The 144,179-nt window shown below is 42.0% G+C and overlaps 2 protein-coding genes across 3 annotated transcripts; one reads left to right on the forward strand and one right to left on the reverse strand.

Annotated features, from left to right (window-relative positions):
* The first annotated feature begins 6,623 nt into the window (after positions 1-6,623).
* Positions 6,624-60,835, forward strand: LOC115901431 (amine oxidase [flavin-containing] B-like). Its single transcript, XM_030944094.1, has 16 exons — positions 6,624-6,725; positions 24,663-24,757; positions 25,509-25,646; positions 36,639-36,743; positions 37,449-37,540; positions 40,682-40,823; positions 42,246-42,395; positions 44,978-45,137; positions 45,878-45,974; positions 46,718-46,771; positions 51,193-51,250; positions 52,167-52,264; positions 53,370-53,481; positions 55,015-55,077; positions 55,478-55,639; positions 59,314-60,835. The coding sequence occupies exons 1-15, from the start codon at positions 6,680-6,682 to the stop codon at positions 55,631-55,633; spliced, it is 1,566 nt and encodes a 521-aa protein (XP_030799954.1). The 5' UTR covers positions 6,624-6,679; the 3' UTR covers positions 55,634-55,639; positions 59,314-60,835.
* Positions 60,836-72,592: 11,757 nt separating this feature from the next.
* On the reverse strand, positions 72,593-107,656 carry LOC115901479 (amine oxidase [flavin-containing] A-like). 2 transcript variants are annotated; one of them, XM_030944196.1, is made up of 15 exons: positions 107,526-107,656; positions 97,312-97,406; positions 95,914-96,051; positions 88,319-88,423; positions 87,010-87,101; positions 83,943-84,084; positions 82,294-82,443; positions 81,169-81,328; positions 79,812-79,908; positions 78,429-78,482; positions 77,451-77,508; positions 76,937-77,034; positions 75,666-75,777; positions 74,306-74,368; positions 72,593-73,833 (listed from the first exon to the last, which is right to left on the reverse strand). In XM_030944196.1, the coding sequence occupies exons 1-15, from the start codon at positions 107,569-107,571 to the stop codon at positions 73,678-73,680; spliced, it is 1,566 nt and encodes a 521-aa protein (XP_030800056.1). In that variant the 5' UTR covers positions 107,572-107,656; the 3' UTR covers positions 72,593-73,677. The 2 variants fall into 2 exon arrangements, with proteins under 2 accessions (XP_030800056.1, XP_030800064.1); XM_030944204.1 differs by lacking the exons at positions 95,914-96,051; positions 97,312-97,406; positions 107,526-107,656 and adding an exon at positions 94,286-94,360.
* Between the last annotated feature and the right edge of the window lie 36,523 nt (positions 107,657-144,179).

The raw sequence follows: 144,179 nt of genomic DNA on the forward strand, positions 1-144,179 counted from the left end.
GGGTAGAAGTATCAGATACACGTCTGTCACCTTCACTGGAGAGCTGTATGAGCAGCTCTTTGCTCCCCAAGCACGTAACTGGGGTGGGACTGAGTTCACTGGTTCTAATAATCTCAAAGTTTATTTAGCCCAGGTCAATTAAGTGTCCTTTGAGAGAGCCAGGAATCTCAAGAGGAAACTTGTCCTGCCTGTCTTGATTAACTACTCGAGTACAGTATAAATCAGTCTCTAGAACTACCTGTCCGTCCCATGGCCCAGAGAAGGGATCTTGAGAGCCAGTGCAGATGAGCAGCATAAGATGAAATAAATCCCTGTCACCATCATATTTTCTGAAAAATCCTTTGCCAGGATTTCCTCTCCTGGGAAGCTGAGAAGCCTCAGAGAAAAACAAAAACAATATTATCTGATTTGCTTCTCCTGTGTTTTGCTGCTTTGGAATGCGGTTTGGACATTGTTTGCCAACTGGTCATTGTTTGATTGGTTTAATGTGAATTGTTTTGACTTAATGACCAATCAAGGTCCAGCTGTGTCAAGGCTCTGGAGAGTCACAAGTTTTTAATTAGTATCTTGTTAAGCCTTCCATAAGTATCCTTTCTCTATTCTTTAGTATAGTTTTAGTATAGCATAATATCATATCATATCATATCATATCATATCATATCATATCATATCATATCATATCATATCATACAATATCATATAACGTAATAATAAATTAGCCTTCTAAGAACATGGAGTCGGATTCATCATTTCCTTCCTGCCATGGGGGACCCCAAAAATACCACAAATCTCATCTGTATAAACAATAATATCTTTACCTTCTCCTCCTTAAATTTAGATTTTTTCACTAGCAAGCATATTTCCTTTTCTATTTTCAGGGCTTTTTGCTGAAGCCATTCCAGTTTATACAGGCCCATCTTGGATTGTGGATATGTGTAGGGAACAACATCCCCCCCATTATTCACAGCAGCATTGCTGTGTACACACATTGTAAAACCTAACACATGCTCAATAACCTCCTTATCAATATATGATAGCCTAGGTCCTGTTGTTCATTACTTTAATTCTTTCCCAAGTTTGCACTGTAGGAGCTTCTGGAGGATTTTCCTGTATGTTTTTTTCCTTCAGGATAACATGAAGTTGGCTACTGATGATGGTCTATTTCACCACAGCTAAAAATTAGGGTGTGAGGCAGAAGAAACATGGGGAGGAAGATAAAGAGAATGAGGAACCAGAGGAATGCAAACCCAGGAGCTTCTTTTGACTCTCATAAAGGTGAAATAAACCAGCAATGAATTAATAATGAAGGCTGGTGGTGGACAGACTGGAAGGGGGCTATCTTTCAAGTGACAGATGGAAACAGTATGCTGTGACTTCCATAGATTCAAAGCAGCAGGACCATCATGATCAAGAGAAAATAAAATGTCACCGGCCATTATTCACAAGAAAACATTTGGCATGAGTGAGATGCATGACTTGTGTCTTCAGGAACTCTTCAGATTAGGTTATTGGTGAAGGACATGGTAGATTTTTTTTGTTAAAGGGATGAAAGTGTTCCATTTCCTCATGTATTCTGAGGCATGCTGGTGCATTTGCACAGGACATTGTCTGTTTAGAGGTAGGAGATGGAATTTCATTGTTCTCATCTGCCTTGCATCTTTAGGTTTTGCTCATCTAGTTCAAGAGACAAAGAACTGAGCTCAAATAGATTCTAAACAAGAGTCAGTAAAAAAAAATAGGTATTGCATAGCAAAGACTGTTGAATTTAAGTTCAGAACATGTTTTGTGGTCACTACTTTAAAAATGCTGATTATTTTTGAGCAACACCCTTTGATTAAGTCTGTCCTTAAGTCTGTCTCTGTCTGAAGCAGCAATATGGTACTTTCTAAGGTACTTTAATTTTCTAACTCCTTTACATTTACACAAAGCCTTGCTTTCCAATCTGATCTTATCCTTGCCTATATGGGTGACCTGTGGGCCCATTCCCCAGGAATTCTGCATGGCAGGAACTGACATTGCCCATGAACAAATGCAAAGTGTCTTTACAAATTGGCACAAGTCCACATCACAGATGCCATGGCAGTGCCAAGCACCTCTGCATGCAGGTATTCATGCTAATAACAATAGTGAACACCACCACAAACCTGAAAATGGATTTCTTTTGGAGGAAAATTTTGCCAAAAACAAAGAGAACCAATAGGAAGTTGGATCAGCTGGAAATGTAGCTAATTGTCAGGAAGAGATTAGCACAGTGCAAGGATGAGCTTGACATTGGGGAATTAATTTATGATAGTTTAAGGGTTTTTCCCTGCTTTTTTCTTTGTTGGTTATATTAGTAAGTATGCATGTATTTGCATGATTACCGTTATTGTTTTTAATCCTTCCACCAGAATGGTGGTAACACCAGTCACAGATTTGTAAAAGGGGGCTCATTAGGACACACAGATGGAAAGGAAACCAGAGACTATGAAATAGGATATTTGGAATGCTTTGAGACATCACATCAGTTTTCTTCTACTCCTTCTTGGGGTGTCATTACGCAAGTAGTCTTGATGAATGGCTTCTCTGTGAGATCTAATGAGGGGAATGTGACTGATTCCTTGTTGTGTTAGAGCCTACATGCCTCCTCCACTGAATGGGAGGCTGCCTCCATACCCTTTGGACCAGGAAGATCCTTAAATCCACACAGACAGATGATAATAATAATAAAGCTAAAATTGTTTTGTTCTAAAACCTTTGCACTCGTATTAAATAATTATGGCATCAGTAGGGACCTAATTTTGGGAGCTGCTCCAGCCTGAGGGTGGGACAGGCCTGGGCTGTCACTCTGCCTTGGGGGTCCCCATGGTCCTTGTCCCCATCCCCAGGCCTGGCTGCATCAGGGCAGTCAGACCCTTGCTCTGTTCTTGTGCTGTGGCTCTGTGTGTGCTCAGAATGTGAATGTTTACATTCACTCATTGCTTCTACTAATAGGCCTAATCTTGTAGGTTTTACATTTAATGATCAGTCCTACTTTGAGTGCAATCTGATTGATAAAATATTCAATTTTTGCTTATTAGCTCTAGGTGAATGTCAGACTGTGTATGCTGGATTAAAACTCTTGGCTATTAACATTTACCTCTCCAGGTAGCATTCACTGCTAATCAAGACACATTTCAGTCATGGCTGATGCCACTGTGGAGTGCAGGGACAGGGCAGACAGCCTGCTGAGACACCTTGCAGCAGTCTTCCCTCAGTGGAAAGCCTGGCATACAGCTTTTGCTCATTTAATTGTGCAGTATTTCAAAATCACTCATGTATTTTCTGCACTGACTGCATGAGGGAAATTTGAAGCTGTGTAAAATACATCTTTAGCAAGGTATTTAAATCTGCCTGTCTTCTGCAACATCAGTATTCAGCAAGCACAAAGGCACTAAGCAGGAGAACAGCATGGCTTGGTTGCAGATGAGGGAGGTGTCAAGCCACCCCTCCTTTTGGGGATCCTCCACCAGGGATGAAGGGCAAGCACCAGATTCACTGGGGGCCTGGGAGCACCAAGGCTCAGGGAATGCTCAGGTTACATCAGGACAGTGGTGGAAAAGGGTGTGAGGAGGATGAACACCCAGAGATCACTGACAGGGACCTGGCACAGTGGGAGTTTGCATTCAGACCAGGAATTTAGAAGAATTCCTGGCTTCAATCACACCCCTGTCTCTGAAGCAGGTGCTAATATAGTCTGCAGGTAACAGAGGAATCCATTTGGATGCTTTGACTGAAGGTGATGTTAACATCCATTTCCTTGCCTGCAGGATAGTTCAGAAATATGAACCAGTTTGTCCTGAAGAAGAGATTTTCCCCCTGAACATATTGAAGAAAAACTGTAACACATAAACTACAAAAAATTAGGTTTTTTTAAAATGCACTACTATTTAAGGAGTAGAAACTGAGAGGATGTGTAATTTAAAAAGCTGCACAGTGGTTTTACCAGTCACTGACCAGACCGTGATGAATCACGTGCCTAAATTCTACCTCTTACACTTTTAAAATGTGGAGATCTTTGGCTTTGACCCCTACTCCATCAACTTTCCACTAAGTCCTCAAAATTTAGTCCCTGGCTGTCAGTACATTTTCTACCAGACAGCACAGCTATTGTGCCATTTAATTGCCACAGTGTCAGAGAGCCTAAGAAAATTTATGACAACAATGTATTTTATCTCAGACAAGCTCTAGTCTGAGGTGAGAAAACGTGGAGGCTCTCAGCTGCTGTGTTTTCACAGAAAGTTTGCTTTGCTTTTAACATCATGCATTCAAAGGATAATGTGCCAAAATCCAGGCACAACACACTCTATTTAATTAGTTAGAACCACATGCGAGAAGTAATGGGACCATAAAACCCAGAAACTGAATCCTAATGGGATTAGATGTGAGCGTTCCAGACCAAAAAAAAAAGAAAAAAAGAAGAAAAAATTATCTTTATGCCATCAAAGAGGCCTTATTAGAGTTATGTACACCATTCTGCTCATACCTCTGTTGAAGACAGATACTTTTGGACTGGGATCTGTGTATAAAATCATTATTAGGATTAGCAAAGTTGTATCCCAATATTTGAGGATCCTACAGTGGATGTCGCGGTGCTTGACAAGAACCACAACACTGCAAACAGAAGAGCAAAGAGGAGAATACAGAACCTGTTTAAATGTACCATGGTGTGCTAGCTTTTTTACTGGCTTGATGGGGTTACCATCAAAAAGAACCTTTGAACCAGACTTCTTGCAGGACAGAGGAGGGAAAAAACACCAACCTGACTTTCCAGACAGTGCTGGATTTATTTACTAGCAGGATTATATAATGTGTCCATGAACATACAGAAACAGACTCAATGACACAGATGTTTGCTCTGTTGTGTCTTAACAGGAACCCTTGGAGGCTTTTGTGCCTTCATAGGTCCTTCACCACATACCCTCAAATGCGAGAAACACAGCCTTCTGTTTCAAACACACCTATTAAAAATAAATAAAAAGAGATTTTGATTCTTAGAATCCCAAGGGAAAAATAGGAACCAGAAGAGTCCCAGGAATAAGTGTTATATATTGGGAACATTAAGAGGTTGTGGCACCTGGCATTAAATACATAAATATAACCATAGCTATCCTTGACAAGAGTCCATAAAATTATCCATTTCTGCTTTTGGAATAGCCTTCCCCAGTTCTGAGTGTTTCATATGGGATTTGAAATGTCTCTGCAACCATTATTGCTGATAATTTGATAATTGTGTCTCTCTCAGGATAAAGAGGTCTTGCAGTTTGATTTAATCAGACAGATTCTTTCAACCAGAGTAAGAATATGTATTTCTATCTTTATTTTATTTCCTGTCCCTTTAATTTTCTTCCCTCCCATTTTGCCTAAAAATGCAGGACTGTGCCCATTGTAGTCAATATTTGTGAATTCCATCACAGATGCCCCTGTCTCTGAGCCCCATAAACTCTCACTTGAGGTGTTATGGAAGAGGGACAGGGAGCCCTCTCCAGACTCTCTCTCATGGGCTTCTTTTTGCAATGTACAGCTCTAGGACATGGAGAATGACAGGAACTGAACAAGTGTCTGGCTCAGAGGATGTCCTGGATGTGGGAACCTTCTGCCTTGATTCTGCTGGTTGTGTGTCGCTATAGGACACAAAATAAAATGATGAGGACACACAACTCTCCAAGGTAAAAAAGAGGGAAGGTTAATTTCTGACTCTAACATGTATAGATTTCCAAAAGTGACAGTGGATTGGAGGATGACAGTGCTACTTCTCCAATGACACTGGACAAACCAACAGTCTATCAAATGTTTCTCCTCCACAAAAGAATGCAAAACAGTAAGTTATTTACATAAAGCGCGTGAGAAAGTTTGTTATAAGAATGTAAATGATCAAGATTCAAGAAGATACAATAATGTAATCAGAAGGCTTAAAAAAACTTGAAAAAACAGGGCAACAGGTGTGGGAGGTCAGGTATGACTGAAATGACTGCTGGATGGGATCCCTACAGATACACCAGACCAAACTTATTTCCATGCTTTGAGCATCCCCAAACCCACTTCTCCAGGTGCCACCCTCGCAATAAAACAGAAACCTGAGCAGTGGGAGGCCCTGCTGGGTGTGCAGGAGACCAGCCTAAGGCCCTGCTGGGTGTGCAGGGGACCAGCCTAAGGCCCTGCTGGGCATGCAGGGGACCAGCCTAAAGCATCCCGGCGGGTTTGATGACACTGTCGCTTCTGGACGAGCCCTATGGGAGTGTGAGCCTCTTGGGGGTCACACTCAGCTCTTTGTTCTGAGGCCGGTCTGCAGGGGCTCCGACACATCTCAGAGCCCCTACCTCGGCAGCCACAGCCACTCCAGGGTGGCTGCAGAAGTGAATTCCAACAGAACCAAGCAGAGAGCCCGCACTGCTGCGCCTTGGGAGCCGCGCTGCTCCACCAGGGCCGAATTGCCTGGGAATTCAGGGAGACAGGAGAGCCTCTCCAGCAGGGCTGTCCCTGGCTGTGGGTCAGTGCCCGGCACCAGCAGCAGCAGCAGCAGCAGCAGCATCCCCGTTCAGCAGCCCCGCACCGCCCGCACCGCCCGGGCCGGGTCCCGCAGCGGGGGCGGCGCCAGCGCGGGGCGGGACCGGCACAGCCCGGCCGGAGCCGCCGCCGGAGCAGCGAGCCCCGGAGCGCCATGGCCGAGAGATGCGACGTGGTCGTGGTCGGGGGCGGCATCTCAGGTGGGTGCGGGGGCGGTGGGGATGGCGGGGAGGGGATGGGATGGGGCAGCGCGGCGGGGGATGCGCGACCCCCGCCCGGCCCGAGCGCATCCCCGCCGGCTCGGTACAAGCGGCTGAGCACAACCCCATCGTTCGGTGCCGTATGGTGCAGGCAGCATTTTATTATTATAAACTATTAATAATGTCAATTGTAGTGTTATTTTAATTATTTTAATCTTATTTTTATTTTATATTTTACTTAATCTTTGGTTTTATTGTTATTAATTTTTATCTATCTATAATTATTATTATTACTATTATTATTATTTTATTTGATTAATTATTACTATTAATATTTATTATTATTTATTAAGTTATTAATTTTTCTATCATTATTTATTTCCACTATTATTTATTTATTACATTTATAATATATAATATACTATTTATTATTTATTATATTGTATTTTATAATAAAATAATTTATTATAAATTTTTATTATAGTTTGTGTATATATATAGTTTATATCAATTATATAAACTATAATTGATATAAGTGATAAATTTTTTATAGTTGATATCAATTTTTATTATTGTTTATATCTATTACCATTCATTTTTACTACTATTGTTCATTGTAATAATTTTTTGAAATTCAATTTTATTATATAGATTTACATTTTATTTTTCTGGTTCTTCCACTGTCCAGTCCTGGCATCTCCTGAACCTGTGCAATTTTTTCCAGTACCCCTGGATCTTTTGGACAAGCCAGGCTGGAAGCACTCAGCATCCTCTGCACCCAGTCCAGGGGTGTTAGGTAGAGGCCCTCAGTCACATGTGATTTATTTGAATCCTTGGCTGCCTTTTGTTCATCACAGGTAGAGGCATAAAGGAAAAATGCCTGAAATCAGCTGGGTGGGTAGGAAGTTTCTAGCTCCCCTTTCAGCACAGGTATGGGTTTGAGAGCATGAGCAGCCTGGCAGAATGGACAGACAGCCCTGGGGCCCTGGAGCCTTCTTGCACTCGAGTGACAATCAGCTGTTTTTAACCCAGTCTGGGCTAGAAAACCTCTGTGCCTGCCCACAGTGAATCACTCCCCTGAGCAGTTTGTTCTGAGATGCATGTGCCAAATAAATTGTACACGGGCAGTAGATTTTTTTTCCCCTGTGCCTTTGGCATATCAACAGTTGGATTTTGGCCCCTTAGCATAGGGAGGTATGGAGTGATAGCTCCTGTCCAATTGGTGATCTCCTCAGAGCACGAGGAGTGTGCACACATGCACAGATCCAGCGGTATCTCCTGCCAAACCACAAACAATTACTTGAGATCTGTTACAAAATGTGACTTTGTCCATCTGCTTTTCATATGGCTTTTAATTTCCACTATTTCCTTATATATAATTCTAGGTGTCTGTTTAACCATCATGTCAAGGTGTGTAGCATGCAATTTGAATTATATACAAAATGCAGAGAAAAAATCAGAGGCATTATTTCCTAAGGATGATTCTCTGATAACAAACTGCTGAATAATGTTTGAATGTTTCAAGTATGTTCTTACAAACAGCAAAAATTAACCAGTGTTTTTCTATAAAGCACAGTGGATTCTGAACACAGTGCTGTGGCTAATTTTTAACTTACACCGTGTGTCACAGTGAAACACAATTAAGTAATTAGCCTGTGGTAAATGTCTGTTCATGCCTCGTAAACAAAAACATTTCCAGTGGCATGGTTTTGTACAGCAGTCGTGCTGCATTCCCTCTGTTGAATGAGTTGGAGTGAAAGAGTCAGTGTAACAGCTTTTAAACTACCCTTGTTATCTGTGGTTGCCATGGGAATATTTTCATGGCAAGCCTGCACGGCCCTCTCAGGTTTTTCTGGAAGAGCATCAGGACAGAGGAGCAGTGCTGAGCTCTGGTCAATCGTGTGCTTCACTCTTTGCCACCTGTAGACAGCAGCAAGTGGCAGGGGGAACAGTTTTGTATTTACTTCCCTTTACACTAAATACCCACCAAAATGCTCCTGTTTTGTGCTGTAGCAACTTTTCTCCTGTCTTCCCACAAAGACTGGAAAACTATACAGGCACAAAAATTGTGTTGACAATGTACCCCTCTTCCATTCCCTTTCCTTTAGCTGTTGTTGTACAGCTCCTGCTCACTCTGATTCCCACTGTCTGTACATCATCGAACTTGCAGCCAGGTGACAGAACTGTGGTTTTAGATCTCCTTACACTGATTTAAAACCCCTGCTAACATGCACAGCTGCTGCAGAGATCTCTTCTCCTGTCCACCAGAGACTGAAGTGTTTGATTTTTTAGAATGGGGCACCCCTTGGAGACTGGGGTTGTTGCTGCTCCACAATTCCTGTGTGTTCCTTCGGAAAGTCTCTGGATTTGAGCTGCCTGAGGCTCTTCTGACCAAGGCTCTGTGGGTGCTGCCTGTGAAAACAGCAGAAGGCTCTTGTCACCTTGAGGCATGCTCGAGCCACCTGCTCCAGCCCCAGCAAAGCAGGGAATTGCAGAGCAAACAAAGACTTGCTGTGCCAGCAGGAGGATGCACACAAACAAGTGTCAGAGCTGCCCCGTGGCCATCTCCTCTCTGTTTATTTCTGCAGGTAAAGCAAGCTGCCCGTTTGCAGGCTCAGACCCTCTTTGGCAGCAGCTCTGCCTGTCTTTTTATCCAGATGTAATTAGTAGGGTTTAAAATGTAAAGACTGAAATCCTGATCATGAAATAACAGTGCAGAGGCCTTCACAACCCTGGCAGTCTCTGTTCTTTTACCTGAAGATGCCACTTCCTTTGCTGAATAATTTTTAGTGTCCTTTATTGCAGGTTTGATAAAAGGGAAGAATAAAACTAAGGAACAATTTAAATTTTATGTAATGAAAACCTACTCAAAATTAGTCTTCATTTCTTTCCAGTCAAAGTAATGGTCTGTGGCTTTTCTGAAGATGTCAGGTAATCTCTTGATAATATTGATGATAATGAAGACCTTGGAGGAACAGGAGGATTTACTAAGGGTAGATTCTGTTTTATGGGCAAGACTTCAGCAAAAGCTTTTGAAATTTTTTTGACACTGGTGCAGATTAAGAAATATTTTAAAAGAAAATTTCTCAGTCAAAAAGCATATATGAAAATCCTTAGCCACACATTGCATGCAGTATGCCTGGTACTAAAGAATATTTAGATCAGAAGCATAACAGACCCTCCTAGAGCTGGAATGTGCATTGTGACAGGTTCTTCTCTTTGCTTGGAGTCCTCTCTTTTACTTTGAAGGGCTCCTCTAGCATGAGGGTCAAAACAACTATGAGAAAACTATAAAGTTACATCGTCAAACTTGTTTATCTTCTTAATTGAGACACCAGTGACTTCAAATAAAATCTTGAAATCTGCTCAGAGATTTTGTTTAAAGACTTTCTCCTTTTGTTTTCAAAAGTGTCTTCTTGTTCCTGCTTTTGCCTTGGGAACAGCTTTCCTTGTTTTGTTTTCAAGTAAATTATCAGATTTTATCCCAATCTTATGCAAGTCCTACTTAAGGAAATGCTTCTCTTAAATCTCCAGTGCACAGATTTTACAATCAAAGTGAGGCTAATTGAATTTTTTTTCCTTAAAGGCGAATTCTTTTGTTAATTATAGTGTTATTTGAAGTATGCTTGGTGTTTTACTGTTCACAAGCAACCTGCCATGTTCCTGTAAGCTTAGAACCAAAACATACTGTAAGATAAAGTAATTCTATTGTTATGTTGGGTTTTAAAAATATTTCCATACCTATTCTTGCATTTTATTGATGCCACTGTGCTCTCTACTCTTCTTAAGCCTCACTTTTAATTTGTGTGACAATTTAATGTGCTGTTTAGTTACAGTAGCTCTCACTGCACCTGTGAACCACTGCCAAGTTACTTTGAAAATAAAAATGAAACCAAAACATCCCAAAACAGACCAGGTGTTTTGAGGGCTATTATCTGATGGTATTCTATCTGTTTAAAAACAGACTGATGCAGAGGGCAAAATTGTTTTTTAAAACAAATCTGGGACAAGTTGTAAGAAAGCTATGGATGAAATAGGTAATATTCAGTAGATACTTCTTTCTTTTTGCCCTCTGGTAGTAAATTACAATGTCTCAATACTCCTCCTCTGAAAAGATGGTTTACCAAAGAAGACAATGTTTTTGGAGAACATTACTAGTCTGGGAGTCCTATGCTAGATGTCCATTTGGAGAAGAAAAAAACCCAAAAAACCAAACTGAGGGCATGGATGAAATAGCTGTTCTTTAGCAACCAGATTGGATTGGTCAGTGGGAGGACTCTGACCCTCTCCAGAGAATGTCACTCCCTCTGGGATGCACTCTGGCAAAGGGAATACAGGACATTTTCCTGTCAGTTGGCATGATGAAGCTCTTGGTTCACATTTTCAGTCACCTGTTTCTATCTGACAGCAGGAATTTATTCCTTTTGTACTCATCCACTCTCATGGCTAAAGCAGTATGAGCCAGGTAGAGGGAATCTGCATTTGACTTCCAGACATTTCACAAAAAAAACTTGGCAATGCACAGTAAACAGAAGAGAAAGCAGCTGCATAATGTTGTGAAATGGTTTGGTAGCCTAGGCAGCAGGGACAGCTCTTGTAATTCACTGTCTGAGACCTCCTAATTGGTCTGAGAATTGATTTGATAAGAAGCTTTCCAGCCTACCTGCAGGAGCCATCTCATCTCACAAGGCTCAGGGTGATGCTTCATTAAGGAAAGGTTTTTCATTAGCTTATTTAACCATTATGAAAGGGTTTTGTTAGGGAAAGTTAATTCAGTCTCTTCAGCAAAATGTGAGAACTACCATGGAAGGGGAAAAAAGGTAAGTTAGGATGGCAAAACTTTGGGAAAGGAATTGCTGTTATGTCTATGATAGGAAATATGTTAAGCTATTAAGGGAAATAACTGGTAGGGAACCAAAGTTTATGTGCAGCAGTGGGTGTTAAAGTTACAGACTGGAGAGTCCACAGGATTTTCTTATCTGTGCTGCTGAATTGATTTTTTTTCGCCTATTTTTGGACTAACAAGATTTTCAGGAGAGACTGAGAGCTCTTTGTAAGCAAGTTCTGTGCATTGTTTGCTTAGACAATCTCCTGAAGGGGTACTTTTAGTTGGTGAGATGTGTCAGAGATTGGTCTAGCACTTGTCTAGAACCTGATCACACTGGAGGTGGTGAGTGGTGTTTGTCTGGACTAGGGAGTTGGCTCAGATCAAGTGTGTGATGTTCAGCACTGTTTTTTCACATAGACATTTCCAGCTGGTTGTCTTGGGAATCTTAGTTTCCATTATCAGAGACAGTGACATGGAAAGAGTGAGTATTTCAATTTTGTGTTCTTCCTTCCATGAAGACATAGTTTAAGATTATGTTTTTGGTCATCTTTGGACCAGAGATGTGCACCTGCATCCTCTGTGTCCATCCTCTCTGCTTTAACCTTGCCTACTTCTCTTTCTTTCATTTTCTTGTAGCATCAAGAGGTTGCCAAAAGATCACATTCTGCATACTTATGAATCACGATTTGCTCATTTTACTCCTTGGCACCATCAAGTTCAGAAGTTATTTTAGAGAAATGCACTTCATTGTGCTTCCCCTGCTGTGAGGAGTGATCAGTGTCAGTCTCCAGCAAGCAGCACCATGTCAGACACCACAGTGACACAGCTCTGGGTTAAACACTGGTGCCTGTGGTCCCAGTGGCTGTGAGGAGCAGCCCTCTGCTCTGGCTCCATCCTGGAGTGTTCAGGCTGTCTAAGATGATCTCAGGAGTGTGTTGACAAGGATGCTGTTGACTACTGGAGGTGCTCTTACTGGTGTGTGTATTTAGTCTTACCCAAAGCTGGAGAGAAGTGCCAAAAAGCTGTTTATTCATGTTTGCACTGCCTAAGGAGGCAGCCTGAGCAGTGTGAGCTCACACAGCCCTGACAGTCCCAGAGGCAAACTTCCAGTGCTGCTTGTATTATTGTAAACCAGCAGAGAGTTTGCTCTCTATTTACATATCTTACACAGCAGCTAATGTCAATGAATTAGGCCTTATGCTTAATTTAATCAATTCAGAAGGCTTTTCTTCTTCAGAAGTTATTATTCTGTGTGTAAACAATCTGGGGGATTTTGGCACATTTCCCACTGCCGCGGTCTCCTTCTCCATAATGCAACTGACAACTGTAATTAAATAGTTATGTTATTTCATGATAAAAAGCCATGTTGTCTCTCTGCCCCTTCCCAAAAGAGTTCTTTGCCTTTGTGTTCTGTCTCTGTTCTGCAGCAGTTATTTCACAGAGTGCACTGATACAGCACTGAAGTTTATCATGCTTATAAAGGTTTACTGAGCAGGGTCCTATATTATTGAAGACCTTCCTTTGGATTACCTTTGCTGGCAATGTGTCTTGATGTCCTTACAAACCAATCAGGGATGATTCTAAAATCAGTCATCATTCCTGAGGAATTGTAGTCATAGAACAGTTTGGGCTGGAAGGGACCTCTAAAGGTCATTCTTCCAATGACCATTCTTCCAAAGTCTTCTTCTATTCCAACTGCCCTGGAATGAGCAGGGACATCTTCAGCTAGATCAGGTTGCTCAGAGCCTTATCCAACCTGGCCTTGAATGTTTCTACCACCTCTCCTGTCCAACCTGTTCCAGCTTTTCACCATCCTCATTGTAAGAAATTACTTTCTTTACATCTAATCTGAATCTACCCTCTTTTAGTCTAAAAGTCATTATCCCTTATCTTATTGTGACAGGCCCTACTAAGAATTTCATCTTCATCTTTCTGGTAAATCTCTTTAGGCACTGGGAGCTGTTATATGGTCTTCCCAGAGCCCTCTCTTCTCCAGGCTGAACAGCCCAAGTTCTTTCAGCCTTTCCTCATAGGAAAGGTGTTCCATCCCTTGGATCATCTTCGTGGGCCTCCTCTGCACCTGCTGCAATAGGTCCTTGTCTTTTTGTGGTGAGGACTCCAGGGCTTCAACTAGGCTTTGGTTTCTTGAGGAAATTCCATTCATCTCATTAAAGTTTCAATCATTTAATTTTTATATAGCCATTTTTTAACTTAACATGATTTTCCTTCTGGGCGGATAACCTATTTCATCCCTGTAAACTTACGTCAGATATTATTATCATTGCTGCCTTGAAGGATGGTCAAAATGTGGTCATTCATCTCATCCACTGGTTTTTTTTCCCTTGTGGACTGATTCTGTCTAAGGTTTATAATTTTGTAATGCTGCATTATTCTTGTTTAACATTTTTTTGCTGTTTTCAGTGGTCAGTGAGGCTGCACTACAGGCCACTGGTATTTAAACCATGAATGACTAGCATTCTTCTAAATAACCCACCCCTGCTCTTGAGTTTTGCACAACTTCTCCGTCCTGTCAGTTTTCTGTTCAAACAGCTTGCTTTAAAGAAAAACCAGAATAAAGTCACTCAGAAAACTGTATTTTCTGTACAAACCATTATTAGATTTGGGGTGGAAGGGAAGAGAAAGAAGAATGGTCATCAGGGTCTCATTTGGGGAGACCCTGGGCTCTGGATGAGTTAGTAATGAAAGAGGTGCTGAAAAGTGCCTGCCAAGCCAGAGAGGAGTTGCACTGACCTAATCAAGAAACAGTGATAATATTATTTATGGGAAGAGCAGGTTTCTGTTCCTATGCCACCCACAGCCCCACAGGACTCAGCTGTGTGACTTTTGTGGGCTCTTAACAGCATTTTGTTTTGTTCTTAACAGCATCAAGAGCAGCAGCAACGGTGGATGGAGAGCAAGGAACTGCCCAAGGAAATGATGGGCATTGGGATTTTTGTAGGGGCTCTGTGTGCAATTGTGTAGCAGAAAGGAGAGCAAGGGATGGGGTGGGGGAAAGCAAAGTGAAAACCATCCCTGGAAGAATGGGTTGTCTTTTCTAGAAGTCTGAGACCTTGTGGGTTACTTCTAGTAGCTGGCACATCTGGCAAAATAAATCACAGATGAATTAATTTTTACCACCGAAGAGTCTGGCTGTGGCTCATTAGAGGCTTGGGCATCTTGCAAAGATTAAGTTATGGTGGTGACCTGGCTTCTGTTGGCACTTCATTTTTCAGGTGTTTACAAAGTTCCCTGAAGTTTTGATTCATTTTAAAGCTGCTCATCTTACAGATATTACTTTGTACTATTCAACTTTTTCATGCTTTTCAGTTTCCCCCCAGCTGGAAGTGGGGATGATGGGAGGAAAGATGCCCCTGTAGCCTCCTGCCTCCCAGGCAGCTGCTCTTTATCTTGATGGTATAATTCACATATAAAAAATTGAATTGAGTCTGTTCAGTTGACTACACACAGCAACAGCTGATCAAACAGCAGGTTCATGCTGAGCACCATGATTACCTGGATTACTAGGAGAGCTTGAGTATAAACTGGGCTCATTTTTGCCTGAGTGATAAATCTATGTTTGAATGTATTAAATGTTGGAGCAAGACACCTCTTTTGTTCCAATATGAATTAATTTTTTATGAGGTAGCTTGGCCAGAGGCTTAATCAGTGACTTATGCTAAATAACGAGCACAAATGAGGAAAGGAAAGGGTGTAAATGCATTTTTTTGTCCACTTTAGATATTTATCTTTTCTTTTATGTTTCCTTCACCATTTTTGCCCCTACACATTCTATCAGAATGGTACAATTGTAGTGGCAGCATTTTTTCTTTCATAGCAGTGATGTTTTTATGAACTGTTTGGCTCAAACTTCCTCCTGCTTGCACTTAGGGATGGATGGATGGATGGATGGATGGATGGATGGATGGATGGATGGATGGATGGATGGATGGATGGATGGATGGATGGATGGATGGATGGATGGATGGAAGTCACAAGTTATCTTATTTAGTAGCTCTCTTTTGGGCTTCTCTAGATGACATTCTCAGCCTTTTGTATCTCAGCTGGGGAATGATTTGGGCTAGCAGCAGGGTTCATCTTAATTTTTTGGTTGCTCAAATAGATAAAATGTTCACAAATCCTTGTAGGTTTTACAATTTAGCCTCTGTGTGTGTGTGTGCACACCTGCTTGTATTTTTGGGCTGTGATGATGGTAGGAATTTCCAAAGAGTCTCTGGGGCGTGGCTGTTTGGAAGTGACACTGAGAGGTTCTCCATATAAATCTGTAATTATTATGTGCTATTTGTGTGAAAATCATTAGCTGAAGATGAGTTAAAATGTGAAACAAAATGAGCAGCCATGGAATGAGGACATGATGGGTCTGCTGGGCTTTGCTGTTGCCCAGCCTGGCCTAGGTGACCACCTGTGAGTCATTAGATACTGAGAAATCTGGGAAATTACATGTCAATCTTTAATGTCAAGATATGAGAATGATGGTCTGTTTATTTTTTAAGTTCACTTCTTCCAGTTGATTTTGTTTTTTAAGCATTTACTTTTCTCAGAGGACTAAAAAAAAGAATTCTTTGCTTGAGAACAAGCAAGACTTGGCAAAACAGATAAGCATTTCTCTTCTGAGGCCACTGTTGCATAATTTTACAAAATTTTCCAGATGCAGCTCAGTCTTTTTTTCCCACATAGTTGTGTATGGAAGTCAAAACTATTCTTCAGAGTAAATCTGACTGGCATTTTATTTGCTTGTAGATCTCTTCATAATAGTAATGCCTGAAAGGATGCCTTTAGGAAGCTGCCTGTATAGACCCTCAGCCAGTTCACTGTGCTCAGCTTTATTTGATCCAGTGCTGTGATCTGTTTGCTGTACTACTTTCAGTTCTCTTTTTTTTCCCCCTCTATTGTGTCTGTTGTGTTTTGAGGCAGCCCAGATTGTAAACTAGCAGAAAGGGATGACCTAAGCTAAAGGAGGCCCTGGGACTGAGGGTGTGTGATAATATCAGAATATAAATGATAATTATATTATTAATATTATTATTAATACTAACTTTTTCGGTATATCCTGGAGCCATAACAAAGGACATGCAGAATGTATTTGGGTTTGGTTTTTTACCTGGCTGAAGCCTAGAAGAAGAATTCTGACGTGCTTTTAAAGTGTGAGGTGGCCATGGCTGCTCATGACAAGTCCTTTAAATGAAGAGAACACAGTAAATGATTGATACTAGAAATACTCAACCTTTGAAAATCTGGAGTGCCCAGTTTTGTCAATATGAAGTTTCAGGGGGAACTTCAGATGTAAAAGTGAAGTGGAAATGGGGGAAGCCTTGGGCAGAGCAGCTGTGCCTTCAGTGCTCAAGCCTGGGTTGCACTGAACCAAAGGTGTTGGGTTTCCACCCAAATGTCACAAATTGTCTTCATCCCATGCTTGTCAGGGCTTGAGCTTAACACCCCCACAGCTTTGGTCATCTCACTCATATCTGCCCAGGCTCGGTGTAACTTAACCAGCTGCAATGCTTGGGACAGGCATAGGCTGAAAGTTTGCAATTCTGGTTTTAGAAACTTAACATATGCTCCTCTCTGTACCATGGCTGGATCATCCATGAGCTCTTGCATGGACAAGAGATCACAGAAAGCTGGGACTAGATTTTATGCTCCCATGAAGTCCCATTAACTCATGGGGATGCTCTTATTGACCTCGGTGACAAAATTACAGAATTAGAACTCAGGCAGAAAAGCTCATTGTCTTGGCTAGACAATGAAATGCCAAGAGAAATAAATTATATTTGCTCATAGAGTGCTGTATCTTAGCCAGAAATGTTAGGTGTTTTGTACAAATATTTTAAGTAAATGTACATTTTAAGCAGATAGGTTGATAATGTCTCTTTTTGCTTCTTGGGGTTTCTGAAACTGTAATTTTGTTGTTTTCCTAAGCTCTGTAATGTTCTAGGTGAGTGATACTCATTTAATGACATTAATTGCAGCATGTTGATACAGTTTAGGAAAACAGAATATCTCTCCCCATGGCCAAAATACTTGGGTCAAAAAAGAGTTATTTTGCTAGTTTTCACTGTACTGTTTAGACATGAAGTGACAATTTACATTGGCCCAGCTCTACCATGGCTTTAGGTTCTGAACTATAATTTTTGGATTTTCTTTGGTAAGATCGAGTCAGATATCTAAATTACTATTGTTAAGATGGCCCAAATTAGTGAAGGTAAAAGGTTACCTTCACACTGAAGGCACATTATTCTTCACAAGAGCAAAATTCCTCGACCTTTCCATAATGTGAGGAACCTTACAAAACAATCCTGTACGACCTTAACTCACCCAGACCCTGGGTTTTGCTTTTTTGTCGCTGTTGTTGTGTTGGTTTTTGTTTTATTTACAATCCATATCTATAATGCCTTGCAGGCATTATTGTCTCAAGCCATTATTTCAATTAAAACATTTTGGCTGGCTGATGATGAGTGACAGAGCTAAAGGTGACCAGTGCCAGGTTCAATCTCTCAGGGCTGGAGCAGTAATCAGATTGTGTCCATTAGAGCACAGACAAGACCAAGGCTACTAAATTGCAGTTTCCAGCACAGCAATGCAATGAGGAAGCTGTGGAGCACCAGGGAGAAATCCCACTGGTGCAAAATGGCTGCTTGGCTGTGGGTGAGGTCTTCTCCCTGCTCCTGCCCTCTGCCCCTCCAGGGTCACAGTGATGTGGAAGCTCTCACTGTCACAGATATATTTTATGAAAAATACTTTTGACAGGATTTTTCTCCTGAGAAGCTGAGAGGCCTCAGAAATGAAATGTAAACAATAATCATCTGCTGCTGTGGCATGCAACAGGTCCATCTTTGATTGGTCCATATGAGTTGTTTCTACTTGATGACCAGAGGTCCAGCTGTGTTCGGACTTGGGTCAGTCACAGGATTTTATTATCATTCCTTTTCTTTCTTTGCTAGCCTTCTGATGAAATCCTTTCTTCTATTATTTTACTGTAGTTTTAATATACACTATTAATATATATCATAAAATAATAATAAATCAGCCTTCTGAAATATGGAGTCAAGATTCTCATCTCTTCCCTCGTCCTGGCACCCCTTGCGGACGCCACCACAATCACTAATGCTGATGGCACTGAATTACAGGATGTGGTGGGGACATTTCTTAGGAGGAGGTCAGAGAGCCTTGAGTATAAATAAGGAGGGGTTTTGTTTGAATTTTTGAGTAATTAGGTCTGAGCAGCAGCAAAATGGATTCTTCTGCTAACTGATCTGTGTGTTGACCACTAATGATGGTGTTCTCCCCAAATGTCCATCTGCAGCATTAACAGATGGATTTTGTTTCTTTGGGTACAGTGCAGCAGTTTTGGCCAAATTAATTTATTTGCTGTATGTATTTTGTAAGTATTCCTGAGCATCAAAAGTGGTAGGTCAGGGATACTGTAAAAAGACATTTAATAGTGAGGAAAGTTGTATTTTCCGTGTGATCCTACAGCAATAGCAGCTTCTATAACTTTTTGTAGGTTTTGACAGATTTTCTATTTTTTTCTTAGCATTTTAGATACTTCAGGTGCAGATTTTTTTATTTGTTTATTTGGTTTTGGTTTTTTTTTTTAGTTTTTTTTTTTTTCTTTGAGACTCATCACTTAAATTAAGAAAAGAAGTGGCCTCTCTGGTCAAAATGGGACTTATATTCAAGATCAAGAAGAAGAATGTGAAGATTACTAAAATAACAGCTTCAATGTGTTAAATATCCATGGACATCTATGAGTAATTGAATAATTCTGTTAAAAATACTTGAGTTTGCCTACCTTAGACCCTGAACTGAAGTCTTACTTGTCTGTATATAATCAATTGTGTTATGTTTCCTTTTTTTTTTTTTTTCCCGTCAGTCTTGTGAAACATTTCTGCATCCCCCAGTTTCTCCATTAACCCCAGGGCAGAGGGCTGTGCTTGTTCTGCAGGCTGTTATCTCATTTCCAAGGTGCATTTTTGGGCACATCCTGATGCTGAGCCTGGTGCAATGTTTGTTCACTGCTCTGGGCTGCACCAAGGCTGCTCTGCCCTCTGGTCCTGTGCAAAGCAGCCTCTGCTGCCTGACATCTCTGCAGGCTCAGTCATTTAGATGTGGCTGAACAGGTTGACAGCCAGGAAAAAAAATCCTTTGCAAACATATCTTTTGTGTCAAAATAAATACAGGGAGAAAAATGTTGGCAAATTCCATAAATTGGAGGAAGTTCTGCATTAAGAGCTGCAAGTTAATACAGCACAAGCACAATGGCAGCATTTCTTCCTGCTCAATGTACAATTTTAGTCAAAGGGAGGAATTTTTATTGTTATAAGGTGAACAATTTTTTTTTTTGTGCCAGCCATTTTAGAAGCTATTAATTGAATGCCTTTGGCTTAGAACTTTTTGCTCCCTTCATGAATTAAAATTTAGAATTTGTAGATGATTTTTATAATTATATGAGAGAAGCAATTTTTTTTCCTAGAAAGGAGATAATAATTACGGGGGAACATGATAAAATAGTAAATAATACAGAGAAAGTACAACAGGAATGCCTTCAGAAATTTACAGCTTTTCAGATGCAACTTCCAGTCATGTCTTTTCTAGTGTTTTTTTTTTTTTTTTGAAATGCTAAGATTAAAGGTTGTTTCAGTAAAATTGCTGATTCCAGGCAGAATAGAATGGTGCTATTAAATTTCAGGGTTTTTAGAAAATATGCTTTAAAATACTCTTTAGATATTCAAATATATTTGATCATTGGGCTACATTGTAGGGCACATGGGGGTCAGATGAAAAATTAGATTCTTCTCACATTTGTAAACTTAAATATAAATATAATAAATATAATATTTATATTATATATAATAGAAGTATACGTAATCCAAATAAACACACACATATATATATGTATATATAGATCAATATATATAATAAAGGTTGGACTCTGTGATCTTGGAAATATTTCTAAGCTTAATGATTCTATGATTCTATGCAATAGCAGTTTGGATTTTGCCCTAGCATAAGTATTTAAGATTTTCTGTTTTAAAAAAGAATTAAAAATCTGAATTAGTCATTTTCTCAGGATAAAAAACCTGTTGATGTTAGGAAGTGAGGTTGTAATGAAGTTATTTAGTGAAATGGTGCAATTTAAGGTGTTTAGTAGGTACAGAGACATCAAACAAGAAAGAAAGAAGATGGAACTGAAGATGAAATAATTACTGTGATGATTACATTTGAGTCCACTCTGTGTGAATGCAGAGTGCTGCACGGTGGGGGAAGAAATGATTTTCGTGACTTGAACTTGTGTTCTAAGATTCTGGGGGAGGCAATCTCCCAGCAGCATCTCTGGGTGGCTGCCTTGGGTACCAGGTTGCCATGGTGACAGATGGAGGCTTGCCCGGATAAGCATCCTCTAAACACGGTGGTATTTTCAGTCTGGGGCTACAAATAATCATCTTTGCTTCTTTGTTGTTTGCATTAATTACCTGCCTGTTGGTTCTTTGAGCAGAACTGCAGGTGAGGCTGCTTAACTGTTTGATTTCTGCTGTATCTCTCTCTCTATATTTATATATGGCTCTCTGTGGCCCCTGGGAGAAAGCTGACCTGTGCTGGAAACTGCACCCAATTTCTGTCCTCTGTGAAGTGGTGGCAAAAGTGGCTGAGCCCTTATATTGCAATTCAGATGTGGTTCTACTGAAATGCTCCTGGGGAGCAGGGAAATCTGCCTCTGGGTGACAGAACACTGAACATAGGAGCAATAATAGCATCAGTCACAGTTTTGGATGGTTTTTGCATTTCAGTGCCTTGCTTGTGAGGAATGGGGGCAATCTCAAATATCTGCCTTTTGTTAGTGGTGTGTTAAGGTGGCAGGTAAGCCAGAGGCAGAGCTGGAATGTGAAACATGTGAAAGGTTAAACTTCTCAAGAGGAGACCTTATATCATGTGTGACTGATTTTTCCAGACTTTGCTTCACAAGTATTGTGTGTGCTCTGTTTGCAGCAGTCGAGGCACAGAGAGACCACTCTGCCTCTTGCCCAGAAAACAGGCTGTGGTTTGTGGGGTTTTCTGCAGCAAACCTCAACCTCATGCCCCAATATTCACATTCTAGTGTTCATTTCCATTTTAATATGCTGTTCCTGGTGCCTTCCCTGCCTTTGCACCACTTTGGCTCAGAGCTCTCCCTCCCAAACATCCACTCCCCTCACTGTTATTTTAGTGACAGTCCAAGAGCCCACCTGGGGCCTTGGGTCCAGCTCCAGGAACAGGTATGGAGTGATGTGGCAGTTCTGTGATTCCCAATGTGTGAGATACCAAAACCAGCAACGTTCCCACCTGACACTTGCACTGTGATGTGGTATCTGCCACCAGCAGCCTTGAGTTTTCCTGTTCTGTGTGTGCTGAAAGACCAACTCTGCTCCTTTGCTGTGCCCTCTGACCCTCCTGGGCCTCTGCCTTTGCTTCCTCCATCTTATTCCTGTTGTGTGTTTGTGATGATTTCTGCAGCAAACTTGGGCCCAGAACAGAGCTGTGAAGTGGCTGAGAGGCAGGGGGAGGTCACCAGCCCTTGAACTGATCAGGTGGTGCTTAGTTTGGGAACCCTGCAGACTGCATCTTCCAAGCCCCAAGGACACATCCCTGCCCCTGCAGAGATCGGATCTGCTGGAGGATGGGCATGGACAGGGCAGTGAGGGATTAATGAGCCTGGTCCTTCCCTCAACACTGTTCTGGATTTTGTTTTTGCTTCAGGAAAGAGGAAACTCCTGTCCATCTTCAACAGGTCCATGGGTGAATGTGCCAGGGGGTGGGGGAAAGGTGCCACATGGCCCAAAATGGGGAGTAAATACTGGGTAGGTGCAATCAGGTGGATGAAAGGTGCAGGAGGAAACAAGGAGGTGGTACCTGGGCTGCCAATCACCTGCAGTTCAGTGGAATCCAGAGAGTTATCCTTTTACAAACTTCTCTGTTGGTTCAGCTCCTGGGAATGAAGTGCCTTTGTTCCCAGCTGCACTGCAATGTTTATTCATTAGATTTTAATAAAGAAAGTCAAATCTCATATCCCTTAATCAGTGTGGGTAACTGAACACTATTAATTGATTACTCAATACCTGTTAGCATGAAAAGCCAGCAGAGACCTTCAGTGACAGCGGCCTTCAGTTTATGCATTCATTCTGTAAATTATTAATAACTACTATTGATCCTCTCCCAACTGATGAAATATTTGTCTTTTTTGAGAAGTAACTTCTTTTTTTCTTTGACAGATAAGCCAGATTTATTTAGGAGATTTGTTGCTTATTTTTTCTCCAGGAGCCAATCTCTCTTTGCAAGTTTTTTGAAGGGGTTGTCCATGTTTACATACCATGGCTGTTTATGTATTATGTTCTTCCTTGGTCTCTTCAAATATTTTTGAGTGTAGTCAAGGCCACTGATCCAGCCAGATGTTTTTGCAATATAATTTCCTCAGTAGGAAGTATGGAAAGACCTTTATCAGTTTCATTACTGGTTTTCTCACAAAACACTTACATGAAAACCCAAGATAAATAAGCCCGTGAAACTAGGTGGGGGGGGGAAAGGCAGGAGGGTATGATGTTTTAATGGAAACATCTGCAGCTGTTCTTCAGAAAATGTCAAATTCTTCAGATAGGTCTACACTATTGTAACTTTTTTTCCTTTATTTTTTATTATTTTTTCAGATGGAGAAAGAAAGAGCTTAACTGCAGCACACTGCAGCAGTTTCACTACAGGGCTAGGAACAGGACTGGGTTCTTCTGCCCCCAGTCCATGAGTTGGTGACCACAATGTTCTGTAGCCTCTCCCCAGGAATGCTATATTTTCTTCATTTTCATTTCATTCACTCCTGCCATGTTAGCTTGGGCCATCTGTTTTTTCTGTCTGTTCTTTTTGCCATTTCTTCCACTGCTGCTTTCTGCTTGGAACAATCTGTTTGGATGACAAAAACTGCATGTACTAGGACACACAGAGGGAGCTGATTGCATTCTCATGGTAACAAGGCAGGGAGCCAAAAGGAGAGATAAATTATGATGTATGAGTGTGGCTTCCAGCCTGGCCTCTTGCTGAACTGTATTCAACACATCCTGTTGGTTCAAAAGGATGATACAACCTGCTAGAATATAACTCTTGTCCTACTAGAAATTCACATGTGGCCAAAGTAAGCACCTCAGTTTATTTAAATCTCAGTTTGTGTGCTGAAGTAAAAGGCAGAGATGTTTTTAGGAAGTTGAGAGCTTGTGGGCTGGGTTCCCTCCATGTGCACCCTTTCTAGTTCTCTTCATTCCCACAGCAGCTTGACACACTTGCTGCAGGGCTTGACTCTGATATTTTCCACTGCAATTGTGAGGATTTTTGACATCACAACTAAAAAGAGATATTATCTCCTCTGTTTTTACTGTTCCTTCGCTTGGGTGTCCCAGCTTCAAGAGTCACAAGATGGAAATAAAATGTATTAAAAAATGGATGAGAAAAAAGCAATTTTTGTGGTAGACTTACCCATGCTTTTAATTCTGGTTGCCACACACAGCTGCACATTCTATCTCTTAGTCAGACCATGTGTTCTTCTGGAGATGAAACCTCTGACCTGACTGTGTGGGAACTTTGCTACTGTGCTCCAAAATATTCAGAACTGGAAAGCAGAGACATAGAATAAATGTCAGGAAAACATCCTGAATTTAGGACAATCCTAATAATACTTCTTCTTTTTTTGTTGTTGTGGTTATAAAAAATGAAATGCTGGGGAGGACAGCTTTCTGTTTACAAACAGTAAAGTTTGTAAGTTCTCTGCTTGGTTGGGTGACCATTGTACCAAGTCCTGGCTGATGCATCAGAATTCCTGAGCATGTGGTGCAAAGCTTGCTCAGCACATGTAAAATTGGACAACAAACTGTTTAATCAGATGACTTCAGTTCCTTTTAATGATTATTGGGTTTTGAGGGTTTTAATTCCACCACCTCACCACTCTGGCATAGTGTTTGAATGAAAAATTCAGGATTTGGATGGACAGCTATGAGAGTATTTACATATGAAGTCACAGAAGCTGTGCAGTGCATACACAGAAGTATTCTTTAATTGCTTTTCTTTTTATCTTTTAGGTCTCTCAGCAGCCAAGCTACTGACTGAGTCAGGCTTGAATGTGGTGCTGCTGGAAGCCAATGACAGAGTTGGTGGAAGAACTTTCACCGTAAGGGTAATTATCCCCAGAGCCATTTGTATACCACAAATTCATACTTACAGAGTGTGCCATGTGGGGGGAAATTTCTAGAGCATCAGCAGGTGGGAAATTTCCTGGTGTTGTACCTATAAGAGAAGGGAAAGACTGGCATGATGGTGGGGACAGAATATTTCTGTGATCTTTGGGCTCTGGAGTCATTCACCTGGGAAGGAGAACACAATGAGCTAGGTTTCAGAATAATTTCCTGGGGAAAGACACTGCAGAAATCCCTATGGAAGAAGCACACATGAGGCCAACCATGCTGTGAAGAGTGTTGAGCTGAGCTGTGGCACCCCTGTCACTCTGCCCATTAGAAAATCTTGCCTGTGCTGCTTCCTAGGACAGTGTGTTTTAAACTGGTCATGGGTGAGATGCCTGACCGGGCAAGAGCTGCACAGATGTCTTTGACTCTCTCCTCTTTCTGCCTGCCAGGCGCTTTCCTCTTTTTAAGGCTGTAATGTAACAATGGGTCACTATTCTGGTTATGAACTCCAAATGACAATCAACATGCTGGTTATGAACTCAGTAATCACCACACCAGAACTCTACCAAAGAATTTGTTTTCCATGGGGAGAAGAATCTTAGCCAAAATGCCCTGGGAGTATTTTACTTCCTTTCATTCCTCTGGATTGCTCTTTTAACCTGTATGCTATTTACAAAGGGCTTATCTCTTTTGGTTTTGGTTTTTTTTTCTTCCCTTTTGTGTGTGTTGTGTGTGATAAACCAGAATAAGCAAGTTAAATACGTGGACCTTGGAGGGGCTTACGTGGGCCCAACACAGAATCGTCTCCTGAGGCTCTCTAAAGAGCTGGGAATAGAGACATACAAAGTGAATGAAGTTGAGCACCTGATTCACCATGTCAAGGTAAGAGATGCTCTCAAGCTGCTGCTGTAAACATGAACATTGTAGTGATGTCCTTTCTCCTTGTTTCCCACTCTTCCTGCAGTGGAGAATACCTGTTTGAGTCTGAGTTTGTTGGTTAAAAAAAAAAAGTGTGTTGATAATGAAATCACAAAAAAATTTCTATACTAGTATAAATTATGACACACACACATCTTTATTTGTGTACCCTGTGGGTGCCTCCTGTTTGCTCATGCTGTGGTTCAGGTTATATGAAAGCTCTCAAAAAACTTCCTTGCTTTAATGCTGGGTTTCATTATGTGCTGAGGAGAAGCCATTCTGCAATGACTGGCAAAATATTTGTAGGTGGTGTTTGATCAAAGGTTAAAGACATTGACAGTTTTTAAACTGTGACTCTTCTGTGCAGGCCAGCTCTGATACGCACTGCCCAGGGTGTCTGAAAATCCCTTTCAAAAGTTCTGGAGGCATTTCCAAGCAGGCTGAAAGTCTCTCAGGATGGGTTTCCTAAACCAGTGACATTTATTATGCTGATGAAAGAAACGTGAAAGGCTGTGTCTGGTTGTGCTGATGGGGAGACTTAACATGCAGGGTAGCAAAATAGTAACTGCAAAAGGCTCTGGGAATCAGACAGCCTTGTGGAGGCAGATCTGAGCCTCCACATGGTCTGAAATAGAACAGCTATGGCAAAGCTGTTAAAAAGCCCACGGATTCTCAGTAGGCATTCTCCAAAAGAGCATCCTTTCTCCTTTCCTGATATAGACCAGTGCTGCACTTGCACAGAAGGGAAACTTTCCTTGTTAGACCCAAGGACGTTAACTCTGGGTTTCGTTGGATGCTTAGGAAAAGCCATTGGGCAATGACTAGCAAAATATTTGTAGTTGATGTTTGATCAAAGGTTAAAGACATTGGCAGTTTTAAAAACAGCAATAGAGAAAATATGTCCTGTCATGTTTTCCCTTATTTTTTTTCCACTCAATTGTTATTAAAAAAAAAGTGTTCTCAAAGTGATTTGCTGTAGTGACTGTAATTACCATTTCTGTGGTAGAACTAATGGATACTTCCACGCTGCTCTATTTTGTGTGCCTCTGGCATCATCCTCAGAGCCAAATTTTCTGTCTGTTCACAGTATTTAACTCTCAAATCTCCCTAGCAGTGATAGGAGGTCATGCCACAAGGGGGAACACTTGACATGGCCAGTCAGGATGCCCGGCATTCCAAAATACTGTCAGAAATCACTGTTTATTGGGGTTGTTCCCAGTGAAGTGTTGAAAGTCTCCAAGGAGAGAGATCCCAGCTGCTGGCTGAGCACTCCCAAGCCATGCTAAGACCCTAAAGGTTGTAGGGAAACAGTTTGTAGGCTCAATTGCCTGTAGGAGTTCCTGAAGAGAGGAGGGAGAGAACTGTGTGCCAGAACTCCCTGCTAGCCAAGCAAGAGGTAAAGAGAAGAGATAATTCCACAGTCAGCAGCACATCCTTTGCATTTTGTGATTTCATTCATTTAAAATCCTTTATTTCCATTTTTCTCCTGTGTTTATCCAATTGTAGGGAATCATTAACATAGTTGAATTACTCATAGGTAAATAATTGGCGTGTGAGCACTATATAATAAGCATATGCACTGTCTTGTGGCCAAATCCTCAGCATTTCATGTATCTTCAACACATTCCTTGCAGGTTTCTGAGCCATGTGGCTTGTCCATGGTTTCCCTGAAAATGAACAGTGCTCGTGGGCTCCTTGAAATCTGGGCAGTGCTCCCAAGTTGTAGATTCAAAGTACACAAAGGGCTGTGTCCCCTGTGTGAATTTGAATTCACATGCTGACCCAAGCTTTGTGACTGTGGTCAAATGTAATTAAATTCTGGACCACAAAATTATCCGAGCCCAGAGAGGCGATGAAACCTAAAGCTTTTAATTCTTCTTTTTGCTGCACAAAAATCAGGCATCACAGTGCATCTTGTAAAATCAGCCACTGTTTTTACTTATACCCAAAGGCAAAATAAAGCCTTTCATAGTTAATTAAATTCATTTTAGAGGCTTTTTAATACAAGTAATATATGCAGCTTCTTTGTACTACAAAATGAAAAGAATGCATTTTGTTGATCTCTGGGTGGGTCTCTGCTAATTAGGCTTTACCAGCTTGATTGGGTTGCATGGTTCTTTTCTCCTTTAATCTTTTTTAATGCCACGTTCTATCATGAGATTATTTTTGGTCTTGCTTATATGACGTGTGATATTTTCACAGAAACTCAAAATTATGTTTTTTGCCCTAATTTTTTTTCTTTTCCCTCCACTTGTTAAGCAGTCTTTTTCATGGTCTTTGAAAAGAGATTAGTATGTTCTTTTCATTTTTGTAAATACTGGTTCATCAGCCTTAGTGAGAAAATTAGTATAGCTCTGTAAGTAGTATTTGGTAGGCAAATTGCTGCCTGAACACCCTTCATTTTTCAATAGCCCAACTGAAATTAGGTTCATAAATCCAGATTTGAGAAGCAAAAGCAGAACTGTCTGAGAAGTCATCATCTCCTAACAGTTCTCCCAGTGGACTGGTAGGCAGATGTAAAATCTGTGAAAATGCTTCTTAAAATGGGAATAAATTCTTAGCTGGCCAGGAGAGGATTCAGGTTCCTACCTTAGATATGCAAATTTGCTACTTTTGACTAGTGGTGTTTATTTTCCTCACCAAAATGACAGCTTTTGTCTTTTAAAAAAGCAAAGCTAAGAGCATATAGTTCCAGTAATTTTTACCATATTACAGTCTCTGGAAAGAATGAAATATGAAAACATGCCAATTATTGTGGGGGTTTAATTAACAAATTTTCCTTGTTAATTCAAGCTGTACTTCACTTCTGTGGAGTCTCATTAGCCATGCCAACTTTTTGCATTTTAAAACACAAATTTACCATATTTTCAGTTGTAACACGGGTTCATTCTCCGAGGTAACTGTGGGGCTGATTTGCTCTGCTATCCTAAATCTTTGTGAGGAAACATTTATTTGTATGAATGGCTTGCCCAGTGAATGTTTATTTTTACATGATTCCTTGATATGCTGTGAGGATGATCCACTCTTTGTCCAGCTGTGGTGCCAAGTGAACGTCTTCTGATCCTATTTTCTGCCAGATCTTTTTATGGGTTAATACCATTGATGCTTCTTACAAATTCCATATTATAAAAAATTGGGGAAGCACTTGTTCCTTCTAATCTCTGTGTTGTCTCAGGGCAGGATAGTGGATAGTGCTAACAGCTGGCTGAGGTAGCTGGCTATTTTCACAGCCTGTTGCACTGAAACATTCCTCATGTGGTTATAATTGAGTTGTTTCTTTAGTGCCAAAAAGGCCCCAGAACCTATCCTGGGGGTCTTTCAGGTTAAGATGCTGGGAGAAACATGAAGCATCCCCTTGCCAGTCACTGGAGAAGTTCTTGACAGCAACTTGCCACCCCATCATTCCCTCAGTTAAGTTCCCTGTAAGAAGATGGAGTTTCCTCATGCTCATCCCTGTGCCAGCAGCCCTGGCTGGAGGTGTCTGAATGCATGTCATGCCCACTTGAAGTTTGGCACCATTTTCATGCAAAGATTAATAATTGACAGCTCTGGGGAGAGTGATAATGGGAACCCTACCTGCTGCACCTCATGAGGGTGAATGTTTAATCCTATGCACACAGTACTTTTAACCAGGACCCCAAATCTGCACTGATTTTGCCAGGTTGCCTACTGATCTACAGACTTGCAGAACAAAATTTTACAGCCCTCTTGGGTGTCATTCATTTTCGTCACTATTGTGCTTATTAAAATGCAGTTTGCAGTGGTCTTGTTCATGAATTAGAAATATGATGGTCGTGTTGTATTGGGATTTAATTAGCAGCTGGATAAGTAACTGCTGTGTCTAAAGCTGCAGAATTTAGTGGTGTTTCTTCTGTGATATCTGTGATACATGCACTGAAGCCAAGCAATATGATTTATGTAAGCTTTTCACCTGCCTTGTCTGCAAGTCTAAGGGCAGTATCTTCTGGCATAGTCTGCACTACAGAACATAACTGCTTAAATGCATTTTTGAATGACTTGATAAAAGTGCTTTCATTGTTCTTTGTGTATGTCAATTAGATTGCAGTCAGAGAATGAAAAGACTGTGAGACTCAGTAGATCTCAGTTTAAATGAGGTGAAATAGCCTCTTGTCGTTTGTTTTCTTTCCTTTTTGGTGGCAATTTGTGAACAAGAATTCGGAGAAAACTGGGAAGAAGACATTTGAATGTTGAAGAAGCTGGGCATCTGCTCTCTTGAAAGGGAAGCCAAGTAAATTCAAAGACACTTAAATTGCTGCAGGGCCTTGATAGTGTCATGTGTCATTACTGGAACACAGATCTCTGTTATTTTAACCCTTTACTGGAGATGAGGATGCAGACATTCCTGCCACAAGATGCTGTGTCATTATCACACCCACCTGTAGCTTCAAAAGTGAGTCTGAGGTTGGCCAGGCTCAAGTTGGTGAAAGCATCTTCCAGACCCCCAGAAGGGATATCCTGCAGTCAGAGAATGAAGAGCAGCTTTTGGCAGGAGTGTAGGAAAAGCTGGACATGTTTGGTCTCACTGGGCCTGCCCTGTAAATAGAGGGGCATCTTCCCTTTTCTCCATGCCAGCCAGCTAGCCGTATTTGCAAGAAGAAATTTCCTAATTAGGACTTTTAAAATTGAAATATAGATATTTGTATTAAAGCAGCTTAGAAGAAGCAATTATGGACAGCACATCTGCAAAGTGATCTCTGTTAATGGGAGGCTGTAAAGCAGGGTCTTGCAAAGGGTGTTTATTGATCAGGAAGATTGAATGGAAGGCTGGAAGCTGTGACCTAATGGTAACACGAGGATGAAAGCAGTAAGAAAAATGAACTGTGAATAAAGTATGCATTTCTTAATTAAATTTGAGGGGGAAAAAAATCTTCCTGAGTCTTAGCTTTCCCAAATTCCATGGTCTGTTGGTGAGGAGACAAGAAAAAGGACTTGTGCTCCCACCTAGATTATTTAATTGAGGCTGCTGGGAGAAAAAGCTTCAATTGCATCTGATTGTAGAACTGATTTTTGTTTCCCTTGAGAAGCTGATTCACATCTACAGGAAAACAGAATTAGAGAAATGTATATTTGATACTGGAACAACTGGTTGAGCATACTGGGTTTCACATGTCTGTAAAATTTCATGTAAGTTTTCATATTTTTTGTGACCCCAAAGTCACATTCTGCATAAACCCAGTGTTCTAGTTGTGGAACAGTGTGTCTACTCAGTTATGCTGTGGGCAGATGCTCTTTTGAAGGCTTTCTTTCAAAGGAAGCTCCACTTTTCTTTAGTTTTCATATATTTATGCCCCATTTATCTGTTTTTTAGAAGGGAAGGAAGACTTTTCTTAAGACTAATTCTAGAAATACTAAATAGTTTTCAACTGATTGTATCAATTTTGTTGACTGGTTTAATTCAGATGTTGAAAGCCACATACAAGCTCAGTATAAAAGAATATTTAGAAACAAAGTCCCTGTAAATCTGTGCTTCATTAGAGACCTTAATGTTTTGTCTGAAGGTGTTTTTTCATTGTCTGAAACAAAAAAAAAACCCTCATTCTGGTAGAAAGGAGAGTTAGTTAATTATTTTCAGAGCTGATTGGAACAAATAGTTATGTATATATAATTATATATAGACTTCAAATTCAGAGCAGATCCTCAAGATCCTCAATTTCATTTCTATGTCACTTCAGTGGTGTTTCTCTAATTCTGCTTTTTTTCAGGTATGACAAGTATTTAACAAATTCCATGACCAGTGCAGCTGAGTGAAGATTGTTGTATTATGGAAATAAAGTCAGAAACAAGTTGTTCCCAATTAGCTCCTTTCCTTTTCAGAATGCATATTTCGAGTCACTGTGTCTGGCTGTGCAACACTTAAAATGGAATTAGTTTTCTTAATGAAATTCCCAAGACGTGTTGGCATCCACAGATGATGAACTCAAATTAAATATTGAAAGATATTTGGATGAAATTTTGGCATGTTTTAATGTTCTAGCTTTGCACCATCAATTATAAGGTTTTTTCCTGCTGCAATTAAATTTTCTAACCTATAGATCTTACCTTTAGAATATTTGTCAGTACAGTAACCAGCTGAGCATTTGAGATCCTGAACAGTTTCAAAATAAAGGGAGCTTAACTGAAGGTCAGCTCTGTTACAATTTCTACGTAGGTTGTAAAATCCCTCTTAATTTGGTCCAGCTACCTGCCATTTTTTAATTGAGAATAATACAAGAGGCTTAGTCTCAAAAATATCTTGTTAGATGTTATGAATTAAAAACCAAAAAACCCCAACAAACCAACAAACCCCCAAAAACCAAAAAACACATACACATCCAAAAACAACAAACACACACACACCCCAAAAAACCCCAAAAAGCCCCCCCCCCAAAAAAAAACCAAACCAAAATTATACTTTTCCATAAGGCAGCAGATGAGAAGCAGCATCTGAGGCAGGTACAGAGTTACAGCCTGAAGTGATGCTTTTCTGTTTCTGATTTTCCTTGTCACAGCTTGGGGTCTTACAGTTCCTGAGCTTTGTATGAATGACATTACTGGGATTTTAATCTGAGAAAACGGGGTGTGTGTGCTGTATATCAGCAGAGGGCACTACGTGCCAATAAACCTGTCTGGCTGTGAATTAACATGCAGAGTAACAGTCTTGCTGAAGTGAGCCTCAGTTAGTCCAAGGTTTAGATGGTTTAGCTGAGGGAATATCTGTGCTCAGCAAGAGCTGACTTTATTTATAAGGTGTTTATACTGTGCTATGAAAAATGCATGGATCATTGTCACCAGGGGCTTCAGTTCACAGTGCTGCATCTCACTCTGGCACTGCCTGGGTGCATAATGTTTAGGGGAGCCTGAAGTTGTCCTGGGCCTGCAAAAGCAGATTTTCTCCTGAGAATCCCACTCTGCATTAAGACACTGATATTTCCTGGCAGTCCTTTCTCATTTGTCACCTTCACAGGAGAAGGCACATGAGATCTGGTCCTTGTACCCCCCTGAGTGCTGGGGCTGATATTCAAGGGGCTGCTGATATTCAGTTGTCGTGTTGTGGGGTTTTTCCCCTTGTAATAACCCATTTCTTAAGTCAGCTATTTGAGCTGAAACAGACCTGGTGTATAAAGAAATCTTATTTCTGCACGACTTACATGGGTCCATCGTAACTCAAGCGAATGTCAGTTGACGTGAAGCAGATGGCTGAGGAAAAAATCTGCTGGGAATTGTAAAGTTTGCGACAAACACTGTGTTTCTCATTTCCCTGCTGGTTTATTCCTGGGACAGCTGGGTTGCAAGAGTTTCCTCCCTTTAGTTTCATCTTCTTCAGTGAGCTTTAGCCCCCACTGCAGCAAGAGCCTTTGTGAGCTGCAAGTGATCCATGCAATGGCAGTGCTGATGCTACTGTTGTGGGGTTTTTTTGGAGCATTGCAAGTGGCATCATGAAAGCATTTCTAAAATTTTGTATACAAATTATAGAAGGGCAAGAAATACTTCTGAGCATCATAGAACTGATGTTGAAATACCGTGTCAAATGATTGGAAAGGATGGTTATTGTTGATAGTTTTATACAGCTTTGATTTAGGGATAAAAATATTTGAAAAGGAAATGTTTCGTGCATCTTGGGACGTGCAAGTGCCTTGTTATTCTTTAGAGATTACACACCACCAGGAGGCACAGAGAATGCTATTCCCAGCAAATAAGTAAATTTTGCCTAAATATCAAAAAGGTTTTTGTGTTTGCAAAAATGCAAATTCGACACGAGTGAAGCTGAAATGTTTTGGTTTGTTGGTAACTACTCAGAGCCATCTGTAGTCTTTCTTTGCTGCTGCTAATTTTGCTTCTGTGTAGAGCTTAGTCTGGCAGTCTCTTCTCAAACAAAATTCTGATTGACAGCTCCCGGAGTTTTGTTTGTGCAGGAAATAAGGATCAGGCCTTAGGAGATGACTTAGGAGCTCTTGAAAATGACTTTCACAGGAAACTTGCTAACTTTGATGGCTGTTTTATTTTTTTTCAGGTAGGAGTTTGTGTTCTTTGTGAGACTTCCACCCTAGATTCCTACACAAGAGACATAGCCAAGGTTTTGCTTTTGGCAGTTCAAATGCAGTGAAATAGAAGAACAGTAAAACAGAAATATGGTTTGTGTGTCTCTTAGCCTGCGCTCATCAGGAAGCACTGCAGGGAATTCATAAGACTTGAGTTCACTCAGAGGGGATAACTGGGTTAGGGTTGCCTCTGGCAGATCAGGAAGCTCAGAACAAAATCAATAATTAGAATAACCCATTCTGATGCTGTCCTGGTTTTCTTGAGCACAGCAGTATGCTTGTTTCATAACTTAAATTTGGGAAATAGCAGGTACTTGAAACCAAACTGATAAGCTCTGGCGTTGGAATACTCACAGGATGCTGACACTAGTGAAGGCTCCAGAGTGCAGAGGAAGCCACAGTAAAACTGATTTTTTGAGGCCATAGGGTCCGTTATGGAATTTTAATGTGCCCCAAATATCTAAAAGATAATTTCCAACATGGTTCAGCTGTTATCACGTGGGACAGGAAGGCACTTGGTCTGAGAGGTTTTGCTCTTCTCTCACAGCCCTTTGGCAGCCAAGTTTGAATTGATGTGTGCCCAAGTGTAAATTGATTCCATGTGAAGAGATTCCATAGTAATACCCAGATGCTCATGCTGGAACCAAATGCCTCTGATTAGGCAAACCTTTTCTGTTCATCTCCATCTACAGGGATATATTTTCCTGATTCCAGATTTTGTTTTCCTGATTCCAATATTTTCATACAGTTGAGTACAAAAAATGTAGAAATGCACGGTTTTTTTCATGCTGAATGAAAAAAGAAAAAAATAAAGACAACCCTCCATTTTCTGGGTGGACATGTGCCATAATGCCCATCCTTAAATTGGAAGTGCTGGTTTTCCAGCCTTGGTGCCTCTGGCAATGAACTGACTGGAGATCTACTCTGGCTGTAACAAAACTTGTAAAAAACTTCTAAAAATTTGATTTTGGCATTGTAAAAACAAAAATTTATCCTCCAAAGCGCTGCAGAAACAAATTGTTGCCTTGTAGCTGCTTCTTGTCCATTTACCAAAGAATTAAATCCTTTCCTCTCCATTTTGCTTTCTTCCTAACTTTCATTGCCTTGGTGTTTTTGACAAGGATTCCATTGGGGTCTTCTGTCCATAAACACTCAGTGAAAAAACAGTTTCTTCTTCACTTTCTCTGACCTGTTTGGGAGTTTTGTGAACTAATTTTCTCTTATTCATAGGTTTGATTTTTTTCTTACCAATTGTGTATCCTTTTTTTTTTTTTGAACAGAAAGTCCTCAAAGTTATTAGCCAGCATTTTTAAAAGTTACATCTTGTTTTGTAATTTCTAGACCAAGTTTTGAGTGTTTCAGGATCCCTTTGTGCCCTTTTACTGTATCTTCTGGTGCTTGCACACACCTGCAGATTTGAATAGTGTGCTCTCTGTCCCTTCTTTCACAGTATTAATTAAGAGCCTAAATCAAATCAGGCCTGACATTTCTTTGAGTAAGTGGTCTTTGAATACTTCTCTTCAAAAAGACACTGTTGTTGTTCTTATCTGGTTATAAATATTAAATCTTGGTGCAGTATGATTTTGTTAAGCCAGTGTAAATACTTTTTTAATGATGGATTGGTGTGGCACTGCATCAAATATCTATTAAAAGTTAGAACTTCTACTGTTTGACGTTCATGCTCACACAGTCCACACTTAAATACATAATTTAATATAAATTTTGAAAAATCAGCTGTGGCATTCAATATGGCCTTTATTATTTATCTATCTTATGGACGCCATAATGCATTGTGAAAAAACAAGTACCCAGATAATGCTGCTGAGCCTTTCTTTGTGAATTTTTAAATTAGGCTGCTATTAGGCTGCCATCCATATAGTCAGACAGGGAAATCCCATGTAAATAAAACAGCTCTACAAATTACCCATTGTCTTCCACTCTTAATTAAGCTAGACTTTCTGAACATCTAGTAATGGAGATTTAGATACAAAAAATATGATTATTAAGTATGTAACAGTATAATTAGGAGATTGGTGTTGGTCACCCTGTCCCACTCTGTAATTTTCAGCTAGGGGTCTTGGGCTAGAAAAATAAGTCTCATCAGTAAATGCTACATTTTCTGCAGTGCTGGTAATTTTTAGGTTAGCTGAGACTTTTTTTTTCTCCCAGGAAGGTCTCTGAGCTATGATTTAGTGTGTAATAACACCATGTCTACTTTTGTCTGATTTTGAAAAAAAACGCAAAAAACCAAACTGCTAAATGCAATTAACTGTTAAGTGTTTTTATGAACAATTAGGAGGGAAAAAATTAAAAATTAAAATACATAAAGAAGTAAATATTTCTTCTTTTCAGTAGCAAATAGCCAGTTTTTCAACTCAGTCAAACAATGCTGTTTCATCTCATTTTCTCATTTTTTTGATCTGCTATTAGTGACTCTAATGCAGGGTGTTAGTTTGGTGGCCCAGAAGTGCTGAATGTGAAGCTTTGAAGGTAAAGTATGAGTTCTGCACTGGCTTGCTGAAGTTTGACTTGCTGATTCAGCTGTGTATCACACTAAATTGCGCGTGCAGAAGAACAGGAATGACAGAATAACCCCCTAGAGCTGATTTCCAGGATCTTGTTCAGGTAACCTTTGAGTATCTCCGAGGATGGAAGATACCACAGCTTCTGTGGGCAATCAGTGCCAGTGCTCAGGCTCCCTCATGGTGAAAAAGCATTTCCTGATGTTCAGAAGGCACCTCCTGTGTGTCCTGCACACACAGACAGTGACCCATCAGAAGCAGTCACATGGATTGATTAAATTTGTGCTTTTTATGAACACTTAACCTTTTGGTGCCGCTTTCCATGCATGGAACCCATGATTGTGGTTGTCTTTTGTGGGTTTTCATGATGTTTTTGTTTGTGTTTCATCTTTTAGGGTAAATCTTACACCTTTAAAGGCCCATTCCCTCCTATGTGGAATCCCTTGGCCTACCTGGACTACAACAACCTATGGAGGACCATGGATGAAATGGGAAAGGAGGTATGGCATGAGCATTGCAGCTGAATCAGCTCAGCTTGCCTCCCTGAGGGGCAGAGGGAAGGGGTTGGGGTGCAGACAGGCAGAGCTGCTCTGCCTTGAGCAAACCCAGAGCTGGCAACAGCAGCCACACATTTTGGTACCCACTGATGGCCAGAGCACGTCTGAGAGTGGCCTCCTGGCAAGCTCTTCTGAATCCTGTGCTGCTGAGGCTGTCTGCACACATCCCTTAGTTTTTCTGGCTATGGGAACGTCAAAGTTTATGCCTGTGATTGATTTTTACCTCTTTTCCTGATGATTTGATAAGTAATATTTTAAGAGGCTTGCAGAACTCAAACATTTGCCCTTTTCTACCCTGAAATTCAACCTGTGTAGAATTCATTCTTGTCTTGTTCTAGTTTTTTACCAGTTTTCCATTGGCTGAGCTACAAAATTTGAGAAGAGGTTGCTCTTACTTGTCTAGATAAATGTGAGAGATATGGAATAACTTAGAGACATTTCTTAACTCTATAACTGTTCTCTATTTGTCAATCTAAAAAAAAAAAAAAAGTTAAAACAAGCAAACAAACAAATCCCCTCCCCCAAAAGCATTCAGTGTTACCTGCCAGAAATTTGCAGGCTGAGTTTGCATTTTAAGACAAGATTATTTGTATTTGTTTGGCACTCATTCACTTGTTGATAAATGCTTTTTTTTTAATGTCTCCTTAGATTCCAAATGAAGCTCCATGGAAGGCTCCACGTGCAGAAGAATGGGACAAAATGACTATGCAAGATTTCATAGATAAAATATGCTGGACAAAGTAAGAAACTTTTTAATGTGAAATATAATATTTATATACTTTACAGCTAAATAAGCATTACTGCTTTTCAAACAGGTATAGCTATCACTAAAATACAGCCCTTTTAAAGAAAAGGGGTAAGAAAGTTCTGTAATAATGGACCACAACACCGGTCAGCACACTCAGTAGATCCTGTTACATTTCCCTAACTTTTTAGACAAAAATAAAAATAAAATATATTTGGGAAGGGTTATTTCTGAAGAGATGGATAATCTGTTATGTGCATTTTCCTGCTCTTTACTGTGTGTTCAGCCTTTCAGAGAAAAATGCCATGGTTAGAGCAGGTTTTTGAATCAAACTCTTGATGGAACAACACACATTTATTCTGTGCTGGACCAGCTGATTTTACCAAAGTGCTATAAAGATAACATTTGTCTTTCAGTAGCACTAAATCACTTTAGAACTCATCATTCTATTGTTCGGCTGTTGCACTATAGGGAAACTGAAAATGCTTCCTGTTTTTATGTATACATCAAAGCAATTTTTCTTTACTTGCCATTCAACAGCAGTTTGATTGTTTTTCTTCTCACTGAAGAAAAAAAAGCCCATTAATCCTGGTTGCTGAAGAGCAGATTGATTCCTACAGCAACCTCTTCAGAATTGCTACAGGAGAGCTGGAGAGGGAATGTGAACAAGGACATTAGTAATAGGACAAGGGGTTCTGGCTTTACACTGAAAGAGGGCAGGGTTAAATTTGATATTTGGAAGAATTTTTGTACCACAAGGGTGATAAAGCCCTGGCACACGTTGCCCAGAGAAGCTGTGGCTGCCCCATCCATGGAAGTGTCCAAGGGCAGGCTGGAAGCCACCTGCTCTAGTGGAAGGTGTCTTTGCCCATGACAGGGAGGTTGGAGCTGGAAGTGATAAAGGACAGTTAAAGTTCTTATACCATTCTATAATCTGTGATTGTTAGTGGACAACAGGCTTGTGACGGCGTTCACAGGGGTCGTATGTTGAGGGAAGAGACGAGGATTTGACTCCGTGTTTCAGAAGGCTTGATTTATTATTTTATGATATATATTACATTAAAACTATACTAAAAGAATAGAAGAAAAGGTTTCATCTCAGAAGGTTAGCTAAGCTAAGAATAGAAAAGGAAAAGAATGATAACAAAGGCAGCTGCTTTAGACTCTCTGTCTGAGTCAGCTCTGCTGTGATTGGCCATTAATTATAAACATCCAAGATGGGCCAATCAAAGATCCACCTCTTGCATTCCACAGCAGCAGATAACCATTGTTTACATTTTGTTCCTGAGGCCTCTCAGCTTCTCAGGAGGAAAAAATCCTAAGGAAAGGATTTTCATGAAAAGATGTCTGTGACACAGGCTGTTGTCCAAAACTTGCAATCTTCTGGTTCATAACTGGTGCTCACTCAACATCCAATAGTTCATGTGACTACAGTCATGTTTTTTCCAGCTCTGATGGAATAAGAGTTGACATTTTACCTGAATATTGGCATAAGTTGAAGATGCTTTTCAGATTTTATATGTGCATCTTGGCTTGATTTGCTCTGTTTGTTCAAGATTGAGGTAGCAGGCAGCAGAAATGTCCCACCCTGGAAGGTAATGATCCAGAAGGGCAATCTTTTGCTCTTTCCTCTTATCTAACAGACTGTACAGGTTTGCTTTTGGCTAGAGCTGCATGCTGGAAATATCTTGAGTGCTCTTGGTTGAAATCATACTGCCATTTCTGGATAAAACATCAGGAACTGAAAAGCAATGGGAGAAGGTGGCAGAAACTGGTAGAGTGTAACCACCATGTAATAGCATCTGCTTATAAAATATTAATAAATACATGCACATTAGGCAAAATATCTCACAGAATTGATAGTATTTTACAGTATGTGTTATACAGATGAAAAACTTTTTAAAAATTTTTGTATTATTTTTGGCTGTCAAGAATGAATTCACAATGCACCCATACTTCAGAAAATGGACTAACTTTGTACTTGAGTGGGACTTTGCATTTTTAGAAAGGAAGGAAGATTCCTTTTTCTGTATACATCTAGAGCTCTTTGAAACAATAAGTTAGAGTTCCTTTTTTTTTTTTAAGTTTGAAGCCTAAAAAAAAAAAGAAGCAACCAGAAGTGGATTCTGCACTAGCTTTGGTGCTTTGCATATGAAGTATCTATAGAATCTTCATCCCAATTAGTTACAATGCAGTTAAACTGAGAATCTTCTGGTCCTGTCCATGTCTCTTGAACTCCTTCTCAGAGTGATGTATTTACTTATAACAGGAGTAATATTTCCCTGAGTCTTAATTAATCCTCTGTCTTAGTGCACCCCAAAATCTTGTGCAGGCTTATACAGTAATTTACAGTAGAGCTGCTATGAAAGAACAGGTTAGAGGACATAAAGCAGTGATCCCTTTACAGATACAGGTCAATTTTCTGTTTCTGTGTTCGTTGCCACTGGATACAAGGACACTGTTTAAAATACTGACTTGAGCTACCAAAAGTATCCTTTCCTTTTTCTTTCCAGACTCTGGCATGAATGCTGTCACTTCTGCTATGGCTTCCTACTTACATTTCTTTCCTTGCTGTGTTCCAGCTGCAAAACTCCCTGAGCAGAGGATTGGGCAGTGAATGGATGCTGACTAATCCACAGATCTTGGATAATTAGCTTAGAAAAGACACCTGACTTTTTTAATGGTGGGTTTTGAATAATCTCTGTGCTGTGTTCTTGAGGGCACAGGCATCCAGCAGGGGCAGAGAGAGATGCAGATCTGGTTTGTAACCCAGGAATTGGGGACAGGGTGGTTTTGGAGTCCAGTGAAGACAGGAGGGTTTACTGTGCTTAGTCCTGAGGCTAGGATGACAGGCTAACTATGCATTAGTAGCATAAAGTGATATAATCTTGGGCTTTGTCTCTCAATGTCCTATTTTTTCTGGAATACAGGAGTGCTTCATTAATATTTTTTTCAGGATTACTTGAAAAATGTTGCATAAAAGGAATTGATAATTCCTTACTTCAGCTGAAATTAAGGAATCCTTTGCCCCCACAGTGGAAGAAAAGATTGCCAGAGAGGCTCCTGCCTACTCAAGAACAATCTTGTCAGCATTATTCTGTTTTTAAATTAACCAGCTTTCTTGTCTTCGTTGCAGAGCTGCCAAGAGTTTTGCAACTCTGTTTGTGAATGTGGATGTCACTTCTGAGCCCCACGAGGTCTCTGCCCTTTGGTTTTTGTGGTACGTGAAGCAGTGTGGGGGCACAGCACGGATTTTCTCCACGACCAACGGGGGCCAGGTTGGTACTGTCAGCCATCACCTCCTGCAGCTCTGGGCAGGCCCTGGTTTAATTTCATTTTTTGCTGGTTTATTTTAGTCCAGAGACATCCATGACTTTTGAGCAAGTAGCACACTGATAACTAGTTTTGTTAATTTATTCTTTAATCTGGATCTTGTAAAACTAGTGTTGAAGATTGCTCCCTACTGATGGCATTGCCCCCAGGGATCAGGAGATTTGTATCTGGATTTTTTTTTTGGATACAGATTAAAGCATTTGCTTTGCTTATCCTTACTGAAAAGAGAAAATTTTACTTATGCCTATTTCTGTCATGAGGCTGAAGCCATCCTAAGCACTGCAGAAGCACTTAATGAGGACGGCAATGTCAGCTGCAAGTTAACACTAAAAATGTAGCCCAGAGCTGGGTTCCTAATATGCGAATTTCCAAGCATTAACACCATTAAGATTTTAAGATCGCTCTAAAGAAAATGAACACCCCTCAATATGGTATTGCTTTGAAATGTTTGCAATCTGGTACATTAGAGCTGCCTCTGCATTTGAAGAAAGTAAGGTTAACACTGTTAATGGTCTTCTACTTGAGAAGTGCAAATCTCACTAATTGTATTAGAAACGGATATATTTTTAGAAGTGCTAATTATTTAATCATAAATAAAAATGCAAATACATCAACCATCTTAAAATGCATAAATATGCATAGATAAGCAATTACTGTAGGTAATTTAAGTTAAACATGTTTAATTAAATATTATTTGAATTCTGTACTATGTTAGAGATGATTTGAGTTTAAGTTGGGTTGAATTACATAGTGCAGCAGACATTTTTGATGTGAGCTATGTGACTTCTTACACCTTGTTACTTATTATGAAGATCAGGTTTCCTGCTTCTGATACACAGAGCTCTGCAGGGATGAGTGAGCTCAGAGAAAGGTTTGAAGGTTTAAGCACTTTTCAGATGTCTTGCTGATTCTCACAGGCCTGTAGCATCTTTTTGGAGACCACATTTGGAGAAGGGATTTTCTTCCAAAAAAGTTTTGACTAGAGTTCAAATGATGGTCAAATATGGGAAGGATCTGAGAAGCTGGAAAGAGAAAGTAAAATGGGTGCATTTCTAGGTGAGGCTGCAAAAATTCCCTAAAATGTTTCGATAACAATGGAAAAAGGGGGTTTGTTTTGAATGCTGAGAGCAATGCTTGCCGTGATCCACACTCCACAAGCACTGCTCTGCTGAGCTGTTGTGTCTGTGTTTCAGGAGAGGGAAAAATTCTGCATTGCAAGAGAGGAAAAACTGCAAAAATTCCCTAAAATTTTTCGCTAACAATGGAAGAAGTGGGGTTGTTTTGAATACTGAGAGCAATGCTTGCCATGATCCCTGCTCCACAAGCCCTGCTCTGCTAAGCTGTTTGTCTGTCTGTCTGTGTTTCAGGAGAGGAAGTTTGTTGGGGGCTCTGGGCAGATCAGTGAGAAGATGATGGAGCGCCTGGGCGGGCGGGTGAGGCTGCGCAAGCCCGTGGTGCGCATTGACCAGTCCGGGGACGGCGTCATCGTGGAGACCCTGGACCATGAGCTGTATGAGGTAGTGCCATGTTGTCACCATCTGTCCTTATGAAGGGGTTTCGTGATGGTTCATGAATTGATCTTAGAGTGCAAAACACCGACACAGCACAGGGGGTTTGCAGTATTAATCAAAAACCTGTGTACCTTTATTGAATGACCACAGCAAAATGTGCTGGAGAGGAACTGGCGGAAAAGGGAAGAATAAGGAAAAAGGGAGGAAGAGAAAGGAAGGAATATAGCTACCAAACCTAGAAATGGCCAAGTCCTTCGATGTCCAGCCAATGGAGTTCACCAGGTCACGTCCAGGGAGATCTCAAGGTTCCAGTTCTTTCGAGCTCTTATTATACCCCTTTTTGATGGGGGAAGGGGATGAATATTGAAACTGAATCAAAGGTAGTCTATTGTGTTTTCTGGGGAAAAATGGTATTTAGAGAAGGGTACACACAGTCCATGTTCTCAGCAGTGGGCGAGAACCATTATCTACTTGGTCCACTGCTTGCACCTGCAACATCCATCTTGCTTTGGTCAGCTTGCCTTCCCCACACACCTCCCCTGGGTTGGGGGTTTCTGTGCCAGTCCTTGGAAAGAGCAGGGGGGGCCTTTTTACATAGGGGTTTCACATCTCAGTCCCCGATGGAGAGGCTTCTTCCATCTCAGTCTGTCTGTCACGGTGGCTGTAAAACAGGTGAGGGGCTTCTGTGGGCGCCACCCAAAACCTCAGGAGAAGTCCAGCCAAGCTGAGAGGTGGAAAAAATTCCAGGGCTATTGTTGCAAAAGGGCAAAAAGTGCCCCTTTCCTCCTTTCAGTGTAGCATACAGAAAACACACCTGTGAACAATAGCTTAGAAATGCTGATAGTGGGACCTTGGAAAATGCTAAAGATAGATTCTGAAAATGTTAGGCTTTGTGTTTTCTCAGATCAGTGCATTCACGTAAGCAGTATGATAAATGATATAATTGTTAGATGTGATGATTGTTTAGTAATTAAATATAATTATTATATAATCATAGGAAGAATCATGAGAAACTACACTGGGAACTTAAGAGAGCTATGTTTAGCTAAAAATCTATGTATACAATAGAACAATATAAGTTTAATAATTAACATGTAAGTTATATAACGATAGAATATAAAAACACGTTCCTCTTCAATGTATGGTGGGATCAGATCTGAGGCGAAAGCGCCCCTGATTCCCAGAGCTCTTAATAAAAGCACCTACATATAATTGCCTGTGTGATTATATGTCTCCGCACGCTAACAATGCCAGAAGCTGAGCTCAGGCCCCAGGGTCCTTGGCAAGCAGGGCCAGAATTTCAGACAAGGGTCCTTTTTCTTCAGTGGTCCCCAATCTCTGTCCCTTTCATGACGATCACGAGGCCGATGAGGGAAACTTCGGACAGAGACTTAGACATGTCCACTAAGAAGTCATTAGTGGTGGCTACACAACCTTTTGCTTTTCCTTTTTGACTTCTCCAAAGTACAAAAGTACAGCAGAGGTTTAAGTGGCTATGACAGAAAGTCACACGTTCTCGTTGTTCTGAAGTAACAGCAGTGTAGGAGCTTTAAAGTGCTGCCTAAAAGCAAAGTGTGGGTTCAGACTTTTCCATTCCTGGCGTCTCTTTGTGTTCAGTTACCTTCTAAATTAGAGGGTGATTGTAAGGTGTAAAATGTAATTTAGCAACAAACTTTCAGTGAAAAACACTGCAAGCTTTGCTTCCAAGTTGTAACAGAGGAATCCAGATGGAAGGGAGACTGGTGGACTCTTAGAGCACAGTGCTGTCTTTTAAACACCAGGGGAAGGGCAGCTGCCCATCATTTGAACAGATGGCTGTTTGTGTAATGCTTGCTTGTTATTTAATAAGCAGCATTTTGTGAGGGTTTAGTTTTGCAATTCTTATGCTAAATGCCAAAATTGCTCCACATGATACACCCTGCAGCCTCCCCAGATGTCCTCCAAGACCATTAGGGCAGTACACTTGGGCTGAAGTAGGGGAGTACTGTATTTGCTGGGAATGTCCCGACAAAGGCAGGAGTGATGCATCTGACTCCATGTTCTCAGAAGGCTAATTTATTACTTTATAGTAAATATATATATATTTTATATATATATATATATATATATGTATATATATATAAATAAATAAATATAATATATACCATATATTATATATTATATTCTTTAATATATAATAATATATTAAAGAATAATATATATTAAATAATATATGATATTCTAATATATATTAAAGAATACTATACTACACTAAAGAATACAGAAAGGATACTTACTAAATGCTAAAAAGATAATAATGAAAACTTGTGACTCTTTCCAGAGTCTTGACGCAGCTTGGCCCTGATTGGCCAATGAGTGAAAACAACTCACACCAGAATCCAATGAAACAATCACCTGTGGGTAAACAATCTCCAAACACATTCCACATGAGCACAACACAGGAGAAGCAAATGAGATAAGAATTGTTTTCCTTTTCCCTGAGGCTTCTCAGCTTCCCAGGAGAAAAATCCTGGGCAAAGGGATTTTTTCAGAGAATGTGAATACCATAGGGGAGAATGTGTTTGGCTTATGGATAATTTCTTTTCCAGGGCAAATACGTGATCAGTGCCATTCCCCCAGCTCTTTGTTTGAAGATTCATTTCAACCCACCTTTGCCCCCAATGAGGAACCAGCTCATCAACAGAATCCCCATGGGCTCAGTCATCAAGTGCATCGTGTACTACAAGGAAACTTTCTGGAGGAAGAAGGGTATTGCATTTTAATGGAAAAGAATAGTAGTGACAGAGAGAGGGACGAGAGTACCTGGCAACAGAACAGACTCTTTGTTCAGAGCATGCTAAACCTTAGAAGGAGACATAATATTCTTCAATGTCTTTTTTGCCTTCCCCTGTGAGAGAAATGTGAGAGTTTGGTTGGGAGGAGAGGGTGGATGGGGGAATGAAAAAAAGAGATAGTCACGAAGGGAGAATTCATTCCTGTTGCTTATTGCCTTGGTTGTTCTGTTGTCCTCTCCTCGAGTGGCACCTGGGTGTGGGATGAGCTTCTCTCACTTGTGCAGGGTTGTGAAAGTACAAGTGATGTGTGATGGAAGGGTCTGCAAAAATGCTGCTTTCTGGATAGGCTGGTCAGCATTAACTGAAGGTGGCTTCCCACAGACATCCCCAGCTGGGCTAGTCATCCTGGGCTCCCCTGACATGCTGAATGCTTCCATCATGACTCCTCCTTTGGAATTCACTGGATCCAAGGCAAACTGCAATGCAGTAACACCCATTTCTCATTATTGGCTATAATGCGCCCACATCTGTTTGCCTACAAATATCACCCACCCCCACTTTTGCTAATTAAATTGAGGGTTCTGGTTCCTGTCATGTTCTGGCTGTTAGTTTGGGATGGACCACCAAGAGGTGACTGAGTATTTTACAACTTCTTGGAAGCTCCTGTGTTTTGATTCATGGATCATGGCTGCTTTTCCACCTTGTTCTTACCAGGGTATTGTGGTACCATGATCATTGAAGATGAGGAAGCTGCAATTGGTCTAACACTTGATGACACTAAGCCTGATGGCAGCTTTCCTGCCATAATAGGGTAAGGAACAAAGAAAATGTCTTCTTTAGTTAATGCCTTTTTATTTTGTCTTAGAGGCAACAATTGAAGTGGAAAACCTGATACTTTTCAAAGGAAATACTTAAAAATATTTAAAAGTTGAGTTTCTCAGTGCATGGTGATGTTCTATGATTGTTTTACTTCAAATTTTTTTTCTATGATTTCATTGCTAATTAAAAAATTACATTTTACTTAACTTTCTACTTTTTATCACTGTAATCTTTGCCTTTATGTGTGGCAAATTACAAACTTGGAGAAGAAGAAAGGAAAGAGAAGAAAAAGAGGATGATTACAAAAGTGTACTTCTAAGTACTTCAGTTCTTTAAATGAAAATTTGTTTTCTAGAATTAAATTTTATTTTGTTCTGGTTATTTTAGCAACCAGAGAATATGATCACTCTTAAAAGTTTTATTAAAAAACTATTTCCAGCTCAGTCCCAGGTGTTGTATCATTGCTATATGCCTGCACCCAAGGCTGTATGAAATTAAAGTAATTGGGGAAACAGCTCATGCAAATATTCTGACATGAATTTCAGAGTGGTTCCTTCCTAAATGAGTCCTGCAAGCAGCAGGTAGAGCATTATGCAGAAAGGTGAAATAGATGTTTTTATTAGAGACCCTAAAGCTATTACTGTGAATCACAGCACCTCATCCTAAGTTATTGGCATTTTAAATAATGCAGGGGATGTAGCAGCATAATGGAGTAAATTGTTTGTGGTCTTCCAGCTTCATTCTTGCTCGAAAGTGTAGAAGACTGACAGGTCTCACCAAAGAAGAAAGGTAAGTACAAACCCTGGAGATCTGGGTGGAATTCGTGTCAAAATCTTGTTATAAATGACCAGAGCAGGAAAAAAATGCCCTGATTTGAAGGAAGTTGTCTATAAGCTTGTGCCAGTAGGCAGACATTAAGGAAGAAGATGCCTTACTTGGTTTTGGATGAAGGACCCATGGAATTCCTACACAGCTCTTGCCCTTTGGAAACTCTCTGGTCCTGGTTCTTGTTTTCCCACAAGGCTTCTCTGTTTATGTGACTCTTTCTAAGGAACAGCTCTAAGGTGCTCAGTATGAAAGTAGTGTAGATATTCTGCTCTAAATTGTCCAGGACCAGCCTCCTCCTCCCACTGCTGCCTCTGTAGCTTCCTGCAGGTGCCTTGAGCTCTTGGAAAGCTTGTCAGAAGGGAAAGGGTTGACCTCTGTGTTTGATTTTATCTTCATTTTTTGTTTACCCTGGAGGGTCCTTTCAGTATCTGTAACTTAGTGCAACTTGAACCTGTAGCTGCCATGAGCAAGCTTCAGTGTCACTATGGGGTCAGAAAGCTGCTTCCATCCCTAGACCCTCAGTGTGGGGAAAAAATTGCCCTTCAGGCACAGATGAAGGTCATTTTACTGTCTTCTTGAAACAAATTCTGCATAGAGTAGTGCTCTTTGGAATATTACTAAAATGGAATTCATAAAGTAATGATTTTTTATTTTCCATCACACTGATTCACTGTATCTGATCAAATCAAAGCTGCAAGTAGAAGCTGTGGATTATGAGGAGAGCCTTGGTTTGACAGGGAGAAAATACATTTGATTTTAAAATATGATAAAGGAGCAGTGTGCCCAAGTAAATATTTTTACAGTAATACCTGGTCTAACTAGAGAAGATGCAGTCATCTCAGGTAGTCTGGCAGTCTGGGATAATGGGTCCAAATGGAGCTGTTTATGTCCCAGCCTTTTCAAATGACAGCCTGGTACCACAGAGCCCTTTTAATTTTGGCAGGAATGGACAAGCACTGAGGCTTGAGATAGAGGCCCAGCAGGTGCCAGATGATAAAAGTCATGTAGGTGTTCTGAAACCCAGTGTGCCCAAAATTTTGAGCCATTCTGAATACCTAATGGTGTCTTACACTGTGTGTGAATACTCTCAATACAACTGAGTGTTTGCAGTCCTTGAGAACACTTTTTTTTTCTATGAAATTAGGGTCTGTCCTGGCTGTTTGCAAGGCTCCAATCATTTCCCTGGCCATTAAAAGCATTGGCACAGTTACCTGGCTCTGCTGCTGCCAGCAGCCAGGTTTTACAGAGGAGTTTTGAACTCTGGTCTTTTGTGGAATAAACCTTGGACTAGGAGGGACTTTGCCTTGGTAAAGAGTGGTTCAGGAATGTGCTGCCTGTACCCTGGAGCAGGGCTGCCTCTGGCTCCAGTAGTCTTGGCCACAGCCAGAAAAGGCAGGAACAGCTCCTGTCCTCCCCAAGAGCACAACTCTCCTTCCAGTGGAATTTGGGGTGCAGGACAAGGCAGACCCCAGACCTTCTCCCAGTGTACACTCAGGGTGCAACCAGTTTTTATAATTTAGATGAGGGCTATGGTGTTGCAGGGAGGGATCTGTTCTGAGCACAGGCTTCTTGTGACACCCTGCAGAGTGTGAACCTTGCTGAGATGCTGTGCTCAACACAACCTGGGCTCTCCCTTCATGGTGCCAATTTTGGTAGTCCTTGGATATGCAGAGTAGGATGTAGAGTCTGTAGTAGCTATCCTAAATTATGACTTCGAAGCTGTGGGAGAGGATGGAAATCTTTTTACAGCTAAGCCAGACTAAAGGAAGTAAATTTCACTGCTGCCTCCCAGCTGGTCTTCCCAGGTCAGGTGCCAGTGGTGAGATTGTGCTCAGCCTTTCAGAGCTGTGCATGAAGGCCATGGCATCACATGCTGATGAGGAGTAGGAGACCAGGAAAGGAGCTGAGTGTCTGCATTTCCTCCACACTGGCCACAGTGTGACTCCCAATAGGAGCCTACCTTGGTAGCTCCAGGCATAACATTCCTCTTATTTAGTGCTTATAGCAATTTCACAGCTGAGCCCAAAGCCAAAAAATGGGGATATTTCTCGCTGCATATTATTCCATGTAGTGCTATTATGTTCCATGCTAGCATTGACTAAAAGTCCATTAATAAGAATTGCTTTAAACTTCTCTAGGACAAAAAATGCAGATCTTGCAGAGACACCAGCAAGATGCAAAGGTTGCTTTTATTAGGAGTAATGTCCTCAGTGATTGATTTATGTTGATACAATTCAATCCTTTAGAAACTGTTGGTTTGGTTTTTGCTTTGTTTGCTCATTTGGGTTTTTTCTTGTCAAATAATACCTTATTACTGATGACTAATTCCTTCCAATGTCTACACTTCTTAAGAGTCTGAAGATGCCCTTGACCTGAAGCTTAATGTTTTCCTTTGCACAGCTATCTTAAACTAACTAATCTGTGTTTGCAATGTACTCAGCACACAGCTGTGAACTTGCACCTTCATGGAGCCCTGCAGCTAGCCACAAGTGACAATACCTACCTGTCACTGATATGCCATTTCCAGGCTCCTTGGAGGGTCTGTATTGTATTTGCTGGGACCCCCGTGGCAGAAAGGAAAGATAAATCTGACTCCATGTTCTCAGAAGGCTGATTTGTTATTTTATGATACTATATTATATTAAAGAATGCTATACTAAACTATACTAAAGAATACAGAAAGGATACTTACAGAAGGCTAAAAAGATAATAATGAAAACTCCTGACTCTTTCCAGAGCCCTGACGCAGCTTGATCCTGATTGGCCAATGAGTCAAAACAATTCACAGAAACCCAATGAAACTATCACCTGTGGGTAAACAATCTCCAAACACATTCCACATATGAGCACAACATAGGAGAAGCAAATGAGATAAGAATTGTTTTCCTTTGTCTCTGAGGCTTCTCAGCTTCCCAGGAGAAAAGTCCTGGGCGAAGGGATTTTTCAGAAAATGTGAATGTGACAGGTCTGCAGGTCATTGTGGAAAAAGGACAGGGCACAGGCAGGTCTAGAGGGGTCTTCCTCATCCCCAGCATGGTGCTGGGAGGAGCAGATGGGTCCCAAGGTGATAATTCACTTTCCTGTGGAGCCCTGTGGTGTTTCTGACCTGCCCGGAAAGGAGGAATTGGTGGCATTTGTGAGACATCAGCAGAGGCTTGGCTGGACCCTGCTGTTAAAATGGTTTTGTTCTGTTCAGGCACTGGGTAGGTGCTGGTGGTCTTCAGGGCACAGTGCTCACCTCACTTTTGGAGAAATTGGGACATCACCCTTTTCCTTGTGGCTGTTGCTGGATTTGTGTCACCCCTGACTGCAGGGGAATGTTCATATTCAGGTCCTGGAGCTCCCTGAGCCTTCCTGGCCTGTCGCTGCTTCTGGGGCAGGCTGACCCTGGTCCTGTGCCCCAGGGCAAAAGGAAGGGGCTGTTTCCTTCCCCCTGCTGCTGCTGGGCTTTGACACCAGCCAGCAGCAAAACCACCCCAGGGCCACAGCTCTTCCTGAACTGTAGCAACCTTCAATTTCTTGTTCAATCTCCTACCTGCATGTGAGGCCTTCACACCTTCAAGGCCCTTCAAGTTATCCTGTTTCTCTTCATCCTCTTTCCATGGCATTCTTTGATTTCTTTATCATGGGTATAGCTGGGCTCCTGTAGAGCTGGGTTGCTTCTTGCAGCAATCATGTGTGGTTTCCTCACATACTTTTATAGCTGAAAGAGGAGCCCTCACAGTTTCAGAGCTGGGACTCCTGTGTTTCTGTGCCCAGCATGGCTTTTTCTGGAGCACTGGATTTTCTTCCAGAAGTAAATGTCTTTCCAGGGTTGTGCTTGCTTTCTATAATTGTTATTTCATCCTGATCATCTTGCTTTTGGGAATTGGTGCAGCATGGCTAAGAGTAAGACCCAAGAATGAAGTACATTCAATGATTTATAGACTCATAAACTTAAAACAGGAGGAAATTTTATATAAACAGAAATGAACTACTGATTCCCTGAGAGCTGCAGTATATTGAGAGCTGCAGTATATTGAGACCTGCATCTTTTAGGAACAAACTGTAAGTTAGACTGTGTGCCAAGCCAAAAAAGTGCAATGCCTCACTACTTATTTTCCTGACAGGCTGGAGACCATTTGGGTAATTTGAGGGTTTGGGCTGCTGGAGTTATCTTAAGAAAACAGTTTGCAAAACTGCTGGAAAATCAGCACTTATGCAGCACAGGAGCTCAGATTATTTCTAGCGCTCCAGAGGCTGATGAATTGGGATAGATCCTAAAAGCTGGAACCTCAAATTCAAGCAGATACAATACTTGTCCTCTTAGAAGCAGGGTATGTTAGAAGTGATTTGTTTTCTCTTTCCTCACACTGAAGTCTTCTGTTGCTTTTCTCTCTCAGGAAGACGAGGCTGTGTGAGCTCTATGCAAAGGTTCTGGGATCAGAGGAAGCTTTACATGTAAGCACAAAATCTCTGCAAAGGCACCTTTGGGAAAGGCACCAGCTCTGGGAGCACTTGCTGCCCTCACCAGGGGAGTGGAGAGAAGATTATGGCAAGCCTTGGGTTGGCTTTGACAGTGAGGATAAGAGAGCTTTGTGAACATTAATGACACATTAAAAGGTGGTTTTGTTGGTATATTCTTGTCCAGCTCCATGGCTGGGATTCTCAGTGCTTGCCACCCTAAACCTCAGCCGCTGTCACACTGACAGACTGGCTTTCCCTCTCTGTCCATGTTGTGTCTTCTCTCTTACTAGTTGTTAAGATCCACTGATGCATGCTTTGAGTTGTTTTTCTTTTGCCTTTCCCCTGCCTTCTCTTCCCTGTAAAGGTAAATGACTGCTAGGATTGGTGTGATCTCACACTTAAGTTATGTGATCAACGCCAATTGTACTTTTAAGAACAATTTCACAGAGTTAAAAGTTGTAGACACCAATCTGAAAAACACATGATTTTCAACACAATGATGTTGTACACAGAGCCATGCAAGTGCCACACTTTGCATTTTTAACAGAGTATATTTGTACCCAATGTACACATTGCAAGTATTACAACTGTAAACACTGGAGGTTAATTTTGCTTTACATGGCTCAAAGTATGTGCACAAAACATAAATTAACATTGACAGATTAAGAGGATTATGCTCCAGAATGGCCAGATTAACTAGTTTTTTAGACAGTGTATTCTTATTTTTAAAAACTCAGGGCTTATTGCGTTGAGTTCATGCTGCATTAAGAGATTTGTTAAATGTGCTCATCTTGTCAGATGTTGACATACAACAAATGATAAACCATTCTTCTCTGCTCTTTCTCAGTTCTGTTATTAACTTCTTCGAGACTTTGTCCTTTCCCTGAGTGAATTAATCTCTGTTTTACAGCCTGTGCATTATGAAGAGAAGAACTGGTGTGAAGAGCAGTATTCTGGGGGCTGCTACACAGCCTACTTCCCACCAGGCATAATGACTCAGTATGGAAGGTACAGTGTCTATTTATAGTGGGCTTTGGAGTGCTAAGATAAGACCAAGTTAATAAATATCCTCAGAAAGGGTCATAAATCCTCTGTCATTGTTCACTTCATACCTTTAAGATCACTGAGGGATGTTTGAAATGGGATAACCTTCCACTTGTCTCTGTTGGGCTTTATGATGGATGAGTACAGTATCATGAGGGGCTTTTATTCACTCCGGTTGTTTGGTGAGTTCAGCTGAGGAGGTTCTGGGAAGGGAGTTGGGAAGCTTCCACAGTCTTCTTACAAAAATGGTTTTGGGTATTTGAGATCAGTGTAACCATTTCAAGCACACTTTAGCTGATGATTTAAAAATACTGGCAGAGACTTAGTTCTTGCTAATGCCAATGGTAATGAGTGATTTCTCTGGACCATTCCTTTCTTTTTAGCAGTGAAATCTTAATATAGTGATCAGTGTGCCATTGTATACAGTCTTCTCCCACTTAAGTTTTTGCATGAAAATGAGATTTACCAAGAAGAAAAAGACTTACTTCAGACTGGTGATTTGATTTAGATACACAGGTTTTAAATGTGGTAGAAGAGCCATACTTTTGAGGTTTAAGTTCTTATAATTTAAAAGTAACTTAGAGCAATAAAGCCTTGTAACAAAGAGCTTATGGAGGCCTTAGTATTTGAGGTAATTAAAATGATAATTATTGTAGATTCTGGCAAAAATAGAGTTAAAAAAATGGTTTTTGTTTATTTACTTATTGCTTCAAATATTATGGGGATATACTTCAGAATGCTGCACTGTGCCAGTAATGCCTGGCATTGGTACTTATGCCACAGGCTGGAACTGTGAGATAGTGTAAGTCTCATCTCAAAATAGTTGTCCTTTTCACCTGTAGTTGTCATTTTCACCTATGAACAGTGTAAACATTTAAAAATGTGAACACTGATGTGTTCACGGTAAGAAATTAAATGCAACCCAGACTCCCCTTCCAGCTCCACTCACCCAGTGCTATTATCTTCAAGTGCTTGCTGTCATTTAAAACATTTTTATTCCAGAATTAACCCAGCTTTTTCAGTTCTTTCCTGATACAGCTGATGTGACTTTTTGCTTGTCCCCCTCCAGGATCATTCGGCAGCCCGTTGGCAGGATTTATTTTGCTGGCACAGAGACAGCCACTGAATGGAGTGGATACATGGAGGGGGCTGTCCAGGCTGGAGAAAGAGCAGCCAGAGAGGTACAGATGCTCAGGGGACACTGTCAAATGTCCTGTGGAAAATGAAAGATCTTGCGGTTGGAGGGGAAATGAGAACTGAGTGCTGACAGCTTTGGGTGTTCTGAGTCGTGATGCAAATCCCTGCAAAGGGGATCGACTTCAAACAGGATGAAGGTTTTCCGCTTAGATTTGGAATGTTAGGAAGGACTCTGGTTATTTTGTCAAACTCTCCCTTTGATTCTAGGATTAAATTCTTTCTTCTTTTACAGAAGTCCCAAACTTTCCCCCAGTCATTTTTCTCCCAAATCTGTTAATCATTGTACTGAGAGATCCTGGCTCTTAGAGCAGGGAACAGCTCGGTCCTGCAGCTCTGCACACCAAGCCAGGCCCTTCCTCAGTGTTTCCAACACTGAGACAGCCTTAACACAGAGTCACTAAACAAGGACTTAGATATTTTTTTCTTCTGAGAAAATGCCAATTTCCTGAGTATTTTCCAGAACATTAGAGTTTATGGAGCAGCAAAAGAAATTTAATCTTTGTTTTATGAGGCTAAAAACCAGTCAAAGAACACAAATTGTCCTGGAAGGAATGTGGAGAGTTCATCCAGCCCATGCCCCTGCCCCAAGAGACAGAGATCAATTGTTCATAAATTATCCCATTTGAGAAAATTATACCTAAGGTGCTCCTGAAAAGATCCAGAGGTCTCATGACCTCTCTGATATAATGACATTACAGCAGGGGACTAAATAAGTGCACTTGACTGGTAAAAATTTTGATGTTTTCCTTATTTACTTATGAAAGAAAAACATGTTGAAAACTCAGTGCTTCTCACTCTCCTGCATCTCCTCAGTGCTTCTCACTTCCTGCATGGACACTGTCCATGAGTCTTGTCTACACTAAAAGCCCCTTGTAAAAGATGTTAAATCTTAAATCTACAAGTGTCTGCAATAGAGAAAACATTATTATCACCATCTCCATTTTATTTCACTGTAGAAGAAGCTAATCTTGCTATCTTCCCTGAATATAATTTCAAACAGTCTTTGCTATCCTACTGATCTCTGCTATCTTTGATACTTGGAATGGGAACTGTCCCATTGCAAAGGTTTTAGTTTTAATTTTGCTTTTCTCTGGTTGAAAGTAGTGGTCTGTCATCACTCCCAGGATGCTGTTCCTCTTCCTACATCACGATAAAATTTGCAAAATGAGCTGTTCCCTGTAGCTGGTGTCTTCATGCCTCACTTTGCCATGAGTGTCTGCTTAACTCTTAGTCATAATCACATTATCCTGTTTCCCTGGGGCTGGCCAAATTCCAATATCTTGCAAGGACTAACTAAGCATAAAGAGATTATTCTGTTTCTGTGTTCCACTAGGAGGAGTGTCTTATGAAATATCAGCCCTTTCCATAAATAAGTTGTAAAAGGTTGAGTTTTCTTTTAAAATTTGAATACACTGTGATTTACGTGCTCAGTCATGCCATTTTTAAACAACAATTGAATTTTATTTGTTTTCTGTCTTGAAGAATCACTGGTACTTGAGAATGTTGTTTGTTTTCAGATACTGTTTGCTATGAGGAAAATCCCAGACAGTGAAATTTGGAAGCCAGAACCTGAATCAGTTGTAAGTATTTATGCAGATAAAACGGATTTGGGTTTTTTCTGCTGTTTTGCTGATGAGATAATTTTTTTTTGGTCTGTTTTTGTATAAGTTCACTGAATCAAAGCCACAATAAACTTCCCCTTTTTCACCGAAATTTCCCTTCCCTAAAAAAGGAAGAGGATAGAAACCCATGTGGCAAACCTGTAAGGCAGGAATGGAAAGAGCTGCAGTTCTTAACTGGGCTGTGAATCCTTTCCATGTGTGTGTTCCTCCCTTTAACTGAGCAGAAAATCTGGATCTACTGCTTCTTGATAAGATATTACTGCTTCAACCCAGTTCTGTTCCTGCTGCAAGAATCTCTTGATTTATATCCCTCCTCACAGTGGAGATGCTCTGTGGATAATGGATGCTCTCCCCACAGGATGTGCCAGCTTTGCCCATCACTACAACCTTCTGGGAGAGGAACTTGCCATCTGTGCCAGGACTGCTAAAGCTGATTGGATTTTCCACTTTCTTCACCTCTGTGGCTGCAGCTGGGCTATTTGCCTACAAAAAGGGACTTCTGGTTCGAAACTGAAAAAAGGTGCCAGCTCAATGCCTCACAATTGAGGGTTTTCCTCTCTTTTTTTCCTCTTTTTTTCCTCTTTTTTTCCTCTTTTTTTCCTCTTTTTTTCCTCTTTTTTCCTCTTTTTTTCCTCTTTTTTTCCTCTTTTTTTCCTCTTTTTTTCCTCTTTTTTTCCTCTTTTTTTCCTCTTTTTTTCCTCTTTTTTTCCTCTTTTTTTCCTCTTTTTTTCCTCTTTTTTTCCTCTTTTTTTCCTCTTTTTTTCCTCTTTTTTTCCTCTTTTTTCCTCTTTTTTTTCCTCTTTTTTTTCTTTTTTTTTCTTTTTTTTTCCTCTTTTTTTTCTTTTTTTTTTTTTTTTTTCCTCTTTTTTCCTCTTTTTTCCTCTTTTTTTTCCTCTTTTTTTTCTCTTTTTTTTTCCTCTTTTTTTTTCCTCTTTTTTTCCTCTTTTTTCCTCTTTTTTCCTCTTTTTTTCCTCTTTTTTCCTCTTTTTTCCTCTTTTTTTTCCTCTTTTTTTCCTCTTCTCTTTCTCTTTTTTTCTCTTTTTTCTCTTTCTCTTTTTTTCTCTTCTCTTTCTCTTTTTTCTCTTTTTTTCTCTTTTTTTCTCTTTTTTCTCTTTTTTCTCTTTTTTTTTTTTTTTCTTTTTTCTCTTTTTTTTTTTTTTCTCTTTTTTTCTCTTTTTTCTTTTTTTTTTCTTTTTTTCTTTTTCTTTTTTCTTTTTTTTTCCTCTTCTTTTTCTTTTTTTCTCTTCTTCTTTTTTCCTTCTTTTTTTTTTCCTTCTTCTTTTTCTCCTTCTTCTTTTTTTCTCCTTCTTCTTTTCTCTCTTCTTCTTTTTCTCCTTCTTCTTTTTCTCCTTCTTCTTTTTCTCCTTCTTCTTTTCTCCTTCTCTTTTTCTCCTTCTTCTTTTCTCCTTCTTCTTTTCTCCTTCTTCTTTTTCTCCTTCTTCTTTTTCTCCTTCTTCTTTTTCTCCTTCTTCTTTTTCTCCTTCTTCTTTTTCTCCTTCTTCTTTTTCTCCTTCTTCTTTTTCTCCTTCTTCTTTTTCTCCTTCTTCTTTTTCTCCTTCTTCTTTTTCTCCTTCTTCTTTTTCTCCTTCTTCTTTTTCTCCTTCTTCTTTTTCTCCTTCTTCTTTTTCTCCTTCTTCTTTTTCTCCTTCTTTCTGTCACATACTTTTCTGTCTCCAAAATCTGAGGAAGAGGTGAAAACAGTAGAGAAAATAGGCAAGAGGGAAAGGATATAGTAAAGGGATCCATATTGAAAAAGAACCCCTAGGGTCCAGCCCTACTTCTAGCAGTAACTTCTTGATTCTTGAATTTCTGGGGTACCAAGTGTTATCACCTTGAGGTTTTGATCCAGATCTCAGAACAGAAGTGACAAAATACCTCTCTGAAGCCTATTCTGGTGAGATTTCTGGTTGGTTTTACTCTTATGTCAAATCAGACCCTGAACCCCAAGTCTCCATGGGCCCTATTTGTACTGTACAACAAAGTCTCTAGTTGGATTTCTATCTTCCTGTGGGGTAGACTGAGAAAAGAAACCCACAGCTTACAGAATAATCAGATAGTTAATGCAGATCTGGTAAGAAACTATCAGTATTTTTATTTCTTACCCAGGAAGCACCTAAGGGACAAGCTAGGCTAAATTTATCCATCTGAACCATGCAACCATAGGGATGCTGGCATTTCCAGTGGCATATGTGTCCTAGAGTGAGCTCAAGGACAGTAGTTGTGCTGTGTTTGGCAGTGTGGTTGAATTTCAGGCTCCCCAGATGTGTCCACAGCTGCCTGGCACAGCAGAGCTCCTGACCAGTGGAGTGTGTCTGTCCCTGGGAGCACCTTGAGGCTGTCTCTTGCCTGCTAGGGCACAATGGGATTGAAAATGTAGTGTTGGCATTAAACAAACAAAAGAAAAACAAACAAAACAAAAAAACCTCCAGCTTATTTGCCCCCAAACTCTTGCTTCATGCTGAGCACAGATTTGCTGATTTTGAGTTTTGGTCTTTCCTAACAACCATATTGATGGGATTAGCAGTTCCACTTCTGCCTGCTGTGCTGTGTTGCACTGACTATGCACTTTTGGTAACTAATAAGGGATCTAAATGATAGTGAGAGCAAAGAGAACTGTGGATTGCAGAGTCACATGCAAGTGCTTCTGCTCTCCACAGCTTGGTACTGTTCAAAAATGAAAAAAATAATATAGAAAGAAGGCAGTAGGCAGGGGTAGGGGGAGAAGTAAGAAAAATAAAAATCCACCCACCAAAACCTCAGTGCCTACTTGTCAGTGTGTTGGTACCTTGTTCTAGATATTTCTGCTATGTTACCTGTGCACAAGATGAAACAGGGAGCCACAGGTGTGGCTGAGAACAAGATCTGGTGCACATGAAGCTGGAGATGTCTGGAATTTTTCAGAGCCTGTTTGCTGCACTCCTCCCTTCAAGGAGTAGCAATTTATATGTAAAAAATATTGGATTGCAGTAAAGAGCCATGGAGGGAAGTATAATAATAACTTCAGCAACTGGTGTGAGCAGACGGTGGAGGAGCTGTATCACCAGTCTCAGGCAGGATTTTTGGGCTAGCATCTATCTTACTTGTGTAGAGCAGTACTTTGTTCTCCAAATAGTCCCATGGAAATGCACTGAACTGCTTGGAAAGCTGTAATATTTGTGAGCAGCACCTCGCTTTCTGGCCCTTAGGTTTTGTTCTTTTTAACTTGATGTGCTGGTTAAACATCATCTTGGAGCAGCAGCTTGGATTTTATCACAAATGAATAGCCTCATAACAGCCTTTTAAAATGCATGGGGGAACTTTTCAGGCATAAAAGATCTTTAAGGCAGAGGAGGAGTGCAGCAGTGTGCATATGGCCTCTCTGGTTGTATCACATGGAGCTCTAATTTGCTGGGACATTTGCCTACTGCAGAGAGCTTCTACGTGGCTTTCTCTCCCTGTGATTTATTTACTACATGAATTAGGAACTGAAAGCTGAATGGGAAGTTCAGAGCTTTGGCAACTCACACAATTCTCAGGCCAGAAATAAATACAGGAACCTAAATTTGGGAAGGCATTTTTGAAGTCCTGGCTCTAATATTTGTAAGTGCTAGACAGTGAATACATAGATTAAAGATAAAGAGCTGCTGCATTTGCAGATGATTTTTCTGCCAAAACTGTTTGGAATCCAGGTCCTGCTTCTGCCCTAGAAATACTCCACATTCTCTAAAGAGGAGCAAATTCATGAAACTAATGAGGATAAATTGGTTTTATTCACATACAAAATATATTTCTCTCTTCTTTGCTCCTGAACCTGGCAGAAATTTTTCCCAGTTTAACAAGATCAGGGGACACAGGAGGAAAAATTCCAATCAAAACCAGAAATTAGGTATTTAAAACGGAACTGAATTATAACTTAAAATTTTCATGAGATTGGCCAATTAAAAAAAATTGAAAAGTTTCAATACTTATAAGCCTTTTTTATTCTTAGTTTCAAAGTGAAAGAAAAATGGGAAAAAATTATAAAGCAGTCCCACAAAGCATATCTCATCTTATTCTGCCACAACTAAAGTAGGTGAAACAGGGATTTATTCAAAATAATTAATTAAAAATAAATTTGGATTCCCTGAGATTTCTAATCAAATCTGGTTGGAACTGGGAGGTCAGAACTGTGACATCTCTATTAACACACTAAAATCTCTGTCTTCTTCCTTGCAGACTGCCAAAGCTTTTTGGAAAGCTCTGTTTTTACAGCCACGTCTTGCTATGATTGTGCTGTGGACATTCCCACCACTATGGGATTAAAAAAGGATTTGCCACTGTTTTCTCAACATTTCCACACAAAAGGAACATGTGGCACCTTGTGTGTACATGGATGCCAGTGTGATGAGGGAATTGATAAATGGAGGTAGAGAATCAAGCTGCTTCCCTATGAGTAGAGGGAACTGTTAGCACTGGCTTACATTTTTTAAATTAAAATTCATGCCAACCCTTTAAAGAGAGGAATGAAGTCTGTTTTTATGGATAACCAGTCATGCTGTATTCTTAATTTATTAACACATTTGATGAGACAACTGCTGTCATGAAAGTTCCAAGAGTTTACCAGCTTTGTAAAATGTATTATAGGAACAACCATGGAAATAATTGTATTTGTCTCTTACAAACTGAACTGTGTTATCATGCATATTTTGTAATGCTCATAAGAGTTTACTTTAAAAAAAACCGAAATTTACTTTCTTGTACACTGTTCTGATAGCCACTGTACCTTGCAAGGAATGACGGGTCATGGCATAAAAATCTGTGTTAACCAAAGTACTTGAAATCTAATTGTATAAACTACTCAACAATCACAAGGATGTGAGCAATCTGAGGCAGCCCCCTTGTCTTCCCTTTAATTTGTGCATTTTTTCCCCAGTACAGATCTTGATTCCATATAGCACATCTGCTCTCAATACAAAGGCATTAATCAAGTAATTAAGTTCCTCTCTGAGCATTGCCCATCATTGCAACCCATGGCCTGGACAAGAAACTATGGGGCCTAAAGAAATCTTTCTGTGTCTACAGTGGGACTGTTGTTTCACTGAAGTAGGCTTTGCAGATGTGCAGAAATTTTAAGATTTTTTCCCCCTTTTTTGAGACATGAAAAAGTAATATTTTGGAGAAAAGGGAATTTTATGGCCTCCAGAAATACTAGGGAGCCAAGATTAAATAACAGACCTGCCACTGCTCTTGAGCAAGAAGCAAACCCCCTCAAATCACAGGTGACAAGCATTCACAAATAAACCCGACCTATGTTCAAACAAACTAACATTCCCTCTCCTGTCTCCACCACCTTGAGATCACCCTGATCTTCCTTCTGTTGAAGAACAGAGTGTAAAAATGAGACAGCCAAAGCAGCCTGGCTTTCCAAGTGTCTCTGCAGTGAATTCCTTTAGGCGTTGTCTTAGACTGCCGCTTGTGGCGTGTCTGCTGTGCTCCTGTGCAGCTCAGTGCTCAGTGGTGCCTGCCTCTGTGTTTTGGAAAATAGATTTTAAAAGAGTGACTTCACTTTGCAGGAATATATATGCTGTGTGTGTGTGTGATGAATTTGTGCCTTTTATAACTGTAGCATTTTCTAAAGTGCCTCTGTGGTGACTGTCTCCCTTGGTTTCCTTCTTCAGCTCTCTTTTAAATAGGCTCTTGCAGATATTTTTATCTGACAGCTGTGAAATTTTTTTAACCTTAATTAGAATCAATAAATATTGTCATGTCAAATGTGTTGTTTGAGGCTTTTCTTTTGTGGAAGCCCCTTTTGACTTGGATGTAGTGGTATTACTTACTGACACAGCATTCTGCATTTCAAACCTCTAACTTCAGCTTTTCTTAGTAAAGAAAACTCTGTAAAGAAAAGGAGAGTATAAAAGAAAAAAATACAAACCCACCCAAGCAACCCCCCAAAACAGTGCAAAAAAACCCCACTCAACCCCTTAAATACACAATTGAGAAAAAAATTAGTTTTTACTATTATAGGGCAGGTGGCTCAAACTGAACACAAGAAGAAACAGACCTTGTACCAAATATTGTGTGATGTAAACATAAAATCCTAGAAGAAAAGAGAGACCAAAATCACTTAATTTCACCCACTAGCTCATTGTCAGTGCTAGAGAGATAATGGAACTGAGGAACAAATTTGCTCCAGGGAAGGGACCTGTGTTGCACAAAACTCTTGGCCATGAATACTGGAGAAAGTGTAACCATCCATGTGAAAAACATCTGAAGTGTTCAGTGCTCTTTGTATAGGCTTAACTTTCAGCATTACAAGTTATAGAGGAGCACAAATACAATGAAAGCAAACACCCTCAACTAATCCTTCACACACTCTCTAAAGCATCTGTCCCCTAAGAAATGTGTCAGAACCAGCATTTCACAGCCCTCAAAGCAGCCAGCAAGTGGTTATGCCTCTAAAACATTGCTGCTGTGTGGGTTTGCATGGCCTGGTTTTGGAAGCTGGGGGGCTACAGGAGTGGTTTCTCTGAGAAGCTTCTGGAAGCTTCCCCCATGTCCAGAAGAGCCACTCCCTGACAGCTCCAGGATGGACCCACTGCTGGCCAGGGCTGGGCCAGTTAGAAAAGGTGGTAACACCTCTGGGACAACAAATTTAGGAAGGAAAAAAAGTTATAGTGCAGATGTAATTGCAGCCAGAGAAGAGCAGGGTGAGAATGTGTGAGAGGAAGAGCCCTGCAGACACCAAGGGCAGGGCACAGGGAGGGGCAGGAGCTGCTCCAGGGGCTGGAGCTGGGATTCCCTGCAGCCCTGGTGAGCCCTGGTGGGACCCCTGGTGGGAGGAGCTGTGCCCCTGCAGCCCAGCAGGGCACAGGGATGCAGAGATCACCTCAGCCCAGGAGGGGCACAGGGATGCAGAGATCACCTCAGCCCAGCAGGGCACAGGGATGCAGATCACCTCAGCCCAGGAGGGGATGCAGGACACAGGATGAGGATCACCTCAGCCCAGCAGGGCACAGGGATGCAGAGATCACCTCAGCCCAGGAGGGCACAGGGATGCAGAGATCACCTCAGCCCAGGAGGGCACAGGGATGCAGAGATCACCTCAGCCCAGCAGAGCACAGGGATGCAGAGATCACCTCAGCCCAGGGGCCTCAGGGAGCAGGGTCACCTCAGCGGAGAACAGGGATGCAGAGATCACCTCAGCCCAGGAGGGCTCAGGGATGCAGAGATCACCTCAGCCCAGGAGGGCTCAGGGGTGCAGAGATCACCTCAGCCCAGGGGGGCTCAGGGATGCAGAGATCACCTCAGCCCAGGAGGGCTCAGGGATGCAGAGATCACCTCGCCAGCAGGAGCGCGGAGACCCAGAATGGGGCACGGGGATGCTGAGAGGAGGCTGTGAACCCATGGGAGGCCCATGAAGGGAGAAGCCCACCCTGGAGCAGGTTTGTGACCCTGTGAGGGACCCACATTGGAGCAGGCTGTGCCTGAGGGACTGAATGGAAGAATAACCCACAGTGAAGCAATTGATGGAGAACTGTTGCCTGTGGGATGGACTCACAGTTCATGGAGAGCTGTCTCCATGGGAGGGGATCCCACACTGGAGCAGGGGAAGGGCTCCTCTCCCTGAGCAGTGGCAGGAGCAATGTGTGATGAACTGACCATAACCCATCCTCATCTCCCTGTGCCACTGGGGGGGAGGAGGGAGGGATGGGAGGAAGTTATTTTTGCAATTTATTTTTACTTCTCATTATCATGCTCTGATTTTGTTGCTAACAAATTCAATTAATATCCCCAAGCTCAGCCTGTTTTGCCCATGATGGTATTTGCAGATGAGTGCTCTTTCCCTGTCCTATCTTGACTCATGAACCAGTTGTTTTATTTTCTCTTCTCTGTCCACCTGAGGAGGAGAGTGACAGTGACTTTTGTGGGTATCTGGCATCCAGCCAGGGTCAACCCACCACAGTGTTTTTGGTGCTGAAGCCCAGGATCATGATGATTTTGAGATAAGGATGGTAATTGGGAAAGATTGAGCAAAATGTGGACTGAACATTGTTGGATAGTAGAACATTCATGGTGAATTTTGCTGTAATTGTGGTGAAGGCACAAGGGGTGGATTTTGTGTGACTTGCCAATTTTTGTTCTGTGTTGTGATGATGTTATTTTGATTTTTGTGTGGGGAACTTTTGTCTTTGGTTGGTTTTGTTGATGTGAGTGCAGGTTGTGTGATGGATGTGGATTTCAATGATAATTCTTAAACAGTTAAATATGTGATTCACAGAGGTAAGGGGTGGAAAGTGGAGTCAGATTTGACCTACCTTTTTAACCCTTTGTTCAGACATATCCTGGAGCATCCCAGAGGACATAACCAAAATGGTATTATTATTAATTTAGTTATTTACAAAGCTTCAGTGTACATTTCAAAGAGACCGTGCCAGCCAAGGGGTACTTCATTATTTCCATCAGTCCAGTGCACAGAAAATTAATGTGGACAGATTAATACAGAAGAAATCAATTTTGTTTAACATCTGCAAAAGATACAAATATGATTTCCCAAGAAACCAATTAGAAATCCCACTCATTGCTTAGAAGAGGATAGGATGTGTGTGCAAATCATTTGGCTAAATCATGCAAAACTCAGTGCTGCAAGAGCTGAGGATAATTTTTTCTTCTTGTCTTGTGTAATTCTACCAATTTCTCATCTGGAGCAGATCTCAAAATGTTGGAGGGACTGATGAGTTTTGCCTTCTGGCTCAACACAGGATAAATTCTCCCTGAGCCTGTGGAATTGCCTCAGAAAAAATCAAAAATCCAAGAATGATGGGCCTCAGATGGTAGAGCCAAAGTACAGTTTGGTATCTGCTGGGAAAAAGACACATTTTTTTTCTCAGGTTGGTCCTGCTCTGTGGTGTGAGTGTGGAAGGAAGCTCATCATCCTCATCTGCTGTTAGAACCCATGCAGGTACTGTAGGACTCCTACAGACATGCCCTTCTCTTTCTGTGTCCATGTAGGAGGGATGGAAGGGATTTTGAAATTCAGTTATTGGATGAATTTACTTTATTTCCTGCAAAGAGCACATATTTTCCCACCTAGAGGGCAACTCATGAGCTAAAACTCAGTTGCCTTGTGCCTCTCAGACATTTGAGGGCACCTTGTGCAGCCTCCAGCTGCTGCCCCAAAAGGAGGCAGTTCTTCCAGAGGCCCAAGAGAAACTGTTGTCATATATTGCAAAGGTTCTATTGTCATTACATGGCAAGGGTTCCATATTGCTAGAGCTTCATACCTCCTTGATGTTTCTTGTAGGCAGCTCCTCTAGGCACTGACTCTTCCTTGTCCTCATAGCAGCCAACTGAGTCCAGTTCCTCTCAACCAACCAATCCACTCTTTTATAACACTCTTCTGATTGGCTACAGCTGTGGCTTGTTAACATCAAGCCTGCTCCTGATCTTCAGTAATTGGTTCAGCTGCAACTCTTTAGGGGATAAGACTACATTCTATACCACCTTCATTTACCCATACTGTATCCCCCTACAATTCCCCCTTTTCCTTTTAATCACAGAGTTGCAGCATTTCTAGGAGTACATATTCAAATAAATTAAAATTATGACATATTCATATATTGCATTCAGAACCAATAGTTATACAGATGTTCAGACAACATATTAGAAATATATAGTATGAATATATATATATTCTGAGTGTTGGTTCAGTTTTGCAGCTTTTCACAGTTTACAAAGTACTTATCTTCAAAATCTTTTATACTCATATTTAACTAACCCTAATAGCTGCAATTGATATATTTTACCAATAATTTAGTATTCAAGTCCTTTTCCCCAAATCCATGGGGTTATATAGTCGAGCCCTGTTTCCCCAAATCCACAGGGTGATATAGTCAAATCCTGTTTCCCCGAATCCACAGGGTCATCTAGTTTAGTCCCGAATCCATAGGGTCATATAGCTTAGTATTCAAATCCTTTTTCTGAATCATGTCAGGGTCACCATTTGTTGTTATATATTGCAAAGGTTCCATATTGCTAGAGCTTCATACCTCCTTGATGTTTCTTGTAGGCAGCTTCCTCTAGGCACTGACTCTTCCTTATCCTCACAGCAGCCAACTGACTCCAGTTCCTCTCAACCAACCAATCCACTCTTTTATAACACTCTTCTGATTGGCTACAGCTGTGGCTTGTTAAAATCAGGCCTGCTCCTAATCTTCAGTAATTGGTTCAGCTGCAGCTCTTTAGGGGATAAGATTACATTCTATACCACCTTCATTTACCCATCCTGTATCCCCCTACAAGAAACCTCCTAAACCAGCCCTGCCCTTTGGCACAGATGATCTTTGGGTACCAAACTGGGCAGCTTCTACCTCCCACCTACTGCTGATGGTGATTAGGAACTTCTTGGGGCATTGAGCTTTGAAGAAATGCATCAGGGATGATGTGGGCTCTGTGAATCTAACATGGTGCATGTTAATAGGTAGCTGCACATATAATGTGTTAATACACAGCTGTCATTTACCCAGGCAGGCTATAGATGAATTTGCTTGTCACTGGAAACAGAGCCATGATATTCTAGTCATAATATTAGCAGAGTTTGCTAGAAAAGCCTTCAGTTAGCAGCTGAGTGCCAAGATAAGCTGGAAAAAAATACACCTGAGTAAGAGGCTTTGTAAGCTGATTTTAGTGTGCCATGGTTTGTTTAGTCAGTAGCAAGAAGCTATTCTGAAGCTAGGCTAGAAAAAGCTCAAAAAATAATTTTAAAAAATAATCGTAGAATAGTTTGGGTTGGAAAGCATGTTGAAAGGGGATCTTTCTAGGTCACCTATTTCAAACCCCCTGCTGTGGTCAGGGACATCTTCAACTGGACCAGGACGCTCAGAGCCCCATCCAGCCTGGCCTTGAACATTTCCAGGAATGGGTCATCTACAACTTCTCTGGGCAACCAGTTCCTTTGTCTCACCCTACATCTAATCTAAATCTATCTTCTTTTAGTATTAACCCCTCTGTTCTATCACAACAAGCCATGCTAAAAAGTCCCTTTCCAGCCTTTTGGGTACTGGAAGGTTCTCTGAGATCTCCCCAGGGCCTTCTCTTCTCCAGGCTGAAAAGTCCCAATTCTCTCAGCCTGTTCTTATAGGGGAGGTGCCCCAGTCCTGTCATCAGCTCAGTGGGCCCAGCTCCCCTGGGCCCACTTCAGCAGGTCCATGTCAAAATACCTGTGAAACACACACTGCTTCATCCTCTGGGGCTGTACCCAGTGCCAAGCTGGTTCATCCCAGTTCTCCATTCCTCCTGGCACTGCTGAAAGAGGCAAACCAAGTTGTTTTGAGTCCAAGCTGGTCTCACCCTGTGTTTTGACAGAAAGTGAGATGCTGTTTCTAATTTAGAAGCAAAAGGTATTAGCTTTCTTCCAGGGCTGGTTTTTTGCTGTGTGCACAGTGAGTTTTCTGATAGCAATGTTTCTAATCCTTTCTTAGCAGAACAGCCCCAACAAAATAATCCATTTCCATCCAGCTTCATTTACTCTGACATCTGCAGACTCTGTAGACTCCTTGCCACCATCCCTGCAGCTTTGTGGGTGAGAAGAGGCCTCATCCAAATCCAAGTCATCCATTAATCTGACCTCTCAGGTTTCTGTGGTTGAAATGGCTCCCGAGGTATTCAAGAGTCTTTTTTCCCAGCCCCACAACCAAAGAAGTCAAGATTCCTCAGCTCTGGTTTTCAAGGTTGTTTATTTTCTCTATCTATCACATTCTTTCTCTGACCTGCTCAGATCTGTCTGGCAGGTTGGTTCGTGGCACACTGACAGCCCTTGGGGTGGTGTTAACTTTTTATACTAAAACCTACATGTAGTTTATTTACAATAATTTTCCAATACCTATCACCCACGTTAGACAGTCTGTCTCTATTCTAAACCAATCCAGAAGTGTCACCATCACAGCAGAAGATGGAGGACAAGAAGAAGGAGAAGAAGGACAGGACACGCCCAGATTCCTCCATCTCATCTGTTGAACACTCATTCTAAAAAACCCAAAATTCCACATTTTCACCCTGTGACAAATTAACTATCATTCTACTCAAACCCTTGTGGCTTGTAAATCTTCACACAAAGTTGGTAATTGTTTCCATGGACTAAAATCAAAGGCACAGGTGTTTTTGACTCCGTGCTAAGGTCTCTGAGCCCCTTGCCAGGGTCTCAAATCATCCAGGACAGCCAGAGGAATGTCCTGGGTTCCAACACTGACCTACAGCAGAAAGAGGCTGAGCAGACACAGACCAGCCTCATCCACCCAAGGGCAAAATGTCAGGGAATTTTAGCAATTTCTTTGAGATGGTGAGTGTCTCTGAGTCCCTGCAGCAGCAGAGACTCCAAGAAGCACTTGAGGAAGTGGTACCCAGCAGAAATACCAGCCTTTGGATGATTTGGTTTGTCAAGTGGCTCTGTTTGCCCCTCTGCCTACTGGGATTTAACACTGCACTCGAATATGCTCTGGTGCTTGGCTGGCAGGGAGCAGGGAAAAGGAAACACATCAATAATGCACTGAGGCATCCTTGTCAGCCCTCAGGCTGTGCCCAATTTGCATATGCTCCAAGCTGTAAGAAAACACTTTGCACAGCAGTGTTGCATTTAGCGGAAATTACATTATAATTTCAGATGTAGAAACTTCTATTCCAGGTCTGAGGCAGGGAGGTGTCCCATTGGGCTGTGCAGTCATTATCTTAAACAATTGAAATGCATGCTTGTACTTCATCAAAATCAAGGGAAGACTTTACTCCAGCCTCCACTTGCCAATTCAGTCCAAAGCGGAACAAGACTATTTAACTAAATTAGAAACTATATTATTTCCCAATAATTCTTTATGAGATGGAGTTTGGCCAGAGCAATTTTTCAGAGTGTGAATATTTGAGCCAGCACCTCTATCCATTTCTGCAAAGCAGATTGCACCCACAGACACTCCCTTCTCTGAGAAGGGGAATGCCCAGGAGCATTTAGGATTTGTGCTCACACTTCTCTTCCAGCTCCTTTATGCTGCCCAGCAGGAGATAACACTCGAGTTGCCCTTTGGAGGAAGTTTTGCAGAGCTGGCAGGGGCTTGGTGCCTCTGCCATTTCACTGCCCTGATTTCTGCAAGAGGCTGGGTGTCTCTGCCGTTTCACTGCCCTGATTTCTGCCAGGGACTGCCCAGGGCCAGGAGGCAGAGGCTGCAGGGATGGAGCCTCTGCTTCCCCCAGTGTGGCACATCAGAGCTTGGAGATGGGTGAGAACTTATGCTTAAAGCTGGGGACTTGCATTATTTCCATTTAGTGTGCTTCTCTTCCAGAGTTCAACGGGAAGGGTGAACACCAGGGCAGAAATGCCCACAGAGACCTTTCTGCAAATCAAAGTGTGAAGTTCCTGACACTTTTTTTTTTTTTTTTGAGGTGATAAAATACTGCTATGAGGTAGCTCAGAAGATGACAGCCTTTGTTTCAGCCTGTGCCATGCTGTTGAGCTGGCCATGCTGCCTGCAGCTGGTGTCTGCTGACAGAAATCCTCCTCAAATGCCAGCCTCTGCCTTTTGGAATTCAGCCAGGTGTCCTGGATTTAACCAAGGTTTTGATGAAAATGGTGGGGCTCAGGCTGTAATCCAAGGAGTTTTCAAGTGAGTGATCTGGTCATGGCAGTCCAAATGCCAACACAAGCAATAATTATCTGCTTTGCTTCATTTTCAGCCTCATCTCAAGTGGCAGCTGCCCTCCTGTACTGTGAGTGGCAGGCACATTTCATAAAGAAGAACTGTGGGAAGATACAGATGGCAAAGGGCATCTGTCTTATATTTTCTTGTGCTTGGTAAGGTTAGAGACAGTGCAAATTCATGCCCCTGCCTGATCTGTTCATTATAGACCAGGGAACACCACATCCCTGGGACTCTGGAGGAACAGATGTGTGCTTGAAGCCACTGCTGATCTCCTCTGGCACCCAGCAAGGTGCTTGCTAAAGCTTCCCTCTCCTCTCATGTGTAATGGGCTCCCACTTGGGAAACTTTTTTCCCTGCTCCTTCTATGTGTCCTGGTTACATAAGATGTGTCACCCTGTTTAAGTTTTTCTAAGCCTTCTGATGTTTACATTCTTGTAACAAACTTTCTCACACACTTTATGTAAATAACTTATTGTTTTGCTTTCTTTTGTGGAGGAGGAGAAATTTGATGGACTGTTGGTTGTCCAGTGTCATTGGAGAGGTGGCACTGTCACCCTCCAATCCACTGTCACTTTTGGAAATCTATAAATGTTAGAGTCAGAAATTAAACTTCGCTCTTTTTTGCCTTGGAAAATCCAGTGTCTGTGTCTTTCTGTTTCATGCCCTAGAGCGACAAAGATGAGTAAAAAAAACCCAAAACAAAGAGAGCAAGGAACAGGGAACAGAACATGGAAAGCCAAGCACTACAAATAAAGAGCAGAATAGGAACTGCGGCTGAAGCCCAAGGCATTTGCTGCCAAATGCAGGAGCTGAGTGGGAAAAGAAAAAGTTACAGTTCACTCACAAAGAGCACATTTGATTTCCCCTCCTGGATTTTCACAAAGATGAAATTTCCTTTCTCTGTGTGTGTGTGTGAAAATCAACTGTTGCAGGGGAGTAACAGCCCACAAGGAAGAGAGCTGACTATAGCCATGTTTCACAGTAGAGGACTCTGTTTGTTTGTTCGTTTTTGTTTGTTTTTGTGGAGCTGGGAGCTGAACTTTGTGCAGAGAGCATAAAACCAGTCCCCAGCTTGACCCCAGCATGGTTCCTGGCTGAGGAAAGCCCTTGCTGTCAGGCATCAGAACCTGGTCAGTGGGACATGGGAACCAACTGGTGGGAAACTGGAGGTTGAGATGTGTCAGACTGTGCTGGCACATCACCCTGGCTGGTATTTTTGTTCAAATACATAATGCTAATTTTGCCAGTAGTTGGGGGGTATCTTTGATCCTGGGAAAAGAGATCAAGTACCAACCTGGGGGCTGAATCAAATGTGAATTGAAAAGTATTGTTGGTGAAGGACTAGCAAAGAGGCCAAGTGAAGGCAGCAACCTCTTACTTTCCCAGAATGGATTTTCACATAGTAATAGAATGTTTTGGGTTGGAAGGGATCTTAAAGATCATCCCCTTCCAATTCCCTTTGATAAAAACAAGCTGCTTGGGGCTCCATCCAAGGAAACCTTGAACACTCCCAGGAATGGAGCATGCCCTGCTTCTCTGGGCATCCTGTCCCTCACCTTTTTTAGGCTGAGTGTACCTTTTTAGCAACATGGGTATGTCTGGTCAGACCTCCCCTGTGTCCCACACAAGGAGCATGACTGGAGGGCCACTGTGTCCCTGAGGGACATCCACGTTCTCTGCTCCAAAACATGGAGCCCTTGCAACCTGGCACTGCTTCCTTGGGCTGGTGGCCCCTTCCCAGACCTGCCACACAGTGATTTCCAACCAGTGGGGTTTGGGTTGTCAGTTCCCATGCCAGGAGGCTGTGGGCTGGGCAGGTAATGCGGGAAGAAAAGCCTTGCTAAGCTGATGGTGCTAAAAATCAAACAGTGGCTCTTCTCCTGCACCTCCTGCCCATCCAGCCCCTGCTGACCCAGCAGCCCATCCTGTTTCAGGGTCCCTGTCCCCATAGGCTGGTTGATGGCAGCCAGGGGGGAACAACCATGTCACCCTTTGCAGGCAGGAGCTGCAGCCAAGGGGAGTGGGCCAGAAAGGAGGAGAGGGAGCCTCACAGGCTTATTTTTCCATCCCCAGGGCTTGGGCAAAGCTGCTATGCTATCTGTAAGCAAACCCAGCAATTTGATTAAAAAGAGGCAGATCTTCTCACATATATCATCCCCACTTGCTGATTTTGGACTGCCTGTTCTGTGTGCTCAGTGGTGCTTCTTATTTCACTGCTACTATGGAGCATTAGGGTTTTTTTTTTCCCCTCTGCTGTTCCTTCTGCCAATGCTTGCTCTGGTCTTTGTTTTACTTCCAGCAGCCATTTCACCTAAGGCCATTTCCCATTTCCCAGGGGCGTCAATGCAATTTAGTACCCACACTGGTGCTGCAGGACTTGGTGAGGACCCCAGCCTCTCCCACCTCATCCTGTATTCAAAGGGGACAGAACATTTCCCACTTCTGCCAAAGGAGTGCAAAGCTCTTCCTCCAAAATTGGGGGCACTGAGCACCCCTGATTTGGGATGGTGTCCAAAGGCTTTCCCACTACTCAGCCTGGGTGAGGGCTCTGCTTGGTCCCCAAAAGAAAGAGGTTTTTCCCTGGTGCTTGATCCTTCCAGCTTTAATACCAGCAGCAGCTCACTTGGGGAGTTGTCAGTGGTGATAAACTCAGTCCCATTCTGTTTCAAAATTGGTTTAAGAAAGATGCCTGGCTGTTTAATATTTAAACTAAATGTTTAATGTTTAAACAGGGAAATTGGTCTGATTGTCAGAAAGGGCATTAAGGCAGGATGGGAACTGGTCTATAATCTCTGACAAATGCTGCCCTTTCTCTGCAGCAGCCTGGTGCCTGGGAGCTGCAGGAGTTTCAGAAATGCCAATTTTAATCAATCTCACTCATTCCACTTGCTGCCTGCCAATCCCACAGCTGTGAGATGTGCCTTTCCCTGGGAAGGGGCAACATTGTACCTGGCCCTGTTCAACAGTCTGAGATTAATTCAGCTGAATTGCACTGGTATTTCAAACCCCAAACTAATTTCAATAGAAATGTGTGTGGAAAAGGTGAAAAGTGAAGCTCATGGGGACAGTGTTGGCACATGGGTATATTGCAGATGATTTGGGGTCCCTTTTACATGTGCACACAGAAGTTCTGATGTCAAGTCTAGAGTAAGCCTGAAAATGAATGGCTCTAATTGCTACAAATACACCTGTGGAGGAATTATTTTTTAACAAGTACAGGTAGTGTTTTTCAGGTGGTGGAAATGCATGTGGCAGTGTGTGGTCATCTTATTGCAAAGGTTCCCATACCTTCTCGGTGATTTCACATGGGCAGCTCCTTGCAGCACTGACTCCTTCATAGCACAGACTACAAACTGCAGCTCTCTTCACAGCACAGACTACAAACTGCAGCTCTCTTCACAGCCAAAAACTCCAACTTCCTCTGGACCAGCTAGCCCACTCTTTTATAGCACACTTCCTTACTAGTCACAGCTGTGGCCTATCAAGGGCAGGCCTGTTCCAAATCTTTGGTTGTTAGTACAGCTGCAGCTCCCCAGAGGTGAGATTACCTTTTGCACAATCTTTATTTTCTTACATTCTATCCCCCCCACAGCAGTGTAGAACTATTTCACACCACAAAAGGCTAATCAGCAGCCTGTGCTCCCTCCCTGAGGAGGCACAGTGGCTGTGCCAGGCTGCATGCCCAGGGTGCTCCTTGTGCACAGGAATCCCTGCTCAGCAGTGGCTGGAGCTGGGGAGAGCACATCCAGCAGGGAGCCCTCGAGTCAATCAGCAATTCAGGCAGCTCACAAAAAACCAAGCAAGACAGAATCTGAAGAAAAGTTTATAAGAAGATCAAGGTTTCAGTTCTATTGAAAGGCACATTTCACCCATGTTGAACAACAGCTGAGTTCATGGACACGTACAGCGCTCAAAATTCATGGCAAAAAGACCACATAATAATGGCACATTGTGAAACACACATTCCAGACTTCAGTCAAACACTAAAGTGATTATTTTAAGTGTATCATGTACATAATAAGAGCAGAACAGGCAGATGCATCCAATTATTGTAATTTACAAGGCGGTAATTTGAGCCTCAAATACAGTTCTCCTTATTAGAAGAAGGGGCTATGGATTAGCAGCTTTTAAAATGAGGGGCAGTGAATGGACAGGGAAGCTGCTGCCATTTGGAAAATAACAGCCAGCACCTGCTGCAAGTGGGAGGAATTTAACTTTGCTAATTCATTTCACTGTGCTGTGGCAGCACAGGGCTGGGCTGGATGGATGCTCTCAGGGCAGGCACCCTGCAGAGCAGATGTGCACAGATGTTTCCTTGGCAGTGGGCAGGATGAAGTCCAGCCATGCCTCTCTCTCCCTGTTCAGTGCTGTGCCTTGTGCTAATTACCTCCTTTCATCCAGCTCGGGGTTAAGCTTCACGTTGCGATGATTAATAATTAATCAAATGCAATTGAAAATTAATTTGGCAATTCTGTGACTGATTGGCATGCTAATCTCTTCTGTGCAGCAGGGATGGTATGGGAACAACCTCAGATGTTCTGAGGTGAATGCATGAGGGCATTTACTATCTTGTGTAGTGAAAAATAAAACACTGAGTGGAAACAAAAGCGTTCTCCGAGACCTCTTTGCAACTCAGAAAACGTGTGATCTGCATTTTGCCTTCCTGTATTAGGAATTTATCATTGATATTATCATGTCCAACCAAAACCAAATGGACAAGTTTGAAAAACGCCCCCACAGTTGATTTATTTCGGTTTAACGGCAGTAGATTCAATGCATTAATTATGGGACTAAAAAGAAAAAATCACAAGGAGAATAACTTTTTGCTCTTTCCAGCTGTCCATGCCACTTTTCTCCAAAATAACACTCCTCTGGAGAAAGGGGAGGAGAGGGGGTGTGCAGCTCCCCCTGGTCCCCGCTAGTTCCGGCAAGCAAGTACCTTTTTACAGACCAAGAGCCCTGCAGCAGCCACAGAGGAGACACACAGGGTGCAGCTCAGCAGGCACAGCAGCCCCGGCGCCGAGGGCAGGTTCCTCTCCCAGAAGCTCCTGAGGAATGGTCGGGCTGGGACATCCTGGGGGAGAGAGGAGATGGTGACTCCGCAGGGCGTCCCCTCACCCTGAGGTGGCAAACGCCGCCTGTGAGGCTGGGGAGGTCACAGGTATTTCCCAGGTGGTGCAGGGAGAAGAGTCATGGCTGTAAGATGTGTGTTCTGTCATCCTGAACAGCCACAGGACAGTGAAGATGGAGTTACTTGTGGCTGGAATGAGGTTTAATTTGGCTTTAAACCATGGCCTGGGACTGGGCAGAATTAGGCTGCATTTTTCAGTCTCCCAGGCTCTGAGATCAGTGTGCTTGGCTCTTAGTCATCCACCCTTTAGACAGGGCTAACAATATTCCTTGGACAAGTCACAAAAATTAATGCCATCAGCATGTGAGGTGACTAAAGCCTTGCCTGGGAGCAGGGTGCACAGGAATCACTGAAACAGGGACACACCTGACTGAGGGGTGTGTGCCTGACTGGTGACAGTGATACTCTGACTCACCTTTGACTCTGGCTCTGGCATCCAAATTTCACTCTTGGAGATCTTCCCCATACTGTGCAGCACCTAGAAGAAAAAATTATTTGTACCATGTGAAAAAATTATAACCCACAGTACTTCCAGTTCTGGAGAAACAGAGGAAGCCAGAGCAAGTGACATTGATAAAAGGTGTAACTATGACTAGCTGAAAGTCTCTTGAACCAGAAAAATGTACAGTGTTCTCTACAGATTTCTAGAGCTTCTCCAAATATTTTTGTGGGAGGTTTTTAGGTTTGGGGGTTTTTGTTTTTTTTTTTGTTTTTCCCCTGAGTAAAAGTAAAAAAGCTTTTTCTCAAGGCAGTTTGAGAAATACCAAGGTGAGGTTACAGCCATGCACTTGGGACACAAAACCTGTTAGGAGTGATGCTTCTGGGATATAGAAAGAGGAGAGATGCAACCCTGAGGCTCTCACAGCATAGAATTATGGAGCCCTCCCTCACCTATTCAGGCAGTACAAAGCTCATCAAGAATTTTTCTTGAGCATAAACTGAATGTAAAAATCATGGGGATTTTGCGGGGCAGATGAATGCCTCCAGAAGACAGCTCACTGTCTTTGTAACTAGTGCTCACAGGCATGGAGAAAAGAGAAATTAGGTGACTTGAAACAAAACAAATAATAAGGATTATAAGGCAAATATGCCTTTCTGTCAAATGGAAGTAAAAGACTGATTTTCCTTTAAATAACAGCTCTGTGGCTTTGCCATGCAGTTGTAACTGCAATGTGCACCCTTTAATGCTTTTTTCCCCTCCTTCCAGATTGTTGTAAAGGGATTTCACTGTGACTGGGAATTCAGCCCAATGAGTGTCATTCTGAGGAGATTTAGACATTATCAAGAGTTGCACATTACAATTTCATAAAGCTCAGCTAACAGGACTGTCTTGTAAAAGGAGAAGCAGAAGGGATAGATCAAAAAAGACTAATGTTCAGATTTTCAGATTTCTGCACAGGAAATAGCTGTGAGCATTTGAAATTACTTAGATGAGTTTTAAAACATGCAGTGATTAATTTGTTAGAAATTGAGGCAGTGTATCTACAAGCAGCATCAGATTTGGGGGTTTTTCCTCTAGACATGCAGTACATGGCATAAGCTTTATTTTAAGACTCCAGTTCAGTAATATTATGATTTGGTTGAAATTCTTGGCTTCACTTTATTCAATAACCAATTAAGCAAGTTTAAAAAATAAAAATACTTTGGTCATGTTGTTTTCTAGTATCCCTCCCTGCCAATTCTAGCAGCCTTTGCACTAAATCAGACTCTCCCAGCAGTACTTAATCCTTTCCAGCCTTTTGACAGAGATGTTGGGAGCAGAGCAGGGTGTGTACCTCTCTGGCTGCTCTCTCTCCTGCCTGCACAGCTCCCTCCATGTATCCGCTCCACTGCGTCGCTGTCTCCGTGCCAGCAAAGTAGATCCTGTCAACAGGCTGGCGAATGATCCTTCAAAACAAGTGCAGAATGTCAGGGGACAAGTGACAGGAGGGTGATGATCCTTCTAAAAGCAGTTTATGGCTTTGATGGAGTGTCTGGCTTCAGCTGTCCAGAATCCCTGCAGACCTGGGCTGAGGTGTGATCCTGTCCCTGCAGGACCACCTGCTTGCTTCTGCACACAAAATTCAAGATCTGAGAGAGAAAAAAACCTGAGGCATAAATCAGTGTTCCCAGCTTCCCCACAAAATTATACAGGCCTCAGTTTAGTGCTGGGATAAGGGATAATCCTAACAGCAATGCAGTGCAGCTGATGGACTTATGTCTTCTGCATGGCAGCTTTGCTGTTATCCTGCTGTTACAGTGGAATGTGGATGATGTTCCTGCAGTGCTAGATCACCAATATCAGCTTCTATTTGGAGGCTGGACTTGGCTGGCTGCTGAAGGCCTGGCATTTAGGGAGCTGCGTTCTCCCCACAGGGTCATAAAGGCAGTGCCTCAGCCCTGCAGTGCTGCACAAGCATTCCAGCCAAGCCAGCTGTAGGTACTGAGCTCCCTCTCCCACTGGGAATGTGCCTGGTCTAAGGGCTCCCATCTAATCCCCCATTAGGTTTTCCCTGTCTGCTTGACAGCAGCTTCCCCAGGCCAGACACCTCACCCATCACTGCCTGTTTGCATAAATGACAAGAGATAAATGACTGTACATGGGACAACTCCTCCCCACGTGATCTCAGCTCAGGCAGGATCTAACCCCATGCTTGACGTATTGAAGACCTCCTGGGCTTCTCCTGAACCTGATGCTCCACCTATACAGTCACTGGACACTCTTCGTCTGTCCAAGATGTGTGTCCTCAAGGGCTTGGGGATCTCTAGAGAGATCCATTGCAAATACTGCATAGCACAAACTACTGTAAATAACCCAGAGGGGAAAAGTTTTGTGGCTTTAGCAGGTCCCTTTGTGACTGTGCTTCATCTCCTTAAAAGCCACAAGAGAAACTCTGCTCTTAGTAAAGGAAATAGCAAGATCCTCATTAGCTGGGGAGTGGGGGAGTGGAAAGAGGGTTGAAGTTCCCCTGATATTGTAAATATGCCATGGGTGTGTTGCACAAGGCATAGCATTGTACATGAGCTAAGGAATGTGAATTAGGAAGCAAAGCACTCTCTGTTTTACCTTCCATAGGAATGCATGATGCCTGGTGGGAAGTAGGCTGTGTAGCAGCCCCCTGAATATTGCTCCATGGTCCAGTCCTTCTCCTCATAATGCACAGGCTGTGAGTTTCAACAGAGAAAACAGTGAAACACTGATAGAGAAACTGGAAATAAAGAACATATTTCTTTTGAAGAGGGGGAAAACAGGCTAAGAATACCTGACAAAGGAGTGCCATGTCATCTGGCTAATGCTATCCATCTGCACAAAACAAATTTTTGTGCTTTTGCAGAAACATCAGTCTCCCACATGCACATGACAGGATAAATTAAAACATGCACTGCCTTCTCTTTCCTTGTGCAGGGTGAGACTGGCAGATCTTTTCTTCTTGTACTCAGTCCTGTCCTCCCCTTGTTGAATGGCCCAACATGCAATTTTAGGTACACATTTTTGGTGCCAGGAATTTTGCCCTCATCATCCAGAACAAAGGAGCAACAATGTTGTACAACAGAGGCAAAACCAGGCATTAATTCCTTACTTGTAAAGCCTCGCTCATCCCCAGTGCCTTGGCATATGCCTCAGAGATCTTCCTTTTCCTGTATGAAAATAAAATCAGAGTCAGAAAAAAAAAGAGGGGGTGTGGAGAAACCTCTCCACTCTCATCTTTCTTATAAAAAACCCAAATTTACTGCAACACATGGGAAAGAAAGTTGGGTTAGCCTTTGTTTTTGAGTCAGATTTCAAGTTCTTATCTTAACATACATATTTCAAATGCTGATGCCTAAAAGTTACGTCAAAAATGGACCTGGGGAATGGGAAATGAAGGTTGATTTTGGCAATGAGCTCTAAAAAAATAAATCTTTGTACAGCTATTTTAGGATGCAGAGCCAATTCATCCTCATGTTCACTGGTGTAAGACCAGCAGAAAAGCAATATAAATCAATTAAATCCCTACAGATTTACTATAGCTGGGAATAAAATATGAGCTGGAGAATGCTGCTCACATTCCTAAGCAGAGCTCCTCTTTCACTTGCACTGTACCAAAATTCACATTTAGAAAGTACTGTTTGTTCATTTCACTGACTAATGGGGAAACCATACTTTTATAAATACAGAAATTTAAAAATTTTATCACCCATTCTGAATCTGAAGGAGACCCAAAAGGAGACATGTCAGCACTGCTGTATCCCTGTGTTAAAGCATCATTCAGTGGAGATGTAGTTTGGGAACATGGTTGGAAAAATCTTCTCCATTCACACAGATACCCAGAATTGGTAAATCATAGCATAGAAGAGTGGGCAGGACTTGGAAATTTAGAAATATCCATAACTGGATGAATATTAGCTTTAGTGCTTCAGCCTGTTTATGCTAAAATCTCAATTTCTGCCCCAATTTCCAGTGTTGGTAGTTGCACTGAGCATGTATAAATGTGCACACATATTTACACACATTCCTGTGGGGAAGCATCCCAGAGAAACAATTTGTTTCTGAATATCTACAGCTTCTGAACTCTTACCTCTCTTCCTTGCTGAGATGGGCCAGTTTGACAGCCTTTCTGCTAAGGATGAAACTGAAAACAAAAATAAGGAATATGAACATCACCCCAGCTGATTTGCAGGCTTGAAATGACTCTAAAAAGGGATTGGTAAAGCACTTTACTGCTATGTAATGAGCTGCATGATTGGCATCACACTTCAACATTAAATAATTACAGGTCACACAGGGGAAAAAGCCTGTGCAGGGTAACCTGCAGAGTTAATTGAAAGGGAGGGTGTGCATTCCCTATCTAGGTCTGATCCAGAAGGACTGAAATTCTGAGCTTTATTAAGCTTTTGAAGTCCAGCAGGCAGCTACCTGTGTCACTTGGTGTGAGTAAGTGATGGCAGCCTGCTGCTCTGACAGGCACTGCAGTGTCATGGATCACTCCTGCAAGAACCAGGATTGATATTTATTCATCTTGAAGGAAGCAGATTTGACAATTAGTTCATCTGGCCCTAGTGGAGATATCCAGGGGATGAAGTATGTTCCTACACTCTTTTAGAAAGTCACAGAAATCCATGAGGAGAAAGAAAGCTGGAAATTGTTTGCCAATGGGGTTTGGAGGAGGTCTGCTGCTCTCAGGCCATGGCAGCTTTCAAGCCTTGAACATGCCCATAAACATGCACAGCTCAGTAGAAGGGGTGAGCTTTCCCTGCCAGACACTTAAGGAGCAGTTGCCTGACATTTATATTGGCCCTTTTTTGGCAGTGTCACCTCAGATTATGGTGGAAACACTTGTAAAGATTGTTTGTTCATTTGGTTTCAGCTATTTTAAAAGCCAGTCAATTCTGTGATGTATTTTCCCACCTGTTTGTCCAAACGGTAACATTTTTACTTGTCAGTTTCTACAGAATCTTGATTTTTTTTTCACTGTACAGCTGCCTCCCTGCTCCAGCAGCTGATGTTCCTTGTCCTGCCTCAGCTCAGTGGGAAGAGGAGACAAATGAGGATTTCTTGGACAATTTTGTTGTCATTTTGGACCAGGCACTAAACATAAAAGCCCAACGTAAGCCAAATACAGGCTTAAACAGATAGGTAAGAGAGGGATTTATTTCTAAATCTACTCCACAGCAAAAAAACCAACTGTGACCTGAATGCTTAAAAAAGACCACAGCTGAATTCAGCAACTCCTCCCCAACCACATCCTTGTATTAGGCTGTTTGTAGCAGAGCCTTCACCAAAAATTTATATGGACTTTTAGAGAGGCACAAGAGGCTTGGCAGAAGTGCTCTCCTCCATCTGTGCAAACTGTGGAGTGGGAAACACTGCTGTAACCTGGTCATTTCCCCTCTCCCTCCTGCTCCCACTAACTCTTACAAGAGGAAATACACATCTGTGAGTGTGGCCCAGCAGCTTTTACCCCATAATGGCAGGGAAAGTTCCATCAGGTTTTGTGTCATCTATGGTTATTCCAACTGGAGACTCTTCATCCTCAATGACAAAGGAACCACAATAACCTAAGGGGAAAGAAACCCCAAGATGATTGTTAGAAAAACTTTATGATCACTGTTTCTGCTAGAAATGAGCAGGGAAAATTATCCATAAAAGGAATTGTACAGTAATTCTGTTATTACCAATAACACCTATGTGTCTGAAGGATCCCTGTAACACTTTCTCTCTTCTCTCTGACTCTGGGAAATTGTGTACACAGACTTGTAAAAATCTTTAAAATTCCATTGTTTGCCAACAAGGAATTTCTGTGGATTGCTGCAAGTCCCTTTGGCTTTCTATTTTGGGCAGAATAAACATTAAAAATAAATGGATCTAGTCAGAATTATGGTGATTCATTCCATGAGTAACTTTGACCAAAACAAAACCCAGTGTAATTACATCTGGTCACTGCAGGCTCAAATCTCCACTATTTTGATTTTGCTGGTGATAAGATTGTTAGGAATGGTGTTCCATAACAGTAATGCAGCAGAAGCATGGGCTGTCTAGTCTAGGATCACATCAGGACATGTTTCAGATGAACACGCAAAAAATCTCATCTAGATGACAATGCATACACCTGACTGTATTCCTGCCTAATCTCAATGGCCAGGTTATGCCCTGAAACATGCCAGAATTATATTGCTTTGATTAAGAAATATTTTTACCACTTTTAATATTGTTAGAAAGAAAGTGGTACTAATCTGTTCATACAAATAGTTCTGAAAATAGTATCAGTTAAAGCTGAGAAAAAAAAAGATATTACAACATGGAAGAAAGTATCTAGAGCTAAACAAAAAGCTAACCTACTTTTCCCAGTCCTCTGAGATATCAAGTCTGCAGAACAGAAGATTAAAATCAGGGAAAGGTCTTGCTTACACCTTAAGCTCTGCTTGTCATCTGCTGTAAATTCTCTTTGGCTGACCTAACTGTCCCCGGCAGGAGAAGAAGGGAGCTGATGCTGCAGGGAAGCTGATGCTTCTGTGCTCTGCAGGTTTCAGCAAGGTTTCCCAGGGAAACACTGCTTGTTCTCTTGGTCATCCCGCCTCAGCCAACTGCTATGAGATTTGGGATCCTGTTTGGGTCTGGACTCATCTTTGGGACAAGGCATGCACTCAAGCTCAGAGAAGGACTTCTGCTTTCTAAGGAGCTTTACTTTTCACCTTTCTGTACGTTTGATTTTGGGGTTTTCAACATTTAACCCTCCTTTGGGTTTATTCCCTGATTGTTAGACAGCAGGACTTCAAAATTTGCACAAAGTTCCCAAGTCCTGTGCTTCCCCCACCTACCCTTCCTCCTCCAGAAGGCTTCCCTGTAGTACATCATGGTTTTTATGACACTCCCCATAGGCAAACGCTGAATTAACTGGTTTCTGTTTGGTGGCAGCTCTGGTTTGTAGTGAATCTTTGTTGTGAGGATTGGAGGGATGGCACTGATCACGTACTTGCTCTGAAATGTAGAACAAAGTCAGCACAAGGCACTGCCTCCCCGTGAGCTCATCCCACAGGACAGGTTTGAAAGACAGTCTTAATAGCTGCTAACAGCTTTTCCACTCCTGACCCTGCTAGGTGGCTTTTCCACACACAGATTTCCAGGTGACAAAAGTAATTCTGCCATTTCAGAAACACAGAGCTGGAAAAAACAGACTTCAGTTGAAATTTGGCTGGAGACAGGTGGGGAAATGGGACCAGAGACATCCTATGGCCTGGGTAAAACTGCCCTTATCATCTCCAGGAAAATATGACCCACATTTGTCCCAGCTGTAAGATGCTAAAAAGATCACATTTGTGCACATTCACAGGATGTTACTTGAGGACAAGGAATACTAATGGTGATTCCAGCATTCCTGAATGTGCTCCATCCCTCTCACAGACTCTGGGTCTGACTGGAGCAGTGCAGGACTCTGTAGGGTGACACTTTATCCCAACACTGCTGCTCTCAGGTGCTCTCAGGCTGGTGGGGCTGCTGCTGCCCCATGGGGGCCCCGTGGGTCATCGTGTGCTGATGGAGCATTTCAAAGCACCAGAGTACAGGGGCAAAATCTTATTAAAGGTGCTTGAAATGACTTTTTAAATTTTTTTTTTCTGTGCTGTGAACCACAAACTTAGACACAAACAGGAAGGTTATTTTTCCTTCCTTTGAAATGGTCTCAATGCAGAACTAAAATGTAAAAATATATAAAGACATAGAAAGTTAAGGCAGAGAAGTCAGAGTAATGACAGAAGCCAAGTAGCAGAACACCAAGAAGACAGCCAGTCATAAATAAATCTGTAAAGCAGGTTCCATGGAGTGTCAGCATTGTCCAAGAAACAGACACACACAAATGGGTATTTCCTGATTACAGCTGGCTAAGAGATACAGCAGATATGTTCCCCTACTAAATGCATACTCTACTGTTATTCTGATTGAATTACCTCATATATCTCATGGTTTAGAGTCTCCACAAGGACATTATCACCTGTCTGATCAATACTGATCACAGGTCTCTCCAGTTTAACTCTGCCTTTCAGGCGTTCCATTATTTTCTCCGATATCTGACCGGAACCCCCTTTAAACTTCCTCTCCTAAAACAACAAAGAGGAAAGAAACACAGACAAAAAAAACCCAACAGCATTAATCACAATGACATTGAATATGACTTCTGCTCACCATCACGAAATTGCAGGCCAAATCTTCAAGTCCTAAGGGTGCATAAAGACATCCAGACTTTCAGAAGAGCGAGGGCATAAACCTGAGCCTCAGTGGGGATTACTGACTAAACCACTTTTGCAATGGCTTCCCTAATGCCCTGGCTTAAAGACTCTAAGCCTAGAGAACATGCACATATAATGCAGGCTTTCTAGCAAAAATAAACATATCACTTCATTCAAAATGCGTTCTGAGTATTTTACCCACCACAGTGCTGCCAAAACCCTCAAGTGTGACAAAGAAATCAACTGTACAGTGAAATACTGTGCCAGCCCAGAAGCAAGACAGATCTTTAACTGAGTCTGGTCTCAAGGTAATGAGTTTTCTCCCTCTGTTTTCTCTGGGAAGACACAAAGACAGTGCTGCCAGGAAAAAAAGCACAATCTATGACACACATAAAGTGTAATGTCCATGCAGAGGGCCAGGGGAAGCACTGAAACCTCTTTTATCCACCAGCAGGAGGTAAAGCAGCTCCCTTTTACATGTAAGATGCTGGCAGAGAGGAAAGGATCCATAAAGTTTTGTGCTGAAAGACTAAAATGGCTGCCCAAGCAGGTTTTATAAGACTTGGAAGGGCCACTAAGCCAGAAACCCTTAGTGCTTCTGCTCAACTAAAATTGATTGGGGTGAGGGAAGAAGGAAGCATGATAGGAAGAAAGACAGCTTTTCCCATCCAGCTACAAAGAAAAGAAATGCTCTTCCCAGGCAGCTTTCCCTTCTCCACATGTTTCATTTAGTTATGAATATTTTGGGATTAATTTTATTTTTAACTCTTGCTGCAGCATCTAGCAGCTGCTGCTGCGGGACAGCAAACATGACTGAGGGGCTCCTGAGGAGGAAGGCTCTTAGCCAGGTCTGTCTCCTACCACAGGACAGCATCAGCACTGCTTACATCCCTCCTGACATGTAGTTGTCTATTCTTACCACAATGGACAGATGTTGATGGAAATTGTTGCCATGTGAGCTGACCCATGAAGGAAGGGCCTTTTGCTATTTACTTCCAACTCTTGTCATTAGAGGCTTCAACACCAAAGAAACATCCACATTTCACTCTGAAGTTCACTTGTTCTGAACTCTTGTAAGCATTCAGATGTGCCAAATAACCCATAGAAAATAAATTGGCAAAAAAGCAACACAACTGCAACAACAGTACTGTGCTGAAGTGAATGCAGAAAGCCCCCAGTTGTTTAAATAGTCCCAATTTATTCCACATCTTAGCTAATAAAATCCTTCATTAAACAGGCTTGTGTCATTCCATTTCTCTCTGGTGCCACATGCTCTCATCTTTTCATTAATTCCGGGTTTTGATGGGTACAACACTGCACTTGCTCGTTACAGTTTCAAAAGAGGAGGAAGGAAATGAGACATTTTGTACCTGGCCCCCATTGGTGACGGAGAAAATCCTGAATGTGCCCCCACACTGCCTCACATACCACAGGAACCAGAGGGCAGAGACCTCGTGGGGCTCAGACGTGACGTTGACGTTCACAAAAACCGTGGCGAAGTCTCTGACAGCTCTGTGAGACACAGCACCAGGAAAAGACTGTGAGAAAATGTGACTTCCTGACTGCTTTCAGGATTTTATTTATCATACTAAACAAGGGCTGCTTTCCCAAAGTCAGAAAAGTCAAGTTGGTTAATATTTGTTTAATTTTTCAGTCTCTAGTGAGTCTTTTTAAATGGGTTTCTACCAGCACCTCTTTTCCTCCCAAAGTATTTACTTGTTTAGTTTGAAATCCCACTGATTTCACCTCAGTTAAATAGTTTCCCAGCTGCCATTCATTTCATCAGAATAAATATTTTTCTCAGCAGAAGAGCATTTTTTGTAATCTGTTAGTGAAACCTTTCTGCATTTCTCATAGGGAGCTCATTGGGCACATCAGTTCCAGGGTCTGATGGGTCCTGAGGGACTGAGCAGCCACACAGCCTGGACATTCCCCACCTGGCATGTAACACTGCTGCACTGATCCTTTGTGAAATCATGAATCAGACTTGGTAAATAACCCAGACAGAGAAAACCAAATTGGCAATCATTGCCATCAAAATAAAAAAGGGTCACCTGTCTACCACAGTACATCCTCTGAAATAAAGAGAGAAACAGCAGCAGCATCAGAGGATTCACATTTGGCTATTCACATTTCTTGCATTTGTGGCCATAGATTTATAAGGAAATTGAGATCATTTTGCTAAGAAGGTAAAAGAACTTTGACTTCAATGAAGCTTCATGGAACAACATGAATTTATAATCATCTGATAAAGGAAGGAACTTTGCAAGTTATCTGGGCTAAAATATGTAACTTATAAACTTTTATAACCTCATTTCCCAAAGTATGAAGTCCATTCATCCCCTATTTCACTAGCCAGGATGTGAAAACACCCTGCACACAATAACCCTCTGTGACAATTCTGAGAGCACCAAGACACTAAACAGCTGCAGCAGGTTCAGGTCTAAGAAATGTGAAAAAGGTCTCCAGGATCAGTAGATGCTGATCTGTGACACAGGGCAAACAAATCTTCTTTTGTAATCTTGGCCCTGAGTCACACAGAAAATGCTGTGGAAGAGCTTTTCTGTTTAAGCACTGTTTTTAAATTGTGTGTAGAAAATGTGGCTTGGCTTAAAGATCTAAAATGGGTTTTTACTGAGTTTTTGAATGCGTTTCAGCTGAGCACATCCACGAGAACTGAATGTTTTACTGACAACATTGGCAGTAGAAGCTGCCCAGCAGAGAAGTCTGCTAAAGGAGAGATCACTACAAACCCAGTCCTGCTTATGCTCCACCAGCCCCATGGCTAAAAGCAGCAGTAAAAACTAGAAAAGGAAGAGTCAGTGCACTTGCAACAGCAGTTCAAAGTAACCAAGTCTGCAGGCAAAAGGCTCATAAAACTAATTGCAAAGAAAACTCCAATGCCACAGGGAGCCTGAGCAAGTCCAAATGGCTGTACAGCATGTCCCATGGAGCTGGAGCAAGACCTAAGCCATAAAAACGAATTTCAAATGGAAAGTTTTGGTCAGAAAGCTGCAGGCACAGCACTAAACTGCAGCCAGAATGAAAGGGCAAACAGAGCACAGCCACACCAATAAAAGACACTGAATAGGAGGGAGGAGATGTTAGAGAACAGCACAGGTGCTGGCACAGCAAGTGGGGACACAAGTGCTTATAAGAGCACACTTCTCTTTGCCTTATAGAGAAATGATTGAAAAGAGAAAGGAAAGTAGAGAATTTCCAGTTGTCATCACCTCAATGTATTGAACATCATTCCTTTTTTAATTTGTACAGTGAAATCCCTCACAGAAAACACACTGGTCTGTGGGGGTCCCAGTTGTGGGTTTCTCTGGGTCTGGATTGAAGGCACTTGAGACAATAGTTCATGTTCAGACTCAGGTGTTTGTTATTTCTTATCAGTAAAACAGTCTCACAACCATGAGTTCAGCAGCTTTTCATTAGAAGGCACAAAATGGCTAACTATCCCTTGTTACAAGGTCTTTTAAGACTAAACCATCCAATGAAGAACTGACACCTGGATTATTTTCCCTTTTAACCCAATAACTGATCCCAAAGAGCTGCAATGGGGACTTTTCTGCCCAATTACAAAATGCCACCCAAACCCATGGAGAAGAAGGAAGAAGAAGCATGAAGAAGAAACCCAGGATGACACCCTGTGCCCTCCATTTTGCTTCCATCCACAACACACTAAAAACCCCAAAACCTAAATTTCTCACCCAGTGATACACCTGCACTGCTCTCTATCATCTATTTCACACTTTTGTGGATTCCAGTCTATCTTGAAGTCTGGGAAACTTTCTCCATGAATGAGGGTCAGAGTCAGTGCTGCCCCTGAGGGTCAGGGCACCCCAGAGGAGACAGAGAAATATTCCCAGTGCCCTGGGTTTCCACACTGGTCATTTTACAGATGATACAAGACCTTGAGCCCTCTTCCTACCAGCTATTGTGGATGTTCTGTTGGATCTGTTACTCGCAAACAAGGAGGACCTGTGGGATGATGCAAAGATGAAGGGCAGCCTTGGCTGCAGTGGCCATGAGATTGTGGAGTTTGAGATCCTGAGAGGAGTACAGCAAACAGCAGAATTGCAACCCTGGAATTTGGAAGGGCACATTTCATCCTCCCTGAGGGCCTGAATGTCAGTGTCTCATGGGAAACTCCACTGTAAGGCAGAGAGCCACAGCAGAGCTGGCTGGAGTTCAGTGATGCAATGGTTGGAAGTGGAAGGATGGTGGGAAGAGCCCACACCATCACTGCTGTGTGCAGGGACCTGCTGAAGCAAACCCCAGGCTCCCCCAGCATCTCTGATGCCACCTGCCAGCCAACAAAAGCCCATCTCAAACACCTCCTGATCTGTCCTCAGCTGCACCACAGAATCTGCTCAAAAAGCCACAATCATTCCACAGCTGGAATTTCAAAGCAGGTAAGGATTTACATACTTGGTCCAGCAAATCTTATTTATCAGCTCTTTCATGGTCATTTTGTCCCATTCTTCAGCATGTGGAGCATCCCATGGTGCATCAACAGGAATCTGGAGACAGAGGTGAAATCCAATAAATGATTCAGTACTTCACCATTGCCTGGTGTGCTAGATAGTAGCACAGACTTAATTAATTTGTTGGCCAGGAGTTACTTTTTTTCCCTGCACATGGATACAAATTTGGAACAAATTCACTAAATTGAATAGTTTCCATTCACACCTTTGGGCAAGAATTGTACCATGACCACCAAATCTGTATTTGGCTGACCAGTGAACCATATCCTTGTGCTAGGACTCATCTCGCTTTTAGCTGTCCAGAAGCAATTACAATTTAGTTGCCTCGGTGTCCTCTAGAAATTGAGGGGAAAGTTCTTTTTCCAGTCAGTTCCAAGATAAATATCCAAAGGCCCCTATGTCTCTCTGCTAATTGCAGAGTAAGAAAAAATGTCTAGATATTTTTGAAATATTTTAGGCAGTTAAATTCTTAATAAAAATTCTTTGCATGTAAGTAATGTGATGTGGAGGATACCACCATAAACCTGAATCTTTAAAAATTGTACTACTGACAAAAAACATGTGTAGTGTAATACATAAATTTGATTCTGCAAAACCACATAGAACCAGGGGAATTTGCAGGAGTACAGTGAGTTATGCTTGAAGATTCTGATAAGGTAAAGCCCTTGGTTTGCTGCTAGATTATATGGAAACTGATGAATATTTGAAAGAGAGTATAATGCTCCAGGGGCTGCAGTTGTACTGCTTATATTTTGAACTTTAAAAATAAAGTTACAGTGAAGTCAAACTGGAGCCCAGCTTAGGCAGCTACGAAAACAAAAAAATCATCTTTACTCAAAATGCTGTCATGAGGGAAGGGGAAAAAAACCCTTCTAATCTCCCAGCTCATGGAATATTTTTTTCTGTCATGAGAAAATACACTGAGTTCAACCTCATTTTTTCAGATATCTTAGACACCTCCAGATCTTTTTGTCTCCTCTCACAGAATCACAGAATAGTTTGGGTTGGAAGGGGCCTTTACAAGTACACCCCACTCTAAGTGAGGAAAACCTATTATTTCTGACAGTTCCTGGGCAATACAGAAATCTTTCTGATGGATGCTTCCTTTCTGTTTTGTTCTGTTGTTGGTTTTTTTTTTTTTTTTTTTTTTAATATATTAAAGAAGCAATAAAAAACCCTTACAGAAACAAAACAAAACCAAACTCAATTTATTCACGGAGCATTGTAGGAAACACTGACTTTTGACAGCCTACCTCTTTTCCCATCTTGTCCATAGTTCTCCAGAAGTTATTGTAATCCAGAAAAACCAAGGGATTCCATGTTGAAGGGCCAATGTCTCTGAAATTTCGTGACTTTCCCTGAAATGCACACAAAACCACAAACAACTGAAATACAACACAGCAGATCTTCATTACTCAAGAACACAAAATTCTCAGAGTCATCACGTTTGGCCTTTTGCCCCAAAAGACCTGGCTGGGTTTTTGGGTTTTTCCTTTTTGTTTTTTTTTTTTTTGTCCTGCATATGAATACAAGCAATGGAATGCATGTTGCTAAACAGGAGGGATAAAAACAGCTGGACTGGCATTAAAAAGGACAATGACACCTTTTTCTATTTATTATTCTGAAGGGGTGGGGAGGGGTGCATTTGGTCTGAAAAGGTTGTCAATTTCTGGGATAAGGATACTCAAACCATGGCCAAAGAGGTAATATTCCTTGTTCCTAAGCATCCTTCATTATTACATTTAAATGAATCTTCTATTTGCCTGCTGCTGAAATGTGCATGCTGAAATTTGTGTCTAAAATTGAATGCATTTCAAACTATCTAAGCACCTTTATGGTACACCTCACTTTTAAAACAAACATACCTCTTTATTATTCCATGGAAGAAACCTAGCCTATAAGAAAAAGTCTGAACAGGAAGCTTTTGGCTGCAGGAGGAAAAATATTGTACACTTGCAAAAGTGGTGTCAGTACTTCAATGTGTGTGACACAGAGCTGCAGCAGTGGCTGAAACTGTTATTATCTAAAACTGACTGTTTCAGATAATCCTGTGATATAATGATAAGAGAAACAATCTAGCAGCAGCTGCTTCTTTGTGATAACTTTAATCTGAAACAGGACGGGATGAACAGGTAACATTTTCTCTTATTAATCTGCTTTGAATCTTCCCCCACATAAGTCAGTGATGAATTTCTCATCAGACCTCTCTGTCCTCTGCCCTTCCAGCTGTGTCAGAAGTTGGTGTGAGGATGCAGGGAACACTCTGACCCTGACAGGCAGGAGCAGTGGTGCTGAAGCAATTTGCAACCTGCTTTTCAGTGCCCTGGAGCCCGTGCCAGCCCATCACACCTGGCAGGTGGAGTCACAGACCAAGGGAGAGGCTGCAGTGATTCAAATGCAAAAAATGGGACCCAGGGACAGAGACACAAAGCAGGAGCGAAACACACCCTCCTCACACTTGCTGAGAGAGAATTTATTATTATTGATCTTCCCCACTGAAAAACGTGTATTTGTGTGTAAATACATTTGGGTTTCTGATGTTCTACAGAACATTTTTCCCTGCAAAGATCATAACAAAGATAAAGGGTGCAAAGCAAAACTCAGAGATCATAGTGAGCTTTCAGACTTGGCAAAAGCAGTAAAATACTGAAATTCCTGCACTTTGGTGAACTTCTGTCAGCCCCAGGACAGGCACAGTAAGGGAGGCAAATGTATGTGGGTGAGGGACCACAGCAAGCCCTGGCTGACACTGCCTGGTGCTGTCTCCTCTGGAGCCCATCAGGGCACTCTGTGCTGTTCCTCCTCACCATCTTCAGAGAGGGCAGCAGCAAAGCCACTCTCCTGTTCCATCCAGACTCAGCAATTTCTGCTCTCTGGGCCAAGCAAAGCACCAGCTGGTGATCTCAGCAATTAGTTCAGCCTGAGATTCACAGTTTAAATGCTTTAAGGTTTTTTTTTTTGGTTGTTTTTTTTTTTTTAATTTCCAACAAATGTTGTGCTTTCAAGTCACCAGGAAGTGGTTGGTTACCTCTGGATTCCTGGGTATGTAATCTCAATCTTGTGAACCACTATTGTATTTGCAGGGATCCCCGTGGCAGGCAGGAATGATGCATCTAACTCCATGTTCTCAGAAAGCTAATTTATTACTTTGTAATACTATATTATATCAAAGAATACTATACTATACTAAAGAATACAGAAAGGATACTTACAGAATGCTAAAAAGCTAATAATGAAAACTCCTGACTCTTTCCAGAGCCCTGACACAGCTTGGCCCTGATTGGCCAATGAGTGAAAACAACTCACAGCAGAATGCAATGGAACAATCACCTGTGGGTAAACAATCTCCAAACACATTCCACATGAGCACAACACAGGAGAAGCAAATGAGATAAGAATTGTTTTCCTCTTCTCCGAGGCTTCTCATCTTCCCAGGAGAAAAATCCTGGGCAAAGGGATTTTTCAGAGAATGTGAATGCCACATACCACGCACTTTTTTCTCTCTTCTATGCCTATTTTGTTCTTTTTCAGACTTACACGAAGGAAGGTGGCAGGGGGGATGCTGCTCCAGCCTTCTCCAGGTGCACACCTGCATGCAAAGCATTTCTGCCATGGCAAGAGCAGAGTAAATGCTCCTGTGAACTCCCAGCAGGGAATCTTCCAAATGACACCGGCTCCTCCTTTCCCTTGAGGACAATTTCTCACTGCCAGGCTGCAGCACTGTGTTCAGCCACAGAAGAGAGGGCCAAACAGTGCATGCAAAGGGATATACTGCATCCTACAGCTTTTACTGTCATAAACTAAAGCTGTATCAAACTAGGAAATACTGATACCAAGCAGCAAGATAGTACTAATCATTTTATTCTTATTGCACAACATTTTGCTTTTCTAAAAGATCATCAAACACTGCTTCTTAAAAATAATTTATTGCTAGTCTTTTTATTCTGGTTGGGAACACAGGTGCTATCCACTTTCCTTCCTTGACAAGCTTTAACCCCAATAATTCTGCCCTTCAGCAGAGATGGGGTGCAATGCTGCCAGGCCACCCAAATCAGGGTGAGGAGAAGTTATTCCTGCCCTTCTGTCCTGCTGATACTGTAGGGGGGCAAAGGGAAAAGATAAGCCTGTGTCCTATCAGGAGTAGCAGCAAAAAGTTCCCAGTTTTTCACTGTTCAGTGAAAATCTCTTTCCAAAAGTCTTTCTGATGAGTGACTGTGCTTGTACAGAGTGATGTAACTTGCAAACAGCTCTCCTATCCTTAGCTTAAAACATCTCTGGTCAATGGCATAGCCCAGGGTGATCAATGGGAATACATGTTTTACCCCCTGAGAACTATAAAATGCCAAATGATAACTAAAAAAGTCTAAAGTTGTGTTACTTGTTGCTCTCTTCTGCATGCAAAAAACCCACAACTTCAGTAAGACTAGAGCCCAATAGCAAGAAAAGCTGGAAAAATCTAACCGTGCTAACAGACCTGGAAGAGGCTAAGACTGAATTCAGAGAGGCTGAAATAGTTCACAGACACAGTGACCCTTGTGTGGTGGGGCTGTACCTATCAGAGATGGGATCAGGGGAAAGCCAACTCTAGCAAATTCCAGGCAAGAAATTCCCATTTCCCAACAGCCTCAGACACATCAGTTCTCCAGCCTTCTCTCTGGCACAAGTATCTCCACAGCAGGGAGTAAATCCAGCCCCAGTGAGCTGGGCTGGTAAGTTATTAATTTGGTTTTAATATTGTCTCCCTGCTAGGCAGAAGAGTTCTGGCTAAAAGTTTCACAGAGGAGCTCACTGCAAACAGGGGAGGTCTTGCAATATTGCATTTTTAAACAAGTTTATAGTGTTCTGGATGTATTATTTTCAGAACTACTGTTTTCTTAACTGAAAAGCAAATAACCTACTGGCTTAGCTCCCGTGCTAACACATGGCTGCCTGACTGACCCACAGAGTTTATCTAACTCTTTTTTTTCATTTCCTGCCATGTCAAGTGGTTTCCTGCAGGCCTCAGATCTGAGTCCTGCTGCCTGCTTGGATTAGTTACCCCACACCAATCCAAAGAAAACAAGACCCTCAAGCACCATCCCTCAGTGGTTAGAAAGAAAGCAGTGAGAGATGAGCTCTGCAAGGTCCCTTCCCTGCCCAGAGCTATGCTGGGCTTGCTGCCAAAACTACAGGAATTAACCCCAAGCTGTGACACCACCCCAAGTCTCAAATTGTGCCAGAGCATCAGACAATTTTGCCAGACAAAGAGAAAGGCAAATCTGTCTCCTGCCTGCTGTGCCAGGGGCAGGGCACACATCAGGAAGCACAGGAGGAGCATCCCCTACACCCCAGAGCAGGGGCTGTGATTGCCTGGGGCTGTGGCCAGCACAGAGCAGCAGCTCCCCAAGGGGTGATCCCTCAGGTGACAATCCTTCCTTCCAGCAGGTCTAGCCCTGGGAGCAGTGCTGGGCTGGGGCTGTCTGATCCCTGTCTGAACAGCAAGTCTGGGGTGATGGGCAGAGTCTTAGACCCACCTGCTGCACCCTGAGCTCTTCGTCTAAAGGCAGGGTGAAGGAGAGACTACAGGGCTAATTTGAAGCCCTGTATAGAAATCCTCATATTTTATCAAGTATTCCCCCCTCTGAAAATCATAATTCTTTATTAGGTAATATTATATGTCCTGGGGCGTGCGCTGCTGCCAGATATTGGAGGAGTGCAGTTATAGAGAAAGTTAATACCACACCGAGGCCCAATGCCTTTTCCTTTTTAGGGTCTCCTACTAAAAAAGTTGAAAACAGAGCTTCAAGGACCTCTGTTAAAACAAAAAGCTGTCTGCCAGCTCAGGGAAGGGAGAATCCAGCACATCTGCCCTTTCTCAGTCCAAAAGCATTCTTGTGAACTATGGGACAGTAGCCACAGAGAAATTTAGCTGGAAAGAGGGCTCATAAGAAACACTTAAGTTTTTAAGTTACAGTTTTACAAGGACAGGATACAAAAAAAAAATTCCTGACTGACATTAAAGGAGTCCATGTTACCATGCTAACTGATGGGAAAGAAACAAATAATAATAATAATAATAATAATAATAATAATAATAATAATAAATAGTTACATATTTGGATTTTCAAAGAAACTGTAACTACAAAGGAAACCTGCACCAATGAAGCAACTTGGTTATTAAAGCTTGCAGTATGTGGAATTTTTCCACACAGATATGGGAAAAATTCCTGTCACAGAAGAGAAGTTCATTAAATCCCTCTGGGGATTTTCACTTTCTCTTGGCTGCTTCCGCTGCTCGGATAAATAATTTTCCCACTTTCTCCCAGCTCAATCCAAGCAGTATCCTGGAAATCTTCAGAAAAAGCCAAGCTGAACTGATTGTTAAGGTAATGAGAAGACCAAAAATCTCTTAATCCAAGGGTGCTGGAGATTACATACAGATGTCACAAACACATCTAAAGCTGTGCTTAGTCATTGCTCAAAACTTCTCCCCTCTGACAAAACCACAAAGGCTTTGCAGGCTTTGGAGAAAGCTCTTGGGAGGAGACCTTCCTGTCTGGCCCTGGCTCTACACTCCTGGACAGCCACCAGACAAACACCAGAGAGCTGAGACACAAGAGGAGAAGATTTAATCAGACCTTCCAAGGTCTGCAGGTGGCCCGTGGCGTATCAACCCAAGAAGCTGAAAACATCCACATTTCAGATTAATATTTAATTTCTGTTTGAGATGATCCTTTAATATCAAATAATCTCTTTGCTAACACTTTCTGCCATCTAGGAAATGCCACTTGGTACTGTGTGGTATTGTGTGATTTGTGCTTGTGTTGCTGGAGCATCTTTAAGGAATGTGAGGGGCGCATCTGCGGCTGGGAGAGCACAAACCCCTACCTGCACCTCAGCATCCAGCCTGGCAACAGAGTGCAGCAGGCAGGTAAAAGAGAGGCAGGAAAAACAGCCCCGGGCACTGAGCAGCCCAGCCAACAGCCAGGACTGCACAGATGGAGCTTAATAAGCTTCTTCTAGAAGTGGGATATAAGAGAGGGTTCAACAACATATCCCTAAATCAAAGGGTATGGCAACTGCACAATGTCTCAAGGAAAAAGAAAGGAGAAAAAGCTGTGGAAAATCTTAGGAAAAGAAAATTAAAGGGCTACAATTCATGGGAAGAGGTTGTGGGAGAAATGAGACCTACAGGAAGAAAAGCATCATTATTATTCATCCAGTGCTTAAATCTGGGATACCTTAAAGCCCCTTTGCTGTCACCCTGGTCCAACAATTACAGCTCCCTTGGGACCCTGATTAGCTCAGCAGGACCACGATGCCAAATCCAGAATTGATCCACAGCCTGTGATCCAGCTGAATAGCTCATAATGCTGCCTCTTGCTTAGAAATATGCTTTCACTTCAAAGAAAACATACAAAATTACATGGTCATTAGCAGGGACGTGCATAATGCAATGTGGGACAATAAAAAGCTGCAGCTTTGGTGTCAAAATGGATTAAGGGCTCAAAGTAATGTGACCCATTAGAGCCTTTTATTTAACATAAAGAAGATAAGTGCCTTTTAGGATGCTGAGATATTCATGCCTGAGCTTAAATTAGAGTAGGACAAACATTCTGCTGGTACAAACCAGCCCATCCCTCTTGCTGTAGAATTACATCAATTTTGCATGAGGGGGTGACAAGTAAGTTTTTTAGCATTATGGAGTGGCTGAGCAATTATTTAAGATGTGCCTGTTTTATGAGCATGGCATCAATCTGCCCAATAAGGAGTGCTTGCAGAACCAGATGGTGAAACTTTGCAGTGTGAACACATTGCTCTAATTCTTAGGCAAAAAATGGAAAGGTAATGGAAATGAAACCAATTAAGGATCCATCACATAGGATGGCTTGTCTGTATCAAATATGTCAACTGTGACTCATACAGGCTTCAAGTCTGGTTCTGCCAGACTCTGTTAAGTGCCAAAACTAAAGAATATTTTTTAAGAAATTAAAATAATACTTTGAGTTATTGATACAGTCACATCTCACACCTATGAATCTCAGGCCTTTCTTTGTCCTTCTCCCTGCTGCTCTCACCCCGCACTGGTTTTGGCAGCAGGTCCTGGGTAGGACCTGTGCAAAAAAATCAGTGAGGTAAAGATCTGGCACAAGGGCTGGAAATCTGCTCTGAGGACAGGTTTCATTGCTGTTCACTTTAGCCACAACAGGACTTGCTCAAGAGTGGCCACCTGGACTCCTGCTCCTCCAAATGTCACGTCTCAGAGGTGGCATTTTGGTGACTCTTGGGAAGGGCTTGTGGGGCACCATTAGCTAGAGAGGGAAGCTCAGAGTCTCAGATTGGATGATTAACTTCCAAACACTAATTTGTGAGATGAATCCCACTCTATGGGGCTGGGAAAGATCTCATGTGAATCCGGTCATGTGGGCAAAATACATTATCCTACTCCCAGGGTGGTCCCATAATACTGTTGTCCAGTATTCTCATTTAATACTATCCATCAATACTATTATTTTTTTAATTTAAATTTGGCTTTTATTTCTGAACAAGTATTTCCTGAATTTCAGGCAAAACTTCTTTGGAGGGTATGTTCAAAGACAATATGCCAAATGCATCCCAGGTTTTTTAGCTGCTGTCAGCTGCATTTTTTGAACACTTTAAAAAAGAAAATAAGAACCATTTGTCACACTCCCAGCAAATTAAAACAGAATAACAACACTTCAAACAGGTGCTATCTGGATTACTAAGGGTAAGTTTTAAATGAAACCCTTTGGATGACTTCAGTAATTTCCAAGTTTCAGTGCCACCTTTGGGTACCTCAGCATGGAAATGCAATATACTTACAATATCTTCAATATGCAATACTTACCCCTTTGTAATGGAACATGTGGCCCTCAATATACACTTTATAGTTCTCCACCCCCAGCTCTTTTGCCAGTCGCAGAATCCGGTTTTGGGTTGGTCCCACATAAGATCCACCAACATCTACGTAATTCACTTTATCATTCTGGGAACAAAAGAATACAGGAATCAGAAGGTGTGCAGGGAGCTCCTCAATATAAACATCTAGAAGCAGAAAGAATTATTCCAGACTGAATGGATTTGTTCATGGAAAAGGTTGTTGAGCATGGAAATGGGCTGCACGGGGAGGGGGTGGAGTCACCACCCCTGGAGCTGTTCAAGAAATTCACATTACTTTTCTTGTCATTGCAAAACATTTCTGCAGCTGAAACCACCTCCAGCATCAAGGCTTGTTTTGTCTCTGTAGATATTTGCTTAGACTTAGTGCTGCAGGTGCTGAGCACTGCACTGCAGTTTTCCAGGATATAATTCTCCTTTCTCTTGGCTCCAGCTTGCTGCCGTCTGGGCAGGGACCCCCAGCCATGCCTGCCATGAAAGGTGCTCCATGCGCCCCCCAGATCAGCAGCCCCCTCCCTTGGGAAGTGGGAAGAAGGCAGAAGGTTTCAGGGATGCACACTATCACAGCAGGCTGATCTCCCAAGACAGTCACTCTTGAGCACTGTTTATAGGGAGTATTTTAAGCCTGGCACTCTCAGTGTCACAGAAGGATGGTGTTTATGCTCCATGTTTCACACACAATGATTTCTGCTGGAACACCACTGTTTATCTCTGGTTCCCCAGCAATGGCACCTGACATAATTTACACCTCCCTCAGTTCCAGGGTGGGAAGCAGAGGTAATGTCTGTATTACATTATCCTGTGCCACAAGTGAATCTTCATTTCTTTCATTTTTTTTCTAATGCAAATCAAGATGAATTTCATTTTTAGAAGCAGAAGTGTTATTTCAGATAATTTTAAGACATTTTAAAACATATGTCTGAGCCATAATGATGTCTAGTACTGCTCAGGCTGCTTCTTATATAGCTCTAAGTTATCATGCCTGTTACAGTATGCAAAGGGAGATGGGAAAAACAGGGGAAATGCTCTGACACTCCTGGTCCCAGATGATGGTTTTCAACACACTATTGAAGACTAGGTAGACAATATTCATTTTTCCCTCATCCACTAAGCCAGTCACTGCACCTTAGAAGGCTGTCAGGTTGGCCAAGCAGGGATTCTTCTTGGTGAACACATGCTGACTGATGGCTTTTGGATTAGTTGCTCTGTCACCTTCTGAGGGATTGAGCTGAAGCTGTAGTTCCCTGGATCAAAATAATTGCAGTTCCCTGGGTCAAAATAGCAGGAGTGACATCTGTCCCATTGCAGACCAGCACAAGAGGGAGTGCACACCTCATGGAGCACTTACCCTGATAGTGAACGTCCTTCCTCCCACTCTGTCCCGGGCCTCAAGGACCACCACGCTGACCCCAGCCTCAGACAGCAATTTGGCAGCTGACAAACCTGGCAAAAAAAAAGAGAAAGTGCATTAAAACCAGTGGCAGCAATCAGACACATTCATGGCCAAAAACTGAACCAAAGCTTCAAGGTCAGAGATTTCAATAGATTGCTTTCAAAAATCCCTGAGAGAAGCTAGGAGCTTTGTGTGGTATCTCACCACAGAAATCATGTGGCTGCTGCTTAGTTGTATTTCATAACCACTCACAGCACTCACAGACTGAAGTTTCCTACCTGGGGTTGGCATTTTGGCCTTTTAAAAGCAGCACAACTTCAATTATTAAGGGACAGACACACATCCTACGCTCCATTTGTGCAGCCTATGGGAAGGCAGCACCCAGCTTGGGGGCCTTGCAGTGCTGCAGTGGCATCAAAAATGCTCCTCTCCCACATCAGCTCTGCTCCTCTGCTGTCCCTTGGCCTCATTCACATGCAGAAGCAAAGTCTGCTTCACTGTCAGGATTCATTTTCAGCAATGGAGTTTGACCATGACAATCAAACAGGCTGCATGTAGATACTTTATAAGTGGAATTATGGTCTCAGCAAAAATCATCTAATTATGGGACTTTGTGATGGAGCCACTAGAGACAACTGAAAATTCAATAGGACAGGAGACCTCTCTGCTCCTGACAGATGGGAGCTGAAATTGTAAAAAGCAATCATGAGTTGGTGAAATCAGATTATGCCACTGCCCTACAGGCCAATTTGGCACTGAAGCATTGTTTCTTGGGAGTTGTTTCCCCTCCTTAAGTACACGAAAGGCAGCCCTATTGATCAGCACTTCCAAGATATCCTGCAGGCAGGAGTAATAATATTACCCTCATGTTTATCACACTACCTTGAAATGTGATTAAAATCAACTTTTTGTGAGCCTTACAAAGAAGGCATGTCTGGAAAGACCAGGGGAGAGGAATTATTCTAGGAAGAGTTACATGTACTCCTTTATTCTAAGGCAATGCAGAATTGACTATAAACTCCTGTGCATAGAATATTTAATGGAAAGTGGGACACCATTCACTGGAAACCAGAAGTGAGGAAGTTCAAATGTCTTACATAGGCAGAAATTATAGATATAATTTTCATACTCATCTAAAAGTAACTTTACACCCTTGCACCATATTCTTCAGAGTGCTGCTGGAGCAGAAGTATACTTAATTCTTCAATCTATTTAATATTCTATTTTTTTTAATTGTAAGCCATTTTTCTGTGGAGTGGATATATTACAAATTGATCTAATTTATTTCAGTGATAATTTTTTCCCTCCATGAAACTCTAGAAATAATTTTTTCCTAGCTAATTCTTTAACCATTGAGTGATGGTTTCTCTTCTTCCCCACCATAAACATAAAAAACACAAATCTATGATGTTGAAAACACAAACTGCAATATTTTCTTACAAATACATAATTTTTTATATGCAGAAAAATGAGATTTCAAGAGATACAGCAGGTTTTGTCATACCATAGTGGATATCCTACATGTATAAAGTAAAAGGTTGAATTCTCTATTCTGTATAAATACCACTGGACACTGAGACATGAGTGGGTAATGCTTTTGTAAGAAAGTTTACTGTAGATATACATGCCTTGAAAAAATTGAACATGAAGCCAAAAGAAATCTGGCCTAGGTATGAAAAAAAAATTAAATGTAAATCTTTGGTGCCTAAGCCCATAATTTCATACAACAGCTCTATTTCTGCCACAGTTGTTAGGAAGAATAATGGTCACACTGGACTGAGTTGGAAGTTAAACTCACTACTGGATTACAGCTTAATTATGGGATGTATCCAAAAAAAGAAGGGCTGCTAAGGGATCAAGAATGTGCTGTAATGTGACTGAGGTCCTGTAACCTGTTTGCCTGTTAAACTGAACTTGTTCTCCAGACTTACAGGTGGTTAAGTTTCATTACTGTTAACCCAATGGTCATCTGAGAAACTGGTCCAAAAAAAAAAAAAGCAAAAGGCTTTGAAGTTTCATAAACTGGGAAACAGCAAGAAGTAAATTGAGACAGAAATGCCTTACTGGGAACTGGGAGAGGGCATGACTCACAAGTATAAACAATACAAAATATGTTTATTTAAGATTACTACTACACATTTACTTGCTCAAAGCATGGAAACTATTTTCTTTCAAAACAGAAGGCTAGGAACAACACCCACACACAGCATCTCCATGTCTGTCTCTGTCTCTGTCTGTTGGACCCACCTCCATAGCTCCATCCTGGTCAGACTCAAGTACACCAGGTCCAGGTGCTTCCACAGGTTCATCTGAAGCACCCCACAGGTCATTGAAGCCTCTGTGCTTTTTATACATGATTAACCTCTAAACTGAGTGCACATTCACCCTTCATCTTCTCCATAAGAGTTCTCAAACTCTTGAGCTTTCAAGACTTTTGTTGCTGTTCCAGTATCCTGGACAGGACTGGACACCAGAGAGTGATTGATTGATTGATTGATTGATTGATTGATTGATTGATTGATGGGGTAAGAATGAAAGAGGAAGGAATGAGACCTTCTCCCTTCCTGCTCCTTGCCTCATCCCTGCCTGCTCAGCTCCCCTCAGGCTGCATGGAGCTATCCTCCCATTTCCTCTACATCATCTCCATCCCAGAGGACAACATGAACTTCAAAGAGCAGGGAAGAAGCTGTGGATGCCCCATCCCTGGAAGTGCTCCAGGCTAGGCTGGATGGGGCTTTGAGCAATGTGGGAGGCATCCCTGCCCATGGCAAGGGATGGAATGAGATGGGCTCTAAGGTCCCTTCCAATCCAAACCATTCCTCACAGGCACATTATTCCAGGCCAAACTGGGCTCAGTGCTCAGACCAGGCAGTGACAACACTGCAGTGTCTGCTGCTGTGACTCTGTGCAGACACCCCTGTCACAGCTCAGCCTGTGGCTGTGTCACCTCCACCTCCCCTGAGTGCAGCCCTGAGATAAAGCTGCACTCAAACCATCCCAAATCACTGGACAAACTCCTTCCAGACATCCCCTAACTCCATGAATTAGAAATACACCACTTGCCTCAGCAAGGCAGAAGGAGCCTGCCAAAACCACAGCTCATTCTGCTCTGGAAATTCACTTATTGCAAAATGAGAACAAACAAGGCCAGACATCCTCCACAAGGGTTTCTATGGAAATCTCACAAGCAGCTCCCCTCCTCTGAAGATGCCAGGCAGGAAAGCTCTGTTCCTATTGATTCTGCAGTGCTATTAAAGACTCAGAATTGCTGCTGCTACAGATCATACTGTGGCTGCTTTCATGCCAGAAAATTGTCATAATGCTACCACAAGCAAAGCCCTTTGAACTGCATCAAAACACTGGATATACAGGGGGAAAAAAAAGAAGAAAAAAAGTGAAAAGAAACTAAGATGAATTGATGCCAACCTGCAGACTACAAGAAACACCCCATAACTGAAACATAAGGACACTGAACAATATTGAATTTTGTAATACAACAAAGCCCATCTCTACTTCACAGGAAAGAAAAGTTCAACTCCACAGGCAGTGAACAACACTGGGACTTAAGAGACTTGAACTTGATTCCAGAGGAGTCCTGTAATGTGGAAAATGGTTCTCTGTTTTGTAGGGAAGTGTTTATAGCTGTAGATTTATGAGAATAATTCCAAGTTGCCTCAATATTGGGGTTGATACAGAGCATATGAGCAGAGATGATTTCTACAGCACAAACAGTGAGAGTTTTTAAAAAGTTACTTTATTGGGAATATCCTTTGGTATACTAACAGTATAGAGTATGTACTAGCAGTACAGAGTTATAATTTTCAAAATCTAGGCTCTGTAAATACAGAACATTCCTCCATAAAATCCTCATTGATCCACCCTACTGTACACAACATGCGAAAGCCACATTGTGAGAAAAATTATTCACTCATTACTGTGGTGTTCTAGCAAGATATAATTCAGAAAAAGGGGGAAAATCTTCCTGTAAAACCCCTGAATTTTTCTGATCTTGAATGGGGAAATAATTTTAAGACTTTTTTTGCTCATTTTTCTAATACACATCAGTAAAATATGAGAATTGGCAATATATCATTATTAAATTTCCAATGTAATGGCATTCTAATGCTGTGATTATTTTTACTGTTTCATTGACGGAAACGCTAACTTTTTCTAAACACAATTGAATGATTAAACCTGGCAATGACCACCTTAAAATCAGCTCTCATTTTTCTAGCTAGAAATCCCTTTGGAAAGTAAAAATGAACCTGTCAATGAGAGATGCAAAACATTTCTGCCATGACCACAGGGTAAAATCTCCCTTCCTAACCTCTTAATTCTTCTCCTGCAACCTTGATTACCCTTTGATTGGAATTTTTGTGTACATCAAAGCATTTATTTAAGTTTTAAAACACAATTAAAATGTGTTCAGTTACATCAGATTGACCAGAGAAGCCACTAATGGGCAATACCACACAGAAAGCTGAGAATGAAAGAATTTTCCTTTCACTGAAGATTTTAAATTACGACTGAAAATATAAAAAGACCCCAAGCCAACAATGCTATTAATTCAGTAACAGCATCTTAAATCCCCACAAAAGAGCAAGAATGCACAGTGTGGATCACAAGTCTACATTGATTTCTAATTCAGTGCTGCCTAATACCATAACATCACTAATTTTCTGCTTGTCAGAAACCATGTTTTATCTTGCTATACTTTCTTTCATGTCCCTTCTTCTAGAATCCTTGGCACTGAAGAGAGATTGAGTTAATGTATTTTGTCCTTTTCAGGTAAATCTATTTAATCTCTTTTTCATCAGTATTTTTCCCTTCTAGGGAAAAAAAATCCACTTGATTCAGCAAAGATCTTAAGCAAAAGAGAATAAATATTTTCTACTAAAGAGTACATTGTCCAAAGGAGACCAAGCCACTTACTGGCCTCAATGGCATCACTGTCTAAATGCTTCCTACAGATGCAAGCCTTGTTCTGAAGGGCACAAAGACAGTTTCTCATGGACAATGTTAGCAGAAATGCAGTGGGCAGGAAGAGAGACTTCTATCCCAAGGATGAAATCACTCCACACACACCCACTGGGATTTTTCATGTCCAGAGCTTCTTGCAGTAAACTTTCCTTCCCCAAAGTAATGCTCTTCCCCAAAACAAAGGCAGAAAAAGTTAATGAATATAAGCCACAGGGTTGGAAATGAGGCATCTCTCCTCCAATTACACATTAAAGTGATGACAGTCTGATCCCACCTAGTAATGGAAACAACCAAGGTAATTAAACGCAAGTTATTGACAATTTTTTTAGTTAATGTTGTGCAGAATAAATTCTTGTTACATGAATGGATACTTTCAACTAAAAAAGAATGTCAAAAAGTGTTGCTGCTAATTTATGATCACTGTCATCACCACAAATACCAATAACATCAGTGCTGATATTCTCAGAAAAGACCTAATGCCTGTCCCATGTCTGGTTTTGTTATGTTAGGGTATTTTTAGGGATCTGTCCTAACTACTTGGCTATTTCTTTTGCTTGTTGAGGAAAACAGCACTCATAAGATTTCAATAGCAAACCAGCAGAACACATTATGAAGAAGGAGGCAAATGGAAATTGGTACTTCTGGTTTTTGCAATTATTGTATAAAGCATCCATTACACTTTGTATGGGATTCTGGGAGGTTTGTTCCTGCTGTAAAGTTTTGTCATAATGACAGTCAGCTTGCTAGGAATACAGTGGGAACCCAGAGCTCTGTGAAACATTGTTATTTATTTCTGCATCCCCAAAAATGGTCTTTAGGAATCTCTGCTATGAAATGACAACATTATCAGCTTCCTGGTTGGATCCAGAAAGAAGGAAGGAAGGAACCAGGTAGCTGGAACCCAGCACAGGGCAAATGCAAAGTGATAAACAGAGAATACATTTTATGAATCAAATATTACATCCCTATAGGTCAAATCCCAGGTAAATACAGAAGTAACAGCAGGGGAAAAAAATTATTGAAAATTACTCCAGATTTACAGAGGTCAGACTGATTCTATCTCACACCAACCACTGTGTGTGTTTGACAGTTTATCTGACACCACCACCCACCAGCAGCTTGGCGTGCTGTCAAAACAAACAGGGCAGTGTACAACAGAAGTTGTGCTGCCAGGATGGCAAGGAGGAAAATCTGCATTTGCTCATTATTCAGTCTCTCACTCAGAGCCCAAAGCCAAGGCGTAGGTAGCTCGAGGGGTGAGGCTGTCAGTCACACACTGTGGAGCTGGAGATGCCAACACAGAGTGCTTTCCCACAGACAGAAAAGCAAAAATGTCTTAATAATACATCATATGTTTTATTTCTATATAAAGGCTAATCACTACTATTTTTACATCCCAGCTTTTCCTACGATTTGTGGCCCTTGGAATCCTCCATAAGTGCAGCAGAAAACAGTGCTGTTTCTGCACATGGCTGGGAAATCTCAGCTTTGATTTTGTAGAACCGTGCAATCTCCTCTTTTCTAGATAAAAACAAACATCTTTCTCTGTGGAAACAAAAACTATCCATGCCAGCAAATTATAGTCTTAAGTGGAATTAAGTGGAAGATTCAATTATGACTGGTTTTCTCTTGTGTTTTATATTTGTAACACAATGTGCTGAAATTTCTTCCAAACCATGTTTGCATACAAGATTTTTTGGACTTCTCTGCTTCTGGACATACTTCTCTATATTTGCTGCCTCTCTGGTTTGCATTATGTAGACAAACATTAGTAATTCTCCATGCAATCTTCTGATAAACTTGGCTTCCACATGAGGTGAGGCTGGCACATTAATATATTCCCATGAAAAAAAGTTAACATATTTTGCTTAGTTTTTTCTTTTTTTCCAAATTTGGAACTATTTAAGCTTGAATTTTCAGGGTGTGTTTTTCAGGGTGTGGTTTTTTGTGATTCTTTTCTGCTGGAAAATCTTGGTCAAAACTGACTGTCTATTTCTAAATGTCTAGGGAAAACATATTCTTTGATTTTGAAAAATCAGACCTTTTTTTTAATTCTTATTTTGGAAGTTGCAGCAGCAACGTGAAATTTGGCAGGGAGGTAACCTTGGAGTCAACATGGCACATTTTGTTATCCATATGAAAATATGCCCCAATAAGGTCAGTTAGAAAGTTTTGAGAAATTACAGGTCACAGAAGTCGCTCTCAGATCTGACAAGCTGAATATCTGAGGTTTCTGTCAAAACTCTCTGAGCACTTAATGCTGTCCAGTTGTTAATGAGCAGTGCCTGAGGAGTGACTGAGCACCCAGACCCTCCTTACAACATTTTGTGCCATCAGCTTGCTGGGTTTCAGCAAACACACACTCAAGTAAAATCAATCATGTCAAAATCAATCCAGAACAGCACTCTTCAATTCAGCAGAAAACCCTATAAATAGAAAATGGGAGCAATATTTGAGCTATATAAATAAAAACTCCCTGTGGGTACGGGGAAAGTCTTTAACTTCAGGCACCAGTTTATTTAATATGCTTGGGTATAAAATGCTGTAATCAATATTAACTGTATTACAGGGGACATTATCTATTAAGAGTGACACAAACATGTGCCTGAGGCTTTTACTGGCCACAATCCACATTTTTAACATGCAAGCCCAAGTGGAAAGAGGAATCCATCCCATCCTCTGCAGCTCCCTCTCTGCAGGGTGCAAAGGCACTTGCTGATGCAGCCTGCACAGTTTGAGTGAGGTCCCATGGGGTACAGCAGGAAAATCCCAGAGGTGGAAGCCACCCAAGCAGAGGATTCTTCCAAAAAGAAGAAATCCAGTTTTTCTTCCCAAATCACTCTTTGCAGAAGCTCTCTCCACCCCCAGCCTGCAGCTCCCTACAGGCAGAGGGGATTCTGTGTCCCTGGAATGGCCACATTGTGGTTGGTGTGCATGCAGAGGCCAGGAGCAGGGATGAGCAGGACGTGTTCAGAAATTCACTGTTCAGGAACTGCCTCTCAGGACCAGGCTTTGCTTTGAGGAATACACAACTCCAGAGCTGCCTGTCAGGATTTGAGCTTCATTTCACAAATACTGGACATACAGTTTAAAAAGCCACAGCACCACTGCTGGGAAGTTCACACTTAATAGAACCAGCACTTTGCTTATACCTCATACAGATTTCATGTATTTGTAGTAAAGAGCTAGTTTATCCCAGAGTTTCCTACCCCTTCCTGCAAGCATCAGGCAGCGAGTATTTAAAATACAACAGAAGGAGAGGAGACAGAAACCTCACCAGATGAGTCAACTGCAAATTCAATTTCAGCAAGTCAACACTGGAATCAGAGAGATGGAGGGGAAATCCTGTCCATACTGGAGCATGATTTTCTATGTATTTCACCAGAAGCAGAACTCTAGATACAGATTACTCTTTTTTTTTTTTTTTTTTTTTAAGACCAGAAAGCAGCGCTGTCTAACCTCTTGCAGAACTAAGGTGGTGGCATATTGGTGCAGGAATGGTAGTAACAGAGAAGCTGTGAGAAAAGCAAAACAGACCAGAGGCTGATCAGAGTTTAATCCCCCAGCTATGAATGGCAGTGTAGAGTAAAAATGGATTAATTATTAAATAAGGTATTTATTGTCTATTTTTCAATGGCTGTTTTCTTTAAACGATGCCTGCTCTAATTCCTAACAGGCAGACACCAATGTCTGTGCCACTGGCATGGGGTTTCCATTGGCATGAAAAGTGTTCCCGTACCCCAGCAGTGCTGTGACATGTTTATTTGTCTTCCTCATGCCACTGACAAAGTTTTCAGGGACTGTGAGCACCGTGAAATTTTCCGTTCGGCTCCATTTCAATCCCCACACCCGGCTTTGGTCCAAGGCACAGGTGTTACAAAGTAACTCAGTGTTTTTGTACGAGTGAGGTAGACACCACATAGAAATGCTCAAAGCATTTTCTGAAACGCTGCAACAGGTTGGGGACCTGGAGGAACGAGGCACCCTGAAGGGAACAAGAGCTTGTCAGAGCTCTAAAAACCACATTAAGAGGATGTCACCATCAGCTGCACACAGAATGGGTGGTAATTCCCTAAGGACACTCTGTGCATTACAGGAACCCTAAGGATGAAGACCAAATGTCTCATTCTAGCAGGAAAATTACCAGACATCTGGTAAAACTAAAAAGCAAGGAAATCTAGATCCACAGTCTTCCTGTCTGTTTAGTGATGCTACAGATTATTTGCTTATTTACATATTCACAAATAATTATTTAACCAATTACTGTTATTTTAGTAGATGAAATAACATAACTACGAAAACAATTTGCTATTTTATGCATGAATTCACTGCAGATTACACTGAAAGAAAGCCTCTGACTCCTCCTCAATACCAGTAAAACCTAACTTTACCCACACCAATAATGGCTGTAATATCACTGAAGTCACACAGTCACAAAACTCACTTTTTCTGAATCTTTAGTGAAGTAAGGACTGCCTGAAAACTGAGACCTGGCCAAAGCTGCCAACACAAAATTAACCTGAGGGACAACATAAACACTAATCTTCTCCAACACAGCAACATTCTCACATTCTCATTGTAGGTAACATAAAAATAATTAATTAACAGGGTTTTTTAAGCATAAGGGGGGGCCATGATGCAGTTCCTGGTGTGAAAGTAGATCTGAAGAGTATTTTGGGAAGTGTTGCCTGGTGAAGTGCGAGGACTCCACGGCACTTTGGGGAATCGGGCTGCCTCTAGAGCAGCTCTTCTCACAGCAGCAGAACCTAACCTAGAGATACTCTCAAATGTTTATTCTGCAACATTTTCCCAAACAAAACATCTGCCACCGCTGCATGGGCAACCTCAATAAACCACGCCAAACCACCACCTTTGTCGGGATGCACCAATCCCAACGCGCATCCCCGTATCCCTGCCTGGTCCCCACCTGCGGGCACTGCCAGGTCACTTTTCCTCCAGCCTCCCTCCCGACCCGCACCAAGAGCGAACCAAGGCGAGGAGCAGCGCTTTGTGAGATCACGACACGGATCATTTCCCCTGTCCCTCCCCGAGCGCCCCTGAATCACCCGGGTTCCCGGCCCTGCGCTTCCATCGCGCCCCGCGCACCGCCTGGCGCCGCTCCGGGGGCGCTCCCGGCGGGATGCCCGGGCCAGGCGGGCGGGGACCGCGCCGTTCCCCCCCGGACCCACCTGAGATACCGGCCCCGATCACGACCACGTCGTATCTCTGGGCCATGGCGCTGTCCCCGCTGTCCCCGCTGTCCCCCCTGCGCTGGCTCCGGTCACGGCCGCGGCTCCGTCCCGACCCCGGGCTCCGGCAGCGCCGTCCCGCCCGCCCCGGCCACGCCCCTGGGTGTGGCCTCCCAGCCCTTCCACCAATGGGCGCGGTCCGGGGGAGGGGCATCACCTGGCCACGCCTCCCGTGGAGCTCGGTGTGCGGCCCGACGGGGCGGGGGATGCTCGGGAGCCCTGGGAGCCCCGGGAATACCGGGAATACCGGGAACACCGGGGACACCGGGAACACTGGGGACACCGGGGGCACCAGGGATACCGGGGACACCGGGAATACGGGGAACACCGGGGACACCGGAGACACCGGGAAAACCGGGAATGCCGCATCCCGGGGAGCGCATCGTGCCGGCTCCGTGCCGCTCCACGCCAGGGGGATGGAGGCAGGCGAGCGGCAGCGTGCCCGGTGTGGGATGCAGCGTGCCCCGGTGGGGGATGCAGAGTGCCCCGTGCGGGATGCAGCGTGCCTGGTGCGGGATGCGGTGCGGGATGCAGCATGCCCGGTGCAGGATGCTGAGTGCCCGGTGCGGGATGCGGGATGCCGCCTATGAACCAGCCAGCGCTCGCTTAACCCCGCACAAGTGACCCGCAGTGACTGCAGGGGAGGAGGAGGTCCATGGAGCCAGAGGTTATGGCAGCCTGCAAGTCTCACCTCTTAGCAGAATCAAGTCATATTTGATCCATGAGCTGGGGAACAAGGGGTTAACATTTCCAGGGATGTAACTTCCCAAAGACAACGCCTGAAATAATAACTGGTTGTCAAAATCCTATTTGTACTTAGCTGCCATTACTGCTCTGGAATACAGGATGGCTGTGATATTCCTTGCCATGCGTTTTACAGCTCGTACAGGTTTTATTGCCAAAGTGTAAATGTCATCTCTGTGGAGTGGAAAAAATAGAGAGCCTGTCCACCCTTCCAAATAAGCACAGGAGACCTACACAGACCACACAATTATAAGAAATCCTAATGCTGTTTCATGTTAAATATTGGTGTAAGTTCTGAGAGTTGCCCAATTCTGCAATTCCAAGCCTGGGTATGACCAGTGAATGCAATAGTACTGTGATACTTTTTGGCTGGTGTTCTTTGAAATGAGTCAGTTTTCTCTTCTATAGGGAAAATACAGGACTTTTGGTTTTTGTTAATTGTCCAAATGAGTGAGATGTAGACCTGTTGGTGTGAACCAGAGGAAGGCCACAAAAATGTTTGGAGCACCTCTCCTATAAGGAACATCTGAAAGAGCTGTGATGGTTCAGCCTGGAGAACAGAAGCCTCTGGAGAGACCTTATTGAGGTATTAAGGTCCTTATTGAGTAATTAAAAGGGGACTATGAGAAAGATGAGGACAGACTTTATAGCAGAACCTGTTATGATAAGACAAGGAATAACAGGCTTAGACAAAAAGAGAGCTGATTTAGGTTTGAAATAAAGAAGAATTTTTTACAGTGAGGGTGGTGAAACACTGTAATAGGTTGCTCAGAGAGGTAATGGATGACCCATCCTTGGGAACACTCAAGGTCAGGTTGCTCCCAGCAACGTGGTCCAGTTGAAAATGTCCCTGCTCCTTGCAGGGTGAGTGGACTGGCTGAGCTTTAAAGGACCCTTCCAACACAAACCATTCTGTGGTTCTATGACAGCAGTGACTGAATGCAGAAAAATCAAGAAAATCAATAAATCACTAAGCAACCATGCAGGAGACAGAATAATGGATCTTCCTCACCAATAAGAACAGGTATTTACAAATAATTTACAAATGTAAGCGCAGAGCTCGGTAAGTGTGTTGCAATATCTGCAGACACAGAAGTGCCAGACACTGCAGTGAGGCAGAACAGCAGATCCCTGCTGCTCTGGGAGATCTCTGCTGACACAGAAGCTCATTATCACTGCAATTGCTGCTTTGCTGCTGCTCCATGCCTGGGTAAAGGGAGCACAACGGGAAGGGACCAAGGCTGTGAGAGTGGAACGGATTCTGAAAGAGAAAACCTAACGTACCAAGACCCGCTTTGTGCTCATCAGAGAAAAAAGCCTCTGTCTCTCGAAGGAGATAAGGACACCCACACCCACATCACTGCTGGCTGAAGTGGGCAGGTCACAGGGAATCTGACAAATAAATAGCTTCACTCAGGGGCACCTCCCTCATAATTCAGAAGCCAAGTTTGGAGGAGAGCAACAAAAACATCCTTTGTGATAACAGCAGGAAACTTGTGTGCATCTAGATAACTTGCGGATAGATAAGCTTGCCAACAAATCTCCAGTGCTAAAAGGAGCCGTAAGAGTCTTGTGGAAGGGCAGTGGAGACTGAAGTGGTTCTACCTAGACCAGCTCTAATGCTGAGAGATAATATCCAAGTGCGAATTATACAAATTGTTGGCTCAACCACTGTGGTAAAGAGTGAAAAAATTCCTGAGGGGTTACCAAGGGTTACCTCAGGCTTTGACAGATTCCAGAGGCAGCGATGCCTGTCAGAGCCATGTGATTGCTTAGTCCTTGGCATCAATAAGAGCACTCAGAATAATTCTCTCTCAGCTCAGACCTGCAGGCATCTAGGATTTGGGAAAAAAAATAAAACAACAAAATCCTGAAGCCTTGCTTGAGAGCAATAGGATAAACCCAATAGACTTGCTGAAAATGCAAGAAGCAGGGAAGGAAGAAGGTGATGTTTCATATTGAGAGTGATCCTCCTCTTCTAAATGCGATGACCATGTTTTTAAAAACAGATTTGAAACGTGTCAGAAATCCACAGAAAATAAAAGGATGCCAAACCTTACACTAAAGGAAATTCCAAGCAGATAAAATTTTATTTGGAAAAAATCAGCTGTCACTCAGAAAGGAGAGTTGATTAAGAAGGAAATGCTCACCAATGGGCCCTCTTTGCTATGCAGTATAAAAAACAAGGGAACAGCACTGAAGGATGAATATGGGAAGCTTCTGTTGCTGAAACCATTTCCTAGCAATCTCTCTAGTTGATTTATGTCTGCCTCAGTGATTGATCTGTAGCAATAATTTGCTGAGCCTGCAGAATGTGCATGATCATAAATGTGAAGGTGTAGAAAGTCTCAAACATAGAATTTCAAATTTGCCCAGAATAAAACACTGAAAACTGCTGAGAAATACAGTGGAATATCAAGAACAAAGCTTTCACTTGAGATCATATCTGTGTCAGCAACAACAAAAATTGTTAGCTAGCCCCAAGAATGGGCAAAAATGGATCAATTTTTTGATCAAAGAACATGAAGAAAAGTATCCAAAAGTAAGTGGTATGACCAAGTTCTTTATTATACTACCAGTGTTCTGTTTTCAGTTTTTCCAACTATTAAAGTGAGGAAGTCAAACTTCTCACATCATGCCCTCAAGTTAATTTGTATCTGCTCAATACCCCAAATGATGTGTAAAATCAGTCATAATTGTTGTGAAAAACACAGATATTTTGCATTCCTTCCTGATTTCAATGTTACTTATTTTGCCAATTCATCCAAAAATTAGAACACAAACATAGAGAAAATCTCTAGCATTAAAATAAATTGTTTTTGTAAAAAATAAAGTATATTATCTGTAATTGTATATTGTAAATATACAGTTGTATATTGTAAATATTGTAAATATCTGTAAATGTATATTGTACAGGATTTTTAGTTATTTACTTGGTTTATGAGAGTATTTTGAAAGGTAAATAGAACCTAAATGCTGTAAGTAAAGAATCCATTATCCCTGGAAGACTGATTGCCATTACCAAGGTCATAATTACCACCACTTAACCACCTCTAAAGTCATGTAATTCTTGTATCTTAATGATATCAACAGAGCTCCTCTAAAGTACCCTAGAACTTGTCATCTTCAGTGTCAGTGTCAGCTGAAATTTTTGCCATTAACTCATCATCTGTGTTGATTAGCACTCTACTCTGCACACACAAAGATGAGCTTTCCAGGGAGCACCAGAGCCTTTTGCAAAGCCTAAATCACAGAAATTTGCATTTGCACACATTTTCATTCTGGTAATTATAGGGTTAGCAGTGTGGGTTGCATCAAGCTGAAATGTGGAAAAAAAAGTGAAAAATAAACTGTCCCAGAAATCAGACAAAGTATTTCTGTTGGCAGCCCTTTTGTGGGGCAACAGGGCATGTGGTGTGGAGCAACTTCAGAACTCAGCTGATACTGTATTTTCTAATTGTGATACTGTATTTTCTAATAACAGATTTCTATTTTGGAACAGTATCTTAGACTATCTTAAGCTAAATTTAGGATCAACAGGTAATTTATATGGCTAATGATGCTTGTAGATGGTGGTTTTCTTCCCCTTCTCCTCTCCCTGCCCAAGGCCTTTATCAGTAAGGGAAATCATAAAATACCATGTAGCACACGGCACTTGGACAATGTTGCACACCATAAGTAGGGGGAAAAGAAATTCCATAAAATGTTCCAGGCTTTAGAGTATTTTCCTCTGAAATAAATTCCAAACAAACAATAGCAGGTCATTGTTTCCAAGAGTTTTGTGCAAGAGGAAGGAGAGAAAATGTGTATTCACTAAGAGCGAGGAAGGGGTAACCCAGCCTTCCGCCCAAAGCAGATCCAGGGCTTGTATAGTTTGGATGCCCTGCAGGATGGAAAAACCATGAGCTCTGTGGGCTTCAGGGTCTGGCCACCCTCAGAGTGAATCCTGTTTTCTTTTATTGAGTTGCCATTGCTTGTAGCTCCAGGCTGTGCTTGCTGCCCCTGTTCCATCACAGGGTGCTCGGGGTATTTTGTGTTTTGGAACTTCTCCTGCTGGAGGCATTTCAAGAATCATTAAAACCACGGCACTGCCAAGTAGGTCTTGAAAGTGAAACATCATGATACCATGTCCTCAGTGAGTCCCTTAGGGAACATTCCTACAATCCCTTCACCTCTCTCTGGTCCCCTAAATACAGAGTTATCTAGAGCCACGGGAATGGTCCCATGATTGTTCAACATGTTAACAAAAATTGGTTAGAATCAAATTGGTAAACTGTGGATGGCATAGCTGAGTATTAATCTTTGTTTTTATAGACTAGGATGTATATTCTTAGTTTTTCAAGATCATTTTCTTCCTTAGATGTGTATTCAAAACCATCTGAAAACATCACCAGTCTGCTGTTGCAGAACAGTCTTCACTGGTATGAAAAATTGGTTTGTACACAAAGATGGCTGTGGCATATTTATTCATCAGTGTTCATTTTCACTGGCATGTTTTCAACAGTGCTAGTGATCTCATGCTTCCTGACCAGCTCTTTTTCAGGCACTGTGCTGAACTCTAATCAATGAATAAGAACCTTGAAGTGCTTATTAGCATTTGGTTAGTTCATTTTGCCTTATAATCACAACAAGGAATCTTCTGATACATAAACACAGACAGCAAAAATTCTCTGTCCACCCTCTCCTGGACCCGTGTTTCCCTCTGGCTCATTTACAGAGCATCTCACAAACCTCCTGGTGCAGTGCCTGTCCTGAGTGCAAGACAGTGGGACATGGAAGGGGATGAGGGGAGTGGGATGCTCTGAGTCAGCCCCCAGCACTGGCAGAGCTCCTGCTCTTCAGCACCTGATTGATTCAGGATCTCCTTATCCCTTCTCCGTCCCCAAAGCTCTCAGCTCCTCCACAGCTCTGGATGCAGAAGGGATCATTATGTGACTGCACTGCATTTGAGGGCCTGGGAACTTTAAGTAGGGATATAAATATTGAAAAGGGGGTGCCATGAAGACAGATCCAGGCTCTTCTTGGTGGTGCCAAGGACAGGAGGCAATGAAGAAAATGAAAGAAGTTTCACCCGAACATGAGGAAGAATTTCCTTCCTGTGCAGTGACCAAGAACTGGGACTGATTGTCCAGAGAAGGGTTGGAGTCCCCCTCACTGGGGATATTCCAGAACCCTCTGGACACAATTCTGTGCCATGTGCTGTGGGATGACCCTGCCTGAGCAGGGGGCTGGACCAGATGATCCATGGTGGTCCCTTCCAGCCTGACCCATCCTGTGATTCTGCAGTGGAGAAAACAGGCAGCTGCATGTCAGGAGTTTTCTTAAAGCCATGAAGAAAAGGTCAGCTACTATGACTTCAGTGCCCTTAGGTAAATAAACTAGAATATGTTTAAAACATTAATTTAAATTTCAAAGTGCACCTCTACACCTGGGAACAGAAAAAACAAAACACAAGCTTGGGACTTGCTCCCTCAGGAGCAGTGCCCTCAGCTATATGCAGTGAAACTTTCTGTTCCCCCAGAAACCTGTTATGTACTCACTGCATGTAGTTTTGCTGCCTCAGGATGCCAAAAGATATTTTGGCTCTACAGAAATGTAGAATAAAAATTTAAGTATAATTCTTTTTTAGCCAAAGAATTAGGTATGTGTTTTCTTTCTTTGCTACGATAGCATCAATAATTTAATTTTGCAAAATATTTCCTAGTCTTCATTTAATTGTGTAATACCACAGAATTAGCATGTGAGGTACAAAAATTCAGAAGATAGTTTGAGAAGGAGACAGAATTACCTCACTCAAATTTTTAAAGTAACTTCTCTTCATGGTTGTGCAGTCTGACTAAAACAATTATTGATCTTTAAACAGCATCAGACACTCCTGTTTGTATGTCTCAGAATTGTCAAATACTTTTAAATTAAGAAAATATCTTAATTTACTTCAATATTCGAGCACCCTTGTATGTCTCAGAATTGTTGAGTAATTTTAAATGAAGAAAATGTTTCAATTTTCTTCGAAATTTGAGCAGCCTACTGATGAGCATTAGGCAGGCTTCATCAGTGGCTGAAATACAGCACCAGTTTCCAGGTACCAGAAGCCAGGTGTGCCCAGGCAGGTCCCACACAGAGAAGCTGTTTGGTTCAGAGTGAGGAGAGCTTTGTTCCTGGTGCTAGAAAACACAAATACAATGCTCCAGGAAGTAGCAGGTGAAGTGCAGCAAGCCCATTTTCTCTCCAGACTCAGCCTTCCCCCACACACAGCCTCTCTGAAAGGAAACAGTGATTTTTAGATGTCTGTACAATTTCATAGTTCCATTACAGTGGCAACAACGGATTTCAGACTACCTCTTGACAAACATCTTCTGAAGGAAAAAGGATTACAAAATACAATTGTTGCCTTTAAAAATGTACAATCCCTCTGTGTGGGAGTAGGTGTATTTTTTCAGATGTGAAAGAAACATAGCTGCAGATACATCTCCTGCTAACAAAATAAATAGAGGTAATTCAAGTTAAAGTTAGCATGTGTGACAAAAAAGATTATGCTGATAACTTGCTTTTAATCTCTTTAGCTCTCTACTTTTTTGTCTTTAATTATGTGCATTAGTTCAAATGCCAGTGTCAATACAGATGAAGTCTTTCCCTTTCTCTCTAATTTATCTTCATGACTCATTTGCCTTCAAAAGGAATTTATTGTAATAACTATGGGATAAAATATAATCACTGACTGGAGTAATAAGGATTTTAAAAATATGCATATGTCTGTATTTGTTTTCAAGTTAAAGAAGCCCTGAGATGTTTTCAACAAGGTTAAATTAAATAAATCTTTCAGGAACTTTTGTTTGACTGACACTTTCAGCTCCAATATGAAGTCAGTAATGCAGCCCAAATAGCTGCCAGCAGATGCCTGCAAGATTTTTGTTCAAAAGTCACATAAAGACCCCAAGAAGGGGAACAGGTGACAGCAGGGAGCAGCCATGGCAGAGCTTCCTGAGCTCTGGGAATTGGGAGGAATTTCTGTGTCACCCCTTCCTGGACCCAGCCCCTCAGCAGGGCATGGGTTTAACACTTTGGTTTAACACCCTGCCTGCATATTTCAGATCTTTGACTGTTCCTGTGCACCAGAATTACCTCTGCTCTTTCTTTGGACATGTTAAATTGACTTAGTTCCATTCTTTGTTTAGCAGCTCCTGTTGATTTTACCCAGACTCCCTTTTCAGGTTTTGGACCCCTGTGACCTTTGTGGGGAAGGGTTGGTGTTGCACGATGTGTGACCCAGCCAGTGAATGGGACTTTGTGTGAAGGGCTGGACTTTGCTCATGTTGTTTAAAGCACTTGAAGCAGATTTCTACTCTGCAGTGTCATTGCTGCTATCAAGTTTTCTCTGTGCCCTTCACCACCACTATAAAAATTTTTTTATGCATCAAGTTTTAAAATGAACTTTCAGTGGTATTCACTAAATGTCCCCTTAATTACCAGTTCCATAAAAGAGTGGCTTGGATATAGCTCATGGATTGCTGGTATCATTTGAGGTTAGATCAAAGCTTGTATAAGAGATAACAACAATCTGAACATAATATTACCTTTGGAGAACAAGGATTTGTTATAGATCACAAAGCCTGGCTGCAGCTTGGACAGGATTTTAGAAGCAGAAGCATTATAGGCATATGGGGAGATGAGTGGAGATCATTAGAGTAGACATCAAAATAGCAAAGAAGATTTGGTCTGGGAGAGTAAAAAAGCATGGTAGAAACACCAGCAGGAATAAATAATCCACTTACAGATATCAAACTTCAGCCAAAAACAAAAACAAAAACAAAAACAAAAACAACAACAAAAAAAAAACCAAAAAAATCAAAACCAAACAAAACAAAACATCAAAAAGCTTTGCTATAACTAGATCAGAGAAATTTGTCATGTCCTCTCACTGTCCATCAGGTAAAACAGCACTGGGAATCTACAGAAGCATCCAGAAAGAAATAAAAGTTGTTCTCCACTGCAAATCCTGTACAGGACACAGCGGACTGAAGCCATGAGCACAATTTCATCTCTCTCCTGGATAATTGGCAGCTTCACTGAACACCTAAAACCCTCAGAACTCCTCCTGAGAAGCAAATTTAGTGCAGGGGTTTGGGAGCTGAACAACCCCTTCTGCCAGCCCTCCTCTCCCTGCAGCAATCCCAGCCCTGAGTTCCACCAGGCAGAAATCAGTCACACAGCCACAATTCCTACCTCTGCCAGGTAGAAGAGCTGAGAAGAACAGAAAAGTCATTTCTAAGGTGCCATTTTTTCTTTTCTTTAAAGTCCTTCACTGGATGTTACCCTGTAGGTGCAGGACATTTTCTAGTGTGACCCAAGGAATCACATTCTTGTAATAAGTAAATAATGTTAATTACTTATTTTTCTTTTTGCAAACCCAAACAGAGGATCTCAGATCCCAACATTGTGCTCATTCCTAAACTCACTTAGAGGGGTGTGCATCCTTTTTCCTCACACAATCACTCAAATTTGGATAAACAATTATTAGAAATTGGCCAGATCAATGAATTAGCAGATTTTGTAATTAGGAACTGTAAATAAATTGGTTACAGTTAAATTAATGAGAATTGTTAGTAAGTGCATTGAGCTCTGGTGTAACTTTACTGTCTCAGCAGTATTTATGATAGTGACTATTGTTATCTGGTGATATCAAACATTCTCTAAAATAATATTGATTACTTCTGCTTCATGCAACTTAGTAACATATTAAACTTTCTGACTGTTTCAGAGAAAAAAAAAGTCTTAATCTGCATCTCCATTTAAGAACTCCCTGAAACCAAAAATAATCTCTGATCATGTCTGCCAATGTGCTTGCTGCAAAAGAAAAACAGAATGCACCCTGTGATGAAATCCATCAGCACCACCTCATGCAGTTTCTCAGAGCTCTGTGTAGTAGTAGTCACCAACAGCTTCCACAAAAAAAAAAAAAAAAAAAAAAAAAAAAAAAAGAAAAGAAAAAAAACCCCATAAAGTCCCAGAAGAGAAATGGAAATCCCTGTGTGAAAAATGCATATTTTATGATTGGCTTTTTGCATATATTAAAATGAATATTATATGTGTTATGTTAGAAAGTTATGCTGTATTAATTTTCTTAAGTAGTGTGTTAAATATAGTTTTAGGTTATAACATAACATTAAAATACAAACTATGCTATGTGAGATACTTTTTTTAAAGAAAGGACTTGCACCAAGATAGTAGCCACAGGACACCTAAATCTTTCAGAGAAAGAGAATTTATTGCTCCATTATCAGGAGAAAGGAACTTCTTCCCACCTCGCTTGGGCAGGACGACACCTCAGGATTCAGAGGAAGAAGTTGACACTGACCAGACAGAATCCTGTGTTTGAATGGAATTTATGCATCATGTATGAGATGTATGAATATGCAATAGGCTATTGTTTTTAAGGGTTAATCCTCTGTTAACGTGGGTACTTTTTCAGGCTTATGCTGCCCAGAAAACGGTACCTGGACGTCTGTAACTCTTTGTTTCTATTGTCTCATATTGTCCTAATCCAAATTGTCTCAATTATTATTACTCTAATTATATTGCTATTTTTATAACCATTTGATTACTATTAAACTTTTAAAATTTTAAAAACAATTGTTTTGCATTTTTCACAGCTGCCTACACATAATTTCTTGATTAATAACAGTCGAAGCAGCATTCACCTGCAGAGAACAGGCAGGATGAGTCTGCAGGGCCCCAAAAGGTTATCCTGAATATGAGCGGAGCAAAGCAATCAAAATTGAATTTGTAGTGCAGGGCAGCATGAGGGAGGACAGGAGAGCTGCTCCCAGCCTGAGCTGCTGCTCCTTGCCTCGGTGATTCATCTGCAGCCAAAACTCCCAGCACACATGGAAGCGAGATTTGCAGCAGAGGGAGGCAGCTGTGTTTGTGCTCTGCCTTTGGCACACACTCCAGGACAGGGCTGCCCTTCTGCTGCCAGCACAGGTGCCCAAACAGGGTGGCAAAGTCCTTGCTGTCACCAGCTCATGAAGCTGCTTGTTCCTCCACAGAGCTGGGAGTGTGGGAAGCAGCAGCAGGCAGGTTTGCAGGTTCCTTGTGCTCCTGAGTCATTAGAAAAATACATTAGAAAAATACATTAGAAAAATACTTTGCCTGTTTCTCTCCTCCTAATGAGTCATTTAGGGGGCAGGGTGATCAGTGCAATTTTCCCAATTTTTTTTTTGTGATATTTCTGAAGGAAGTGTAAAAGTGGCTCTCAATCTTGTGACCAGCATTATGAGCCACTGGTGTCATTATGAGTTCAAACCTCACCTTGCACCTGTGAGAAGAGGACTGAGGGAGAAAGCACTCATGGGAGCATATATTTCCTTTGTGTTGGCGGGACTGAAGCCACCTGATGCCAGTCTGGACAGTCATGGCTCCATCAGGAGTGTCCACCAGGGCTGCTCTCACTCTGCCCATCAGTCTGGGCAGCCAATGCTGTGGGGGCAGCAGGGACAGTGGACAGCAGCCAGCCCAGGGTGACACGATTTCTACTCTGGGGTTTGGGAGTGGAGGCATCTGGCTGACAGGAGGGATTCACAGCACCTTTTCCTGTGTGTCTGCCATGCACTCAACAGGGGCTGGAGGAAATCAGTGTCTCCAAGTGCTGCTTTCTGCCCCTCCTGGGGAAGCTTGGGACTCCTCCGCCTGCTGCAGCACAGAGAATGCAGCACAGGCTGAACTGCTCAGCCGAGACACGAGGGAATGCAGCACAGGCTGAACTGCTCAGCCAAGACACTAGGTGAAAGCACCATCAGCAAGAACTCTGACTGTGGATCTCACTTCATATTTTTCTGTACTCTGATTTCCCTTTCTGGACTTTTCTACATGACAGAGCCACCCGAGACAAGTTCCTGCAGCCTCTAACAATTGGGGGTGCTTGCCTTGCCTGATGCAATGCCTCAGTGTAAAGATTATTGTACAGTGCTTAAGTAAGCAAATATCTTATTTGGTGCTCTTTGGATTTTGACTTCTGGCAGGTTTGAATTTTACTATCTTGAACATCATAGAGCTATCAAAAGGAACCTACATTTTGTTTTTTTTTTTTTTTTTTTTTTTCCTTTTTTTTTTTTTTTTTTTTTTTTTTTTTTTTTTTTTTTTCTTTCTTTTTTTTTTTTGGTTGTTTTTTTTTTTTTTTTTTGTTGTGTTTTTTATGTTTTTTTTTTTGTCTTTTTTTTTTTTTTTTTTTTTTTTTTGTTTTTTTTTTTTTTTTTTTTTTTTTTTCTCTGTTTTTTTTTTCAGGGTGGTTTTTGTTTCTTTCTTTTCTTTTCTTTTAATTTTTTTTTTTTTATTTTTTTTTTAATTCATACAGATGTGTACACACAGGAGCACACAGAATCCTTAAGGCTCAAGCACACCTCAGCCTCTGCTCATCAGGAATTTAGAATAAACGCAGTTCAGGTGTTGAGGTTACTCCCACAATCCTTTACACCAGAAGCTGGCAAAGCCTTTAAAATTAAAATGCTAATTCAGAAAAGGAAAAATCTATTAAAAATAAACTAATGCATAAAAAACCATAATATTTAGATAGTTAATAAATGTGTTTTCTGACCATCTAGCAGCAATTAATTCCAGAAGGCAGCAGGTATCTTTAAGCACCTGTGAAAGAGATAGAAAAAAAAAAAAGGATGTTTTCAGTTGAATAGGATTGTAGCTATGGTGGCATAAATATAGAGAACCTCAAAGTCCTGGAATACCTGCAAATCATTAACTGACAACTTAATTTTCTTAAAGTAATTTCTGAATTTCATGAATTTTTTAGCAGTTGATGTACTTTTTTAGTACAGTTAATGTAGCAGTTAGCTGAACATTTTATTTTCCTTTCCTTCCATGAATAGCGCGTGGGTGCCTGCAACACCTACTGCAAAAGCAGGCAAGCAGGGAAAAAAAAGTCTTCTCAAACATTTCTAGCTTCTGAAAATTGCATAGGATGGACAGGGATAAAATCTAGTTATGGAGTTGATTATTCAAAACTGCAATCCAAATGATGCAGTGCCATAGGCTATTGTATTTGTGGGGACCCTCATGGCAGGAAGGAATGATGAATCTGACTCCATGTTGTCAGAAGGCTAATTTATTATTCTTTGATACTTAATTATACTAATTATTATATATAATACTAAACCATACTAAAGAATACAGAAAAGATACTTACAGAATGCTAAAAAGATAATGAAAACTCGTGACTCTTTCTAGAGTCTTGACACAGCTTGGCATTGATTTGCCAAAGAGTCAAAACAACTCACACCAGAATCCAATGAAACAATCACCTGTGGGTAAACAATCTCCAAACTCATTTCAAAGGAGCAAAACACAGGAGAAGCAAATGAGATAATTATTGTTTTCCTTTTTCTCTGAGGCTTCTCAGCTTCCCAGGAGAAAAATCCTGGGCAAAGGGATTTTTCAGAAAATGAGAATGTGAAAATAGGCCAGCATGGTTTCCTGTGCAGTTTGGCAAACACAGTTCATGGCACAATGTCTTGCTTTGAAAAGACAGGTGTTTGCTAAGGAAGACAGGAGCCTCCCTTGAAATGGAAAATGTAAACTCCCACCCTACATATTATTATAATTTTGAAATTAAAAGGCTCTCAGGCAAAGATATGGGAATAGGAATAACACTTCTTTACTAGGAAAATTAAAAATACAAATGCAACAGTACACAAAAAAAGCCCTGACAGAGTCAGACCATGCCTGGCCCCCTGTGTGTCAGGGGGTGGCACAGCCCCATCCCATGGGGGCTCAGCCCTCCTGCAGTGCCAGCTGTGCTGCTGCTGGAGCAGGGATCCTGCACAAGGGGGGAGTTTTCCTCTGCAGCTCCAGGGCTGCTGCAGATGGGCCTGGGCTCCCTCTGGCAATGCAGGGCAGCAGAAAGCTGCTCCTCTGGCAATGCAGTGGGCAAAGGCTGCTGTGCTGTTCCAGGCTTAGATTGGATCCAGGTAGGAACGCTTGGCTCCTCCCCTGGGTGGAGCATCTCCCCATGAGATGCTGGAATTTTATCAGCCATGCAGGGACACTCACTGGCCATGAACAGAAGATATTTCCTTCTTTCAAAGTTCTTTCAAAGAACTCCATGATTCATTGCTGTGTAAATTTCAACACCGGCAAACACAAACCCTCCAGCAGGTAAAAGGAGGGAGGGTGGGTGGTGGAAGAGATAAAGAAAAAAATTGCCCAATGAACAGCAGATAGCTGGCCCACCTCTGACAGATGGCAATAGAATACACACCCCCATTTCCAACCTAAAACACATAGGTTTGATCCTGTAGGAAGGACAGGAATGATCTGGGGACAGCCTGTGCCCACTGCTGTGCCCTGGCAGCAGCTGCTGCAGAAGCAGATCTGCAGCTCTGATGGGAGTGAAATGCTGCTGGTGAATCCATCAAAATGACACAAATCCAGGCTTTATTACAGTTTCAACCTTTGACATCAATAAAGGCCATAGTTGTCCCTCATTACTTTGCATTTTCATGCATCTCTGGGCACAGTCCATGAGATTAGGACGAGATATAAAGCTGATATACTACAAGGATGGTTCCTCTTAGAGGAACCAGCACCCAGTTTTTCCCCCAAGAGGTGTGGCAGTTCCAAGCACTGGGTTTGAGGAGGAGGAGGATGGGGGTGACCATCAGAGACACCTGATGCCTCAGAGGGACTCTGCATCCTCTTTACCTCCTCCTCATCATGCTGTGGGAGTGATGTCAGGAGCATTTCTGAAGCCCAGTGTGTGTGACATTCTCCTTGCCCAAACACTCCAGTCCATCTGACATTTTGAAACCCCTGGGAAGTGACCTCTCCATGGCTCAGCAGCCCCTCTCCAGTTGCCCAGGAGGGCAAGGCTGAAGCCATCTGCTGATGTTTATGCCTGGTGATCAGGGTACAGGCAGGTGAGAGAAGGGAACAACATGGCAGTCGTTACAGCCAGATCACAGGGTACACATTCTCGCAGCTTCCAGGATTGGGGGTGGCAGATAGCCAAGCACCCCTGTTAAAAAGAAAAATTTACTTAAAACTGTTTGGAACAAAGGAGAACCATAGAAAGAAAAAGGTATTTGTGCTATTTCTTTTGCTGTGCTTGAGAAGTTACAGGTGCAGTTTCCTCTCTGCAGCTCTGGACAACAGAAGCTCACTCCTTTAAAGCCAGCACAATCCAAGATTTCCATAAATCTTAAGGACCTGCAATCCAAAGCTTTAAAGATAAAGTGTCATAACTGTGGGATTTTTGGTGGAGGCAGAAGAATTGGCAGTTTTGCATCTCAGTTGTATGGAAAAATCCAGCAGTTGTGGTAACTTTGAGAAAAGCATAGAGATTTTGGGCATGACTCTAGGAAAAGAAATCCTAGGCTTTCAGTGGTTGTTTTCTTTACTCTTGTTTATCTACAGTCAGGCCTGAGACAGCTGGCACAAACCTACAGCATTTCCAGTAGTGCATTGATGATTTCTGTCCAAGCATAATGATTTATGTAAAAACGTATGGCACCCTCAGGAACAAGCTTCTGGAGACAAAATGTTTTATAACAATTAGAAATACACATCTCCTTCCACACCTACATACTACTTGTACCAATACTCTCCTGTAATAAATGCTTTCCCTCTCTTTCTTTTCACACCAAAACACAAGCTGGGTGACATATGAAGTATTTGTACAATGTTTGCAAATAAGTTATGCAAAATCCACTTAATGCACAGTGTTGGCAGTGTAAGATGTAGTGTAAATCAGGTGCTGCTTTCCTGACACACAGCAGGTTGTGTCCCAGCAAGATGAGGCTGCCAAGCCCCTGGATGCTGAATTTGTCACTGTGTTCCTTTATCTCCTTGTCCCTTACCTGCTCCTCGCTCAGAGCTGGGGAACCCAGGACATTCCTCTGGCTGCCCTGGGTGATTCGAGACCCTGGCAAGGGGCTCAGAGACCTTGACATGGAGTCAAAGACACCTGTGCCTTCGATTTTAATCCATAGAAACAATTACCAACTTTGTGAGAAGATTTACAAGCCACAAGAGTTTGAGTAGAATGATAGTTAATTTGTCACAAGGTGAAAAAGTAGAATTTTGGGGTTTTTAGAATGGGGGTTCAAGAGGCAAGATGAGAATTCTGGGCATGTCCTGTCCTTCTTTTCCTTCTTCTTGTCCTCCATCTTCTGCTGAGATGGTGGCACTTTTGTATTGGTTTAGGGTAGAGACAGACTGTCTAACATAGGTGATAGGTATTGGAAAACTATTGTAAATAAAGTACATGTAGTTTTTAGTATAAAAAGATAACATCGCCCCAAGGTGGTCAGTGTGCCACGAACCAACCTGCCAGACAGATCTCAGCAGGTCGGAGAAAGAATGTGATAGATAGAGAAAATAAACATCCTTGAGAACCAGAGCCCAGGAATCTCGACTTCTTCTTTGGTTGTGGGGCTGGGAAAAAAGACTCTTTAATACCTCAGGAGCCATTTCAGCAACACAAAACCTGAGACCACCCTGCCACTCCTCTGCCCTGGCACCACGATGGAGACCAGAACAGGTCACAAATGGGACTGGCATGGAGGACAGGTCCACCTATACTGATATTACCACATGAAGTGCTACTGCCATGAGTTTGGCCCCACTCTGGTGTGGGATTCCTTTTCCCAAACCTCCTGAGCTCTTCACAGACCAGAGCAGGAAAGTCCCACAGCCACTCAGTATCTTCTCCTCTGGGTGCTCCAGTGTCCAGGACAGAGGTGGTGGCTCAGGCACAGGAGAAGAGATGCTGGGGAAAGTGAACCAGAGGCGGAGTTCCACACCTGTTTCTGTTTGAATTCATTGAACTCTGAGTCACAGAAGTGGAATTTCTGATCTCACTGGCAGCACAGCATTGCTGGTCCTTTGCATGAGTTGTTAATTGAAATAATGATGTTCAGCTCCTTCACTTCAGTGACATTGAACAGAGACATGTTGAAAACATGGAAATGAGCAGGAATGTGACAGATTTCATATTCTTAACCATGGCAGAAAAGGGCTGTATCTACAAAGATTTAACCCGATCATGGTGTTTCCCAAGGGAGTTTACAATCTCAGTTTTATCTGGACAGAGAAAGGGGAGAGGATGTGCACCCCTGTGACAGCCACCATTGCAGCTGAGACAGCAGTGGCTTACATGTTGATATTCAGGGATAAAAGTGTAAGCTGGCTAAGCTTAACCTAAAGAATTAACATCAGGGGCTGTGGGTGCTCCTTGTAACAGACCTCAAATAGTGGATTACAGATATTTCACAGGCTAAGAAAAATAACATTCCTGTGGTCCCACACAGATGGCTTGAATGAATTCTCCTGCTTCCAAATAAAAATAAAAGACTTGGTGGTAATTGCAACTGCCAATGAAAAGTAAAGAAGATCTCTAGGCCTAAAGTGTGACAATAAAGAGTCACACAATCACAGGCTGTCACTACACTGCCTCCTTCTCTCCAGCTTCTGGTACTTGACTCCCACATGTGGAGACAGATTTTTCAGCAGGATCTGTTGTGATAGGATGAGAGGAAATGGTTTTAAACCAAAAGAGGGTAGATTCAGGTTAGCTATAGGAATGAAATTTCGTAGGATGAGGGTGGTGAAACCTCGGAACCAGTTGCCCAGACAGTCAAGGTCAGGTTGGACCTGGAACTGAGCAACCTGGTCTAATTAAAGATGTCTCTTCTCACTGCAGGGGTTGGACTAGGTGGCCTGTAAAGATCCTTTCCAACCCAAATAATTCTGTGATCAGGCTGGACTGTGTGATTCTCCAGTTTGGTGGGTACTCAGTCCCATCCTGGAATTGCCTTGCTTGCCCGGGGATAGACATGGAGAGTAGATGCCAACTCTGTTAACACTGAATACCTCTGGAGAAGTAAAAGATGCCACCTATTTCTTCAAGTCAGGTGCTTTCTTTTCAAAAGCAGTAAAATGAAAAGAAAAAAATGCACTCTGGGAAAGTAAAGGATCAGTTTTTTTGCTGAGCATTTCACTCTCTGCAGTATGAAGTCGAAAGACAATATTTTATATGATTTCCCCAGCCTCAGAGCTTGACTGACTCTCCTTCTTAGTTTCCCGGAGCTACTTTCTAGTTTATGTAGCCTGTCTGTGATTTGCAGTGGACTTACACCCCTCCAGCAGGGGTAACTGCTGCCCCTGCTCCTCTGCAGCCTCCCCTTCCCACCCTGGCAACTGCTCCTCCCCAAGACTCAGTGACTCCTGTGGCACCTTTGGAATCTCCCCTTTGCTCTTCCTCTCTGCTCCTCTCACAACTTTCATCAGGTTGATTTAGTGGGGGCTGTTTCCTGATTAATTTTTGGGCAGTTTGTGTCTTCACAAACTGGATCAGGGATGGATTAGACCATCTCCACCCCTCCCTCCTGAGCAGACTCCTTACGGATGCAATTTGTTGAGGGGTGAGCAAGAAGGGCACTGCCCCTCATAGGAGGGCAGCCTGTGGAGTGCCCAAAACCACGTGGAGAAGTCTCTCCAGGGAAAGCAGCTGAGCTGGGTCTGAGGTGACCTCCCCTCCTGCTGGGCAGGCTGTCCCCCAGCCCCATGCCACCTCTGACAGCCTGCCTGGAAAAGCCAAGGCATTTGCTTTCCTGATGGGTCACTTCTCAACTGTGACAGATGTCCTCCAGCCCAGAACCAGACAGTTCTTCGAGGAATGGGGCTTTATAACGAGCCTTTTAATATAAAATAAAAGCACCATCATCTTCCTTCCTAGCTGGCACCAGAAAAGCAAAACTGGATCTTTAACAACTCTCCTGGACTTCAAACTCAAATTAATATTTTAGACATTAACAGACATGATGTTTATCTCTGTTTCCTTTTTTCCCTGCTCTCCAGTTATATTAACATATTCAAACTCCCCAACTCAGTTCTTGCTCAAAGCCAAATCACATAAAAACATATTGAAACCCAAAATTGCACCATTTCTTTAAAAAGATATCCCAGCTTCTAATGGCATAAGAAATTCAGCAATATTTGTGTCTTTTGAAAGATCTGATGATTTTTTCCCTTTTGGGCAGTCTCTAGGAACTTGTGCTTTCAAAGCTTCTACTAGAAAACAATCTATAAACACAGAAATGGTCTGGGGCCATTTCTTACTCCTGAGTCCCACCCATCCACGACCTGCAGCACCCTGAAGCAAAAATATTCTCTCACAGGCTGTGTCTGACCAGCCTCCAATATCACTGATTTAACCCCACTCTAAATTAATTAATTCCTGTAGATTAAAAAAAAAAAAAAAGTTGTTTCTGTGTTGGACATTATTTTGCAACTTTGATGTGCTTTAAGATAAACCTCCTGCAGAATGTTTAATATTGACAGAGACTGTCTGGGGGTATTTTAGGCTGATGCTGTGAGATTTGCACACTCCCACTAATGAATGATCCAGAACAATGGATGCTGCAGACAAGAATTGATTAACTGAGTTTGGCTGGAGCTGGATTCTGTCCCTGAACCTCAGCACTCCCCTTGGCCAGGAAAAATGTGTGGATCTGGCCTGGGACACCTGGCATGGCTAAGTTCCAGCTGCTGCAGGGTGTGAGAAGTGAATGGAGAGGGACAAGAGGAAGGAGAAGGATCTGCAGAAGCAGTTGTGGGCAGCCACAGGAAACTGGCTGGCCATTTTTGCTTGGTTATATTTCTTTGTCTAATTTCTTTGTCTATATTTCTTTGTCTAATTAGTGGTTCCTCTGCAGAGGGAACAAAGAACTACTTTTCACACCCAGATTTCTGTATTTCATGTGTGGTCAATTAAATTCCTCTAATCTCCTGTTTTGAAGTTCTTGATAATGTTTGCTGTGTGGGAAGAGCTCTGTTTGGGATAACCTGGTGTAAACTTTGCAAATGGGCATTTGCCAGGCTGTGCTGAACCAAGCAATTAGCTAACTGAGAGTAAGCATTCTGTGAAACAGAATTCAGGTATTCATTTCCAACAGGGCAAGCTGCTCATGCAAGAGGACAGCAAGATTCATAGAGGCTGGTTAAAGGCCAGGAAAGGGCTGGGAAAGAGCTTGGAAAAAACACTAGCACATTACTTGGTGTGTGCATCTCAAATGCTTCAGCACTGTTGAAACATTTTGGGAAATAGTTGCTCTCATACCTGTAGAACTAAAGAAAAGACGAGTCCTCTCATTTTCTCAGCTTTGGCACTGGCATGGAAATGATGCTGTGCTGAGCTGTGGATATGGGGGGTGTCCTAGGGTGATGTTGTAATGCTTGTATCCCTGTTGGTGTGTTCTGTTTGTGCTGGATATCATGTTCTGTGCCTTCAAAATTGGCTCTGAAGAGTGAAAGTTTTGTTTTGGTTTTGTTATCAGCTGTTCCCCCACAGCTAATGGGGCACAGAGAGGGGCCTGTACATAGTGCAGACTTTGCTTTTTGCTTTGCTCTTGCTCTTGCTTCTGCTTTGCTCTTGCTTTTTGCTTCTGCTCATTAGTTAGTAGCTAAGCAGTCCAAATTCTTCCCTGGACTGTTTTTCCTTTCCCTTTTTTGGACCTACTTGAACTTGCTCTGGACTGGGACCCGGGAACACCGAGAGTTTGCACCTTGCGGCCTAGCGGGGCCTACTCTGGGCAGCAGCTGCCCCAGAGCCCGAGGGACTGATAACAGAGCGACCACCCCCAGAGAGACTTTCTGAATTTCTTATCTTTTTCAGAGCAGTGAAAGAGTGGTGTCATCCAGTATTGTTCATTTTCTGTGCTTGGGGGTGCTGTGCCTGTTAAATAAACAGGTTCTTTCCACTTCTCTCCAAGGAATCCTCCCTGAACCGGTTGTGGGGAGGAGCCGTGTGGGTTTGCTTTCTGGAGGAGCCCTCTTTTGGAGATTTTCTCCCAAATTTGCCCCAAACCAGGACAGGGGGACACATCTGCTGAAGATCAAAGCACAGCCAGATATCTGCACTGAGACCCCACACAGAAAGCCTCAGGATGTCTGTGGGGTTCCTTGCTCACGCAGTTGAGCCAAGGTAAAGAACAGAGCAAGGAAAGACAAGTCCAGGATGCCCTGAGTTAGATGCAGACTCATCACTGAGTACAGTGACACTTGCACAGCTCTCATGAATGCAGGATCAGGTTCTTACAGGTGCCCTCTCCTCCTCAGCTCCTTGGTCTGGGCCCAGAGCAGTCCCCACCTGTGCTGGCAGAGCTGCTCCCTGGCACCAGGTGTTTGGCATCACAGGAGTTGTCTGATTGCTGCAGCAGAGAACACCTGGGCTTCCACATGCTCTGTGCTAGTTGCTGCTAATGAATTGCTGAACTAAAAAGGCTTGAACTCCATGATTTGGGTCAATGTCCACTATTCATTCACCAGTGGACACCACCAATAATTTCAAGCTTCATTAGGCATGCAGTTATGCTGAAACCTCTATTTCTCATGCATGATTTGGACTACTAAGAAAGGGGAGCAATGTAGAAAAAAACCAAAGCCTCTGACTGCACAAAGCCTTTGACTTTGCCCAAAGCAAAAATGTCTATGTGGCAAAAGAATGCAGAGGTCAATGAAATATTCCACAGCTGTAGCCAAGCTGGGGCTTAAGATGCCAGCAAAAGCACTAATGATGGAGATTCTTTATTTGATTGAACAATGAAATACTTCGAAACCCCAGCAAAAACTGCATCAACACCAAAATTTTTTTGGCCAGCTTGTTTTTGCAGGTGATCTATCCTGTGAGGACCTGGACTGAAGGTTGGTCGGTCTTGTTTGGTGATTGGCCTCTGTTGGAAGGGGTTGTGAGGGGAGAAATGGGGACAAGTCAGAGTTAAAGGGCAGCAGGAGCTCTAGAGACATGGGTAGCTCAGGCAGAACTGGTTTGGCATTACTTCTGAATTTTTCTGCTGGAATTAATAGGCTGGACTGTGACAGAAAGGCTTCCTTAAACCAGCATCAGACCACATCTAGTGGACACAGGGATGGAAATAAAGTCAAAATGAGACAGGTTAAGAGAAGACATGGTCTGACACAGTTGCTAGTGGAGTCCTTTTCTGAAATAAGAAGAAACAGGATGAGATTTTTCTGTCTGTGTTGGGAGAAGAGATGCTATGCAGTTAAAATGAGATCAGAATCCAACCTCTCCAGTGCTGGCAAAGAGACCTGGAACAATCTGTCAAGCAAACAGCCTTGGAGAGGATCATCAGGAAGGCACAATGTGATTAGGCTGAGAAGCTGAGCCAAGACCTTATTTCGGCTTTTACCAATGATTGGACAAATTATTGCTTTGGTATTTTAATTGCCAATACCTCTGCAGAGGCCCGGCCCCACCTGCTAAGGTAAATTATTTAGGAAATCTTAAAAATAACAGCTGAAAATCACTTTTACTCCTGAAATTTCCATCACTACATCCAAGGCTTAGCACACAAACATGTCTTTGACATGGGACAAGCAACACCCTCACTCATTTTCCTCAAGGTCTTCAGGGCTTTTGTGACTTGCGACTCCTGGCATTGGAGGAGCTGGAACAACAGACACAGATCAGAGGGCTGGACAGTCTGAAAAACCCATTTCTAAACTAGGAAGACAAATTGAGTCTATTTTTTTGGGCCATATGGTATCCACAGAAATAGAATAATAAATGATGTCTTTTAAATGACAATTTTCATTATTATGGATGGATACTTAGCAATTGATGTTTAATGTTGTGAACAATATTAAAAACCATCCACCTGTGTAGTATGCACACATACACCTAAACAGAGTCAAAATGATCAGATTTAAAATACTAAATAATAATAAAAAAGGAATTTAGGATTGCCAAGTCTTTCACCCCTTTGTCCTATTATCTTTCTCATGGTGACCTCCCAAGCCTGTTTTTCTCTGTTCTATATTTTCAACTAAAGTGCAGATCCTGGCACTGAGCGTGGGGAAAAGCAGCTTCACCCTTTATAGACACACATTGTGGCAAAAGATGATTTTTAAGGTGAGGACATGATTACAAAGCTACACTAAAAACTATTAAATAAACTCTTATAAGGATTTGGAGCAAAATTAAGAAGGACTGAGTCAGCAAACAGCCACTAATGCAAATGCCCTTGACTTTGCTTTTCCTCCCTCAAATCAAGAGAAGTGTGTGTGAACTGAAAGCACTTTGCTGCACTGAGCCTATTAAAGGCACCACAGAATATCCAGGTCTGCTTCACTGTATCAAGCAGGAGAGAGGGAAAGCAATAATGAACACCAAAGAGACTGAGACAGAGCAAACAGAATGGAAATGTTCACACAGAGGTGATCAGTAGCTCACTGCTCCCTCTGCTTATCTAGAAAATATGAACTCTGTGGATAATCACCACATGCACTTGCTGACTTTTGTTTCCCAAACATACCAAACTGTGCTAAAATGGGAATATATAGCAATAATTACCTCCACAGTGGGCTGGAAAGTGGGAACTTTTTAACCTTGTTCCACAGAAAAGCTGCAGGGGAGATTTTAGTTGGGAGGGAGGATGGGGCAGGCCCCAGAAGAGTGTAGTGAGTCCTCCTAAATTTGTAAGGAGAGAAACTGGTTATTTAATGTCCACATATGTCCAGGACATCTCTTCTATTTTTTTGTCCCTTCCTCTTCTGTACAGTTTGATTTCCTTTCCCTAAAACGGATCAGCCCAAATGCACAAAGATATTCTCCGGACCAGGTAAAAGAAAATATTCATGCTTTTCAGCAAGAAGGAAAACTGACATTCCTGATGAACTGAAGAATTGGGAGCTTGAGAAGCAATACTCAGAAGCCCCCAAAAGGGTCTTAGAGAAACCACATTATGCAATGGGAAACCTGGCTGCACAAGACTACATTTATTTATTTATGCAAATACACGATTTATAGCCACACAGGTGATTTGTTGTTCAGCTGTACAACGATTAGGCAGAGCAGTAGATTTTAACCAGAGTGTCAGCTTGGGTCTTTCCTACCTCTGTTTGGCTATTATATCTAACAGTGAAGACACTGAAATAAATTGTTATTGCCTCTGATATGCAATAAAATCCTTGGGAAGAGCCTCTGCACTTGGGGAGGGTTTCCTACACTGGCAAGTGAGTATTTGCACTGGACCTGTTTCTGTGGTGCCTTCTTGCCCCTTACATTTGGGGAAAAGCAACTCAGTGTAAAATGCTCACAGGTCCCTCTACTGCCACGGTTAAATCCTCCAGATTTTTGTACCAATGCTCATTAATTTTTGGGTATCATCCTTCCAAGACCAGCAGCTCTGCAGTGCTGTTTCCTCATGTCCAAAATGCTGTCCAGCTCCAAGGAACAGCTGCACAGATGTGCTGGGAGATGGAGTGCTGGGCCCTCCCGATCCAAGCGGATTGTGAATAGCAGCAAATTAATAGAATTTTCTCTTGAGATGAAATCTTAGGAGCTCCTGCACTCCTTTTCCATGGAAAGATTAATTTAGTGGAGAAAATTGTTGTCCACTCCCCTACCCTCTCTAGGCTACTTGGTGTCCTGCAGTCTGGGGCCAGGTGAGGTGCAAACATCCCTGCTGCTGCTGGCCCCTGTTCAGCATCCCGGAGTTGTCCAGGCACTGAAGTCAAGTCCCAACAACAGGAACCTTGCCTAAGGCAACAGGAAAAACTGCCTCTGGGCAGAGACACCCTCAGCTTTTCCAGCTTTGACTAGCTGAGTTCACAAGATTTAAACCAGTGTCTGAAATCCCATCCTGACTCCAGATTCCCCCCCTTGGGGCCTTGCTACCAAAGGGAGAATTTCTTTCTCATAAGAACTGCTTAACACCACGTGCAGTTTGGGTCAGCAGGACAGCTAGGGCTGGGCTTTTTGGTGTCTGAAAGTAGAGATGAAGCACTTTCTTCAGCAGAGCTGCCTGGGAAACCCAGTGCCTTGGGTTGGAAGGTATCGCTGCAGGGGTATCAGGGACAGCCAAAGGTGATACAGAGACTCCATCATCAGAAGGCATGAAAAGACATTTTATTATTAGAAACCTACAGTTCTTATAGAAACAATGATGGACCTAAGACCTGGTTGGCCTTTAGGAATCTTCTCTCACACTACTGGTGAACTATGAACAGCGCACTCTGGCGAACCGTATCTATAAACAGTGGTTACAGAAAGACAGATAATACTTGTTTGAATTTTTTCCTCTAAGATTCCCACAGCTTCTACACAGCTTCCCAGGATTTTCCTGGGAGAACCATGTTTCTCTCTGTTCAGGGGATATGTGATTCCACAGGAAGGAAGAGTTCTCTGGCTTCATCAGATCCCTAATTAATCAGCGAGATGCCCCAGGGCTGGTTTGCCTGTGCTTCCCGGGCAGGAGCTTTCTGCCTGTGCAAGCAGCTGACCTGGCACCCACGTCCTGCTTTGGGGAGTGCATACAAACGTGTGGAAAGACATCAGCGACTGTAAAATGGAGAAGAGAAAGAAAAAACTGAGGAGCGCTGCTCCTGCCAGTTCTATACCCTGCCTTTGGAAAGGTCGGGCTTTGCCCGGAGAGCAGCGGGCAGCCCGGATTTGTTTTATGGGTTTTTTTTTCATTTCCTATAGGAACAGGGGAGCCTGGAGCTCCCCAGCGCCCGGAGCCCGCGAGAGGGCGGCATCGGCTCGGGAAAGCCGCCGGGAGCAGCGGCGGGGGAGCGGCACCGGGAACGGGAACGGGGCCGGGAGCGGGAACAGGGCAAGGAGCAGGGCCGGGAACAGGGCCGGGAACGGGGCCGGGAGCGGGGCCAGGAGCGGGAACGGGAACGGGGCAGGGAGCGGAGAAGGGAACGAAGTGGGGCCGGGAACGGGGCCGGGGCCGCCCGGAGCAGCTCCGCGCATCCCCCCGCATCCCCCCGCATCCTTCTGCATCCCTCCCTAGCACCGACAGCCGGCTCTTTGCAGAGCCCTTCACACGCTCAGATGATAAAGAGGACACTGCATCCTCCCTGGTTCACCCCCCAGAAAAATTAATCCGGCTGGGCAGAAAGGAACTGCAGGGTTGAACCGTAGGTCTTCCTCCCAACAAGCGTGGAGAGCTCCCAGAGCCGCGTCAGCCGCATTTGCGGCTCCGCGGGGCTGTAAGGGCAAGAGCGCTGCGAGCAGATGAGATGCTGATGAAAGGGAAAGCATCTGAGCTTCTATGGCAACCGCCGGGAGGATGCTCCGCTCCCCTCCGCTTCTTTCTGCTCCTCTCCGCTCCTTTCTGCTCCGCTCCCCTCCTCTCCGCCGCGGAGGGACCCGGCACCCTCTGCTTTGCACATCCCTTGGATTCTCTGGTTTACCGCAGGGTTTCTTTAGAGCCGGACTCCTCCCGCAGGTGTGCTATGTTTAGGTGTTTAGTTTCAGCCAGCTGCACCGTGAGCTAATTGCAAATACAAACCTGCGAATTTGCTGTAAAATGCAAAAAAGTGGCTCTGTAGCTTTTTCACTTAGGAATCCCAACAGATAGATTTTTTTTTTTTTTTTTTTTCCCATCCCTCTCCCGTGGCAAGGACATAGAAAAGGAATTATCCCCGTTTTATTATTCCTTCAGGAAAGACAATGGGAACCATTTGCTTTCCCAGAGACATCTGCCCCTTGATGATTGTCCTTACAAGGAAAGAGCTCCACTCTCAGCCAATTCCTCTGAAAAACCCACTAAATAAAAGGCAAGTCATTTTTTTCCCCTCCTGATTTAGAAGGACAAAGTAAAGACAAAATCCCACAGACCTTTCATCACTTGTGATTGCTCAGTGCATTAGGACAATAGCTTGGTCTGCCTGACTCAAGACTGTGACTCTACTGCCTCAAGGTTTGGGTCTAACAACAATAGATTCCCTCCCTCACTCTTGCAAAGTGATTACCTGAATCTGTGGGCTGTGTTGCTGACACAGGGACCCATTTCTTTTTCTTTTCTTGGTGTGGCTTTGCCAGCTCTCCTATTTCCATAAGCTTAGAGCATTTCCAGTGCACCCCTAGAAAGTGCAGCCCTTCTGCATCTTTGCAGAGGCATGTAATTTTATTTTACTTGCCTGACTTTCTATATTTATATAATTCATATATTCTCAAGCTCTTATATTGCTTCTTTTCTGTTTTTTCTGGCCTCATCCCTGCCCAATCAGGTATAAATAAAGTTTGACCTTCTAGTTTAGCTGGTGAACTGTGTGATCCTGCTGCAGAGTTTCTTGGCAATCTGTAGTGCCCCTCTGTGTACACACACATGCACAGACCTCAGCTCATTTTTCCATGCTCTTCTTTGCAGTTTTTGTGATGCAAATAGTGCACTGGCCTAAGAACTAGGTTTTACAGTCTTTTGTATCTATGGAAAATCAGCAATATATTAATCAAAGATCTAGATAAATTAATGCCAGGGAAAACTCAGAATTGGAAGCTATGTCCAAAGAATAGAAAAATATCCACAGATGTTTACAGCACTTTCCATTTTTGCTGTAAACCACATGGGTTTTTTTGATGGGTCATCTGATATTCTCACAAGATCCCCGTGTCCAGCATTGACACATCCAGACAGAGACAGTTTTCTCTGGTTTAGACAACATTACACTGAGATAAATGGCTACAAGGTTTTGTTTGCTGCATTACACCAGAGGACTAAATGAGTCTCCTTTGAGGACAAAAGAAGGTCATATGTCCCTTTAATTGAAATTGCTCTTTTGGAATGGAACAAACAATTAGAAAATGAACACAGAATTGTTCAATTTCTGTTGCATAGAATAGAAAAATGCACTCCTTTTCTAAAATGTTGTAAATAATACTTACAAAAGCTTTCCTTTCTTGTCCAGTTTCCATCAGTGTATTAGCAAAGCAGCTCTGTGGTTTCAAGTCAATAATTTTTTGATTAAAATTTATGATTTTGATAATTTTTAATTTATATTGTTAATATCTGTTCTCTCAGAAGAAATTTCACTTTTCTTATGGACTTAGAGTAGGTAATTTCTGCTGCTCCATGCAATATGGAGCAGGAAACAGAGAATACAACACAGCTGGCTGGTTGAGATAGCTGGGAAATCAGCCTCCTCTGAATCTTCTCTTAATGGAGGTGGCAAAAACCAGAGCTTGGGACTTCAGGATCCAGTGATGTAAGGTGTGTAAATCCTGTGCATTCAGAGCCTGGGCTCTTGGGCTCCCTGAAGTGCATTCAGGCAGAGCCACATTGCAAAATGCATGGAGGAATTTTTTTCCCCATCAAAAAACTGCTGAAAAACCATGGTTGTTTTGGGTGTTGTCTAGACAGTCCTACTGCCTGCTAGAGACCGACAAAACAGGGAAGCCTTTTGCTGTGCTGGCAAAGTACATGGGAAATAACACACAACCTGACAGTCCCGGGGATTCTAATCAAATTAAGCCACGTGCTTACAAGCTCTGCTGAGCTGGAACCAAACTGCATTAGCTGGCTTTGACCTCTGCACAGGTCACAAACACCAAGCTGGAAACACCTGCCTCAGAGAGCAAGAAGCAGAAGCAAAGCCCTGACTGGTGCCTGCTGAGTGGTTCAGGCTGATACCAAGCCCAGAGAGTGGTTCTGGGTTCCAGCAGACCAAAGGGTTAATTCTGGTGTGATGTGTCCCCTGTGCTGTGCTTTGGGAAAATGAAGTCAAACAAACCAGAGGGTTTAGCCAGCCTCTGTTGGCTTTGAGAGGATGTTCCTGTGTTTGGAAAAAGGGATCTTCTGCATGTAGAGAGGGATGGGCACAGAAGGATCTTCAGCAGCAGCATCTTCTGAGAGATGAGGGCAGACAAATGTGGGCTGGCTTGGAGCCTGCAGTCAGTGGAGTGGCCCCTGCTTCTGATGTGGGTGAATTTAGACCTGTGTTGTCACCTGGGTTTGGGTCACACCAATATGGAGCATTACCAGCACTGCTGAGCCACCTTCCCACACTGCAACACCTTCCATTGCCACTGCAGCTCCTCACAGGGACAGTGTGGGCTTCACAAGGATTTCACTGCTTAATCCCATTCTTTTTAATTGCAGTAGGATTTTATTTTTTCATCTGAAATGCTAATCATGGTGTGCTGAAACTCTGTTCCTTCAACACCATGGCAGAGCTTGCATGAAACACACTGGTTTAGTCCCATAAGTGTGCCAAACTGAAAATGGTGTGAGATCCATGGGTGTCAGACTTTTATGTGAGTAAAATTAAACCTACTCAGCACTGGAAACCTGTCAGGGATTGCTGATGGCATCCATTGTGGAAGCCATCCCAGGTGTATCTGGGACTTCACTTTCTGGCAATTTGCAGTTATCCATGGACCATGTTATAATAGTCAGGCTCAGTTTTTCATGCTTAAAGCCTTTAGGTGTGTGAGGAACTGACTCCTCTTCAGCCCATTTTCAGTGTGCCACATCCCAATAGAGGCTCTTTTGTTTGGTTTCACTTATTTTGAGAGACCCTTAATCATGTCCTGCCTTCATGAGGAGACTGAACATTTGCTTTGGGAAACCTCAGGATGTGAAGTGGATGTCTCAGAGGCAGCTAGTTCAAGCCAAAATTCTCCATATAAAGAATAAATATCTCTAACTATTTATGTTTTCTCATTGGAACATGGTCAGTCTCAATACAAGCCAATAACATTTATTTATCAACACTTGTAAGAGCAACCAATGATAAGCAAGTCTCCTTTTTATGTGCTGCAGGAACCCTTGAAATGCAGTTTAGTGCCAAGCAGAAGTCTGTGTTTTTCATAATTGTCAAACACTGGTAGCAATAAAAAGGTGCCTGTTCAGCTCACCCATAAGTCTCTAATAGATACAGCACCAGAAAGCAAAAATTAGTATAACATAATGCAACATGATACAATAATATGATACAAACCTGAGTGATAGAAAGGAATAAAAGAATCATCTCTGAAGACAAAGCAATATCTTGGCTCATTTTGCACAGTCCAGTGAATGGCTTCTCAGTCCATCTCCCCAGAAACTGGCAGAACAGAAACAGATGACAAAAGGCAAAAGCACATCAGAAATTATAGGAAATATGCTATTTAAACTAGGAAATATCCTATATCACAGTTACTATCCAAATTACATTACAAGACAAATATTTTCTCTTTTAAACTTCCGTATCACATCAAAGTGTCATCTAAGAACTACAGTCTAACCAGGAAAATATAGACACTCCCATTATTACTGCTTTTCCCTGGGCAGGGAAGGGAGGGAGAGATGAGACTGGTCAGACCTTTTGTATTTCCAGTTTTCAAGGACCCCTTCACCAGTTTGCCTCACCTCCCCTATTCCAAAATTGTCTAGTGTGTTACCAGCATGATCTTTAAAATAAAATAAAATAAAATAAAATAAAATAAAATAAAATAAAATAAAATAAAATAAAATAAAATGTAGTTTTAAAGATTAGTTTTGCTTGCTACTTTTTTCTATGGTTGCCTGCTACTTCCAAGCTGCTCTTCAGACCCTTGAGTGTTATGCAGTTTATATATATATCTAAATCTATTAAAGCACTGGATCATTGAATTTCTGTTAGCATATCAGAAGAATAAAATACAATACCAAAAGTACTTTAGACTTTGTTTCATATGAACACTTTCAGGGATAAAAGCATCAGATGACCTGACAAAACGGCAATAAAATTTACATCAACTTTCCTGGCGCAGAATCAGGCCCAGAGAAAATCTTGAATGATTTGCTCTGCAGACCTCAGCCTATGAACATCTCACAAGATTCATCTCACAGATAATACAGATGAAGTGTTATTTTTTCAAAATATGGAAGTGAGCATTGAAGGAAAGCCAATACACAGTGAAAGGGCTCAGAATGTGAATGCTCCATCCAAAATCTTTTGGCATTTTCATCCGGTTTTTTTTGTCCTTGGGAGTGGCTGTCACTTTGGTGACCCTTGTGACACAGTGGCTTTGCTGCCCTCACTGGCACACAGCTGGTGTGAACTGCCAGCTATTCTCTCTTACATTCATGTGGAGACTTCAGTGCCCTGACGGAAGTCCATGGAACCAGTTCAGATTTGGCTAGACTCACGGAGAGCAGGATTTAACAGAAAGCAGAACTATTTCAGTAAATCTAAAAAATTCTCAAAGTTTTCCCAATTAAATGACATTGATACAGGCTGAGCTCATGGCAGCAACATCCCTGGGATAAACTACTGACATATTTGATAATTTGAAATAGCTTTGATACCTCCAATTTTTATCTGCTGTACAATTACACCTTGCAACTCCCTGATAAAAAACCCTCTTCATTTCCTACCCATGTGGATGTATTTGACTAAAATCACACAGCCATTGGGCCTCTACTAATACTAATACTAATTATTAGTACTAATACTCTTCAAAAGTATTAGTACTAATACTTTTGTATTAGTACTACTAATACTCTTCAAAAGTTCAGTCTGAAGTTCAATACCACCCCAATCATCCAGAATGTCCTACCAGTTAAAACTTAATGCATTTGTGTAAAAGGAAAAAAACCCCAAACATACCAAAACCATTCTTGTCTATCACAGGGAGATCTAAAATGAAATAATTTTTGGTTTTATTCTGTTCCAGGTCATACTCCAAAAAAAGGTGAGCTATAGAAGTGATGAGATACAAAAGCAGTATACACCATTTAATTGATTTTTTTACCATTGTTTTTAAAATTAAATGTGATAGAAGATTTCTAGTGGGACAACCTACATGGTCCACTTAGATGCAGGTGGATCCACCTACTTTTCTAGCCTGTGCAACCATTCTGAGACTGTGCTAGCAGAACTTGGCTTTCTTTTTCTGACTTCCAGCAGGAGAAAACTTTCCAGAATTTAATTTCTGTGATGTCTGTCAGAGAGCATGAGTCTGTTCCCTGCACTGAGATCCTACTTGGTCTCCTTTGATTGCTTAAGTTTTACTTTGAGTTCCTGGGTTCCAGATATGGAGAGCTCTCCCTTGAATCTGCCAGAACTTGGACCGAACCTACACCTCCCTTATCTTCAGGTGGAACCTAGACATTACTCAAGTTTTTTGATGAGATTTTTTTGTTTGGTTGGTTAGGTGTGGTTTGGTTTGTTGGGTTTTTTTTTGTTTGTTTGTTTGTTTTTGTGAGCTGGGGTTTTTTGGGTTTTTTTGTGGAATTCAATTACAGGATGCTTTATTCTTCTGCCTTTGTGGGATACCCACACACATGCAGTCCCTATTTCAGCAGGAATGTTGATCCATTTAGCCACTGCCTTTTAGAAAATAACATACCTCTGCAGGCAAATATTTATGGGAAAGCTGTCAAAAGGAGTTTCTCTGACTGGCTTCAGATCTGAGTTACGCTGAGGAGTAGAAAAATCTTGCAGTGCAAATTGGAGACAGCCCACATTATTAGTATACAGGCACAAGCAGATGTATCCCACATGATTCTTTTATTCTTAAGCCAAACATTCCAGTGGTTTAAGCATCTTGGTGATTATTTGCAAATTATTGACTCAGCCTCCAAATTCATTTCATGCTAGGGAGCTTTCCTTATAGCAGATTTTAGCAGATTTTCCCGTAAAGCTGCAAAAAAAGGTTACTTGTTCCCTTTCTTGCTTTTCACTTGCTCAGGAGTGAAGTTACCTTGGCTGCTCAGAGTTCCCTTTGCTTTGCAGCCCATGGCTGGATGGATCTGAATGCAGCACTCACAGCCATGGCTCTCTTCTCTCCTGGACAGGACAGGTTCAGTGCCAGCCTTCTCCCATTGAACCCTAGCAAAATCTAATTATCTGTAACAAGCAAAGAAAAAACCTGCTTCCTTTTCAGGAAGTCTATTTATATAGAATTTCCCCTTCTTGATTATGAGAGGGGAAACTCTTTTTCTTCTAATATCCATTTTAGGCGTGTTGTTCGGGACAGACAGAGAGACAGAGACTCTCCTTTGCTTTTGGTGTTTTAGCTGGCTGAGGCAAAGAAGAGTCTACTGTGGTTTTTCTTTTCCTTCTTGCCTCTTGGAACCTGCCTGGAACACCCAGGAAGACCGCAGCTCACACCTGTGGCCACCGGGCCAGGCCGGGCGGCCTGTGAGAATTCAGCACCAGAGGCGTAGACCTGAGTGACTGGGCTGCAGCCGGGGGTTTCTAATTGGTATCTCTTTTAGAGCGAAGGGGTTTTATTGTTTTAATATTGTTAGGTTCTATTGTTTAATAAACAGCTTTTTTCCACTTTTCTTCAAGGAGGTATTTTCTCCCGGACTGGTTGTGGGGGAGGGGCCGATTGAATTTATCCTCTACTAGAGCCCTCTGGGGACTCTCTCTCTCTCTCTCTCAAAATTTTGCTCTAAACGAAGACAGTCCTGAAAGCTGTACCCTCATTAACCAGCACCCAGCCTGCTTAAATTGAGAGAAATCACTCATGGCTGGCCATGGTCACACCTGGAACTGGCCCAGTTCTCCTTTAAACTTGAGCAAGCACTGGGAAAAGGCACTGCCTTGCAGGGGTAAGGCCCCAAATCATTTTGTTGAGGCAGATCCATGCAAACATCCTTATGCAGCTGCCAAGGAGTCTCCAGACATGCACAGGGAGCAGGGCTTTGGAGGCAAACATGCACTGCCAGGCTGCTCTTGGTGTATCCACCATAACCCTCCCACCATGCACAGGGTGGGACCTGGAGTGCAGAACTGAGGTCATTTTATTCAGGACAGACCCACAGGACTCATTTTACTTAAATGCAGCTGGTGTTGAGGGCTGTGTGCACTTGGATCTCCAGGTCCTCCACCTTCTGCTTCAGAACCAGGGCCTTGCTCCCTTTACCCCAGCAATGCATTTATATAACTGTTCAGACAGGGATTTTTTTGCAGTGTAGAAAGGAAAATTACAGTGGCTGCTCACTTAGAGCAATTACCTTCCTCCCCAAATAGTCCCACTCCTTTCAGCAAGGGGTCACTGAATGTGAATAAAGAGGAAGAGGTTGCCCATTCATTATCTTGCATAGCTGAGCTTGTTCTTTATGATTTTAGCTTCTTTTCTGATCTGAAGGCACACAACCATGGGATCTGTGGGAGCCAAGGCTGAAGCTGGCAAAGGTGAACTCACTGGCTGGAGTCAATTTGTTGATCCTGCCTGCTCAGTGACATTTTCTTTCCAAGTCTGTTCCATCTTTGGAAAGTCACCCTGCTCAGACTGGAAACTATGAAGAATCTTCTTTCCTCTGTTCTTACAAATTGGCTTCTCAGCACTCCAGAAATCACTGCTTCCCTAATATATAAACAGAAATATGGATGGAAAGTTCAAATGTGTGCCATTAACAGTGGATGGTAATGAAGTCTATATTTACGAATTATGTCAAATTCTGATTTCATTACTTTGAACTTGCTACCCTAAGGAGAAAATGTATGTACTTCTGGGCTTCAGAAATCTGCACATCTATAAAACAGTGGAACAGTAGTGGTAGTATGTTGTTTTCCAAGCCTTTTTCCAAGCCTTAGAAGTCCTTCACATCTTTAAGTCCACCAAAAGAATACATTGAAAAACATGTCTCCTTTTCATACAGCTCTCTTCCTTAGGAAAGAAAGAAGTTTAGGCACACAACTGTTTAAGATTCAACTTTTCTTAACTATCAACAGATAGTGAAACAGATGCTGGCAGGCAGTTCTTCCACACCTGAAGATACAGAATTACAAACATGAGAGGAATAAGAAATGCTCCCAGCATGCAGACACTGCTGGTGTTCAAGAGGCCCCACAGTTGTGCATACATCACTCTGTAAGCAAATGAGCTCAGAGTCTTGGCATATTGAGGCAAGAGCTGCATCAACCTTTACCAAGGGGTGTTATCTGTGCAAATTACAACACACACAGAAAACAAAATAAGAATTGATCTGTGAGCTTCAGAGCAGCCTCTGAACCAACAGTGCTTCTAGCAAAAACACACAGTTCTTGACCTGCTCCAACTTTGGTCATTCACTAAAAACCTTCCAGTGGAATCTGCTGAGTGCTGTTGCCACTGTGTAAGACTAGATACAGAGTAAAATTATATATATCTTATATATATACACACAAATATATTAAAATATTATATTATAATATTATAAAATAATTATAATATTATATTATAATATTATAAAGTATAATATTATAATAACAAAATATAATATATAATAATGTATACGATGTAATATTGTAATATAATAATACAATATTTAAATATATTAATATTTAAGTAGTAATATTGATGTTAATATTAATTATTAGTATTAATAATATAATTTTAATACAAAACATAAGATAATATAATTAATATAATATAATATGATATAATTAATATAATTAATATAATATAATAATATACACACATACAGAAATGAGCATGGATACGATCGAATAAAAAACAGAAAATACTGGAAAATTTCATTGTGCAAAGCCTACAGTGTTGGCATGAACAATTCAGGTTCTCATTCTCATAGATATTTGTGCAGGGACGCAGAGGCACTGAATTAAGAAATCAGGCACCCTGGTAATGTTCATTGCTCTTTCACAGTGTTCTGGTACTGCCAGAGCCAAGGCACCTCCAGAGGATGAACTGTCCCACTCTTGAGAAAAATGCCTTAAAGAGAAAGGATTTATCACCTTCTGAAGGGATCTCTCCCCATCAGGACTACATGTAAAACAAGCTTGTAGCAGATGTTTGACTTTCACAAGGCTGAAGTTAAGGGAGATGAATTCCTTCCCTGCATTAGTCTGTCTGCTTGGAAAGTTGAAGGTAATGGCACTTCACTCTCTCAGAGTGCTCATCTGAAGATCACTAGTGTAGGTATTGCAGTACAAATACTCTGAAGAGGCACAAAGGTTTCTGGAAGAAAAGAGTTTGAAATAAATAGGCCCACAGCTTCACAAGTTTTTGGAAATATATTTCCATAGGAGGAGAAAAGGCAGGAATTGTGGAAAAAGCTTGTTTTGAACATCACTGAGGCACAAGGAAATTCATACCTCTTACCAAACATCCTAATGTTCAGCTCTGTGGCAAAAAAAAAAAGCCTTGGCTGTTGATGCATCCAGAAGCACATCAGTCCTGCCGAAATATCCAGTGCAATAAAAATATATCAAGTATTCCAGGATAATGGAAAACACAGACTGTCATTGGTTTGTAAGAGAAGTTACCACAGTGAAGCCTTGCAGGAATTCTCATCAGGCTGAAATGAGTGGGCATTGTACCAACATAAATGTTTATTATTCATAGCAGTTATGGGAATATACATTTAAAACCCTTCATCATTAGCCTCATTCACAAAAGCTGTTCATCTGCTCCTCTGTGGATACTACAGCCCAGACTTTCTCCCCAGCCTATGTGCAGTCCAACTTTCTTTTTCTTCCTAGCCAAAAAGGCACAGTCTGCTCCATGTGAGAGTTCATTTTTAGCAGCCATTTATCTATTTATCACATTTATTTCACAAATAAAATTATATAGGAAAAAGAGGCTTTGAATCTCAAGGATCATTTTCAACCTGTGGTATTCTTGAGGCACCTCTAGTTAGTAACTAGAAGGTATTAGTGATTTTGCACTAAATAGGAGTATTGTCCTTGGACAATGATTCTAGCACATTTCCTGTCCTGCAACAGTTTAACTTTTGATTTCATGTTGGTTTATTTTAAAGAATAAAAGATATGCCTTTCTATAGGGATATTACAGACAGAATCCTGCAGAAAACTGCTGCATCTTTGCAGCAGGAATATCCACTCTCACAAATGATACTTTAATATGATAATCTAAACTAAAGCTTGCAAAAAGAAAATGAAATCTCTGAAGCTGTCCAGCAATTCATCAAATCTCCCTTCATCCTGAAAGGAGAGGGCCCCACATGGAGAAGAGACTGGCTCCGCACCAGGAGGCTGTGCTGGACTCAGAGTGTGAAATAAGGAGAATTTTCTTGGCCAAATGCAGGCACGTGGCTGCACTCCCCAAGCCAGCTCCCCTCAGCTCAGTCCCTCTCCATACCCCTGTGCATGTCCTTATCT

The sequence above is a fragment of the Camarhynchus parvulus genome, chromosome 1 (genome assembly GCF_901933205.1).
Source record: "Camarhynchus parvulus chromosome 1, STF_HiC, whole genome shotgun sequence".
Classification (NCBI taxonomy): Eukaryota; Metazoa; Chordata; class Aves; order Passeriformes; family Thraupidae; genus Camarhynchus; species Camarhynchus parvulus.

Excerpts from the sequence above, each read along its gene's own strand:
- LOC115901479 (XM_030944196.1), bottom strand. The coding sequence starts at position 107,571 with ATGGCCCAGAGATACGACGTGGTCGTGATCGGGGCCGGTATCTCAG. Across the intron at positions 97,407-107,525 it reads GATCGGGGCCGGTATCTCAG|GTTTGTCAGCTGCCAAATTG; the intron begins GTGGGTCCGGGG and ends TTTTTTTGCCAG. Across the intron at positions 96,052-97,311 it reads GAAGGACGTTCACTATCAGG|AATGATAAAGTGAATTACGT; the intron begins GTAAGTGCTCCA and ends TTTTGTTCCCAG.
- LOC115901431 (XM_030944094.1), top strand. The coding sequence starts at position 6,680 with ATGGCCGAGAGATGCGACGTGGTCGTGGTCGGGGGCGGCATCTCAG. Across the intron at positions 45,975-46,717 it reads AGCTTTCCTGCCATAATAGG|CTTCATTCTTGCTCGAAAGT; the intron begins GTAAGGAACAAA and ends GTGGTCTTCCAG. Across the intron at positions 51,251-52,166 it reads GATCAGAGGAAGCTTTACAT|CCTGTGCATTATGAAGAGAA; the intron begins GTAAGCACAAAA and ends TCTGTTTTACAG.